Source organism: Haliotis cracherodii, unplaced genomic scaffold (genome assembly GCF_022045235.1).
Source record: "Haliotis cracherodii isolate W230 unplaced genomic scaffold, xgHalCrac1.p SCAF_25, whole genome shotgun sequence".
In the NCBI taxonomy this organism is placed as follows: domain Eukaryota; kingdom Metazoa; phylum Mollusca; class Gastropoda; order Lepetellida; family Haliotidae; genus Haliotis; species Haliotis cracherodii.
The window spans coordinates 8598706-8742884 of NW_027266281.1; the positions used below are offsets into that span (position 1 = coordinate 8598706).

At 40.9% G+C, this 144179-nt stretch overlaps 4 protein-coding genes across 9 annotated transcripts in view; 2 read left to right on the forward strand and 2 right to left on the reverse strand.

Annotated features, from left to right (window-relative positions):
- Nucleotides 1-28962: 28962 nt before the first annotated feature.
- On the reverse strand, nucleotides 28963-47948 carry LOC139472611 (signal recognition particle receptor subunit alpha-like). The gene is made up of 14 exons (XM_071255072.1): nucleotides 47793-47948; nucleotides 45853-45936; nucleotides 42465-42658; nucleotides 41759-41874; nucleotides 40089-40242; nucleotides 38186-38342; nucleotides 37601-37731; nucleotides 37045-37163; nucleotides 35381-35467; nucleotides 34325-34497; nucleotides 32536-32749; nucleotides 31203-31288; nucleotides 30446-30622; nucleotides 28963-29425 (listed from the first exon to the last, which is right to left on the reverse strand). Exons 1-14 carry the CDS (start codon nucleotides 47907-47909, stop codon nucleotides 29300-29302), a joined length of 1935 nt encoding a protein of 644 aa, XP_071111173.1. The 5' UTR covers nucleotides 47910-47948; the 3' UTR covers nucleotides 28963-29299.
- A 3400-nt stretch (nucleotides 47949-51348) lies between these two features.
- LOC139472616 (upstream stimulatory factor 2-like) lies at nucleotides 51349-88020 on the forward strand. Of its 6 annotated transcripts, none has more exons than XM_071255077.1 (9): nucleotides 51349-51498; nucleotides 55672-55710; nucleotides 61902-61954; nucleotides 77966-78076; nucleotides 80175-80290; nucleotides 81589-81751; nucleotides 82782-82922; nucleotides 83253-83359; nucleotides 86702-88020. In XM_071255077.1, exons 1-9 carry the CDS (start codon nucleotides 51467-51469, stop codon nucleotides 86921-86923), a joined length of 984 nt encoding a protein of 327 aa, XP_071111178.1. In that variant the 5' UTR covers nucleotides 51349-51466; the 3' UTR covers nucleotides 86924-88020. The 6 variants fall into 6 exon arrangements, with proteins under 6 accessions (XP_071111178.1, XP_071111179.1, XP_071111180.1 ...); XM_071255078.1 differs by having other exon boundaries at nucleotides 82785-82922; XM_071255079.1 differs by having other exon boundaries at nucleotides 80190-80290.
- A 25097-nt stretch (nucleotides 88021-113117) lies between these two features.
- LOC139472619 (15-hydroxyprostaglandin dehydrogenase [NAD(+)]-like) lies at nucleotides 113118-124701 on the reverse strand. The gene is made up of 7 exons (XM_071255087.1): nucleotides 124504-124701; nucleotides 120972-121095; nucleotides 120374-120483; nucleotides 118139-118235; nucleotides 115252-115328; nucleotides 114649-114794; nucleotides 113118-113389 (listed from the first exon to the last, which is right to left on the reverse strand). Exons 1-7 carry the CDS (start codon nucleotides 124594-124596, stop codon nucleotides 113260-113262), a joined length of 777 nt encoding a protein of 258 aa, XP_071111188.1. The 5' UTR covers nucleotides 124597-124701; the 3' UTR covers nucleotides 113118-113259.
- Nucleotides 124702-141609: 16908 nt separating this feature from the next.
- Nucleotides 141610-144179, forward strand: part of LOC139472751 (uncharacterized) — a 52158-nt gene continuing 49588 nt past the window's right edge. The window contains exon 1 of the mRNA XM_071255219.1: nucleotides 141610-141691. Within this exon, the coding sequence (XP_071111320.1) occupies nucleotides 141610-141691 (82 nt within the window). The remainder of the gene's footprint in view (nucleotides 141692-144179) is intronic.

A 144179-nucleotide genomic window follows, 5' to 3' on the forward strand; every position in this document is an offset into this window, starting at 1 on the left:
ACCTGATTCACATGGAAAATACTCGGATAATGTATTATTCGATTTTACCAATGATTTTATGTTCATAGACATAGACAGTTCTCCAGACAAGTGTCAAATGCTTTTGTGAAGTCTATAAAGGCACAGTAGAGTTTTTTAGTTTTTGGTTTTTAATATCTGTGTTAACATATGAATAACAAATACATTATCTGCCGTTGAAAAATTCTTTCTGAAGCCAGCTTGCGCTGATGTTATAAGATCGTTTTCTTCTAAAAAGAGTTTTAGTCGGTCATTTAGAATACTTGTAAACAACTTACCAAAGCAACTCAGCAGTGTTATCGGTCTATACGAATTTGGGTCAGATGGATCACCTTTCTGTTTGTAAATTGGTTTTATTATTCCTGTTAACCATGATTCAGGAATAATACCAAAGGCGAGTACTAAATTAAAGAATTCAGTATATAAAGGGGCTAATAAATCGACACTGTTAATGACATAGTCGTTTTCTACGTTATCTAGACTTGCTACTTTGTTCCGTTTAAGTTTCTTTGCTGCCTTTAAAATTTCATCGGTATTGATATCAAAACCTACATATAACAAACCTACATATTACCAAATACAAAACTTTATAACCCTTTCTAGACTTCGTTCCTATTAACCAGGATCATTCAACTCGCTCGCGAAGGTCGTATACGACTTTAAAGTGAATACGTTTACAGTGTACAAGTAACTTTTAACTGTATCATATATACTCATGATAAGCAATTATTTTCGTTCCTACTTCGAATGAGCACATTCTGGGGCTAAATCTGCAAAAGGACAGACAAAATATTTCTTTGTACAATGCAAACGATACAAACGTAGCGGCTGATAATAGAGACAATGATTTAATAATCTGCAATATATCATTTGTTCTGGTTCAATCTATTGTACATATTGAAGTGATTGTAAAGTTTCAAGGAGAACTAAAATGTTGTGGTATTATGAATGTATTTAGAATATGAATAGCGAAAAACAGTCACCATATCGGATGTACATGTATAACTTGTCTTCCAACACCACGCTTATGCCGAGGCCCATGGTCATAAAACTAATCGGTCCCATAAAAGGAGCAAATAGTTTCGCAGTTTCACTCCCAATTGACACACGACCTAATCATCAGTCAGACCAGTCAAGTGTGACCAGTGTACCTGCCTGGTTTAACCTCCGAATTACCGAGTTGCCCAATACTGTCATACTGTCGACAGAGTAAGCGGCTCCAACTCGTTGAGTGATACAGATTAACCAGATTATGATTGTGTTTGTAAGTTGCGTTTAATCTGTGTCGGGTTGCAGTTGTTTTATTAGGCAAGACCAGGGGTAGTTTTTACAATTAAACCTTTTAGCCTTTGAGTTTGTTTTGCATTCATTTCATTAGATACATTGTCAGGTAGAATGATAACACATTATATGGATTAAACATCTCCCTAATCTGAGTATAATCTCACATGTACCCTAAGTACCGTACTAAATTACTTTGCGGAGACACTGAGTATAAATTTTTGAGTTGGCATTGTATGCTGTCCAGTTGCAGTTTGTACCCCAAGCGAACAACACCTCCCAAGCCAGCACAGAGCATTGCCTGATAGCCAGCCAAGGAGAACTCCAACATCGGTAATTATCACGTCATCCTTTCAGCCTTATTCACATACTCTTACAATCACTCTCACCGTTTGTTTGTTTGTTGTTTAACGCCGAACCTAGCAGTGTTCCAGCTACAGGACAGCGGTTTGAAAATAAACGAGTCTTGGCCAGACAATCAGTTGCAGTTTGTACTCCCAGCGAGCAACACTTCCCAAGCCAGCACAGAGCATTGCCTGATAGCCAGCCAAGGAAACTCCATCATCGGTAATTATCACGTTATCCTTATTCACATACTCTTAAAATCACTCTCACCGAATTAATCATAAAACCCCTAAATCCTTAAAAAACAACAACACTAAATAACCAACACCTTATCCTACCCAATCTCCCTAACACAGCTCGCACTCATTTCTACTCACACCCACGCCCACCACTCAAACACACCCTTTGACCCAACTCCTAAAAGCAAAAAACACCTAATCCCCCCTTCTCCTAAACACAACGCTCGCTCTTTCCTACTCACCACCCACGCCCACCACTCACATACCTCCACTCCTTCGACTAAATATCTCTTAATCCCCGCTTTCCACTTGTCTCACCTTATCCCAGCCTTCCAGAATCAAACTTAATCTTCAATAAATAATCCATTTCCCAAACCCTCCTACTAAAACCAACAACAAATAACCACCACAACCTCCTCCGCCTCCTAAACACAAATCACCAAGTAAAAACAACAAACCAACTCACCTCCCCAAAACCACCACCACTCACCACAACACACGCTCTCCAACACAACACCCAAACAATATGACTGACACCCGCAACGCCACACTCGCAGACATTCCAGTTCCTTACTCACCCACGCCTGCTGAAGCGCACAACACTTCTGGGAGGTCACTCGAAAACATCGTCCCGACCGAGTATGGCGAAAACACGACATACACCACCCCAACCAAACCAGCTAACTCGCCACCACAAAACACCAAAAAACGCAAACTCGACACATCCACTCCACCTCCATCGCCAACACCCTCCCCGGCCGCCTTCCTCACCACCTTCGCCCTCTACTTCTTCTCAGCAGGCTCAGGCACCACTCTCTCACTAGAACTTTCGGCAGACAAAATAGGACTTTGGTTCAAAAGACAAAAAATAAATTACAACAATATTAAAAAAGCCAACAAAGGATACCAGATAATCTTTCCTAACCGAGAATCTTACAACGCAGCAAATAAAATAACTCAAATATTCCACGTCACGGTAATCAAACAAACACCTAATTGGCAACAATATACCCGAGGCGTAATAAGGGTTAACCCAAGGGAAACAACTGAGGACTTACAATTATACTCTCTAGAAGCTAACATAAACCAAGACCAAAACCCTCAACCCCTAATCACCAGCACGCGCAGAATAACCTCAACTAGAAACGGAAAAACGGTCCCAACCTCCATTGTCATAATCAACTTTAAAAAAACCGCTAAATTCCCTGAAGCCCCCAAACACATATCCTTCGGAGCCCACACAAACTTAGAAGTCAAACCCTATATAAAGCAGGTTAAGCAATGTTCAAAGTGCCTCAAATACAACCACACTGCTTCCCAATGCACCTACCCTAAAACTAAATGTAAAAAATGCGCACAAACAGACTGCCCAGGCACATGCACACCCTGGTGCATCCACTGCAAATCCACCCAACACACTTCACTTTCAAACCAATGCCCACACAGACACACACTCACCCAGCAGGCCAACAAACACATAAACATAGAAACGGCTAAAATCCAAACACGAAAATTTGCTACACCTGCATCTAAACCACTCCTCCCTACACCACACCCAAACACCATCCCACAAACAAACACCACACCCATAACCGACAGCTCTGTCTGGGACCCCTACCGAGAAACCGCACCCACCTCACACACACAAGCAGCCACTCAACCAACCACGAACCCTCCCAAAACATCAACCCCCGCATGCAAAACAAACCTCAAAATGACCACCACAACACGACCCTCATCCAAGCACCCTACAGCCCATATGGCAACAACGCTCTCCCACAAGCAAGCACAACAACAAAACACAAACACTAAGAAAACATCAGCTACACCCATCCCGCCAACACCTTCACAACCCTCCACATCACATGCCTCCCCCATGGAAACTCAACCAGCTAAACCTAATCCAACCCATGACGAAGATTTCTCCACTACTGAGGAAACAATAGACACTACTCCAACTAAAACAAACCAAACTTCCCAACCAGCCAACACCCCAAACCTAAATAACCTCACCTTACTCCTAGCATATATGCATAGTCAAAACTCACCAAAAGCTAGTATGGAATCCTTCCACAAAGTAGCTTTCAATCTAAAATTAACCGATCTTCCCTTCTTCCTCTTTAACCTCCATCTAAAAGAACTCACCGAATAAAATAAAAACTAAAAACTAAATCACCAATCACCCGAACCCAATATTCGAAGGACTAAATATTTTTCAGTGGAACGCCAACGGACTCACCTCCCACGGCCATGAACTAAAAACTAAATTTAAACTAAATAAAGGCCCTCACATTGCTTGTATACAGGAAACCAAATTCTCAAAAAAATCGAAATTCACACTACCTAACTACAACTCAGTTAGAACTGACAGAGCTAAACCGAAAACAAGAAGAGCCGCAGGAGGACTAATCATATTTATCAGGGAAGATATAAATTACGAAGAAATAAAAATAGACACGCCAAACCTAGAAGCCAACGGCATTAAAATCACATTAAATAACCGAAACATAAACATCATAAATATTTACCACTGGGCGGAACAAAAAGTCCAACCTGAGGATCTAAACAAACTACTCAAAATAAGCGATAAATCTACTATATTCCTAGGAGACTTTAACGCTCACCATCCTACATGGAGCATAGATGATAAAATAGATACTCATGGCAAATTAATCTCCGAATGGATAGAAACAAACGACCTAGTACTCCTTAATAGCAACCAACCCACGAGGTACGATAAGATAAACCAAAAAATGTCGGCTATCGACCTAACCATATGCACCGCAGATCTAGCCCAAAGCACTCAATGGGAAGTGCACGACGTCCCGCTAGGTAGCGACCACTTCCCCATAAACATAACCATAGGAAATACAAACGTACCAATCCAAACAGAAAACCAAGAACCAAAATTCCATTACAACAAAGCTAACTGGGACCAATTCCAAGATATCTGCAACGAAGCTAACTTAAACGAAATAGAAAATAATGATCCAGAAACCTATTGTAAAAACCTAACAGACTATATAATAAACGCAGCCAAAACCTCCATCCCCTTCAAAGTATCTAAGACAGGCAAACCGACGGTACCATGGTGGAATGAGGAAATAGAACAGACTAGACGAAAACGTAAATCAGCCTTCAATAAAGCAAAACGCGACTACAAATATTTAAACATAGCCCACGAACTAAACCACCAGGTTCAAAAACTAGTCCAAATAGCCAAAAGTAGAGACTGGAAAAAATTCTGCGAAGGTATAAATAACCGTACAGATGCCAGAACGGTCTGGCGCAAAATCCACGCCATTAGAGGCTTAAAACGACATAACAAAACCCCTAACATTAACAACTCAACCAACCCCGCCCAAAAAGCAAATAATCTCGCCAACCACTTTTCGGCCGTTAGCAGTAACAGCAACTTCAGCCAAAAATTCCAAGATAAACTTAAAACAGAAAACAAACCCACAAAAGAACCAAACAATAACAATCTAGAAATAAATCAACCCTACACAATGGAGGAGCTCCTCTACGTAATCCAAAACAGGAAAAAGGGCACAGCCCCAGGATTAGACCTAACCTCTTACCAAATAATTAAAAAACTCCCCCTAAAACTGCTCCAGGCACTACTCAAACTATACAATCTCATCTACCTAAACGGACAGGTTCCTACACCCTGGAAACAGGCCCTAGTCATACCAATCCCTAAACCTAATAAACCAGCTAATCAAGCTAACTCATATAGACCAATATCCCTAACTTCAAACTTATGTAAAGTAATGGAATCAATGGCTAAAAATAGATTACAACATTACTTAACCCAAAATAACACCATAAACCCAGATCAAAGCGGTTTCACTCCTGGCCGCTCAACCCTAGATAACCTCGCCCGACTAGAACAAGATATTAAGACAGGACAACTAAATAAACAATATACCACAGGCATCTTCTTAGACTTCTCTAAAGCTTTCGACATGGTATGGCACGATGGGCTAATACAAAAACTTAAAAAAATAGGACTCAAAGGTCAGATAATAAACTACATCCAGGACTTCCTAAACAATCGTAAAATAACCGTGTGTATAGACCAAACTCTATCGGACCAATGTCCCCTAGAAAATGGCACTCCACAGGGCAGTATCCTCAGCCCCACCCTCTTCAATATAATGATAAACGATCTATTCGAGGGTCTATCCCCTAAAGTAAACACATCAAAATTCGCGGATGATGGAGCCATCTGGATCCGCACTAAAAGCATGAAAATGGCCACAAATCTACTCCAAAAATCTCTTAATAAAATACAACAATGGGCTGACAAATGGGGCTTCTCCCTTAACTCAGAAAAAACAACAGGAATAGTATTCAAACATAAAAACATGAAACCCGCCTCCCCAATCCTCCAGCTAAACAACCAAACAATCAAATTTCAAAAACAAACCAAATTCTTAGGACTTATTTTCGATGAACATCTCACCTGGGATGCTCACATCCAAAACCTAACAACTAAATGCAGTAAAGACCTAAACACCCTAAGATGCCTAACTGGCTCTAACTGGGGAGCCTCCAAAGATACTCTCCTCTCTCTCTACATATCCCTAATTAGATCAAAACTAGACTACGGCTGCGCCATATACAACACCCTAAACAACTCTCTATCCAAAAAACTTGACTCAATACAATATCAGGCTCTCAAACTCATTACACGCACCCAACATGGCACCTCCTACACCTCACTTCAGGCCTTAACAGGAGAAATGCCACTAAGTCTACGCAGGGAACAGCTAAGCTTAAATTTCTGGGCCGCGTCCCAATCAAACCCTCTCATCCAAAACTTAATAAACCAAAACATCAGCCCTAAAAACCAAGCTCTAGCTCGTAAACACCCCTTACTTACCCCAATATCCCAAAGAATAACAAACTACCTAAATGAACACCAAATTAAAAATCTTAAACAAAACTGCAAACAATCAAATATCTTCACCCCTAAACTTAAAATACCCAAAATAGACACAACACTAGCTAGCCAAATAAATAAACAAACCGACCCAAACATAGCTAAAACTACCACACTAGCATACATACACAAAAATTGGCCAAATTGGTGTCACATTTACACGGACGGATCCTCAGATCCGACCTCCAAACACACGGGTTTCGGAGTCCATACCACACAACCAACTAAAACCACACAATCCTTCCGACTCCCAAATAACCAATCAATATTCACGGCCGAACTAATGGGCATGGCCTCAGCCCTCCACAATCAAGAATCCAAAAACAACCAAAAAATCCTAATACTTACTGACTCCCTAAGTGGACTACAAGCCCTCCAAAACAAAAATACCAAAAACCGACCTAAATTAATAAATCAAATACTTAAAAGCTCCAACGACCTAACAAAAGCAGGCAAACAAATAACCTTCTTGTGGATACCCGCCCACGTAGGAATATACGGTAATGAAAACGCCGATAAAGCAGCTAAACTATCCCTTAAAATCCCAGAAATAAGCTTAAACTTACCCATCTCAAAATCAGAAATTAAAAGTGTAAACAAACAAAAAATCACAAAAAAATGGCATAACCTATATCTAAACTCAAATAGCAAAATCAAAAGAGTGCTCAGCAAACCACTAACCAAACCAAAAATTCTCCATCCATCAAAAAAAATCGACAGAGTAATCACTAAACTCCAAACAGGACACACCAACCTAAATAACCACCTAAAAAAATTTAAAAAACACACTACAGGTAACTGCCCACACTGCAAACAACCAGAAACCCCAGAACACGCACTCATCCACTGCACACACTACCTAACACATCGAACCGCATTACAAACCACCCTCAATCTAAACAAGGCTCTCACTCTAGAAGCAATACTAAACCCACAAAATAAACTAGAAAACTTCAAGGCCTTAGGCGTATTCTTAATAAAAACGGAACTAATAAAACGCATCTAAAACCATAATAACCTACCAAATCAAAATCACATAAACAAACAATCATCCACCATACCCAGCTCCCTTAGTTCTCCTCCCCAACCCCATCAGCATCTATTCCAAATCTCAAAATTCCCAAATTCTATATAAGCAACCCCTAAAGCCCCCTCTTGGGTTGCACAGACCACCCTCGCCCCTTTCGGAAACACATTAAATGGCCTGGCCGGGCCCGTGTGCGAAATACGCATCAGTCGGAAAGCGCACGTTAAATCTCCAAAGTAAGTAAGTAAGTAAGTGTATGCTGTCTGAATGACTTTACACAAATCCCTGCGTCAATGGACCCATGAAGATCTTCAACAACCCATTCTTGGCGTAACAGGGCGACAGCGCTTGTAAGAGGCGACTAACGGGATCGGGTGGTCAGGCTCGCTGACTTGGTTGATGCATGTCATCGTATCCCAATTGTGTGGATCGATGCACATGATGTCAATAACTGGATTGTCTGGTCCAGACTCGATTATTTACAGACCGCCGTCATACAGCTAAAATATTGCTAAGTGCGGCGTTATACAACTAACAAACAAACAAAACAATCACAACAATCACTATGACGAGGTATGCATATCTTGCAATCAACCTGAATCCAGTTACTGGAAAGTCAAACGCGGGCTTGGTTAAAACAAGAATTGCAGTTAGATCCCCTATATGCCGTAGATCTCCTGTAGTCAAGAGATGCAATAGCGAGGCAGAACAATGTCAATTTATGAGGGGCAGACAGCTACTCGAACATATATAAACACAGCAGCCAAAGATAAAAATGAAATCATATCATGTACGAAAATAGAAATCATATCAACACAAAAAGAGAAAGTGTATGAGTACTAAAACTGGCAATAGATATGCGTACCCTACGTACACACATGAGTCCCATTCGACTGTCTACAACACACGAATAACTGTCAAACAAGTTTGGGTACCCCTTCTGTTCAGGCAACTTATTTAGTTTAATAATTTTGTATTAAAATCCTTTTCAATTTGTTTTCATCCTTTTTCCCTATTCCATGCATGTTTATGCTGCTACATCTTATTGCTCATGTTTCCAAGTATTATAAAACACTTTAATGTTTCTCCTTCTTAATCTAACGTTATAACATTTCAGGTCATTACCATCATCTAATACACAAGAGATGATACCAAGACATATTTTATTCGGTTTTATGGCCTATGCGGTCTTACAATTGATTTTATTAGTCTTTAAATCTTATGTCGAGTAAATATTTTCACAAACAGGGCTGTTAGATGATATAAGGAAGGTAACATCTAGTTGAGGACTGAATACGACGTACGTTAGTCTGTTAACGACGTTTCTACAATTAATATTTTGAATAAGCCGTTAATACGCCAGTTGTGACAGGGATGATGGTATGGTAGCTGTAGCAGACAGATTGACAGCCGTTGTTACGTGAGTCACTAGGTTATTAGTACGGCATTGGCCTTGTTGATTGGTACTCTACTTTGAGGATTTCTGTGGCCAATGGCGGACGTAATTCAAACTCCATCCACACTGACATCGCACCAAATATATTTGTGTACCGATTACATAACTCTTACTGACAGGGTAGGGTTGTAGTTCACCGAAACGGAAGACACTGTGTAAATTGAGTGGCTCCTTTAATATCGCCTCACAACATACTCTTAATTAATAGCCCATTAAACGATGATACACATCAGGATCGCTGAGAAAATACAAGATTCGTTCTCGTTGAATATATATATCAAGGCACCAATTCATCTTTCATAAACTTTTTGTGCCTTTGTGCTTAATATATCCACATATCAACGAAAATATGTAATACATGTATCCACAAAAAATATACATGTACAGGGCATTGCCGAAACGCCGGGCCGGGCCGGGCCAAGACGGGCCAAAGTGTTATTGGCTAATTACTTCATTATCGGCGATCATACCTACATATAATTGATGCAATATAAACACATGACATGAATGAACAATCACCAAACAAAACGTGCACCATAATTAAGTAATTCGGAGTAAATCGCTTGAAAACCAGAAAGTGGAACTGTGTGTAAGCGTCGCTGATCTAGCTAACCTGTAAAAGAGCAATCGTTAACCGAAATAAGATTTAAAACGTATCAAATACTTCTAGCTATCGTGATACAAATTTCCATCTGTCGGCATAGCGTTTATATTTATAGGAACGTACTATATCTCAATAAATACCACTTTATAATGTCACTGTTCGTCGTATTTAAAGCAGACATGTTGGTTAAAATAGACCTCTTCTCCCTATACTCTCAACAGTCACACAAGTGTTCGGTCCGACTTGGCCCGGGCTGTCAAAATCAATTTAAACCTCACAGATGTATCATCAAATGGATTCACATCTATAGATTAGTATTATATCTACCTAAATACCACATTATAGTGTCTCAGATCGCGGTATTTAAAGAAAACAAGGGGCTCAAAGTGAAGCCCTTTTCCCTCTACATTCTCAACATAGTCTCTATCAGAAGTGTTTGGCTTGTGTTGGGTCCGACTTGGCCAAGGCGGTCAAAATCAACTTTAAACACACAGATGTATCTTCAAATGTGTTTACATCTATAGATTAGTGTTATATCTACCTATATACCACTATATAATGTCACAGTGTATGGCATTTAAAGAAAACTGGGCCGTTAAAGTCAAGCTCTTTTACTGTATTTTCTTAAGAAATATTATCAAATAAGAATATGTGATTGATCACTTACATACTTTAATGGTTTCACAAAAGGAACGACATTTCTTTTCTGACATGCTTGATTGTATTGTAGTCATTACATTTCCCCAAGACTCTGCAACAGTTTGATATAACGATTGTTACAGAAGAAGAAGAAGAAGAAGAAGAAGAAGAAAATTATTTTATTAAAGTGTCACATGCTGCAGTACTAAATATATGGACATATAAACATTTCATTAAAAAAAACAGCACCCGACCAGTTGGCCTACGAGACACTAATTACATAATGGTACATTTAAAATATATATAAAAAAAAGGAAAAATTAGTTGCAACTTTGTATATTACTACACCCACATTCACATCCGCATTAAAATCCCGCTCAAAGCATTCAAACAGGAAAGCATACAAACAGGTAAGCATACAGGACGCTCACAGCAATCTCATACAGTACACTCACAACAATCTCATTCAGAACACTCACAACAATTTCATACAGAACACTCACAACAATCTCATTCAGAACAATCGCAGCAACCTCATACAAAACACTCACGGCAATCTCATACATGTCATACATCTATACACATATGCTTCCATATACACACAACTTAATTCATCAATCGTGTATACTAACCTACATGTATAACCAGCATACATACTAACATACCAACCTACATACATAGAGGTTATCACGCGAGTGTGTTTGGGGATGGTAAATATCCTGCATTAGGAATAAACATTGTATTTAGCGAGCCTTGGCGAGCTAAATACATAGTGTTTATTCCAAATACAGGATATTTACCATCCCCAAACACACAAGCGTGATAACCTCTTTATCATATAATGTCATTCTTTAATTCTGTGCTTAAAAATCGCTTTCCCTCTCTCACAAACATAACCGAAACATTGCGAATTTTCCTGCAATGCGCGCATTAATATTTATGACGTCAGAGGGTAAGTGACGTGTCAGTCGGACAGTGACAGAAGCCAATATAGTTCCAACTGAAATCTATTTCTTATACAGTGGCGAAGCAACATAAACGCAACACAACAATTGTTTTTAATGGCCTTTTGCGGCAATCAATCGGTCTGTTAACTAGAGTAACTGCCCTTTGTCAAAGGGAAGCTACTCTAACCCTAGTCTCTGGGACGTCACGGCCAGTCAGACCTTGTTGACAGTCGGTCTGTCCTGTCATAACGTTAAGAAGTGTAGTCAGATGTACACACAGCGACAAAACGCAACAAGGTAACAATTCACATATATTTCGGCCAAATCCAAATATTTTAATTTGTGGAGAAGGTTTCAAGCCGCAGAGGTCTACAAGCACAGATATGGCTACTGATCCCGCTTGGCTAGGCCTCGTGCCCTCGCAAAATTGTTTCGAAATTTATATCTCCAAAGTTGCCAAAACTTCTAAAATGCCTTATCTACTTCACAGTTAGACACTGCTTTTCAGTGTATTAGACTGTTCTTTTGATAATGATAGCAATTATCCCTGTAGTTTATCCAGATTCCCGATGGTTAATTCTGACTCGATCGCCAAATGACGAGGGCGACGCCATGTTTGTTTATAAACAGTGAAAGTAGTCCCTACTTGACCTTTGATATTTGCATCTCTATCCGCATATGACCCCAACGGATATCGTTTTTATCCGTTGGCTTTATCCTGCCGAGAAACCTACCCATTATATGATAAATACCTATATCCATCAAACATAAATCGATCCGTATTATACATACACCGGTCCATCCATACCTAAGTCCGTTCAAACACATCTCAATCCAAATATACTAACACACATCCATACCTAAGTCCGTTCAAACACATCTCAATCCAAATATACTAACACACATCCATACCTAAGTCCGTTCAAACACATCTCAATCCAAATATACTAACACACATCCATACCTATATCCATTCAAACACACCTCAATCCAAATATACTAACACACATACAACCATACATCCATACCTATATCCATCCATACACATATCGATCCATATATACATACACACATACAACCATACAAGTGTCGTACTGAATACAGTATGAACATACATTAAATACAACTGATGATATAAATGAGAGGCACTGTGTACTAACGTACATAAACACATCCGCCTACAAACCTACGTGCATATATAAGACGATGCATAACATTATGGAAGGGATAAAAAGTAATTAAAATAAAAGCTAACAGTTTATATAAAGTTTACGGCGCCTGTACATTCTGTAGACAAGGGAGGCTGTTACAACAGTGGAATTGCTATAAACGCATTGACGCGCGAAAGGGACGCGGAAACTAAAGAATTAAAACATTAACAAAGTTTTTTTGATTTTTTTTAGATTTTGGGATATTGAGAACCCGCCTTGTGTTATATGGCATAACGTGTTTAGTCAAAACACACACAGCCTCTGTTCCTTTTGGGACTTAAATCTAAATCCTGAGAACCTGTTGTGTTTATCTTGACACACTTTTTCTCTGGAATGAGTAAGATACACATTTGAAATGGAACTCGAGTCTGCGGCGTGCTTAGCAATCACTATTACTGTAAGGCCAAAATAGCACCCGAATAGGCCTCTGAAAAGCAACGCCACTGATTACGTTACTGATTGTTGTTTGAGACAACCAAACCGGAAATGACAACGTGACAGCAGAGATCACATCAGCAATAGATATGGGTTTCATATGATTTATTTTGTAAAAATGCACTGAAGTGTAGCGTAATGCACTGTGGTTTGAATTCCAATATCTTCCAGATGAATAAATGATATCGCCAACTTGAACAAGGAGATATTATGTTGCGACAACGATAGTCTGCCGTCTGTTTATGTTTGTCACTGTGAATAGCCATGAACACAACGACGGAAATTATCATGAATAATTTGTTGCACGTTATTCTACTGCTTTACTGTCCAGATCATATTACACTGCATCATGAATAACACACCCCAAGTCAAATTAATGACACTTTGCATAATTGACACGATCGTTGAGTTTTGCCATAGTTGACGGTTGGTGTTAAATTTGATTCCATCATCTCAAGGACACGATGCCCATTGTCTTGTGAACTAAATTATTACGATCTACAATTAATGTTCCCTTTGAATTCGTTATAACCGTAGTTTGCTGTATAAACTTACTTTGATATTCCCAATGGTGCGTGAATGTTACCGAGTCTCTTGTGTGTCGGGGGCACGGGTGGCCCAGTCGTCTAAGGCGCCGCGATTCGCTGTGCAGAGTTGAAGATACAAGCCAAACACTTCTAATAGAGACTATGTTGAGAATATAGAGGGGAAAGGGCTTCACTTTGCGCCCCTTGTTTTCTTTAAGTACAGCGATCTGAGACACTATAAAGGGGTATTTACGTAGATATAATACTAATCTATAGATGTGAACCCATTTGATGACACATCTGTGAGGTTTAATTTGATTTTGACAGCGCTGCCCATGTCGGACCGAACACTTCTGACTTGGATTTTATTAAGAAAATACGGTAAAAGTGCTTCACTTTGAGCCCCTTGTTTTCTTTCAATACGATGTACCGTGACATTATAAAGTGATATATAGGTAGATATAATACTAATCTATAGATGTAACACATTTGAAGATACATCTGTGCGGTTTAAAGTCGATTGTGTCACAATATTCACTCACGTTTTCCTCAATCGCATTGAAACAAAATTCCCACTGGTCAGTTCGCCACCGCATATAATTAAATAATTATTTCGAGATTTCGTTAGAATGTAAGATATTCAGCCAAACGTTAATAAAAGACGAATAGTTTTTTTCATTAAAATACGCGCACGCGTACCTGTATATTTCATACCTACCCCATTAAACGATGATACAGATCTTGATGAAAATCTCAAGGCACTAATTCATCTTTCATAAACATTTGTTTGTCTTTGTGCTTAATATATCCACATATCAACGAACATTTGTAAAACATGTATCCACAAAAAAAAAAAAAAAACATTTTCAGGCTAGGTGTTTGCCCACAGCAACACCTGCATAACTGTTTATTCACGCGTGGTGTGGTAGATCGTAATTGACCGACAGCAGGTATAACTTTAAATAGTAATGTAATGATATAATATAAAGTATATTTAACACGCTACAATATACATTGCACACGGTTAGTTGATGCTTTAAAGGGACTGACGGAAACATGGGCGAAATATTTTAATAACGCCGTAAAATAGTTGAATCATGTGTCATGCTTGTAGATACACCTTTATGTATTTGCGAAACTAAAACTTTTGAGCAAAGGTAAATATTCTCGCCCACGGGCCAATCTTTCTCGTCCAGAGCGAAATATTTCAATAACGCCGTAAAATAGTTGAATTAAGTTAAAATTTGTTAAATTATGTGACATGAAACTTCTAAGAACACCTTTATGTATATGCGACACTAAAACATGAGTTTTGAGCAAAGGGAAATATTGAGTTACATTATGTGCCATGAAAATGGTAAGAACACCCGCATGTATTTGCGAAACAAAAACATGAGTTTTGAGTAAAGGAAAATATTCTCGCCCATGGGCCAAACCTTTTTCTCGCCCATGGGCGAAATATTTCAATATCGCTATAAAATCGTTGAATAAGGTTAAAATGAGTTAAATTTTGTGTCATGATACTTGAATAAATACATTTAATGTATTTGCGAAACAAAAACATGAGTTTTGGGTAAAGGAACATATTCTCGCCCATGGGCGACATAGTGTAAATATTGGGTTTTTGAACAATTTATTTTTCATTTTTTCTTCCTTGGTATGTTCCCATGAAAACAGCATGTTTAATTTTGTAAAAACCTTTAACCGAGACTGGGCAAAGACCGTAGAGTTTCTGGACTTTTGGGTTTCCAGAATTAAAATGGGACGTGTTAGTTATATCACGGCGTGTCACCTTAATGTGGGAGGAAAGCCTGAAGTGATGCAGGTCTCAGACGTTTACCACTTCGGTGAAACCCACGAGCATGGGTATGGTGCTGACAAACCTAGAAACATTATCGGGGCCAACGGGGATTCCAACCCTGGGTCATAGTTTTCTGGCGTGCACATCGAATTGCGGCGCCTTAGACGAATGGGGCTCTAGTTCTCACGTGTTGACATTTAGAATATTGTGACAAAAAAAACTCTGCGACACTTGCCTTTTAGAAACAAATATGATGAAATGGTCTCCAATTTCGGCGACTACGACAATAGCTGCGGTGGAAATTGTAATCATGCTGACCTGTTCGCTGAGAAAGACGTACGCATGCCAATGGAACCTTATAACGAACTACGGTTATAAAGAACTAAAAATAGTGGTCCCTTTGAGTTCGTTATAACCGTAGTTTATTGCATATAGTTATGATCGACTCAAAATAGCCCTGAAAAACCATATCATATTACATTCCATGTTTGTTTCTTGTTTATGGAATCACTCAGCAATATTCCAGCTTACGACAAACATAGTCGGCTTTTACGGCAAGCATGGGTGCTCAAGACCAATTTTAACCCGGATCTTCACGGGTTTTAGGTGAGGTGAGGTGAAATGGGGTTTAACGTCGCGTCCAAGATTATTGCACTTATATAGCGACGCGCATGCACGTGTATATGTGTGTGTGTGGCTGCTTGTACTAGTCCGGACTGATGCCGATTTATAGTGCTAGCACACTGAGATACCATGCCGCAGTTTAACATGAATACCCCACTCAGACACAGTATACTGACTCCGAGCCGACCAGTCCTTGTTTTAGCCCCTTAATGCCGAGCGCAAGACAGGGTTACAACAAGTACCATCTTTTAACGTCTTTTGGTATGACGCGGCCGGGGATCGAACCCCGGACCTTCCGCTCTCCGGGCGGACGCTCTATTACCAAGTATTACCAAGTGCTGTGGGCAGCTATGTATGCAATTTAATATTGTGTTAGTGTTCAAATAAGTTGTGTTAACAACTTATGTTAAGTTAATTAAGCAGGGTCTTACCTTTCAAAAGAACAAGCACAAGGATAAACGTGGATATGTTGCGAGCGGTTAACATGTTGTTGTCATTCAATTACGTTGTGCTTGCGTCAACCTCCTGCCTCGCTTTAAAAGTGTCTTGTAAGTTCGCCCACCAAACACTTTATCCAAGCTGGCAACTGGGTCCCTGTGTTGTTTGCGATTGTTAACTGATGCTGCCATCACGATTCTATTATTGCTTCCAGTCGACGCGTTCTTGTTGCACGCTCAGTGTGTTATCAATCAATCAATCAATGTTTTATTCCAACAAACCACCATAGGTGGTCAAGGAACAATACAAATAAAGTTATAACATAAACAACAAATTGTAGTGATCACTTGGTAAGTTGTAGATTATAGTGTTGTACTCATCTTCTGACAGCATTATTAATAATTCTAATAAATCTGGAGATATTTTTCACGATTAAGCAATTATTTGAGGTAAACAAAACTTTGAGCTTTGCGAGATTCGGCCATTTACAAAGATAAATTGGAATATAATATGATCTCATGGTATAAAAAAAGGAGCATTTAAATCAATAATGAAACTCGTCGGCTATCGCCGGTGAGCTACATAGGTTACAATTTCTATTGATTCTGGGTATATTTTTCCAGCGGCCTCTACAGGTAAATAATGATTCGATGTCCGAAATGACATAATGGGTCGAGAGAAATAATCAGGTAGCAGGACGTATTTTTCAAACGACGGTAGATCTTTGAACAATTTATAGTAATTACCTTTTGAACTTTTATCTATATCATCCCTCCATTGTTGTATAAAATGATCTTTAAGTACTGTTTCTACCATAGAGACAAGCCACGTAACCAGGATTATCAAATACATATGTCAAGCCACAACTGTTTAAAATACTTTTTATGTGAGAAATCCACACGTTACTATTACTTATATTGAGGGTGTGATCTAATTTGAACAGTTTAAGGATGCGTGATGACAACTTGAAAGGAGAAGATATGGTTTCTAAATTATACCAAAATGAAATCATTCTTTTAGCAATTCTAATGTTCACAGGAAAACGTCTAAGTTCACCGTGAACCATAAAGTTAGGAGTTGATGATCGCAACCCAGTAGCAAACTTTAGAAATTTAAGGTGAAATTTTTCAATGTTTATAACATTTTCACAACCCCATATTTCACATCCATACAAGGCTATAGGTAGTATTAAGATATCAAACAATTGGATTACAGTATCAAGTGCTAGATTGAGGTTTCTGGATTTTTTCAGGAGTGCAAACATGGCCTTTTAAGAGCTAGACAGTAAATCGTTTATTGCGGTATTAAATCTCCTATTGCGATGAAAGTTGATACCTAGATATGTATAATTATCTATAATTTCAATTGGTTTAGAATCAAATCGAAAAGATAATTTAGATTTTTTACCCACGCCTCCTCCAAATATAACAATCTTAGTTTTGGCAATGTTAACATTGAGTTTCCACACATCGCAGTATTTTTTTAACACATCAAGAGAATTTTGGAGATCTTTCTGGGATTCACCTAAAAGTATCGCATACTGCTTGCTGGGGCTCTGTATGGGGGAGGCACGGGCACGGGCTGGAGACGGTTATCAACGTAGAGCCTATCTACAACGATGTGAGCTCTCTTTTTCTCAGCTCTTGAAACTTTCATCAGGGGCATAAGAACATTTCTCCTATAATCTGAGACTTCCCCCGGGAACTGTTCTGAGATTACATATGGTGTACCGGCCAGCATTTTACCGCAACTCTTCACTGCGTCTCGTTCCTTTGTAACCATTTGGCGATAATCGACCAATGTTTGACTTCACCCGTGTATTGAGGGGTACGTCTCCTACCTATTCTATGAATTCGCTGAAACTGTAAGTTCTCACTGTCAAATTTAAGCTGGTTTTCAATAAAGTCTCTCAGAACCTTCTCTGTGTTCTCAGTTTCAAAGCGTTGATCATTTTGCCCTCGTACCGGGGATGGACTTTCAGGGATATTGGAAAACATCAGGTTATCGCGCATCGATCGGCACTGTTGATCGATAAGGGATTCTTTCAAAGAAAGGTTATGTAATTTCAAATCATCTAGAGCACTGGTCTTTTCTTTACATACAGAAATGTCACTCTTCATGTTTTCAATGTCAACCTTCCACTCGTCGAATGTATCGCTTATGTACTTTGTACTAGCTTCTAGATCCTCACGTCATCTTGCAACTTATCCAAAGCTTGAACTTTAAGTTCGAGCCTTGCAACATCTGTCTTGATGCCATCAATATTCTTTTCAATAATATCAAGTCGTGACACATGCTTTCTATATTTGACAGTTTTTCAAGTATGATGTCATGTGAAGGGGGGACGTGCGGTGCATGTGACGGTGACTGCATGTACATGTAGCCCACTTGTGGGTAGCCTCCGCCCACACGCGTGGAGTTATCCACGTGTGTGTGGAGGACACCTTGCGTTTGCGTGGAGGTCACATTTTTTTGCACAATATTTTGTTGCATGGCGGTGGATATAACATCAAGTGTTTGATCAGATGGTGTAGAAAAAAACAGACCTGACAGTGTCCAGTGACTCTCTTATCAAACTACCTGTGCCTGACGACATCGGAGGTGAAGTGGATGACGCCATGTTTGTTTTTGACACGAGGGCTGAGCTGTCCAAGGGCGAAGTGTTTGAAGATACCTGCCGTTTCTTCTTGCTTGGTCGCTGTCTTGGCATGGTTTAAGACAAGAGGATCATGTAAATCCACCTCTCGCCTTATTTTGAGTAAAATGAGTTCAAATTAAGCCATAACTCAGGAAAAAGACGAGAGCTGATGTAAACATGTCCTGTCTCCCAAGTGATCACGTGACATCAATACACGATCTTGTCTCCAAGGACGTCTTAACAGAATTCATTTATTAAGAATTCATGTCCCGTACGTGTTCTGCACCGATTCATATTTCTTATATTTATAAGCTGACAAAAACTTTTGCGACAACGTTATATGATTTCTCTGTCAACCTGATGCTCTGATAATCACAGGTGACTCCTCTATGGTTGATAATAACAGTGAGTGAGTGAGTTGGGTTTAACGCCGCTTTTAACATTATTCCAGTTATATCGCGGCGTGTCAGCTTAATGTGGGAGGAAAGCCCGACGTGATGCAGGTCTCAGACGTTTACCACATCGGTGAAACCCACGAGCACGGGTATGGTGCTGACAAACCTAGAAACATAATCGGGGCGAAGCGGGATTCGAACCCACAATCATAGGTTTCTGGCGTTTCCAAGGGACGCAACTCTGCACAGCGAATCGTGGTGCCTTAGACGACTGAGCCACCCGTGCCCCCTGATAAAAGCCACCTTCCATTCGTCTAAGGCGCCGCGATTCGCTGTTTCCAGGTTTGTCAGCACCATACCCGTGCTGGTCAGTTTCATTCTAGCTATAGAACGGCGGTCTTTAAATAATCACCTCTAGTCTTCTAATCCTGTCATAAAAACAAATGTATATACTGCTCTTGTCACAATATGGCGGATTACAGCCTACGTGACTTGATACTTCAACACGACGCCCATTTGCACTCAGCAAAGTTCCAGCTTATATGACAACGCCCTGTAAATAAAAGAGTCTGGACCAAACAATCCAGTGATTGACATCATGAGCATCGATCTACGCAATTGTGACACGATGACATGCATCATCCAAATCAGCGAGCTGTGACCACCGATCCCGTTATTTACAGAGCGCCTTGATTCATAGAGTGGGAATATTGCTGAGGGTGGTGTTAAACAACAAACAAACAAACAAAATCATTACGGTGTCGATTCCTACATGCTCGTTCAATATTAAAATTATTTTATTTGGAAACCAGATGATCACGTTTTATGCTTTCCACTCCAAAGAACATAGCTGTTGCTGTGATTGGTCTGCTGGAGGAGGATGACAGTAACGGCACCATCCTACTCACGCATGCCACTGAACTCAACCGCAGAGTTCAGATAGAGGTGACTGACGCAACAACGTAAGGACGCTGGTCTCAATGCCCAGGCTCCAGTGACTTTCACCCCTTTTCGGTCTTTGGGGAAACTTACACGTCTTTACGATCCAACGACCCCTTTTCGGTCTTAGGGAAACTTACACGTCTTTACGATCCAACACCCCTCTTCAGTCTTGGGGAAACTTACACGTCTTTACGATCCAACACCCCTTTTCGGTCTTGGGGAAACCTACACGTCTTTACGATCCAACACCCCTTTTCGGTCTTAGGGAAACTTACACGTCTTTACGATCCAACACCCCTCTTCAGTCTTGGGGAAACTTACACGCCTTTACGATCCAACACCCCTTTTTGGTCTTAGGGAAACTTACACGTCTTTACGATCCAACACCCCTCTTCAGTCTTAGGGAAACTTACACGTCTTTACGATCCAACACCCCTCTTCAGTCTTAGGGAAACTTACACGTCTTTACGATCCAACACCCCTCTTCAGTCTTGGGGAAACTTACACGTCTTTACGATCCAACACCCCTTTTTGGTCTTAGGGTTAGTTTGGTTAGGGCAAGGGTTAGCCATAATTCTTACCTTTTCAAGCGTTAATACGATTAATCCGGTTGGTCGGTTGTTGACATAAACAATGGCGGGTGGGGTTTCAAGAAAAGATGAATGGGAGAGCGGACCGTGACGTCACACGCATGCGTAAATGAATTGCGCATGCATGTCAGTGGGGTGCTAATGACCCGTTAAACGAGCACAAAGTACATGTGATAGCGCTCGTGGTCCAGTGGTAGAGCGCCGGCTAATAAACGCCCCCTGCTCACATGGGTCTTCAATTCAACACATTATTAAGCCAAGCTGGTGAGCCGGCGAAGCACGTTCGAGCCCCCACAGCGCAAATTGGATCTGAAAAACTGCGCCCGGTAGAGTGCGGATGTTCTGTGCCTTTGGGTTTGGGTAGCCAAGTTTTGAATATACCTGCTATTCAAAAACTTGGATCTGCCATTATTAGTGTTTGTGAATGAGCTTTTTTAACAACAAAGGTGCCTACGGGTCAGGTTAAATTGTACTTTGAGACAATAGGCCCATGTTCTGTTAAAACATTAATCCACTTGAGGTGCCGGTCTAGGTTTTGATTTATTTTAGGACCTTAGTTCAACTTGACATTGTCCGTCATCAGACATCGGATTCCGTGGTCTAGTGGTAGAGCGTCCGCCCGAAGAGCGGAAGTTCCGGGGTTCGATCCCCTACCGCGTCATACCAAAAGACGTTAAAAGATGGTACTTGTTGTTACCCTGTCTGGCGCTCGGCATTAAGGGGCTAAAACAAGGACTGGTCGGCTCGGAGTCAGTATACTGTGTCTGAGTGGGGTATTCATGTTAAACTGCGGCATGGTATCTCAGTGAGCTAGCACTATAAATCGGCATCAGTCCGGACAGTACAAGCAGCCACACAAACACACACACGTACATGCACGTTTCTAAGTGCAATAATCTTGGACGCGACGTTAAACCCCATTTCACCTCACCTCACCTCACCTCACCTCAGACATCGGACCAGAAATCAGTTGTTTGTTAGTTTGTGTCAGGCCAAACAACAAACAAACAAACACTTGAGTTTCAGGTAAAATATATCCAAAGGGTATGGTATAAACAGTCCCTGCCCTGATTAGAGATATGTTTTGCAGAATATGTAAGAAAAAAACTTTCGTTGCAGATTGCTGACTTGTCCAATTGATCAAAACATGATCATTTCATCAGGCAGCCATGACATGTATTTGTCTACAGTCACTTGCTATGTCGCTTCTCGTTAATTACTGCCGTATTTATGACTTATAGATCTAGTATGATTCTATATTATCACGCTATCGGGCAATCTCGTAATCCACACCCCGGCAATTGTTTACTTATACAAATCTAAGCACGACCTTCATCGCTTGATCGAACACAGGACTCAAATATTTCTGTTTTTTAGTGTGGATTTACCCCTAGCTCCATTCGAAAATGGTTAGAAAAAAACTCATATGTTTAGAAGAAGTCCCTTGACCCAACATAGGTCGTCTGCATTCTGGGCCCGAGAAGATCCGGGGTAGAATAGGTCTTCAGCAACCCATGCTTGCCGTAAAAGGCGACTATGCTTGTGTCAACGAGTATGTTGACGGGGAATTAGCTCTTCGGGGAATAAAGGACAAAATCGAAATCACTGTCCCGGAACGCTTTATGCACAACATGTAACCAATAAACAACAATTGCACAATGAGCGGAATACCTGCTCTGACAACACAAACACAGCAATGAGCGGACCTTCCAGCTCAGGCGTACAAGAGGTGAGCGGAGCTCCAGCTCACCTCAGGGCGTTTCCTACGAGCGGCACATCCTGCTCGAGGTCGTCCCTAATAACAGTAATTAACTGGAAGTGATAAATTAGCCCAGTTTGGCTGTCAGTCAATATACAATGAAATGTTGGTGAGGATTAACAACGGGGATTAGCGTCTAAAACGTACTGACAATTAAGTTATGGAGACATGGCTACAGGGTAATTTGCCTTTGGAGTCAAATGTACTTCAGACAATGGTAGTCGTAAATCAGTCGCTATGACACTTGTGTTAAGAGGCAACTAACGGGATAGGTGGTCAGGCTCAGTGACTTGGTTGACGCATTTCATTGTATCCCAATTGTGTGGATCGATGCTCATGATGTCAATCACTGGATTGTCTGATCCTGAATCGATTATTTTCAGACTGCCGTCATATAGCTGGAATATTGCCGAGTTCGGCGTTAAACAACAAACAAACAAACAAAACTGTCTGAAAGTAAGCAGTCAAACCAAGGGTCCTTTTCGTGACCCTAATGTTAAATGTTAAAGACTTTAGGGATCCCTAGATTCAAATACTATAGAAGCTAGGGTAGGGACGAGTAAATTGGGTACTCGGATCGGGTGGGTACTGAGAAGAACCCAGGTACCCTCAGGACTATTCTGACCCGTGGTTAGTCACGTGATACATTGTTTCATGACAAAAATGATCTAGAACTATTTGGTTATACTACAAGTCAAATGTTCGCATTTCTTTCTGACTATGCACCCATTCTTTCTGACTTTTATATGTTTGAATCAACTTCAGTGTATGCACTGGTCAGATCATTTATACATGGATCTAAATACATTTTGTCCAGGGCTACAGTCAAACTATTTCCAATCGGACATTTTGTTCCCATCTCTTGAAACCTACAGCAGGTACCCGGGTAGGGTCAGGTAATAGTGGGTGGGTACCCGGGTAGTAAATTTTAGCTCGTCCCAGCCCTAAAAGAAGCAAGCCTCAAGGGCTACAGGACCACACTTTATTTGGAACACTGCTTTCATAATAATCTGTAAAGGATCTCATTTCTTAAATGATGCCGAAAACAGTCCTTACCACTCATTGTCCTTTTCAAAATGTCTGCCATTTTGAGAACTACTTTTTGGGTCCATGTATATGAGTGAGCGAGTGAGTATGGTTTTACGGCGCTTTAAGCAATGTTCCAGCAATGTCACGACAGGGGACACCAGAAATGGGCTTCACACATTGTACCCATGTGGAGAATAGAACCTGGATCTTCAGCGTGACGACCGAACGCATCAACCACTAGGCTACCCGACCGCCCCCTACGTATGATAACCCTACGGCCACTTTTCCCCATTGTGTTGTATGGATCTTCCTATGTCATTGTAACATTGTGAGAGGTACTACTTTCAAGTGAGACATGCTGAGAGGTTTTACAATATTAATTGTAAAATCTAAAAATTTACAGTTGAATTTTATAAGCTGCCTTTTGATAAGCATCTAATGTTGATTTTCATTGGTTAAAAGTCACAAATCTTTTCACATGAAAAACCCAATGACATGAATGGAACACGTATCGTACCCAGTAACCTGCGGTTTTCCCACCAGGACAAGACCCGTGAAGATTCCGGGGTAGAATAGATCTTCAGCAGCCCTTGCTTGCCGTAAAAGGCGACTATGCTTGTCGTAAAAGGCGACTAACGGGATCGGGTGGTCAGGCTTGCTGACTTGGTTGATGCATGTCATTGATCCCAATTGCGTGGATCGATGCTCATGATATCAATCAATGGATTGTGTCGTCCAGACTCGATTATTAACAGACCGCCGTCATATAGCTGGAATATTGCTGAGTGCGGCAGGTTACTGGGTACGATACCAGTCATGAGGTTCCGGAATCTTCTATCTCAGTAATTCCAGGAGGCGACCATATGCCTGATTGATTGTGTGTACCATGCACATCATACCCTGATAGTGTGGATCGTTGATCACAACATCAATCACCGGACTGTCTGGTCCACACACTATTATCAACATTACCATTGTGATCTAGAGCTTCTGCTAATAACATTTGTTTGTTTGTTTGTTGTTTCATGCCGCTCAGCAGTATTCCAGCTATATGACGGCGGTCTGTAAATAGTTAAGTCTGGACCAGACAATCCAGCAATTAGGATACGATGACATGCATCAACCAAGTCAGCGAGCCTGACCACCCGATCCCGTGAGTCGCCTTTTATGACAAGCATAGTCGCCTCTTACAGCAAGCAAGGGTTGCTGAAGATCTTTTCTAGCCCGGATCTTCACAGGTCTTTGCTAATAACAAGTTACAAATACACAAACTTGATAATAAAACAGTTTATTCAATAAATATATAGCCCACATCCAAAACATAAAAAAACACGTTTTGATAAATAAAATCTCAGGCTGATCTGCTGTGGGACAGATAGCCCGTCACTGACGCCCCAAGCTCAACGTTCCATACCATAGTTACCTCCCTTGAAGTATCAACGCCCGTGCACATTCGTCAGCTAAAATCACATGGTATCAAATTCTAATTACAACCCTCATACATTAAAAGTGACATGGTAAACAAATGGTGACACTAGCAGGAAAGTGTTTTATATACAGAAAATACTACAAGATGCAAGAAACAGTTCAAGACATATCCGCTTCTGTTGCACATTTAAGCTTGCAAAATAAGCATCATGAGTTAATTAATAAAATCCAAAAAATATTTAAAGCACCTTAATATTTAAAAAAAACCAAAAAAACCAGTATGAATCGTTATTCTGAAACAGGTGACCCACAAACAAATAAGCTAAAGCAAGAAAGGACAATCAATAAAGGACAAAAAGATATAACAATTATATTTTGCCCTCACTAACACACACACACACACACACAAACACACACACACACACACACACACACAGAGGTTGGCTTCAAGTCTGTGATGTTTTAATTTGAAAAAAATCAACTGTAATTTTTTCATAGCCCTGTGCCACAATTACTCTGATAAATTTTTCGGACCCCCTCTTTTGCTGTGTCATCTTTTTTCATGACCCCACCCCCCCCACCTCATAATAAATGACCTGGGCCCCGTTACACAAAGCGATCTTAGTGCTACGATTGTCGTAAGTCAGTGTTAAAGAATGGGAGTTACGATCGACTTAGCGCTAAGATCACTAAAGACAACTTAAACATTGAAAGACCATCACAGAATTTAGAAATGCCCCAAAACAGAGTGAGTATGGTAAAACACAGCTTTTAGCAATATTCCAGCAATATCACGGCGGGTGACACCAGAAATGGGCTTCACATATTGTACCCATGTCGGGAATCGAACCCGGGTCTACAGCGTGACGAGCGAACACTTTAAGCACTAGGCTACCTGACCGTCCCCCTAACAACTGAGGGAGGAGTAATGAGTAGGTTAAAAACAGAAGGCCAGTTCCCTGTCTGCACCCACAAAGATGGATCTATAAAACACAACAACCAATCAGAGTAATGGATAGTTTATCACTACGTGAATTGACAGCATGGCTCTCATTGGTCAAGATAGTCTTACTGTAGAATGCTTCATGTCACCGAGCAATCACAATTTGCTCTCCGTGATATTTTATACATGTAAATAATTTGTGAAAAGAACTGACACAATCAATTAGCGGGTGGAAATGAAATGTTTGGGCATCTGTAATTGAACTACCGTGCTTATGTACTCTCGGAACATGTTTCACGAACAAATATTGAAAGCTCTCGACATCCCTTGGCTTATTCAACGACATTGCATGTGGAGTTGATAGATCACTGAGAGGAGCTTATGCACACTCGATGACCCCAGCAACCTTGTTGCTAGGCTGACGTCACATGGCATTGTTTCGCCGATGGATCTAGCAACAAAATTCCACAAATTATGTCATCGGGTATTGTGACGTGATTGTAAACTTTGAGGTGCAAGGCCCGCTCCACAAGGCGAGCGTACTGTAGCGCAACGACAGTCGTTAGTCTCTTAAAGTATGTGAGTTGCGATAGTCTTAGCCCTACGATAATTTTGTGAATTCTAAAGGTGGATTGTTGTATGATATTAAATACATACGTTTCAACTTTTGACGTGTTTGAAGTATTATTCTGTTAAACTCAATTGGACTATGCCATGGATCGTGAAGGTGTCAGCCTATTCATACTCAACAGTATAATTCTAAAAACGTTATAAATGGCAAGTAATAAATAAAATACTAAACCTGCTCCCGTGTAAAACCAATTTTATGAAACCCGTGAATAGTTCTGGTATCTGAGTGGCTTTCGCTCGTCAGATACCACAACTATTCACTCGTTTCATAAATTGGTATTACACGGGAGCTCGTTTAGTATTCTATATGATTAACACAAGTGTTCTGCATTATTCTTGTACATTAACGGCGCCGCTAACAATGGACATACATGTGTATTAAGGGTGGGACAGATACCTCGGGTACTCGGGTCAGGTGGGTACTGAGAAGGACCCGGGTACCCACAGGACGACCCGGACCCGTGGCTGGTCATGTGATATATTGTTTAACGACAAAAATGATCTTGAACTATATTGTTACACCACAAGTCACTAATGTTGGCATTTCTTTCTGACTATGCACCCAGACGTTTACATGTTTGAAAAAAGATAAAACTTCAGTGTATGCATGACCAGATCGATTTATACTTGTATCTAAATACATTTTGTCCAGGGCTACGGTCAAACTATACCAATCAGACATATTGTACTTATCTCTTGAGATCTACAGCGGGTACCCGGGTAGGGTCGGGTAATAGGTGGGTGGGTACCCGGGTAGTAAATTTGGACTGGTACCAGCCCGAATGTGTATACTACAACAAAATATGTGTCTGCTTAACATGTTTGTATTATCAGGGATAATATTTAGAATAAAAAAACAGATAATACCCAAAGCGGGCAAATTTGCAAATATTTATCTTATATAAGGCATTTTAACATTGCATTCATCACAATAATGGGCAACCAGTTATTAGAGCTTCTTTCTCTTGATTGGTCCTTTATCAAACAATCGCGTCTACTGAGACAAAGGATGAGTTATAACTATGACAGAAATTTGAACATTAATAATTCAAATTTAGGAATTTTAACTGACAATCTGCTGCCTCATGATAAATCCTTGATTATATTAGTTGCTCCTCGACTCAGATGATGATCGAGTCAAGTACTAGCGACTTGCAGTCAGTCTGTTTCTGATTAAGCTGTGACTTCAAGAAATGATTTAGGGTTTGAATTTAGAATCACTGTCTATGTGCCATGTTCAGAATGCTGATGGAATGTACAGGGATGCTCTCTTTCCTATTTGTAATACCGTGTGCTATGGTGATAGGGAATTCTATGACGCTTACAGCAACATGTTACATGCAAGTTAAAAAGGAAAAAAATATCAAACCTCTTCAATTAATTCATACTGACCCCAAGTCAAGATGTAATTAAAAGACAAACATTTAATAATACAAAATAATATCTGCCACATATTAAAACAACCAATGTGTTCTTGAAATAAGAGAAATTGGAAGCCTTTAACTTGGTTATATTCATAGGGCTGATGAGTCTGTATTTCAGTTACATTACATCATATCAGCTTAATGTTCGAGTAGCGCCCAAAGTGATGCAGGTCTTAGATGTCTACCCCTTTGGTGACACCCTCAAACGCAAATGTGGTTCTGAAAACCCCAGAAACAGGGAGTATCTGATATTTGAACCCAAGATCATAGGTTTCTGGCACACCTATTGGACACAACTCTGCAGTTGACACACCACAGCAAATTGCGGACTTCAACAGGACCACCGATGCTCCCATCTATCCACTCAAGCCCTAGAAGCGATATTTGCTAATATATTGGCTAGTAAACAATCCCAATTAGCACCTCTTCCGATTAATCAATGTACACAAGACTTATTTATTCATGTATAATATGCACTCGTGTGTAATATGCACCCTAAATTATGGGCAATTAATTCTTGAAATATATATCTGTCGTATATAAACAATTCAGGCTGTCAGCATAAACCACGAACTTTATCTTTCAACTCTATTTCTAATTTTTAGAGCGCCCTGGATGCTTATTACATCGAATACGGTAAATTTATATTTCAACTGTTTTTTTCACCTAAATAATTTTCTAATAAGAGCCCGCTATTTCTAATTTTGAGAGCGCCCTGGGCGCTTATTACGTCAAATACGGTATTACTAATTTTTTACAACAAATATCATCTTGTCTATCTTTACACCAATTATAAAAGTACGAACACCTGCCTCAATTGTACTCACATGATAAACCTGCATCAACTATTATCTAACGTGTTTATACTTCAACAAGAACATAAAACAATCAATACACATGCAACTTTCAATGTAGCCTGCTTCAGAAGCAACAAAAATGAAAACCTTTAACATTAGAGTAAGACTGTGCAGCATGACGTTGTTACTTGAGGAGAGCGTGAACTACGGCCTTGGCGTTGAGGTTGCGAAGGTCAGTGTAAGTTTGACCCGTGCCCACGAATACAATAGGCTGACCTGTCGTATAGGTCATGGATATTGCAGCACCAACCTGAAAGTTGAAAAGATAAAAGTTGTGAGAAAAAATGGCCCATCAAACAATTTGGAAATTGTAAATGAGTAATGACTACCAAATTGTCTAATCAGTAAAAGCAATTCCATACCCTTAGACCCCCACGAGCTCGGAATATAAACCCTGCAGAGCTCCAGATAAGCTTTTGGTGTTGTGGGTATTTTACCCATACATTTTAAAATCATTGGGTATCAGTAATTCTACCTGCGTATTCAAATTTCTGTTACCCACTAGTTTTTACACATGTGGGTATTTAAGTTAAATATTGAAAAACACTATTCATCTAGTCCCTGCAAACTGGTGTCGTGTGGGTTCGAGAACTTTATAGGACTCAAAAATACCACGATACTTCCACAAGAAAGTGTGATGGCAAATGATCATGATGTAACTGTCATCGTGGAGTTTGGCAAGGTTGACGGAATGCCCCTTTATAATTTCAAAATAAGTTGCTGATTTGCTAATCGAATACGCAGGGTTACTTCACAATATTTTGATGATACGCACAAGTTTTATTTTTGTAGCGTATCTGTAATGTTCGTTGCGTATTTGATACGCTTGGATTATATCTTACTGTGTATTTCTGCATTTCTGATGCGTATTTCACGCAGATACGCAGCTTATCTGGAGCTCTGCCCTGTATTTGGTATTAATGCCCACAGCGTTAACACGCTCATCCACAACAGGGGCATCCTGCATAGCAAAATAATGACCTTTGTTTGTTGTTTAATGCCGCACTCAGCACTATTCCAGCTATATGACGTCAGTCTGTAAATAATCAAGCCTGGATCATACAATCCAGTGATTCACGTCATGAGCATTGATCTATTCAATCAGGATACGATGACATGCATCAACCAAGTCAGTGACTTGACCACCCGATCCTGTTAGCACCTCTTATGACAAGCATGGGTTGCTGAAAAACAATTCTAACCATATCTTCACAGGTACTTAGACGACTGCAGTCTATGAATGGAACTGACAAAGGAAAGTAGATCTTACCTTATCATCAATGGTATCAAACTTAGTGAGGATGATACCATCGATGAGCCTTGGGTTGGTCATGTTAGAGTGATCGGCCAGAGCCTGGTTGAACTTAGTCAGCTGATCTACAGCCTCGTTCCCAACCAGGGCCTCGCCCACGAACAGAACCAGGTCCGGCTGGTTCACTTTGATTAGCTGAAACAGGACAGACAGTACAATACAGTCGTCTTTCTTTCTGTTGCATTTGGTGACGTATACTTTCTCAGATTGTTCCTAATGTGAGTGACTTTAGTTTAATACTGATTTGTTTGTTGTTTAAAGCCACACTCAGCAATATTACAGCTATATGATGGCGGTCTGTAAATAATTGAATCTGGTCCAGACAATCCTGTGATTGACATCATGAGCATCGATCGACGAATTTGTAATAGGATGACACGCATCAACCAAGTCAGCTAGCCTGACCACGCAATCCCGTAGGTCGCCTCATACGACAAGCTTAGTCACCTCATACGAAAAGCATAGTCGCCTATTCTCTACCCTGATCTTCACAGGTCTAATGTCACTTTGAACAGTATGTAAGTCAGCTTTGAGGAAAGCTTGAAGTCAGGTAGGTCCTAGGCGTGTAACACTTTGTTTCTGACCATGAAACTAACAAAAATGTATAATGCTAACAACCCTGGAAACAATGAGGGCAAATCTGGATTAAGAACCTGTCATCAGCAGGGATCCTGGCATAGTAAAGGGAGACAACTGATATTCACCCAGGTCTCACCTTTGCTAGAGCCCTCATGAGAGGCTCATTGTCCTGCATTCTGCCTGCAGTGTCCACCAGCACCACGTCGATGCGGCTGTCACGCGCTGCAACCCACACAAACAGTGACCACTCAACAGATGGCTTCAACAGCTGAACAATTCAGGGTATGCTTGAAAATCATATACCGTATTCGACATAATAAGCGACCCGCTCTAATAAGTGCCCACGGCGATATTTGCTAATATATTGGCTAGTGAACAATCCCAATTAGCAATCCTTCCGATTGATCAATGTACACAAGACTTATTTATTCGTGTATAATACGCACTCGTGTGTTATATGCACCCCTAATCATGGGCAATTATATTCTGGAAAAATATATCTGTCGTATATAAACAGTTAAGGCCGTCAGCATAAACCACGAAATTTATCTTTCAACTCTGTTTTTTCCACCAAAATAATATTCCAATAAGAGCTCCCTATTTCTAATTTTTAGAACTCCCTGGGCGCTTATTACATCGAATACGGTAATCACTATACTGTGGCCTTGTACACATATATAAAGTCAATCTATTGCACATGTATTTAGAGTAATCTTCAAACATACAAAAATAAGCAAACAATAACATTATAGATTTAGGTTTTTATCAAAGACACACAATCATACACAATATTTGTGTGCTGTGTTTTGTAGCGTTAGCCCACTGGGACACCATGCCAAAATGTAGCATGCATACCCACCCAAACATCGTATACCGACTCCCAGCTGACCAGTCCTTGTTATATCCCCTTAATACCAAACGCCAGTCAGGGTAATAAAAAGTACCATCTTTTAACATGTTTAGTTATGACATCACCAACCTTCCACTCTCCAGGAAGACGCAATATCAACGACACCACGGAGGCGGTTGTCGTGGCTAAAATGTGGTGGTAATAAAAAATGATAGTCTTGGTTCCCTGGCACCGCCTGCATCATCATAAAGTCTGCTGCTCGTTTCGTTTTTATTTCCATATTAAAAAAATATGAATTAAATATATCAATACTTAATACAATGCGATCCAATATAGCACGCAGTTACTTCCCTTTACATGCACACTGCTTTACTGCACACCAGTGTCATATGCTTGTTTATGTAGGGAGGCCCTTTCCCAGGTTGAAGGTACACAACTGTTTATTTGTTTACATAGTAGTTTGAGCAAGCATAAAAACAAACAAAAAACACTGCCCGCTCGCCCGCCCACCCGCACTATATTTTCAAAAGTCATCGCCTGAGAACCAATTCTTATATTTTTTTTAAGCCTCCTAAGACCACATTTATCCTGTACTGTGTACCGTGAAGTATTCCCTTACCGTGGTTGATGGCCTCCATGGCAATACCAGCCGCGTCTTTGCCGTATCCCTTCTCATACAGCTGTACCATCTGCTGGCCGCTGTGCCTCTCCGCGGGATGGAGAGCGTTCAGTTTCCGTGTGTGAGTGCGGAGTTGCTCCACGGCTCCTGCTCGGAACGTGTCACAGGCGGCAATCAACACTCGGAATCCATTCTCTACCAGCCAGAAACACACCTACCAACAAAATTGATTTTGAGAATGAAACAGGCACACAATCAACTCTAAACATGCACTCAATCAACTCTAAACATGCACGCAATCAACTCTAAACATGCACGCAATCAACTCTAAACATGCACGCAATCAACTCTAAACATGCACATAATCAACTGTAAACATGCACACAATCAACTCTAAACATGCACACAATCAACTCTAAACATGCACATAATCAACTCTACACATGCACATAATCAACTCTACACATGCACACAATCAACTCTAAACATGCACATAATCAACTCTAAACATGCACTCAATCAACTCTGAACATGCACACAATCAACTCTAAACATGCACACAATCAACTCTAAACATGCACACAATCAACTCTAAACAACACTGAAATCAAGGTGTGAGTTAATCAGAGACTTGTGGAACTCAACAAGTGTATGATAATACTCTTGTTGTATTACATGAATACCTGGTCTGAAATGTTTGTTTTGTTTCTTTGCTTGTTTGTTGATTAACGCCGCACTCAGCAATATTCCAGCTATATGACGGCGGTCTGTAAAATAATCGAGTCTGGACCAGACAATCCAGTGATTGACATCATGAGCATCGATCCACGCAATTGGGATTGATGACATGTATCAACCAATTCAGCGAACCTGACCACCCGATCCTGTTAGTCGCATTTTCGACAAGCATAGTCGCCTTTTAAGGCAAGTATGGGTTGCTGAAGACCTATTCTACCCCAGATCTTCACGGGTCTATAGTCTGAAATGATATGTGGACATGTTGGATATGAAAAATAGTTTCTACCCCTCCTAATATAGCCTGTCCCACAAGATCCACTATAGTTGACGCTAATGACATGCATAAGATGGACTGCCCCCCATTACCTGTAAAATGCAACGCGCATTTCAAACGATACACAATGCGATATTCCAGAGTATTATTTGTCACATTTAACCTACAATTGACACAGAAATTCACTCAAAAATCATGTTTCTATTTCAAAACCGTGGAAATGTGGGAGTGATTTTCACTCATGTTATTATCTCCCCTGTATCCATGACTACGAGATGACGACGACTGATCATGCTGAGTAATATTTACTTTAGCATGCAGGAAATAGAATCTGCATGTACAATTAGTGAGTGAGTGAGTGAGTTGGGTTTAACGCCGCTTTTAACAATATTCCAGTTATATCGTGGTGTGTCAGCGTAATGTGGGAGGAAAGCCGAAGTGATGCAGGTCTCTGACCTTTACCACTTCAGTGAAACCCACGAGCACGGGTATTGTGCTATACCGAATAAACATTATCAGGGCGAAGGGTGATTTGAACCCACAATTATAGGTTTCTGTCGTGCCAAAGGGACGCAACTCTGCACAGCGAATCGCGGCGCCTTAGACGACTGGGCCACCCGTGCCCCCGGATGTACAATTAGTGTCAATCATTGTTAAATACTTGGGGGGACCTTGAATATCCTGGTCACAAGATTTCTCCATTAAATAATTTTTCAACAATGTCTTCTCTTCAGTGTCAGTGACTAACTGTCCTGCTGCCGGCTGACCAAGACCTACCTTGGCCAGATTGGTGGACTTCCCGACTCCATTCACACCACAGAAGGTGATGCAGTAAGGCCGCTTCTTCTGTTTGCACTCCATGGCATCACGGAGCATGTCTACTCGTCGCCGTGGTGACAGGATCTGCACACACGATTCCTGGAGGGCATTCTTCACAGTGGAGTTCACACCTGGAATTGATGAAGGGCGATTGATATCATGAACATCGATCCATGCAGTTGAGTGAGTGAATGAGTCTGGTTTTATGCAGCTTTTAGCAACATCCAGAAATATCACGGCAGGGGACACCTGACATGGGCTTCACACATTCTACCCATGTCGTGACACATATGAGTGAGTGAGTGAGTGAGTGAGTGAGTGAGTGAGTGAGTGAGTTGGGTTTAGCGCCGCTTTTAGGAATATTCAAGTTATATCACGGCGTTCCAGCTTAATGTAGGAGGAAAGGCCAAAGCGATGCAGGTCAAAAACGTTTACCACTTCAGTGAAACCCACGAGCACGGGTATGGTGCTGACAAACCTAGAAACATAATCATAGGTTTCTGGCGTGCCTAAGGGACGCAACTCTGCACAGCGATTCGCGACGATATACTAGCAACGTGTGTGTGGCTGCTTGTACTAGTCCAGAATTATGCTGGTGTCATAGTGCTAGCCCACTGAGATACCATGCCGCAGTTTAACATGAATACCCCACTCACACACAGTATACGGACTCCGAGCCGACCAGTCCTTGTTCCATCTCCGTATAGTGCAGGTCCACTGATATACCATGACGCATTTTAACATGGATACCAAACACAGACACAGTACACCGACTCCACGTCAACCAGTTCTTGTTCTATCCCTGTATAGTACAGGCCCACTGAGATACCATGCCACAGTTTAACATGAATACCCCACTCAGACACAGTTTGACGACTCCAAGCCAACCAGTCCTTGTTTTATGCTCTGAATGCTGAGCACCAGGCAGGGTAACAACAAGTACCATGACAAAGTAATAGAACACGTGTCCTCATGATCATGTTGACAGAATCCTAACAATCCTCTCATTCTCACCTTCGAAAGTTCCCAGCACTTTCCCCTCCAGCTTGGCTGCCACATCCTCACACAGCTTGACAGCAATATCCGCAGCCACATTCTTCCCTGAAATACCAATCGACTTCTTATGATTTGTTTGTTATTTAACGCCCCACTCAACAATATTCCAGCTATATGACAGTGGTCTGAAAATAATCGAGTCTGGATCCGACAATCCAGTGATTGACATCATGAGCATCGATCCACGCCATTGGGATCGATGACATGAATCAAACAAGTCAGCGAGTCTGACCACCTGATCCCGGGTCGCCTCTTACGACATGGTTGCAGAAGACCAATTCTACCCCCGATCTTCACGGGTCCAACTTCTTATGAAACAACATACACATTGCAGAGCTCCAGATAAGCTTTTGGTATTGTGGTACCCATTTTAAAATCATTGGGTATCAGAAATTCTACCTGCGTATTCAAATTTCTGTTACCCACTAGTTTTTACACATGTGGGTATTTAAGTTAAATATTTAAAAACACTATTCATCTAGTCCCTGCAAACTGGTGTCGTGTGGGTTCGAGAGCTTTATAGGACTCAAAAATACCACGATACTTCCACAAGAAAGTGTGATGGCAAATGATCATGATGTAACTGTCATCGTGGAGTTTGGCAAGGTTGACGGAATGCCCCTTTATAATTTCAAAATAAGTTGCTGATTTGCTAATCGAATACGCAGGGTTACTTCACAATATTTTGATGATACGCACAAGTTTCATTTTTGTAGCGTATCTGTAATGTTCGTTGCGTATTTGATATGCTTGGATTATATTTTACTGTGTATTTCTGCATTTCTGATGCGTATTTCACGCAGATACGCAGCTTATCTGGAGCTCTGCATTGGTTCCAGAACAACATATTAGCAACATAGAGATACAAAAGCAAAAACATAAAGAAGCCAATTCTTATAAACAAATATGTCAACAATAATAACTTCAGATTGCTTATTTAATCCTTTACACAAAAAATACAAGAGGACAAAGTCCCCCAATACATAAACTTGTCACCGTGGACTCTCGAATCAATCACTAGATCTATCAATGAATCCAGTTTGGTGAAGAAAAATTGAACGGTTTTCAGAATCTCCTCCTGTAACAAGCGGTACTGCCATTTTCAGTCTAAGTCAAAGTTGTTGCCTAGAAACTAGAAAAACATTTGTTTGAAAAATCCCAAACTATCCAAAGGCACCAGGTCACTAGAACTATCTATGTGCCAAGTTTGGTGAAGAAGTATTGTATGGTTTTTAAGATTTGCACCGGAAACGAGAACTACCCTGATTTACACCATATGTTAAGCTATGGAAACTTGAAAAGCTCATTTTTTAATAACTCCAAACAATCAGAAGGCACGAGTTCACCACAAAACCTATCTACATACTAAGTTTGGTGATGACATTTTGCACGTTTTCCAAGATCTGCTCCAGAAACGACATCTTGCACCAACGGATGGACGGACAGACAGTGTCCATTTCCAGACACACCACCCCCACCCCCCCACGTCCCCTCCCGCCCACGAAAATGCATTTCAGGGGATCATACGAAATCAGTGAGATTGTTGATGTTTTCATTGCCCACCTGATCACCCTCCCTGCACCCATGACAGTCGTTACCATGGCAACAGATGGCCGACTCACCTATTAAATGATCCTTCATCTTCTCCAGGGCAGACTTTGCATCTTCTTTTGTCAGTGTTTTGGATCCCACAAGGTTCTTGAACATGCCAAACATGCTGTAGCCGCTTGACTTGGTCTGACTGGAGGAGAAGTGAACACATGTCTTACTTAGCTTGTCACCCAGCTCAACCGGAATCTTGTCATATCAAAGTCTTGTTACTTTGTTTGTTGTTTAACGCTGCACTCAGCCATATTACAGCTATATGACGACGGTCTGTAAATAATCGAGTCTGGACCAGACAATCCAGTGATTGACATCATGACCATCAATCCACGCAATTGGGATATGATGAATGACACCACTAGGCCAGGGTTAGAAATTAATTGATATTATCACCAGTCCACAAACACAAACAGCTACCATGGCCACAGAGTTGCCATCTACCAAAGACGCAGTCCTTGAGGACAAATGTCACCACTTCTGCCTGAATTTTACTAGTCTCTGTCTGGGGGATTTGTGTTAATTTCGAACTCTGTTAAAAGCCACCCATGGTCATGACCGATGAAAGAGCCTCACCTCTTGGATGCAGTCTGAGTTACTTCCTCTTCCTCCTCCTCTTCATCATCATCGTCTTCTTCCTCCTCTTCCTCACTACTCTCTGGCTCGATATCTCTCAACTGTCCAGCCAGCTGACCCACTTGGCTTCTCTGTCCAACAGGAATGCAAGGATGATTTTCGAAACAGTACTTCATGACCCGACACAATCTTAAATGGTCTTTTTAATGGTCAAATAATGGTCATTATTGGGTTTGTTACAGAAAAATATCCTTATTTTTTGTTTGTTGTTTAATGGGAGACTTAACAATATTCCAGCTACATGACAGCAGTCTGTATATAATCGAGTTTGGGCCAGACAATCCAGTGATTAACATCATCAGCATCGATCCACGCAATCGGGACCGATGACATGTATCAACTAAGTCAGCGAGCCTGACCACCCATTCCCGTTAGTCGCCTTTTACGACAAGCATAGTCACCTTTTACGGCAAGCATGGGTTGCTGGAGACCTATTCTACCCCGGAATCTTCACGGGCCTTGAAGGTATTCTCGAAAGAATTTGTATTTCACTTCATATTAAGGAGCAGATGCCTCCTGACTCACCTCCGCTTCTGTAGTGTAAGTCTCCCCATTCATCTCCTCCTCCTTGCCTCCTGTAGTGCTGAAGTTGAGGGAGTCGATGTCGCGGGACGTCCCGGCGTTATCCCACACACGCTTTGCCTTGCCCTTCTTCTTCTGCGATTCGGGACTCTTGCTGACGCTGCACATCACATAAACCTCTGATCAAAATATCACCTAAAATATCGCTGCTAAATAATGTCTCGTGGACAACTTTTCCATACTGGAATATAATAATTTTATTTTGTAATTATAATAACAAAGTCTCCAGTTTTGGGTCATATTGACTTCCTCTGTGGTCTAATGGATAGAGCATCTGGCCAGAGAGTGAAATGATGGTGGTTCGATCCCCGGCATGCCAAACGACATTAACAGATGGCACTTGCTGACTGGCCTCGGCACTGAGGGAATAAAACAGCAGAGTATATTTCGTCTGAGGAAGGAATCCTATTTTAACTGGCATGTTATCTCAGTTGGCTAGCACTACAAAACCAGCAATAGTCTGGACTAGTACAAGCACCCAATACCTACCCACCAACCCAGGTCCGCACACGGCACTACATAAAGGTAATAACCATGAGTCAGTTTGATTTTACGCCGCTTTTAGCAATATTCCAGCAATATCATGGCGGGGAACACCAAAAATGGGCTTCACACATTGTACCCATGTCGGGAATTGAACCCAGATCTTCGGCGTGATGAGTCAACGCTTAAAACACCAGGCTACCCCACTGTCCGTAATAACCTTGAACGTGATGTTAAACCCCATTTCACTTTATTTGTTTGTTTTTGTTTGTTTGTTTGTTTGTTGTTTAACGCCGGACTCAGCAATATTCCAGCTATATGACGGCGGTCTGTAAAATGATCGAGTCTGGACCTGACAATCCAGTGATTGACATCATGAGCATCGATCCACGATCTTACTGGTGAGTGAGTGAGTTGGGTTTAACGAAGCTTTGAACAGTATTACAGTTATATCACGGCGTGTCAGGTTAATGTGGGAGGAAAGCCCGAAGTGATGCAGGTGTCAGATGTTTACCACTTCGGTGAAACTCACAAGCACGGGTATGGTGTTCACAAACCTAGAAACATAATCGGGGCAAATTGGGACTCGAATCCACAATTATAGGTTTCTGGCATGCACAAGGGACGCAACTCTGCAACGTGACTTGCGGCATCTTAGATGACTGAGCCCCGCGTGCCCCCGATCTTACTGGTATCACTGGTGCCAAAGTTATTTTTGGGTTTACACTGTAGATGTTTGGACATCATGCCACTCACAGGTTTCAGCAGCTAGTCAAAAGCCTGCACCTCGTAAAAGTTTGGTCTATTATCATCAGCTAAGAAATTCCATAATTCAGCTCACTTAATATGACAAAATTCCCATGATGGCCCATAAATAATCAAGTATGGACCAGACCAACCAGTGAGTGATATTAACTGTTTGATGTTCGACATCGTGCAGGTCCGGTGACTTGCAATCAACCAAGTCCCTGAGGGGTGGGGGAACGGGTGGCCCAGTAGGCGCCACGATTCGCTGTGCAGAGTTGCGTCCCTTGGGCACGCCAGAAGCCTATGACTGTGGGTTTGAATCCCGGTTCGCCCCGATGATGTTTCTAGGTTTGTCAGCACCATACCTGTGCTCGTGGGTTTCACCGAAGTGGTAAACGTCAGAGACCTTCATCACCTCGGGCTTTCTCCCACATTAAGCTGACACGCCACAATATAACTGGAATACTGATAAAAGTGGCGTTAAACCCAACTCACTCACCAAGTCCCTGAGCCTGACCATCCTATCCATCCACCTCTTACAACAATCACTGGTTTCAAGGACCCAACTCGAACCCTGAATCTCCACACCGAAGGACATGACACTGTCCTCACTCACCTCTCAACAGTCGTCTTCTTCTTGCCTCGGTTGAACAGTTTCTCCCTGTTCCTCCTCAAAGTCTCCTCATCAACTTCTCCATTGGTGAGTTTCTGAGCCTCGGGCGGTGCTACCTCCACAACAGGCTCTGGGGCGGGCTGAGCCTTAGCCTTGACTGTAACCATAGTAACAGATTATTACTTCGGTATTGAGTTGAGTTTATAATGGCAATAGCAATGGTTATGTCATATTATGTTATTCATTACATGCACCATACCATACGATAATTTTCTATGAAAACTTTGTTCATTATGAATATTATTTTAACAGGCTGACCTGTGCAATGTATATGTAGACTCTTAGTTATCAGGTATATACTCCAACATGTCTAATTGGTGTTTATTTGTAGTTAATTCGGCTTAGAAAACTTGAGTAATTCACAATCGTATTCCGCTTCTCTCAAATGCCAAACTTAATTATGCCATAGCGCATGTGCAGTCAGCCGTCGGCAATTCCTTTGTCTAGATCATAACGCATGGTTTCATTCAAGCACGCTTCGTAATGGTTGGATCTTAACCGAACCCACCACCTACCTCATCACCACCTAGGTGTATTTCTGTAGATATAAGCTGCAACCACTACATAGATTCATACACTAATTGTTATAGCATTGACTCATCACTACCTCCTCATTTATATTCTGTCATATCTCAAGAGCTCCTGGAGCTTGGAAGCAATTCGGTAATCCAGGACAGAGGGGTGATTCTCATCAATTCAATTTCACAATTATCATTAATAATAATATGGGCAATCTATCCGCTCTATCAGATGGTAATTCAGGCTGAAACTATTCCCCCTGCAAGTAATTTAACCTTCGTCATTCTTCATCATTCGTCTACTCTGCCAGAACAACCTCAGTGCACAACTTGAGTGTACAACTTGAGTGAACAACCTCAGAGTACAACCTCAGTGCACAACTTCTGTGCACAACCTCAGTGAACAACTTCAGTGCACAACCTCAGTGTACAACCTCAGCAAGCAACTTCATGATCAGTGTACAACCTCAGTGTACAACCTCAGCAAGCAACTTCAATGCACAACCTCAGTGTACAACCTCAGCAAGCAACTTCAGTGCACAACCTCAGTGTACAACCTCAGCAAGCAACTTCAGTGCACAACCTCAGTGTACAACCTCAGCAAGAAGCTTCAGTGCACAACCTCAGTGTACAACCTCAGCAAGCAACTTCAGTGCACAACCTCAGTGTACAACCTCAGCAAGAAGCTTCAGTGCACAACCTCAGTGTACAACCTCAGCAAGAAACTTCAGTGCACAACCTCAGTGTACAACCTCAGCAAGCAACTTCATGATCAGTGTACAACCTCAGTGTACAACCTCAGCAAGCAACTTCATAATCAGTGTACAACCTCAGGTTTCAACTTCAATGCACAACCTCAGGTTTCAACTTCAGTGAATAACTTCACGATCAGTGAACAACCTCACGATCAGCGTTCTGCTCATTGCCCAAGTAATCAGGGTGCGTTACCTTTGACTGGCTTGTTCTGCTCATTGCCCAAGTAATCAGGGTGGGTTACCTTTGACTGGCTTGTTCTGCTCATTGCCCAAGTAATCAGGGTGGGTTACCTTTGACTGGCTTGTTCTGCTCATTGCCCAAGTAATCAGGGTGGGTTACCTTTGACTGGCTTGTTCTCCTTCCCCTTGGCAGGCTTCTTTTCATCCTTCTTGTTCTCAATCATTGATGCCACAGTCTTCTTAGATTTGTCAGACTTTTCAAAGGTCCTCATTTCCCTGTGGACAGAGGAGACAGCTCAATGTGGATCAAGCATCGTCATTTCACAACGTGTAGCAAGCAATCTTGTATGAGAAGCTACTCAAACAAATCCCACCCAATGAGTTGGCTTTAAGAGTCTATACATGTATTTAGCATTGCAGTGTGTAGGACGGATGTCCCAGCATTAGAAATTGGCACTAGTCCTGTAGTCCTTACCAAACTGCCCAATGGTAAAGGTATCCTAAGGACTAGTAGAAATTTGCCCTTTTGAAGGGTTTTGCTATATGTTATCATTATAAGGAAAAGTGGACGAAAAGTGTTACTTTCTAACATTGATCTCCGCGTTCGTAACATTTGACAGAACCAACATAATTGTTGTTTGTTGTCTAACAACTCACTCAGACATATGACGGCATGTAAACAACCAAGTCTGGACCAGACAATCCAGTGATTGGTAATATGATCCCTGGGGAAGCTTTCTCGCCCCAGTAGTAGGAGCACCCATTCTTTACTTAAGAACCAATTATTTACAAGCCAAATCAGTCAGCACAATGGATACTGAGTCTTTTTTGACATACTAATTTCCATAAAGCCTTCAAGAACAAACCGTGGTTTGAGAGCTTTCGCCTTGCTCTCCTGCTCCTTGAGTCTGAGGATGAGGTTGAACTCGTCGGAGAAGTTGTAGCTGTGGGACACGTTGCCCTGCAGCAGCTCGTCCTTGTACTTGTTGCGGAACTCCAACTGAATGTCATCCAGGAACTTGTCGATGTAGGACAGCTGCAGGATCTTCTGGTACGCCACCTGGGGAGCAGGGAGGGATCAGAGTGAGTGAGTGAGTGAGTGAGTGACTGAGTGAGTGAGTGAGTGAGTGAGTGAGTGAGTGAGTGACTGAGTAGGGAGGAAGAATCAATGTGAGTGAGTGAGTGAGTGAATGTCATCCAGGAACTTGTCAATGTAGGACAGCTGCAGGATCTTCTGGTATGCCACCTGGGGAGCAGGGAGGGAATCACAGTGAGTGAGTGAGTGAGTAAGTAAGTGAGTAGGGAGGAAGACTCAATGTGAGTGAGTGAGTGAGGGAGCAGGGCGGGAAAAATCAATGTGAGTGAGTGAGTGAGAGAGCAGGGCGGGAAGAATCAATGTGAGTGAGTGAGTGAGAGAGCAGGGCGGGAAGAATCAATGTGAGTGAGCGAGTGAGAGAGCAGGGCGGGAAGAATCAATGTGAGTGAGTGAGTGAGAGAGCAGGGCGGGAAGAATCAATTTGAGTGAGTGAGGGAGTGAGTGAGCAGGGCGGGAAGAAACAATGTGAGTGAGTGAGCGAGTGAGAGAGCAGGGCGGGAAGAATCAATGTGAGTGAGTGAGTGAGGGAGCAGGGCGGGAAGAATCAATGTGATTGAGTGAGTGAGGGAGCAGGGCAGGAAGAATCAATATGATTGAGTGAGTGAGGGAGCAGGGCAAGAAGAATCAATATGATTGAGTGAGTGAGGGAGCAGGGTGGGAAGAATCAATGTGATTGATTGAGTGAAGGAGCAGGGCAGGAAGAATCAATGTGAGTGAGTGAGTGAGTGAGTGAGGGAGCAGGGCGTGAAGAATCAATGTGATTGAGTGAGTGAGGGAGCAGGGCAGGAAGAATCAATATGATTGAGTGAGTGAGGGAGCAGGGCAGGAAGAATCAATATGATTGAGTGAGTGAGGGAGCAGGGCGGGAAGAATCAATGTGATTGATTGAGTGAGGGAGCAGGGCAGGAAGAATCAATGTGAGTGAGTGAGTGAGTGAGGGAGCAGGGCGTGAAGAATCAATGTGATTGAGTGAGTGAGGGAGCAGGGCAGGAAGAATCAATATGATTGAGTGAGTGAGGGAGCAGGGCAGGAAGAATCAATATGATTGAGTGAGTGAGGGAGCAGGGCGGGAAGAATCAATGTGATTGAGTGAGTGAGGGAGCAGGGCAGGAAGAATCAATATGATTGAGTGAGTGAGGGAGCAGGGCGGGAAGAATCAATATGATTGAGTGAGTGAGGGAGCAGGGCGGGAAGAATCAATGTGATTGAGTGAGGGAGGGAGTGAGGGAGCAGGGCAGGAAGAATCAATATGATTGAGTGAGTGAGGGAGCAGGGCGGGAAGAATCAATATGAGTGAGTGAGTGAGTGAGGGAGCAGGGCGGGAAGAATCAATATGAGTGAGTGAGTGAGTGAGGGAGCAGGGCGGGAAGAATCAATATGATTGAGTGAGTGAGGGAGCAGGGCGGGAAGAATCAATATGACTGAGTGAGTGAGAGAGCAGGGCGGGAAGAATCAATGTGAGTGAGTGAGTGAGTGAGTGAGGGAGCAGGGCGGGAAGAATCAATGTGAGTGAGTGAGTGAGGGAGCAGGGCGGGAAGAATCAATATGACTGAGTGAGTGAGAGAGCAGGGCGGGAAGAATCAATGTGAGTGAGTGAGTGAGTGAGTGAGGGAGCAGGGCGGGAAGAATCAATGTGATTGAGTGAGTGAGGGAGCAGGGCGGGAAGAATCAATATGACTGAGTGAGTGAGAGAGCAGGGCGGGAAGAATCAATGTGAGTGAGTGAGTGAGGGAGTGAGGGAGCAGGGCGGGAAGAATCAATGTGAGTGAGTGAGCGGTTGAGTGAGTAGGGAGGGAATCAGAGTGAGTGAGTAAGTGAGTGAGTGAGCGAGCGGTTGAGAGAGCAGGGCGGGAAGAATCAATGTGAGTGAGTGAGTAAGTGAGCGGTTTTGAATCAGGGCGGAAAGAATCAATTTGAGTGAGTGAGCAGTTGAGCCGTTTAACGCCAAGCTCCAGACAGGGTAACAACAAGCACCACCTTTTAACGTCTTTTGGTATCCCGCGACTGGGGATCAAACCCCAGACCTTCCGCTCTTCGGGCGGACCCTCTACCACTAGACCACGGAGGCGGTCCTGGTCAATAGGGTGAGTTAGTATGGTTTTACACCCCTTTTAGCAATATTCCAGCAATATCACGGCGGGGGACACCAGAAATGGGCTTCACGTGTTGTACCCATGTCGGCAATCAAACCCGGGTCTTCGGCGTGGCGAGCGAACGCTTTAACCACTAGGCTTCCAGACCGCCCCCTGGTCAATAGGGCTGTGTATAGGGAAAAGTATTGTATTGCAGTGTATTACGATATATTCGCAGCTAGAGTGTTTGACAGTGATTGTGCATGCAGATACTATCATCTACCTACTGTAGTAAATACTACAAAGCCAAAGTCAGCATGGTCAGTTGTTTCCATTTTGTTGTCATGGATACAGGGGAGATAACAAAGTGAGAGAAAAATCACTTTCAAGTGCTGCCGTTTTGTCAACCAATTTCGAAGGAAAATGTCATTTGTGAAACACTTTCTGTGTAGATTTTATGATACACGCAACAAATAACAAAACTTGTTTATATCTTTTACACAATATATCAGTACACAGTAAACACATTGCAATATGTATAGTTTCAAACATGCATTGCAGTATACCGGTGTACAGGGTTACAACTAAACTCAAAGCTTTACTTGCCCTTGTTAAGGTAAATTGCCCGGGTAAGGTTAATGTAAACTGTTAATGTAAACTGAGACATTTGTACTAGCCCCAGGAGGAATTTGTCCTAGCCCTGGCTAGTGGGCTAGTTTTACATCCTAACCTGTAATTACATGCAGTCTGAGTGAGTGAGTGAGTTGGGTTTAACGCCGCTTTTAACAGTATTCCAGTTATATCACGGTGTGTCAGCTTAATGTGGGAGGAAAGCCCGAAGTGATGCAGGTCTCTGACGTTTTCCACTTCGATGAAAACCCACGAGTACGGGTATGGTGCTGACAAACCTAGAAACATAATCGGTGTGAACCGGGATTCGGACCCACAATCATAGGTTTCTGGCGTGCCAAAGGGATGCAACTCTGCACAGCGAATTGCAGCGCCTTAGATGACTGGGCCACCCGTGCCCCGACACGCAGTCCGACTGGTCAAAATATATACGTATCAACACTAAAGACAGCTCACCACAAACACCAGTTCAAACTCATTGTCCAGTTTATACTTGAGGGTCAGCTGATCATGGTTGAATTGATTGCTTCCACTTCGTTGCTGAAACACACAACACAAGTTAGGTATTAAACAATAGAAATTTTTCAGTCATTCCAGTAATAAAGTTGTTTTTTGTTTGTTGTTGAACACAGCACTCAGCTATTTTCAAACTATATGACAGCAGCCTGTAAATAATGAAGTCTGGACCAGACAATACAGTGATTGAATTCACGAATATTGACCGCCACAGTTGGGATACCATGACACGATATAACCATGATAACATCACTGTAATCGTCAGGGTATGTTTCAGTACCTTAACTCAGATTTTTTTACACCTGGTTGTTGGTTGGTTTGTTGTTTTACGCCGCACTAAGCAATATTCCAGCGTTATGACGGCGGTCTGTAAATAATCGAGTCTGGACCAGACAATCCAGTGATTAATATCATGAGCGTTGATCCACGCAATTGGGATCGATGACATGCATCAACCAAGTCAGCGAGCCTGACCACCCAATCCTGTTAGTCGCCTCTAACCGGGATTCAAACCTACAATCATAGGTTTCTGGCGTGTCAAAGGGACGCAACTCTGCACAGTGAATCGCAGCGCTTTAGACGACTGGGCCACCCGTGCCCCGAGAAATAAAGACAAGTTAATCACAAGTTTACACACTTAGATTTAGTTTGCAATAACTTGCAAATATCTAATTATTGTGATGTGTCTAATGCTTGGTGCAGCAAATTCTGAATATTACCATGAACAAATTTTGCCCATTCATTGTATTAGCAAATGATTAGTTTTAAAATCTTTGGTATGTGTGTGAAAAACATTATTAGACCGACTGGGTTACCACAGAAGATGCTCAACTAGTCTGAAAGGCTTGTCAGATGAGAAATAATCAACAAGTGGAAGATGTTTATCATACAATAAAACACAGAAGGGAGAATAAACCATGCTCCAAAGATACTTTTTAGACAACCATGTTTATCGTGATTTCTCTGGCTATAATGAGTTGTCCCAATGGAACAGTCCTTCCATCTCAGGGACAGAGGACAAAACAGACGCTGATGAGATATATCATAAAATAAATTTATTACCATGCAACCATTGCATTCATTATAATTAGTTAACCATTCATTCTCTAAAACATTTACAACATACACAAACATAAAACTATCATCACTATCATCATCATCATCATCAACAAACATCTCTAATCTCAACTCAATAAGTAATTGTCACAGTGTTTTCTTAAACATCAGCTTCAGTCAACAGATAAACACCATATTGTTCTTGTTCAAATAAAATATCGCCCCTAAACATTTACATTTTGTTGTTTAGTTCTAAATCTAAATGAATATGTTATATCGCGTAAATCATTGTTAACATGGTTACTCGCATAGGGTGACAAAATTACTGTCATTCTCAATTTGGGGTACAAAATATCTCATTTCTAGGTGTACAAATTTACACGCTTCCTTCAGTGCTTTATTATTTTACTTGGTTGCGTTCATAAGTATGCTAAATATCACATATGGGGGTGTGGGGTAATCATATTCTGTCTGAATAACGCGGTGAATCTTCTGGAACCGGCCAGAAAACTACATTTTATATCCAATGACTGATGTCATAATACGGGAAATCCCTGTAGTTTTTTGTGGACGTTTTTATCAATGTGGTGGACCATCTTCATCAAACGTCACTGGCATAAAAGCTAATTGACAAATCCTGAGGATAATTAACAGATGAAATAGTTGTCACAAAAATACTATATCTTTTCTTTAATTTAATAACCTCCCTAATAAATTCTGAAACGAATAAGAGTGTCGCCATACGGCTTCTGAAAGACGATGCGCATGGTGATATGTTCCACGCAATATAACAGCTGATTTCATGAAAGTGAATAAATACTCACCTGTAAAATCACACTTTTTATCAAGGCGTTGACGGATGGTGTAAAAAACTGAGACGTCCCCTGGAAACACCACAAAACAATCCCACCCTTGCTGAAAATCGTGAAAAAGTCTAACATCTTGAAACTTTCGTCAACACTTCTCCGTTCACGCGTTTCCTTTGCAAACCGGAAGTCGAATGTACCGGAACAAACCGAGTACACGCCGATTTATACCGATTGGCTGTCGTTTACCGTAAAGTATCTAATAAGTCCTCTCGACCACGCTGAATGTGAGTAAATTTCTCAGAAATATTCACCTGATAAAGAATAATTATGCGGATATTCCTTTGAATGTGCCCTGAATCTTGGCATTACTTAACATTTTCAAACAAAGTATACCATAGGAAATTATTTGATTTCGCATTTAGGGTATAATATATTTACAACTAAATATATACATGTATGTTATACGGACCCACCACAGAATCTGAAATTCCGATACAACTGACGAATTATATTTCACTGCCAACCCCTCCCACCCACAAACTCAAAAACTAACATTGTTTTGTGTTTTATTTCCTGCTGTCAAAAAATATAAATTTTCGTTATTTTCATCAGAACTTGATATTCTCGAAGTACAAACACACGGGATTGTATACAAATGGATTATCTTTGAAAATGAAAAAATAATTGGCAATAAATATAATCCCGGAAAAGACCAAGCAATACAAATAATATGTTGTTTTTTCTATTAAATTAATTAGGTAAAAATATCGATTTTAATTAAATCGGAATTGACATCGACTTCAAGCTTGATTGGATCTCTCAAGTAGGCTAATTATGCAGTCTCGTGTCATAAATATGAGGATTGAAGTGTCAGGTGAGTCACCAGTCCGCGTTAAGGGTGCCTGCAAGACCCAGCCCCTGGGGGGTAATATAAGGCTTAGGGGGAGATAAAGATCCCTTGTATGAAAGGGCCTCTAATGACAGATTTATAGACCACGTATTGTTTTTAAATACCCTTTTGTCGATCATCAATGAAATATGTTCACAAGACAGGACGGGTTATAACTGAAACGACACCTCAGCAAAATTGGTTGGTTGGTTTGTTATTTAACGCCGCACTCATCAATATTCCAGCTATATGACAGCGGTCTGTAAATAATCGAGTCTGGACCAGACAGTCCAGTGATCGATATCATGAGCATCGATCCACGCAATTGGGATCGATGACATGCATCAACTAAGTCACCGAGCCTGACCACCCGATCCCGTTAGTCGCCTTTTACGACAAGCATAGTCGCCTTTTACGGCAAGCATGTGTTGCTGAAGACCTATTCTACCACGGAATCTTCACGGTTCCACGTCACCTGGCGAAAACGGCACCGATTGGCGAAAACATCACCTCGATCGCCCCAAGCAAAGACGGCTACTATTGCCTGGCTAAAACGGCACCTTATATGATTTTTTACCTTGGTCAAATAAATGAAATAAACTTACAACTTGGTAACTTGGAAACACCAATAATTATGAAATGTTAAAACAAGTTTACATTAGAAATTAGCCTCTACCCCAACTATAGATAGACTATAGAAGATATATTACCACATAAATCGTTCTAATCGATATACAAAATAGAGGGGCCGTTTTCGCCTAACACAGAGTAGCCGTTTTCGCCCAATGCGGTGCCGTTTTCGCCAGAGAAATCGGTGCCGTTTTGCTGAGGTGCCGTTCTAGCCTGCACCCGATAGGACAGTGAGGAAAACACCCCATTCTATTGTTTTCAGAAGAAAAGGTTTGTTTGGTTTATCGTGAATTCGGTGGACACGAATATTAAGAGGAATTCCTTTGAATTATAATGGCATTTAGCAGAGGCAATGTTGGTACTATTCGCGTGACTGGCATGACGTCACAGTTACGTCACCTTCCTCTGTTCATAATCGCGCTAAGCTAGCGTCGCGTACCAACCGTGGAACCAGTTTATTTCAGTACGGTACGTTACATTCGTCACCACTCGCCCTTTCCGTCACCTGCAGGAAGGCTTGTCCCAGAATAACACGAGTTGGTCACGAATGGGTACGCTAGGGACGCCCTTTTCTCAGCAGTGTGTTTGGAATGGGGCATATTTTAAATCTATTGTGGTATATTTATTTGTACATGACGTACGTTTAAACAAATGATTAATGTACGTTTTTTTCTTTACATCGTTGCTTCAAACAAAGTGGCGTCGCACAATGAAAACGATTTGATAGATAATCAACATCTGTTTTGTAATACGGGGCGGTCGGATAGCCTAGTGATTAAAGCGTTCGCTCGTCACGCCGAAGACCGGGTTCGATTCCCGACATGGGTACAATGTGTGAAGCCCATTTCTGGTGTCCCCCGCCGTGATATTGCAGGAATATTGCTAAAAGCGGCGTAAAACTCACTCACTCACTCACTCACTGTATTGGAATACAACGGGACTTACTTCGCGAAGTGCATCAACTCACGTGAGCACCTTGATTAAGAACATGAAAAGATTTGGAAAATATCTGTTGACGCCGAGTTGGTGGTACACGTTTTGCAAATCCTACAATCGACAGAAATCTGTCGATTTCGTTATTCGATTTTAATTGGATTATGCATGCTTAGACTCGTTAGTCCCGCACCATGACCGTGGAATATGTTTATTTTATGAAAAAATAATAATCTAGAAATGCATACAAAAGCAAGTCTAGCCAGCTCAAGCTAGCTCTATTCCACAATCATATTCTGAAATCAGCATAGGGAATTTTTTTATTTTTAGAGTCAAGAAGGATATTGTGTAATATAAGATTTCAGAGACTAAATGTTAGTCTATAAATCACCCAACTTCCCCCTTACATTCTTACTATACCAATTACATGTTAGTTGCAATGAAATCGTAATTCAAACTGACAAACAAACAAAATTATTTAGTTATGGCAGTCATCGCTTGTTTGTAAACATAACGGTTCGTCGGTCGCGAGTTCAACTCCAAGCATGGTTATAACCACGCACCTATCACGGTGGGGAGCTTTGATTGGTGACAGCGATAGTATAGAGAGCTCCGCAAACGGGCTATCGGTGTGGGGAGCTTGGGGGAGATTTTGTCCACCACTTTGATAGAGTGAGATTATATTGCCCAAAGCGGCGTGAAATACTCGAGCTAATTTCATGCGAATCGATGCTCTGTTTATTAGGCTACTTCGAAATGCAAACATATTGTGAATAGTTGTATACGTATGCAATATACTGTTTTCCTTATTCTCGATCGCCCTCTATTATATTCTTTCCACAACTAAATTTATTAGAGGTTTTACTGCATAGACGCGCGTCACTGGTTTGGCTCGGCAGATGTACCGATGACGTCATATTCTCAGCAGACGCAAAGTAGTCCGTATTTGATTTGATATTTAATTAGTGTGACATAGAACTAAACGATCTGATATTATGTGATTTAGTTGCGGTAGTCACAAAGGTATAGCTACATGGTATTTTAGGATATAAAAAAGAGCTTATAGTAGGACCGCATCACACGAGTAGGAAATTATGTTAATATGCGCACCGCTCTGGACTGAAATACGCCATCTTTGTCACATGTTCATTTTTCCATCTCACATGACCTGTTGTTTGGCCCCGTGATCAAGCTTGCTTTATTTCCTGGCAAATTCAAACATCCACCAAAAAGCCACATGGATATGTTAGATCAGGCACTCGAATCAAGGTGGGTGAACGTAAAATGAAGTAAAATAAGAAAATAAAGGCCTAATTTCGCGAGAATGTTTCAAATCAAAAGCTGTCATGTTCGGAAAAGGATATTTAGATTGGGAAGGATCACCCCATGACGGGTGCCATGCCATGTGCGCGTGTTGATGGTGTTTATGTTCGATGATTACATAATCATAATCATTATTAATTATCCCCAGAAAATTAGCAGTGGTTTGACCCTTTCATTTTTCACAATGTCATTACTTAAAATAAGTAGGTCGTCGGTATTCCACATTCATATCCGCGTTGACCTGCTGTGTGGTCGGAGTTTCATGTTTTATGTTTTCATTGGAAAAAAAGATGTGAATCTCAATCATTGAGTCTTTTTTATTTGTCTGTGCAAACACAACAACAGATGCCATGAGCACAGTAAAATCGTATTTTGGAAATTGTGTTTTTGGAAGATGTTAGGTTTTGACATCCTTTTACCAGGAAACAAAAGGGGTGTGACCAGAGAAGGCGTGGTCGGTTGATGAACAAATCAATCATGACTGAAAACGAGACGTCTATTGATGAGTTGCGATGATATTTGGCACATAATCTCTCCTTATTCCAACATAGTGTTTTGTTTGTTTTGAAGCTCTAAATTTCATTTCAAACGTTTATAAAAAATATCCCAGTTAATTTTGTTAAGATGATCAGTTAACTGTAAATTCTAAGAGTAAAAATATGTTTGCGTTATTCTTAATTTCTTGAATACATTGATAAATACTGATGATAAAATCAACAACATTGTTACTACACTGAATATTTTGAAGAACTCAAGGTCAAATAGGTTCCCAGTACTATGGATCACTGATGTTTTGTAAGAGCAACAAAAAACTGGATCCTATGGTCTTTCTTGGTGATTTAATTAATAATGTGAATCATTGCTCTGCTTTCAGTCACTAGTTTGCCTGGTTCTGTTCAGCGTTAGAAATTGGCACCAGTCCTGTAGTCCTTGTCAATCTGTCCAATAATTAAGGTATCATAAGGATAGAAATTGGCCAATGTTAATGGTTTTTCTATATGTTATTATTATAAGGACTAGTTGACTATAACTGTTAGTTTCTACCCTGGGTTCAGATTGGATGTTGTTTGCTTGAATATTGCTGACTGGGCATTTTGTTTGATAGTGTGTGACCCGTGATCAATAGACCTTGAAACCTTTAACAGAATTGTGATGCTTTATTGTATATATTATGAAGTTTGTTATCCTCTCAGATGGGTTAGAATAGGTTGTCAGCAATACATACTTGCCGTAAAAGGCACCTATGCTTGTCATAAGAGGCGAATGACAGGATCGGGTGGTCAGGCTCGCTGACTTTGATGGTGCATGTCATCGATCCCAATTGCGAAGATTGATGCTTATGATGTCAATCACTGGATTGTCTTGTCCAGACTCGATTATTTACAGACAGCCATCGTATAGGTGGAATATTGCTGAGAGCGGCATTAAACAACAAACAAACAAAAACAAAAAAAGCATATCCCCACCAATTCATATATTCAGGTGTTAAAAGGAACTGATGCATTTTGATTGGGAAATAATCAGTCACAAATTTCATCACTTAAGGCTACACAAGCCCAATCATGGCTCTGAGCATCATTTTTACATTTATAGTTAAGTGTTATTAAATGGACCATTATTAGCTGAGCTTACTAGACCACATAGATTTCTACTGGACTCAGGCTTTGGACTAGTGGCAGACTGTTTCATGATGAATTTTATGGTTGGAAACAATCAATGAAATAGACAAATTGGAACATTATCATGATTATGATTAGGAGATATTGCTGTACGGGGATGGAGGCTATGTGCAGTTATCTGGTGGTTAGGCTCTGTAACTTGCAGGGGTTGAAAGCCAGTTGATGATATCATTTGAGCAAACTGTTGAAAGTGATTAAACAATGTTATCTGACAAATAACATCTGCTGTTTGTAAACCAGCAGAAGTAGTGTAGTTCCTAGTATCCTAGGGGTTTTCTGCAATAGCATTTGAATCTAGACACTCCTTAAATGTTCAGCTTTAAAAATGGGTTTATCATGTATATTACAAGGAACCCTTGATTTCATTCATACCCAAGGGGGCAGGGGTGGCCCATTCGTCTAAGGCACAGCAATTCGCCATGTCCCTTGGGCACGCCAGAAACCTTTGATTGTGGGTTAGAATCCCGGTTCACCCCAATTATGTTTCGAGGTTTGTCAGCGCCTTACCCGTGCTCGTGGGTTTCACTGAAGTTGTAAACGTCTGAGACCTGCATCACTTTGGGCTTTACTCCCACATCAAGCTGTCATGACGTCATGTAACTGGAATTCTGTTAAAAGCAGCATTAATCCCAGCTCACTCTCTCATTCCGACCCGAGCACTGAAGGAGACAATTACTTTTCAGAAATGAGTGAGTGAGTATGGTTTTACGCCGCTTTTAGCAATATTCCAGCAATATCACGGCGGCGGACACCAGAAATGGGCTTCACACATGAGTAACAGTACCTTTAGTTTAAACCCAAAAGTTAGAACATACTTGGTACAGATGGAGACGTATATGACCTAATTTGGCAGACGCAGGCACATGTCTCCCTTACCTTCACATAAAAGATTAACTGGTCAAAACAAGAATTAAGTCAAAGTACCAGAAGATGCCATGTGATCACACACAGCATGGTTAATGGAAATCAGAACTTGTTAATACTTGACATGATCCTATAGTAGAAAATATTGTTTTGATTACTTTGCTTCTAGTATATTATGCTTCTTTGTTGCACCAGGATGTGCTGATCACAGTGTATTTTTCCCGATTTGCCTGCCAAGGGCACTTCGTTTGTAATAAATCTCTGAGTTTGGTTTATAAATAGTTTTGTTGAAAAGCAAATATGCCATAAAGTGTTTAATATCTTAACAGGGATTTCAAGCCCTGCTCAGAGGCCGATATTCTGCCCTAAGTCTGAACAAAATGCCCCAGTTCCTCAAAATTTACCATGTTTTACAAAAATCAGAACATTACAAAAAATCTAATTTGAACTTTATAACAATTTTCCCCTAATTCTCCTGCTAAGAGCACTTGGGTTGGAATCCTAGATAATTCCCTGGCATATACACAATCACCCGTGAGACTTATTAATGTCTACCATGTTAACATGGTGTGCCCATCCTGCCAGCCTCTCTAGATCTCTCTACTTTAAGCATCCTCGGCTATATAAATTATTGGTTTGAGAAGGCCTCAGAGTTGTGCTATATCTTGAAGCCAACGGAGATATCTAAGCCATGCAACAACCATCTGGTTTGTGTTAAACTTACTGTAACATTCGGGTTAGATGATATTTACATGATGTGGGAAGAGAGCCAACATGTACCATGTTTGAGCCCATTACCAACAATGGGTTTGAATTCTGTCAGAAGCATGTACAGCGATGCATGCATGACCGAGAACCCTGTTGTGACTATAAATGTAGGAATTATGCCGATGATTCTGAAATCTTTCTGATTCTACATGAATATTATATATCATAAGTGTAAGGTTTGTGTCATTGTGTGTGAGCGTGGGGATTCCGGGTAAGAATTCTCCCCCCCCCCCCCCCGGAAAAACTATGCTTGTCGTAAAGGGGATTACAAATGGGGTGTGTGTGTTCTTGGTCAGACTTGGGTTGGTTGGTTGTTTAACGTCGCACTCAGCAATATTCCAGCTATATGACGGCGGTCTGTATATAATCGAGTCTGGACCAGACAATCCAGTGATTAATAACATGAGCATCGATCCACTCAATTTGGATCGATGACATGCATCAACCAAGTCAGCGAGCATGACCACCCGATCCCTTAATGTCATGCATGGGTTGCTGAAGATTGGTTGATTGCATGTCATCGTATCCTGGAATGATGTTCATAATATCAATCACTGGTTTGTCTGAGCCAGACTCTATTACTGACAGACTGCTGTCATATGGCTGGAATATTGCAGAGTGGTTCATGCAACAACAAACAGGAAAACCCATGCATTTAGTTCACTGTCATATTAATATTTCTTTTTAGCATTTTTAGTTCATTTGAAGTGAATGTGTGTCGCTTTTATTAGAAATCCACTTACCCTGGAAACACTGACTTGGTTTCAATCTCCGTATTTTAGTGTAACAACCTCTACTTGTATTCTAGATTGGTGCATTCTGATAACTTGCAGAGCTTCAGACCGATGTGAGTACTTATGGGAAGGTATCAGAAGGGGGTCAAGTGCTCCAGTTCCTGTGAAATGATGAGCATCAGAAATATAGGGCCAGGGTACCCGTTACCTGTTGTGGGAGAATATCAGAAATGTAGAGCTCGGGGACCATATATTGCTCGGAAAGAGAAAGGCATTTGATTTTGATTTTGTCGTGGACGCAGACAAACTGAAACACTGCTTGATACCACAACTGACAATATGTAAAATTATATATTATTGTTTAATGTCACACTCAGAAGTATTCCAGCTACCGTATTCGACGTAATAAGCGCCCTGTGCGCTCTCAAAATTAGAAATTGGGGGCTCTTTTGAGAATATTATTTTGGTTGAAAAAAACACCGTTGAAAGATAAATTTTGTGGTGTATGCTGACGGTCTGAACTGTTTATATACGACAGATGTATTTTTCCAGAATTTAATTGCCCATAATTAAGGGTGCATATAACACACGAGTGCGTATTATACACGAATAAATAAGTCTTGTGTACATTGATCAATCGGAAGGGGTGCTAATTGGGATTGTTCACTAGCCAATATATTAGCAAATATGCCGTGGGCACTTATTAGAGCGGGGCGCTTATTACGTCGAATACAGTATCTGACAGTGGTGAGGAATTCCCGCGGGAGTCAACTTATACAAGGGGCGGGGCTTGCGTGGCCCACTCGTTTAAGGCCTTGCAAGTTACTACCTGCAGAGTTGAGTTCCTTAGCCCCGCCATGCCAGTATTGGATCGTTGGTTTGAATTACAATTATGACCGCTGCTTCTCAGCATTATTGTCTGTGTTGGTGGGTTTCACCAATGTGGTAAATGTCTAAGACCTGCTGTTTGGCTTTCCTCCCACAACAGGTATGCCTTGGTATAACGGACTAACTACTCTCTAACTACAATCTAACTACAACTGTATCGAACCCAATTCACTCACTAACACTCTGCTGGCTGTAGTTTTAAGTTCTTGAGTGACTTGCATCATTGCACAATGTATAGGAATGAACTGATAGTTTGGTAAATTTAATCGTTAGCAGTGATCGACATGAACACAAGTCCGCTGCTCTTGCTTCAGTACATTTAGGACCTTCAGTCTTAAGGACCAGTAAAATTAAATAAATGGTGGTCCGGTGGTCTAGTGTTATTTTGGGGACTATCAAAGTAATTTAAGTTAGTACGACTTGTGAAATCAGCAATAGACCGAGGCTAACCGCTAAGCACCATCAGGGTTTTACACGACTTGCAACTGTGCGTCCAGTAAGTACAGACGTAGAGAATGGACGCAGAAAATGACACATCACGTCTGTGGTCGAACAATGACATCCATTGTACCTACAGCGCATCAAGAGGAGTTATGGGTGGCTGTCATTTCATCCATCTATCATGGCCACTGTTCGCATGATCTTTGATTCATTCCAGGCTCTAAAAAAATCATCAAATTATACAGCGCGTCGTACTTTACAGGACCCGCATATTCCCTGCAAGGACCCTTAAAATTAATTATAATGTTGGGGTCCCTAGACCCCCTCTTTTGTTAGTCAAGGTAGGGTTAGAAACTAACAGTTTTTGTCTACTAGTCCATACAATGATATCATATAGCAAAACCCTTAAAATGGGCCAATTTCTACTAGTCCTTAGGATACCTTTACTATTTGGGAGTTTGGTAAGGACTACAGGACTAGTGCCAATTTCTAACACTGCTTTGAAGGTAAAACTGTATGCCAGTGTTAGAAATGGGCACTAGTCCTTGCCAAAATGCCCAATAGTTAAGGTATCATCATGATCATAAGTACTAGTTAAAATTTGCCATTTTTACAGCTTTTGATATATGGACTAGAAATGTGAGTTTCTATCGCTGGGTACCATTTTTTCTAGGAGAGATCCTTTGGACCACTGACAAATTTTGGTTGGTTTCAAGCACTGCTTAGTTTAAAGGCAAAGCAGAAAGTGATGATTTAAACGTCACTTTTCGTGGGACTTTTACTGAGTGGGGTATTCCTGTTTGATAGCACACGTCACAATGACAATAACGCTTATCAACAGTGAAGAGGCTGTATATATATATAGATGTGATATAGCAGTCTTTATCATCATTGCTATTTTTAGCCGCTAGTCTTCTGTCACGTTTCCAGTTCAGCATTTTGGCATGTGATGATAAAGTCTCATCACTCTGATATCTGAAAAAGAACTGATCAGTGATGTTCTGAGAATGGGCATGATAATATGAAGTGTTTGTTAAGTTGTATACGAGTTATAGATGGACTTTCTCGGTTGAAGCAGAACTTTTGAATGAGTAAAGAAAATGGGACATTGATAGTAAAATTGGAGTTTTTGAATTTAGTGGCAGAAAGGTGGCGCTGGATCAGTGTGTGAAATAGTGTAAGAATATGGCTGGCCAGGTGGACTAGCTAGCCTTAAACATTACTTCAAGTTTCACTAGCTTAAATTTGCGACCGTTTATGTTTCCAGAAATTGGATTCTGCTAAGCTACCATTAACATGATTAAAGTGGCAAATTATGAGTAAGCTATCATAAAGGGGGATAACTCTGATTTTGCAACCCAACAACCTTGATTTTCTTCAGGTATTAATTTCAGGCCTTGATCTATCTATTCAACATGCATAAGTGCAACCTATTATTTAAAAATGAAACCTAATATTTACGTCTACATGCACCAAGTACATCTAAAAGAAATTCAACTTTGTATCTGACCAAACCCTTACTTGTCCACACAAAATTGATCTTTTAACAAACTCAATACCTCTAAGTTTAGTTACCGTACTACCTCACTAACCCCAGTGTTACATGTAACATGTCATTCTTAGGTGTGACGTCATCAAGCTGGGGTTGCTTCAAGATTATGTGCACATGTTCCTGTTACGTTTTACAGCAATGAGTTCAGAGCTCCAGATAAGCTTTTGGTGTTGTGGGTATTTTACCCATGCATTTTAAAATCATTGGGTATCAGAAATTCTATCTGGTTATTCAAATTTCTGTAACCCACTAGCTTTTACACATGTGGGTATTTAAGTTAAATATATTTGTGGGACTCAAAAATACCACGATACTTCCACAAGAAAATGTGATGGCAAATGATCATGATGTAACTGTCATCATGGAGTTTGCCAAGGTTGACAGAATGCCCGTTTTTTATTTCCAAATAAGTTGCTGATTTCCTAATCGAATGCGCAGGTTTACTTCACAATATTTTGATGATACGCACAAGTTTTATTTTTGTAGCGTATCTGTAATGTTCATTGCATATTTGATATGCTTGGATTATATTTTATTTTACTGCGTATTTCTGCATTTCTGATGCGTATTTTACGCAGATACGCAGCTTATCTGGAGCTCTGAATGAGTTATTAATTTATGTGACACTGGTGGCACACTGGCCTATGTTTCAACTTTGATAAACGGATGGAATCACAATGTAACCTGGTTTTGTCTACTGCAACTTGGTTTTCATGTCAACATGCAGTAAAATCAAGTTACTTAATCAAGCCCTGACTCATTGATCTACAGAAACAGGAGATCTTTCGTTTATTTCAATAAGTATGAGGTATGCATATAAAAAAAATCACCATTAAAATTTCAGCCTGTTGCCCAGAGACATATCAGAATCTTTAGCCCAACTGAAATTTTGGTAGCCGTGGCTATTTCGCACATGTCTTTGGGGCCCCCCATCTTTAACTTTTAACATTAACATGACTACCCTTAACTTTTTACGAGTACCATATTCGACGTAATAAGCGCCCACGGCAATATTTGCTAATATTTTGGCTAGTGAACAAGCCCAATTAGCACATTAATATACACAAGACATTTATTCGTGTATGATATGCACTTGTGTGTTATATTCACCCTTAATTATGGGCAATTAAGTTCTGGAAAATATATCTGTCGTGTATAAACATTACAGGCTGTAAGGGGGCTGTATTCTACAACACAGTAAATTGGCTTTGATGAAATCTTTGCATCTCATGGGATTTGTTTGACTCTGGTGCATATTATTTGCGTCCATTCTCAATGTTTATGCATTGAGCCTCTGGGAAGCAATATTTTGCATTCAGTGAAACCCTGAACATTTCTACAACCTGTGCCAAAAACATTTCCGAACGTATTGTATGCTGACTAAACTTAAATAATATCCAGACCAGGGGTTCATTTAACTGCTGGCCTGTTGGCCTGTGGCTGGTGTAAATTACAAAGGGCTTGCTGAAACGTAAAGAAGAGGTCCCACCCCTTCTTAATGTGTATATATTTTTTTATAATTGGCCGCCATGTTGCAATGTTGTGTACGACAGTTTCTTTATTTGCCCATAAATTGCCATGAAATGAGGCAAATGGAAGCCAAGATTAGGATGCCGGAAAAAATGTTTTTTGGGGGAGGAGTTCAAAACATTTCAGAGCCCTGCTTGGTGGCCACACGACCTCAGGTTTGGCCACTTCGCGACCTCCACCATTTAGTTGTAGGACAATTTGGAGAAGGGCCGGTAACTTTTGAAAAGAGTGAGTGAGTATGGTGTTACGCCACTTTTAGCAATATTCCAGCAATATCACCAGAAATGGGCTTTACACATTATTCCCATGTCGGCGTGGAGAGCGATCGCGTTATGTTACCCGACTGCCCCCTTTCAAAAGGGTTAAGCCCTGATGGCTACATACAGATTTGTTGCTAAATCTGCCCCTGCAGACTGCTAGTACATTTACTAGACTTTGGCATTGGACCAGTGGTTATAGTCACAGATCTATTGTTCATGTTGTGTGTTTGAATGCAAATAGTTTACGAAGCTGTCACCCCAGTCAAGTAAACATTGTTAACATCGGCCCACATATTGTGTACTATTTTGAAGGATTGTATGATACATTTAACAGGTGTTTGTTTAGAAGTCAGTAAGGACAAGAATGTGACCTAATTTCATGATATCATTTGTGGTGTTATGATCCGGCGATACAGTATTGCTTATGCAGGTTCTCCTGTACTTCATGGGTGGACATAAATAGCAGGCCATTCACAGTGACTTTACCAACATGTTTCTGCCCCACGACATCCCATCTTTGATCTCAGAAATGATAGAATATCAACTTGTGAAATATTAATACTGTATCGGGATACAAATTGTACTGCACCCATAGTATCGGGATATGTATCGTATCGTGACCTCACCGTATCGTTACACCTCTAATTATCATACTATGTTGGTAAAATGTTCTTTTCCAAATAATTTCTATCCATCTTAGATTCTGTATGTCGGATGAATACAAAATTCACCCAACTACTTAAATACCATTTCCACCCATGAACATGATGAAGATCCGGGTTAGAATAGGTCTTCCTCAACCCATGCTTGTCATTAAAGGTGACTCTACTTATTGTAAGAGGCAACTGACGGGATCGGGTGGTCAGGCTCGCTGATTTGGTTGATGCATGTCATCCTATCCTGATGCTCAGGATGTCAATCACTGGATTGTCTGTTCCCGATTCGATTATTTACAGACCGTCGTCATATGGCTGGAATATTGCTGAGTGCGGTGTTAAACAACAAACAAATAAACAAACAAATACCATTTTGTTTTGACTGTGTAGACAAACATTTAAATTGAATGTATTCTCCTGTAAAAGTGGCACTTATGTACTCTTTTAAGATATTTGGTTGAGTACTTGTAGGAAGACGGAAAGCATAGGTTGGATCACTCTTTCACAGATCAATATGTCTTCCATAGTGATCAGCTGGGGCAGGTGGTGTATGTAGAAATGTAGACCTGTCATGAATTGAAGCAACACAGATGTGCACACAGTTAGCGCCCCGTGAAGATCCGGGGTAGATTAGGTCTTCAGCAACCCATGCTTGCTGTAAAAGGTGACTATGCTTGTCGTAAGAGGCGACTAACGGGATCAGGTGGTCAGGCTCGCTGGCTTGTTTGAAGCATGTCATCGATCCCAATTGCGTGGATCGATGCTCATGTTGTCGGTCACTGAATTGTCTGGTCCAGACTCGATTATTTACAGACCGCCGTCATATAGCTGGAATATTGCTGAGTGCGGCGTTAAACAACAATCCGACCAACCAACATTTCTTAGAGCTTCAGCCTTCATTCTAACTTAGTTTTTGTAGGAAATGATTGACACTAATTCAACCTGATTCCACTGATGACTTTGTTGGTTTTTTCCAGTCATGATAAAGGAGCTGACTCCCCCAACTCGGATGACCAAGTACAGTTGTCAGGTGAGTAGTACACCTCCTCCGTCCTTAATGGCCAGGGTCAGGCCTTCCTGGGAAAACTGACAGACTGCAACATAAAAACTGTCATTGTCTACAATACACAAGGACTCTGCAACATAAAAACTGTCATTGTCTACTATACACAAGGACTCTGCAACATAAAACTGTCGTTGTCTACAATACACAAGGACTCTGCAACATAAAACTGTCATTGCCTACAATACACAAGGACTCTGCAACATAAAACTGTCGTTGTCTACAATACACAAGGACTCGGCAACATCAAAACTGTCATTGCCTACAATACACAAGGACTCTGCAACATAAACATTGTCTACTATACACAAAGACTCTGCAACATAAAACTGTCGTTGTCTACAATACACAAGGACTCTGCAACATAAAACTGTCATTGCCTACAATACACAAGGACTCTGCAACATAAAACTGTCGTTGTCTACAATACACAAGGACTCGGCAACATCAAAACTGTCATTGCCTACAATACACAAGGACTCTGCAACATAAACATTGTCTACTATACACAAAGACTTTGCAACATAAAAACTGTCATTGCCTACAATACACAAGGACTCTACAACATAAAACTGTCATTGCCTACAATACACAAGGACTCTGCAACATAAAAACTATCAGTGTCTACAACACACAAGGACTCTGCAACATCAAAACTGTCATTGTCTACAATACACAAGGACTCTGCAACATAAAACTGTCATTGCCTACAATACACAAGGACTCTGCAACATAAAAACTCATTGTCTGCAATACACAAGGACTCTGCAACATAAAACTGTCATTGTCTACAATACACAAGGACTCTGCAACACAAAAACTGTCATTGCCTACAATACACAAGGACTCTTCAACTAAAAACTGTCATTGTCTACAATACACAAGGACTCTGCAACATAAAAACTGTCAGTGTCTACAATACACAAGGACTCTGCAACATAAAACTGTCATTGCCTACAATACACAAGGACTCTGCAACATCAAAACTGTCATTGTCTACAATACACAAGGACTCTGCAACATAAAACTGTCATTGTCTACAATACACAAGGACTCTGCAACATCAAAACTGTCATTGTCTACAATACATAAGGACTCTGCAACATAAAAACTGTCATTGTCTACAATACACAAGGACTCGGCAACATAAAAACTCATTGTCTACAATACACAAGGACTCGGCAACGTAAAAACTGTCATTGCCTACAATACACAAGGACTCTGCAACATAAACATTGTCTACAACACACAAGGACTCTGCAACATCAAAACTGTCATTGTCTACAATACATAAGGACTCTGCAACATAAAAACTGTCATTGTCTACAATACACAAGGACTCTGCAACGTAAAAACTGTCATTGTCTACAATACACAAGGACTCTGCAACGTAAAAACTGTCATTGCCTACAATACACAAGGACTCTGCAACATAAAAACTGTCATTGCCTACAATACACAAGGACTCTGCAACGTAAAACTGTCATTGTCTACAATACACAAGGACTCTGCAACGTAAAAACTGTCATTGCCTACAATACACAAGGACTCTGCAACGTAAAAACTGTCATTGTCTACAATACACAAGGACTCTGCAACGTAAAAACTGTCATTGTCTACAATACACAAGGACTCTGCAACGTAAAAACTGTCATTGCCTACAATACACAAGGACTCTGCAACATAAAAACTGTCATTGTCTACAATACACAAGGACTCTGCAACATAAAACTGTCATTGCCTACAATACACAAGGACTCTGCAACGTAAAAACTGTCATTGCCTACAATACACAAAGACTCTGCAACATAAACATTGTCTACAATACACAAGGACTCTGCAACATAAACATTGTCTACAACACACAAGGACTCTGCAACATCAAAACTGTCATTGTCTACAATACATAAGGACTCTGCAACGTAAAAACTGTCATTGTCTACAATACACAAGGACTCTGCAACGTAAAAACTGTCATTGCCTACAATACACAAGGACTCTGCAACATAAAAACTGTCATTGTCTACAATACACAAGGACTCTGCAACATAAAACTGTCATTGTCTACAATACATAAGGACTCTGCAACGTAAAAACTCATTGTCTGCAATACACAAGGACTCTGCAACATAAAACTGTCATTGTCTACAATACACAAGGACTCTGCAACATAAAACTGTCATTGTCTACAATACATAAGGACTCTGCAACGTAAAAACTCATTGTCTGCAATACACAAGGACTCTGCAACATAAAACTGTCATTGTCTACAATACACAAGGACTCTGCAACATAAAACTGTCATTGCCTACAATACACAAGGACTCTGCAACATAAAACTGTCGTTGTCTACAATACACAAGGACTCGGCAACATCAAAACTGTCATTGCCTACAATACACAAGGACTCTGCAACATAAACATTGTCTACTATACACAAAGACTTTGCAACATAAAAACTGTCATTGCCTACAATACACAAGGACTCTACAACATAAAACTGTCATTGCCTACAATACACAAGGACTCTGCAACATAAAAACTATCAGTGTCTACAACACACAAGGACTCTGCAACATCAAAACTGTCATTGTCTACAATACACAAGGACTCTGCAACATAAAACTGTCATTGCCTACAATACACAAGGACTCTGCAACATAAAAACTCATTGTCTGCAATACACAAGGACTCTGCAACATAAAACTGTCATTGTCTACAATACACAAGGACTCTGCAACACAAAAACTGTCATTGCCTACAATACACAAGGACTCTTCAACTAAAAACTGTCATTGTCTACAATACACAAGGACTCTGCAACATAAAAACTGTCAGTGTCTACAATACACAAGGACTCTGCAACATAAAACTGTCATTGCCTACAATACACAAGGACTCTGCAACATCAAAACTGTCATTGTCTACAATACACAAGGACTCTGCAACATAAAACTGTCATTGTCTACAATACACAAGGACTCTGCAACATCAAAACTGTCATTGTCTACAATACATAAGGACTCTGCAACATAAAAACTGTCATTGTCTACAATACACAAGGACTCGGCAACATAAAAACTCATTGTCTACAATACACAAGGACTCGGCAACGTAAAAACTGTCATTGCCTACAATACACAAGGACTCTGCAACATAAACATTGTCTACAACACACAAGGACTCTGCAACATCAAAACTGTCATTGTCTACAATACATAAGGACTCTGCAACATAAAAACTGTCATTGTCTACAATACACAAGGACTCTGCAACGTAAAAACTGTCATTGTCTACAATACACAAGGACTCTGCAACGTAAAAACTGTCATTGCCTACAATACACAAGGACTCTGCAACATAAAAACTGTCATTGCCTACAATACACAAGGACTCTGCAACGTAAAACTGTCATTGTCTACAATACACAAGGACTCTGCAACGTAAAAACTGTCATTGCCTACAATACACAAGGACTCTGCAACGTAAAAACTGTCATTGTCTACAATACACAAGGACTCTGCAACGTAAAAACTGTCATTGTCTACAATACACAAGGACTCTGCAACGTAAAAACTGTCATTGCCTACAATACACAAGGACTCTGCAACATAAAAACTGTCATTGTCTACAATACACAAGGACTCTGCAACATAAAACTGTCATTGCCTACAATACACAAGGACTCTGCAACGTAAAAACTGTCATTGCCTACAATACACAAAGACTCTGCAACATAAACATTGTCTACAATACACAAGGACTCTGCAACATAAACATTGTCTACAACACACAAGGACTCTGCAACATCAAAACTGTCATTGTCTACAATACATAAGGACTCTGCAACGTAAAAACTGTCATTGTCTACAATACACAAGGACTCTGCAACGTAAAAACTGTCATTGCCTACAATACACAAGGACTCTGCAACATAAAAACTGTCATTGTCTACAATACACAAGGACTCTGCAACATAAAACTGTCATTGTCTACAATACATAAGGACTCTGCAACGTAAAAACTCATTGTCTGCAATACACAAGGACTCTGCAACTTAAAAACTGTCATTGCCTACAATACACAAGGACTCTGCAACATAAAAACTGTCATTGTCTACAATACACAAGGACTCTGCAACATAAAACTGTCGTTGTCTACAATACACAAGGACTCTGCAACATAAAAACTGTCATTGCCTACAATACACAAAGACTCTGCAACGTAAAAACTGTCATTGCCTACAATACACAAAGACTCTGCAACATAAACATTGTCTACAATACACAAGGACTCTGCAACATAAACATTGTCTACAACACACAAGGACTCTGCAACATCAAAACTGTCATTGTCTACAATACATAAGGACTCTGCAACGTAAAAACTGTCATTGTCTACAATACACAAGGACTCTGCAACATAAAAACTGTCATTGCCTACAATACACAAGGACTCTGCAACATAAAAACTGTCATTGTCTACAATACACAAGGACTCTGCAACATAAAACTGTCATTGTCTACAATACACAAGGACTCTGCAACGTAAAAACTCATTGTCTGCAATACACAAGGACTCTGCAACGTAAAAACTGTCATTGCCTACAATACACAAGGACTCTGCAACATAAAAACTGTCATTGTCTACAATACACAAGGACTCTGCAACATAAAACTGTCATTGTCTACAATACACAAGGACTCTGCAACGTAAAAACTGTCATTGCCTACAATACACAAGGACTCTGCAACGTAAAAACTGTCATTGTCTACAATACACAAGGACTCTGCAACGTAAAAACTGTCATTGTCTACAATACACAAGGACTCTGCAACGTAAAAACTGTCATTGCCTACAATACACAAGGACTCTGCAACATAAAACTGTCATTGCCTACAATACACAAGGACTCTGCAACGTAAAAACTGTCATTGCCTACAATACACAAAGACTCTGCAACATAAACATTGTCTACAATACACAAGGACTCTGCAACATAAACATTGTCTACAACACACAAGGACTCTGCAACATCAAAACTGTCATTGTCTACAATACATAAGGACTCTGCAACGTAAAAACTGTCATTGTCTACAATACACAAGGACTCTGCAACGTAAAAACTGTCATTGCCTACAATACACAAGGACTCTGCAACATAAAAACTGTCATTGTCTACAATACACAAGGACTCTGCAACATAAAACTGTCATTGTCTACAATACATAAGGACTCTGCAACGTAAAAACTCATTGTCTGCAATACACAAGGACTCTGCAACTTAAAAACTGTCATTGCCTACAATACACAAGGACTCTGCAACATTAAAACTGTCATTGCCTACAATACACAAGGACTCTGCAACATAAAAACTGTCATTGTCTACAATACACAAGGACTCTGCAACATAAAACTGTCGTTGTCTACAATACACAAGGACTCTGCAACATAAAAACTGTCATTGCCTACAATACACAAAGACTCTGCAACGTAAAAACTGTCATTGCCTACAATACACAAAGACTCTGCAACATAAACATTGTCTACAATACACAAGGACTCTGCAACATAAACATTGTCTACAACACACAAGGACTCTGCAACATCAAAACTGTCATTGTCTACAATACATAAGGACTCTGCAACGTAAAAACTGTCATTGTCTACAATACATAAGGACTCTGCAACGTAAAAACTGTCATTGTCTACAATACACAAGGACTCTGCAACATAAAAACTGTCATTGCCTACAATACACAAGGACTCTGCAACATAAAAACTGTCATTGTCTACAATACACAAGGACTCTGCAACATAAAACTGTCATTGTCTACAATACACAAGGACTCTGCAACGTAAAAACTCATTGTCTGCAATACACAAGGACTCTGCAACTTAAAAACTGTCAGTGTCTACAATACACAAGGACTCTGCAACATAAAACTGTCATTGTCTACAATACACAAGGACTCTGCAACATAAAAACTGTCATTGTCTACAATACACAAGGACTCTGCAACATAAAAACTGTCATTGTCTACAATACACAAGGACTCTGCAACTTAAAAACTGTCAGTGTCTACAATACACAAGGACTCTGCAACATAAAAACTGTCATTGCCTACAATACACAAGGACTCTTCAACATAAAAACTGTCATTGTCTACCATACACAAGGACTCTGCAACATAAAAACTCATTGTCTACAATACACAAGGACTCTGCAACGTAAAAACTATCAGTGTCTACAATACACAAGGACTCTGCAACATCAAAACTGTCATTGTCTACAATACACAAGGACTCTGCAACATAAAAACTGTCGTTGTCTACAATACACAAGCACTTTGCAACATCAAAACTGTCATTGTCTACAATACACAAGGACTCTGCAACATTAAAACTGTCATTGCCTACAATACACAAGGACTCTGCAACATAAAAACTGTCATTGTCTACAATACACAAGGACTCTGCAACATAAAACTGTCGTTGTCTACAATACACAAGGACTCTGCAACATAAAAACTGTCATTGCCTACAATACACAAGGACTCTGCAACATAAAAACTGTCGTCTACAATACACAAGGACTCTGCAACATAAAAACTGTCATTGTCTACAATACACAAGGACTCTGCAACATAAAAACTGTCATTGCCTACAATACACAAGAACTCTGCAACATAAAAACTGTCGTCTACAATACACAAGGACTCTACAACATGAAACAATGAGAATGTAACCAAGATATAAATCTCAGAGCATGCTGCCCAAAACATGGAAACGACGGCACCACAACACACAAGGCAACAGCCTTCCGAACTAGCCATGCACAGAACAAGAAGGAAGTTGACAGTCATGTCATGTGGATCAACAAACAGCGAGTTCCTTTACATCTTACAGCAGTAATACAACAAAACACATCGAGAACATTCTGTATGGGTGCTGTAAGGTGTGCATTTACTTCCTGTTTGTGGATCCTCATCGCACGACTGCCAACTTCCTTCTTGTTCTGTGCATGCCTGGTTTGGAAGGCTGTGGTCTGCGTGTTTTGGTGCAGCCATTTCCATGTTTTCGGCAGAGTGCTGTCAAATTTATTAGGATTGGACGATACACCTACTGTGCGATCCGATACGTTTCATGATACCTTACGATCCAATATGTATCATGATACGCACTTGCATGTGCACTGATCTGTGGTGCGTAAGCCATCTTTTTCATAGACAGGATGGCCAAATACCTGATACACTGATGATTTACAGTTGGCAGTGTCAAGTATGACACAACAAATGAAAATATGTATGTTTCACTATTAACTTGCTCTGCTGATTAGTGTTTAGTGGAACAGTTATTAAATAAAAAAAATAAGGTCTGAATTGATATTTTTTGCTTCGTGTGTGATGATAGATACGTGTATTGAGAAGTAAAAAATCGTGATCTACCGATGCATCAGTGTGTCGTCCTACCTCTAAAATGTATGATGATGCGTCTTAGTTTTTGGTTATGTTCTTACACTAATGGTCCTTGCAGGCAATACAAGGGTGTTGGTTACGTTCGTACACTAATGGTCCTTGCAGGCAATACGAGGGTGTTGGTTACGTTCTTACACTTATGGTCCTTGCAGGCAGTACGAGGGTGTTGGTTACGTTCTTACACTAATGGTCCTTGCAGGCAGTACTAGGCTGTTGGTTACGTTCTTACACTAATGGTCCTTGCAGGCAGTACGAGGCTGTTGGTTACGTTCTTACACTAATGGTCCTTGGAGGGTGTTGGTTACGTTCTTACACTAATGGTCCTTGCAGGCAGTATGAGGGTGTTGTTTACGTTCTTACACTAATGGTCCTTGCAGGCAATACGAGGGTGTTGGTTACGTTCTTACACTAATGGTCCTTGCAGGCAGTATGAGGGTGTTGGTTACGTTCTTACACTAATGGTCCTTGCAGGCAATATGAGGGTGTTGGTTACGTTCTTACACTAATGGTCCTTGCAGGCAATATGAGGGTGTTGTTTACGTTCTTACACTAATGGTCCTTGCAGGCAGTACCAGGGTGTTGGTTACGTTCTTACACTAATGGTCCTTGCAGGCAGTATGAGGGTGTTGGTTACGTTCTTACACTAATGGTCCTTGCAGGCAGTATGAGGGTGTTGGTTACGTTCTTACACTAATGGTCCTTGCAGGCAGTAAGAGGGTGTTGGTTACGTTCTTACACTAATGGTCCTTGCAGGCAATACAAGGGTGTTGGTGACGTTCTTACACTAATGGTCCTTGCAGGCAGTATGAGGGTGTTGGTTACTTTCTTACACTAATGGTCCTTGCAGGCAATACAAGGGTGTTGGTGACGTTCTTACACTAATGGTCCTTGCAGGCAATATGAAGGTGTTGTTTACGTTCTTACACTAATGGTCCTTGCAGGCAGTATGAGGGTGTTGGTTATGTTCTTACACTAATGGTCCTTGCAGGCAATACGAGGGTGTTGGTTACGTTCTTACACTAATGGTCCTTGCAGGCAGTATGAAGGTGTTGTTTACGTTCTTACACTAATGGTCCTTGCAGGCAGTACTAGGCTGTTGGTTACGTTCTTACACTAATGGTCCTTGCAGGCAGTACGAGGCTGTTGGTTACGTTCTTACACTAATGGTCCTTGCAGGCAGTATGATGGTGTTGGTTACGTTCTTACACTAATGGTCCTTGCAGGCAATACAAGGGTGTTGGTTACGTTCTTACACTAATGGTCCTTGCAGGCAATACGAGGGTGTTGGTTACGTTCTTACACTAATGGTCCTTGCAGGCAATATGAAGGTGTTGCTTACGTTCTTACACTAATGGTCCTTGCAGGCAATATGAGGGTGTTGTTTACGTTCTTACACTAATGGTCCTTGCAGGCAGTATGAGGGTGTTGCTTACGTTCTTACACTAATGGTCCTTGCAAGCAATATGAGGGTGTTGTTACGTTCTTACACTAATGGTCCTTGCAGGCAGTATGAGGGTGTTGCTTACGTTCTTACACTAATGGTCCTTGCAGGCAATACGAGGGTGTTGGTTACGTTCTTACACTAATGGTCCTTGCAGGCAATATGAAGGTGTTGTTACGTTCTTACGCTAATGGTCCTTGCAGGCAATATGAGGGTGTTGGTTACGTTCTTACACTAATGGTCCTTGCAGGCAATATGAGGGTGTTGGTTACGTTCTTACACTAATGGTCCTTGCAGGCAATATGAGGGTGTTGGTTACGTTCTTACACTAATGGTCCTTGCAGGCAATATGAAGGTGTTGTTACGTTCTTACACTAATGGTCCTTGCAGGCAATATGAGGGTGTTGGTTACGTTCTTACACTAATGGTCCTTGCAGGCAATATGAGGGTGTTGGTTACGTTCTTACACTTATGGTCCTTGCAAGCATTATGAGGGTGTTGTTACGTTCTTACACTAATGGTCCTTGCAGGCAGTATGAGGGTGTTGCTTACGTTCTTACACTAATGGTCCTTGCAGGCAATATGAGGGTGTTGTTACGTTCTTACACTAATGGTCCTTGCAGGCAATATGAAGGTGTTGGTTACGTTCTTACACTAATGGTCCTTGCAGGCAATATGAAGGTGTTGGTTACGTTCTTACACTAATGGTCCTTGCAGGCAATATGAGGGTCCTGTAAGGTAATGAAATGGTGTAATGTACTGTACATTTTGAAAATTACTTTAGAGCCAGGGATGATTCAATGATAATGTGGACAGTGGTCAAGACCAGGTTATTTTTTCCATTTTCATGCCAACAAGTTTGACGTTTGACTCAATTCACATGGAAGTGTTTTTCCTAACTGCTCTTGATGTCCTATAGGTACAATGAATACTCTTGTGCATCCCCTAGGATGCAGTATCTTCTGTTTTCAATCTCAATATTTGTGTGTACTGGATGCATGAAACCCTGATCCTTCATCTCCATTCCATGAGGCAAAGAAAACCAACTTGTGTTTCAGGTAACCTGACCCAATCATATGTTTAACTTGCAACTAGGGCTGCAACATAAACACGATGAGGCCAATACGATTTGTATCATGAATCAGAGCTCCAGATAAGCTGTATATTTCTGTATATCTGATGCGTATTTTACGCAGAAACGCATCAGAAATACAGAAATATGCAGTAAAATAAAATCCAAGCGTATCAAATACGCAACGAACATTACAGATACGCTACAAAAATAAAACTTGTGTGTATCATCAAAATATTGTGAAGTCACCCTGCGTATTCGATTAGCAAATCAGCAACTTATTTTGAAATTATAAAGGGGCATTCCGTCAACCTTGCCAAACTCCACAATGACAGTTACATCATGATCATTTGCCATTATATTTCTTGTGGAAGTATCGTGGTATTTGTGAGTTCTATAAAGCTCTCTAACCCACATGACACCAGTTTGCAGGGACAAGATGAATAGTGTTTTTAAATATTTAACTTAAATACCCACATGTGTAAAAACTAGTGCGTTACAGAAATTTGAATACCCAGATAGAATTTCTGATACCCAATGGTTTTTAAAATGCATGGGTAAAATACCCACAACACCAAAAACTTATCTGGAGCTCTGATGAATATAGGATAATGAATACGAATATTAATTCACGAATACAATAACAAGTCAGCAGCTGATGTATTATATCTATGCATATGATATGTTCTTATGGGTATTTTTATGTAAATGCACATGCTTGCATATTCATAAATATTTGATTCTAGTGGCCACGAATAACAAATTCAATTCATGAATGGATACGGTTCGATTCACCGAATACACGAGTGAATCGTAACAGCCCTACCTGCAACCCAAATGTTTTTGTCATAAAGGCTGGAAACAGCTGTCCAGAAATCCATTTTTAACATCTGGAAAAGAAGCAGATATTTCCACATGTCATCTTTGCTGGTTCTTTTTTGACCTATGAAGAGAAGCAACATGGCAACATAACATCTGTTCTGAACATTGATCTTTGTTGAAAATTATCAATTTTTTAATTATAAGAACAACGAAACTACCAAGTGACAAAAGTAATTTTTCTTTGGCCTGAACATGTTGAAGATAAAGACTGTGGACCTATTTTAGGTGAGGTGAGGTGAAATGGGGTTTAACGTCGCGTCCAAGATTATTGCACTTATATAGCGACGTGCATGCATGTGTGTGTGTGGCTGCTTGTACAAGTCTGGACTGATGCCAATTTATAGTGCTAGCCCTCTGAGATACCATGCCGCAGTTTAACATGAATACCCCACTCAGACACAGTATACTGACTCCGAGCCGACCAGTCCTTGTTTTAGCCCCTTAATGCCGAGCGCCAGACAGGGTTACAACAAGTACCATCTTTTAACATCTTTTGGTATGACGCGGCCGGGGATCGAAACCCGGACCTTCCGCAAGACCAGGGAGGCGGTCTGAACCCATTTTAGCCGTACAGGGTTTTACATGACCTTGACATATTTTGTAGGGGACCATTTTCTAAATTTGAGAGTCATTCCAAGTTTCTATTTTGTTTAAGTTATGTGAGTTTCTTTTACTTCTGAACATTTAAACTGCTGGCGGGGTAGTAGTAAGTATTTAAGAAATAATGTTGTTAATACTCGGTCTGAATTTAGATTTCCTATCAAAAACTTTTGCGAGTATTTCAGAAAAATATTGTGTCAAATACCAGGAATTTCATGTTGTATAAAAGCGTGAACCATCACTATATTTCTGATGTTACAGCAGTAGATACTACCAGTTTTAGTCCACTAGCCCTTATGATGATAACATGTAGCAAAAATGTTTAAGAGGGCAAATCTCTACTAGTCCTTAACTATTGGGCAGTATGACCAGTGCCAGTTACTAATGCAGGGTGACCATCGCCGACTGAAGTGTCTTATCAATAACTTAGCACTGAGGTTACCTCACTAGTGAGCATGAAATCTACAACTTACGTATCTCCTACATTCAAAATCATGACCTCTTCCCAGTGAATACTCAATGCATTTAATCAAATCAGTAGCGAGAAAAGATGTTTTCTTGAGGACTAAGACAGGAGAGTCAACATTTTACAAGTTGTAAAACTGGACAATCAAGGATGACCCATGCCAAGCTTCCTTGTCAGATTGTGGGCCGGGCGGTCCAGGCGGTCCAGTCATCTGAGGTGCGGCAACTCTGTGCTCGTGGGTTTCACCAAAGTGATAAACATCTGAGACCTGTTAGCCATAAACCCATGATTGTGATTTCGAATCCCAGTTCGCCCTGTGTATGTTTCTAGGTTTGTCAGGTTTACTCATGATACTCAAGCTCGTGGGTTTCACCAAAGTAGTAAAGGTCTGAGACCTGCATCACAAGCTGAGAAGCTGTGACATAACTGGAGTACCATTCGAAGTGGCGTTAAACCCAACTCACTCACTCACTCACTCACTCACTCACATTTTCTAACTTTCATAACAATTCCTTACACTCATAAACTTTTATTGAAACCCATGAGCACGGGTATGGTGCTGACAAACCTAGAAACATAATCAGGGCGACCTTGGATTTGAACCAATGATCATAGGTTTCTGGCGTGCAACTCTGGTGGGAATAGCGGTGCCTTCTAAAGATGATTGGGCCACCCCAGCCTCTTCTTTATTTGGGACATGGAGTACAAACTGCAGAGCAATGAAGATACCCACGAATACGGTATGTGCTGACAAACCTAGGAACATTATGGGGGACATGATTTGGACTTCTAAGACAGCACTGCATATTGTTCAAGGAAGATAAATTAATTCAGAAATTTCTACACAGATTGAAAATTGAGGCCGATCATTTCATAGATTAGGCTAGAGAACGTGAAAACTAAAACAAAACTTATCTTTTGAAAGCAATGCCAGCCAGCTGCCAACACTGAAAGATCGTTCATTGATAAGACCAGATAGAAGGCCATGTCGTGTGAGATTTCTGGGGTGATTGGGAGTAGACTTTGTCTCCGGACAAGTGAACTCTTTTTGTTTAGTTTTGGATGGAGACAATTTCACAGTTGGGATGTTTCCACACCCATGATTGAGGGGTTGTTGATTACACAGTATTTGAATCGAGAACTTTTATATTCTTAACATCAGGGTTACATAATTTTGACTTCACTTTCATGAAATGTTCGAAATAAGCGCCTTCCCCTATGTCCGTGGCTTGTAGTTTTCCAGTCGGGCATGTAGTTTTAAATTTCTATAGATCCTTAAACTCGTTTTGGCCTGCAGTAAATTTTGATGTCGATTTGTTTTTTCACAATAAGCTGCACTTTGTTTGGAAGAATGCTTCGGGAGTTTAGTCAGGGCCTGTGGGTTCTGAAGTCTGTTGGTCCTGATGGCAGGCTGGCAATTGTTTTTATTTCGAACACAATCTCATTAAAATCAGATCTTAGTTCTCACTATCGCTAAACAAAGTTCTGAGGACACCCCATTAAGGGTCACGTCAGAACGACCTTTCATCCAACCAATCAGAGCGTCGCTTACCAGATCTTGAAAGTGACTGTCGGAATGTGTTTTCTAATCATGCAACCACGAAATATTTAACACGGAGTATTCCGAACGACAGTTACAGGTTTTATGATTATATCCATACAATCTACGCCATCTATAAGCCATTGCAGAATGTTCTTCTAATCAGTTTTAATTTTTTTAATTGAGAATACGTCAAAATATGTTTTGAAGCGTAGTCGCCAGTTTGAAACTAGTGTCGTAAAGCTCGAGAAAGCTGCCTTCTGATTGGCTAATGTCGATTTGTTGTCAGTCATTTCATTGGTCTGTCAAAATTTGCGAATGGTCGGTCTGACGTGACCTGTAATGGGATGTCCTCAGATCTTTGTTTAGTGGTAGCGAAAACAAATATCTGATTTTAATGAGATTGTTTCGAACGCTGCTTTTATGCTTAATTTCAAACACTGTTCGGTATAGATCCGAGCTCATTTTAAAACTGTGGGAGATAGCCATCAACACATTTAGTTAATTCAAAAGACAGAAACTTACCTGTTTTCCTGAATATTAAGACAGAGAGAGGTAAGTCCTTCAACAACCATGCATTCCAAATCGTGTTTGAGAAGGTACGCAAGCCAAGGTGTGTTCTGGTGCTTGTCATGAAAGAACATAATTTAATTAGGCGGCTATTTCTAGCACGGCATCATTCGACCTGGACGAAACTATGGTGGCAAATTGGTCAAGGGTAATTATTATTATCATTAAGCATGCAAGAAATAATTGTTAAATCGTTTAAAATTTGGATTTTTTAAAAGTTCATTTTTTTCTTAAATTTAGAGGTAATTTGAGATTTGCATTTAATGAAATACTACAGAACCAAGCATTAATACCTATTCCTTTCTATTGGTACTGTTACAAATGAATACATAGAGAATACTACACTCACAGTGTTCCCGTTTACTGGTAATTACCAGTTTTTTACCGGTAAATTTAGGCTTGGACTGGTAATTCAGGTGACTGCCAGTCCCTCTGGACCGGCAAATAAAGATCCTTATAAATCTTTGTTGAACAAAACATTGATCAGTGATATTCATTGAAATATATTTTTTTAAAGAAGTCAGCTTGTACCATCAGGTCATCCCCTTGTCTTTTTTTAGTGCAAGGAAATAACATTTCACTTTGCTTCGAGGTTAAATATATATTTGTAGTGACATTGTCTCGAAATATTAAAAAAAAGAAGAGAAAATTGTGACTGAAGTTTGTGTGAATGACATGTAGATCTAACTAAGTTATTTCAGAGATGACTCATTGCACTGAACATGATGTTGAAAGAATTAAAACAGCTTACTTTCATACATTTTTTATTTGTCAGAGCTCCAGATAAGCTTTTGGTGTTGTGGGTATTTTACCTATGCATTTTAAAATCATTGGGTATCAGTAATTCTACCTGCGTATTCAAATTTAAGTAACCCACTAGTTTTTACACCTGTTGGTATTTAAGTTAAATATTTAAAAAAACTATTCATCTAGTCCCTGCAAACTGGTGTCGTGTGGGTTCGAGAGCTTTATAGGACTCAAAAATACCACGATACTTCCACAAGAAATGATGATCATGATGTAACTGTCATCGTGGAGTTTGGCAAGGTTGACGGAATGCCCCTTTATAATTTCAAAATAAGTTGCTGGTTTGCTAATCGAATGCGCAGGGTTACTTCACAATATTTTGATGATACGCACAAGTTTTATTTTGTAGCGTATCTGTAATGTTCGTCGCGTATTTGATACGCTTGGATTATATTTTACTGTGTATTTCTGCATTTCTGATGCGTATTTCACGCAGATACGCAGCTTATCTGGAGCTCTGTTTGTTGAAAGTTGGGATTGACAAAAATTACGGGGGACTTGTAATTTTAAGAGGTGCCAGTCCACAAGGACAGGCTGTTTCAAATACCAGTGCGAACACTGGAATAAAGACATGATAAACTGGATACTCAAGGGTGCTGGATTGTGATTCAGTTCGATTTTATTCATTAAATTGAGCCAAAGTTTTCATACCTATTTGTTTGAACTGAAGTCGACTCAAGGAGTTGATGCCATGAGTTAAATACTGATAGTCCACAAGTCATTTTAAGAAAGCACTGTTCGAAATCCAGTGCACACTTAATGGATCCCTTGTCCTAGGCCTAGTGTTATATAAATTTGTAGATTTAGGCTTTATTAGGTGAACTGCAGATACACGCCTCAAGGCAGAGTTTGACATTGTCTGTTGCTCGGAGGCTTTTAAATTAAAAAAGGACTAGTGACACATCTGAGATGGCAACCGCTTTTAGTGAAAGATCGCCTTATTTCGAACACTGAAAAGTGTGTTAGAGAACTTGGTAGTTGGAGAAAACAACTAGCCCCTACACCCCTAGCTGACTAGGGCTTGTGTGGGACCCTGACCGTTCTTGCAAAGATTGGGTGTCGGTTGTAATTGCCAAATCCTTAACAAGGTTTCACATCTAAATTTGTTTGTGTGTGTTGCAGGGGAAACAACAGAAGAACAGGCGGCAGCTATTGCCAGTGTGGCAGCCAATCAGGGCACTCTGACCCTTGACCCCAATGTACAGTATCAGTTCCGCGCCGACAACACCCAAGGTTCATACCATTGTTTACTAAATAGGTGAAGTGAGGTGAAATGGGGTTTAACGTCGCGTCCAAGATTATTGCACTTATATAGCGACGTGCATGCACGTGTATGTGTGTGTGTGGCTGCTTGTACTAGTCCGGACTGATGCCTATTTATAGTGCTAGCTCACTGAGATACCATGCCGCAGTTTAACATGAATACCCCACTCAGACACAGTATACTGACTCCGAGCCGACCAGTCCTTGTTTTAGCCCCTTAATGCCGAGCGCCAGTCAGGGTAACAACAAGTACAATCTTTTAACGTCTTTTTGTATGACGCGGCCGGGGATCAAAACCCAGACCTTCTGCTCTCTGGGCAGACGCTCTACCACTAGACGACGGAGGTGGTCTGTTTACTAAATATCTAGATGGAACAATGTTGTAGCCCCATGGATTCCAGTTTAGAATAGACTAGGTCCCCTGGAACCAAAGCTTGTCGTAAGAGGCGATTATATGGATTGGTGACTTTGTGATGACATGTCATTGTACACCTCCGCGTTTGACGTTGTTCTTAACATCACTCACTGGATTGTCTGGTCCAGACTCAATTATTTACGGACTGCTGTCATATGGCTTGAATATTTAGTGTTATGCAACACAATAAAGAAAAAAGACTTGTGAGCCTTATTTCTATCTTTTCTACATGTAAAATATGCAGTCATAGACAATATCTTTGGTCATGTTGGCTGGCAGACAAACGCTGATGTATCTTTAACAGACAGTGGTAGATTCCGTGAGTGAGATATTTTACAGACTTGCCCTCGGGGGGTTTGACAGGTCACTAGTCAAGACTAGTTGTAAGGACTAGTTGTTTTCTCCTAACAAGTAGTTTCAGGGATTGTGGACTTATTTTGTTCAGTTGATGGTGTCTGCTGATCTTACAAGTCATTGAGGACTTGTGGCTGTGTTTAAACTTGACAGAGTTGCTGAGATTTTCTGAAAATCCACAATGCATATTCTTGTTTCGACTTCTGAATATTTAGTACATTTTGTTACTTAACGCTAAAACAGACTGCATCAACAATGGGATTATGACTGTGAACAGGGTAGAAATTAATCTGAAACCGAGCCATCTGATTGGGCTTCTGCCTTTAGTGTTGTGTTAGTGGACCCCGCCTCAAGCAGTGTCATAATGGAGATACAAATATATAGAAGTCATAGAATTATTTTTTTTTCCTACGCATAATATTCGGAATTGTTTTCCCCAGAAAACAGAATCCAGTAGGGGGGGTTGCGCATTATACATGGGTGCACGCTATACTCAAGAAAATACGATAGCACAGAAGACTAGTGTGAACCATATTTCACAGTCCTCAGAGTTTGTAGCTTGGTAGAACAAGACAACAATATTTACATTTCAAATTCTGTCAGTATCCAATCTCATCAAAATCAGACCTTAGTTCTCGCTACCGCTAAACAAAGATCTGAGGACATCCCATTACGGGTCACGTCAGACCGACCTTGCGCGAACTTTGACCGACCAATAAAATGACCAATCAGAAGGCAGCTTTCTCATGCTTTACGGCACTAATTTCAAATTTGCGACTACGCTTCGAAACATATTTGGACAAATTCTCGATTACAAATTTGAAACCTAAACAAAAGAACATTCTGGACTGGCTAATAGATGGTCTAGATTGTTTGATTAGAAATCACTTTCCGACTGTCACTTACATGATCTGGTAAGCGACTCTCTCATTGGTCGGATGAAAGGTCGTTCTGACCCCTAATGGTATGTCTTCAGATCTTTGTTTAGCGGTAAGGAGAACTAAGGTCTGATTTAAATGAGATTGGTCAGTATCATATAGTTCCAATTTGTAGCAAAATTGAAGCATTGAGAACTGGTTCAGAATTATAGCCCTTAAATGCTACGAGTCAATGAGGACTACCATTCCTGGATTTTGACCCGTCCTCAGCACATTTTAGTAGTGTATGGTGAAAATTGGACGAATAGAAGCCAGTTAGTGGGTTAGTCTTAATTTTTCACGAGTTAGGCACAAAAACATTTCTGTTTTGTTTTGATCGTTTGCCATACACTTCCCAAGGATATGCTAATGAGTGGAACAGATCTGAATCTTGCAGGTCAGGTGACGTACCGGGTGGTGCAGGTATCGCAGGATGGACAGGAGGCCACAGCGCAGGTCGTCACAACTTCAGCATTTCCATCGTCACAGGTGGCACAGGTGAGACACATTACCATGGTAACGGGATACAGGTGTAGGCCATACCATAACAGGTCATAGCGCTACAATGATGGCAACACCTATGCTTTAAAATAGAAGGGTAGTTGTAGACCAATGAGAAGTTTTTTAACAGGGCCCTGTTTCACAAAAAAATCTTAGCGCTATGACTCTTGTAAGTCTATGTTAAGATATGGGTGTTACTATAGGCATAGCATTGCTGTCGCTATATGAATAGGGCCTGGGGCACTAAGAGACCTCAGCACTATGACTTTTGTTAAACTGTGTTAAAGTGTGGGAGCTGCTATAGCTGTAGCACTAGGATCACCCTGTGAAACTGGGCCCTGCGTCACAAAGAGGCCTCAGCACTATGACTTTTGTTAAACTGTGTTAAAGTGTGGGAGCTGCTATAGTTGTAGCACCCTGATCGCCTTGTGAAACTGGGCCCTGGGCCGCAGAGAGACCTCAGCACTATGACTTTTGTTAAACTGTGTTAAAGTGTGGGAGCTGCTATAGTTGTAGCACTAGGATCACCCTGTGAAACTGGGCCCTGGGCTGCAGAGAGACCTCAGCACTAAGACTTTTGTTAAACTGTGTTAAAGTGTCGGAGTTGCTATAGTTGTAGCACTAGGATCACCCTGTGAAACTGGGCCCTGGGCCGCAAAGAGGCCTCAGCACTGTGACTATTTAACGTCTGTGTTGAAGTGTGGGAGCTGCTATAGTTGTAGCACTAGGATCACCCTGTGAAACTGGGCCCTGGGCTGCAGAGAGACCTCAGCACTATGACTATTTAACGTCCGTGTTAAAGTGTGGGAGTTGCTATAGCCGTAGACCCTGATCGCCTTGTGAAACTGGGCCCTAGGCCGCAGAGAGATCTCAGCACTAAGACTTTTGTTAAACTGTGTTAAAGTGTGGGAGTTGCTATAGTTGTAGCACTAGGATCACCTTGTGAAACTGGGCCCTGGGCTGCAGAGAGACCTCAGCACTAAGACTTTTGTTAAACTGTGTTAAAGTGTGGGAGTTGCTATAGTTGTAGCACTAGGATCACCTTGTGAAACTGGGCCCTAATTCTATTGGGTGGCCATTCATTGTTGCCTCATAATGTAGGGAGCTTGTCATATATCAATCACTTGTATAATTACGGGCCATTTTATTGCTAACCATGCTAATTATGGCAAAAAGCAAGAAACATAATAGAAAGTTTCCTTGACGTAAAAAGCTGCAAATGAGAACTGTTCTTTTTTCACCCAAATGCACATTGACAAAAGCCATTCCTTTACATGTATTAATGATGGTTGTAGACTGTGATACAGAGCCCCTTCAATGGAGGGAGCCCAACACCAGACAATCAGGAGGCAAGGTTTGCGTACTTCGCAGGATCAGGCGAACCCGTGAATGCAGTCGCCACTCAAGGGGATGCTGTTGCCGGGGCAACCGCTATTGGACCAGTCTCGGCAGCTGGAGGTATGGGCAGTGTTATTCAAATCCTGACTGAATTTGGCCAGTATCGGAAATATTTTTTACTCCCAAAAAGCCACGGGGCTTGTGACACATAAATGTAAAAGCCTGTCTTGAAAGTTGCAGGTCCACTTTAGTGAATGCTGTGTCACCATTTTGGTGGAGGGGGTTCAATGATGGCAGCTTCTGCTGCTGCTTGAGATGAACCAGTTGGATATATGCTTTAAAAGTTTGCAAACACAGAAGCTGATAACAAAGCAATGTTTTTTATCACCTCTTGGAATGTAATGAATTAATGTCGCAATTGGGTGTGAAGCGAATTTTTATTTAACTCAGTAAATCTACAGTGGCTGTCAAAATATTTACAATAACAAATGCTTTAACATGTTACTAGACCATGTAGACAGTCTTGCAGGCTGGGATATATTTGTAACAGTATGAAATATCTCAGTATCCCTATCGAAAGTTGAGTAGTATTGTATGACATTTTTCTTTCAACCGAATCAGTCCCACTGAGCGATGTTACTAGAGACGGATGTCAGCAGAACATGTAAAAGGCAACTAAGCTTGTCGTAAGAGACGACTAATGGGATCGGGTGGTCAGGCTCGCTGACTTGGTTGATGCATGTCATCGTATACCAATTGTGTGGATTTACAGACCGCCGTCATATAGCTGGAATATTGCTGAGTGTGACGTTAAACAAAAAAAACAACCTTGGACAACAATCAGTCATTGTCCAAGAATATGAACCAATCTTTTTTAATGCCGCACACAGCAATATTCCAGCTATGTGACGGTGGTCTGTAAATACCAGACAATCAAGTGATTGGTATGAGCATCTATCCACACAATTGTCATACGATGACGTGTATCAACCTAACCTACCGATCCCATTAGCTGCCTCTGTTGAAGTATGGGAATTAGGATCGTCGCAGCACTAAGATCGCTTTGTGCAAGTGGTTTATAGTTGGAGGTAAGTTCCATGTCGTGAATGTACATCGAAGACCTATGGTGATGAGGTTGTATTTGTATCAGCAGCAGGCCAGTTCTACGTGATGATGTCCCCTCAGGATGTGCTTCAGGGACAGAGGAACATCGCCCCCAGGACGACCTTCAGCCCAAAAATGGAGGGCCGGTCAACGCGGGATGACCGGCGGAGAGCCACTCACAATGAGGGTAAGACCAATCTCATTAAAATCAGATCTAAGTTCTCACTAGCGCTAAACAAAGATCTGAGAACATCCCATTTGCCGTTCTATATTGATAGTAATTTTGCTACAGACAAACTAGCTAGTATAAAGCGTTGGGACATTTTGATGATATACATATCTATGTCATTACCAACTACAGGAAAAGACCTTTCTGTTATTTTGGATGACAGTCAGTCAGTGTCCTATCAAATGAACCGATCGGCAGCCCTGCTTAAATTACATGAGCAGAATACCACCGACAAGGCCTACCATCTGAAGAAACGTCGGTGTAGCACCGGTTTGATTTTTGTTTCAGTTGAGCGGCGCCGGCGGGACAAGATAAACAACTGGATCGTTCAGCTGTCGAAGCAAGTCCCTGACTGTGCCCAGGAGCACACCAAGTCTGGTCAAGTGTCAGCAAGTGTATGTACTTACCGTATTCAACTTAAAAAGTGCCCAGGGCACTCTCAATATTAGAAATAGGGGGCTCTTATTAGAATAAAATTATGGTGAAAAAAAAAAACAGAGTTGAAAGATCTAAAATTTCTTGGTTTGTGAAGACAGCCTGGAATGATACCAAAGAAAAGTGTGCGTATTATACACGACAGATGTATTTTTCCAGAATTTAATTGCCCATAATTAAGGGTGCATATAACACATGAGTATGTATTATACATGAATAATAAGTCTTGTGTACATTGATCAATCTGAAGGTGTGCCAATTGGGATTGTTCACTAGTCAATATATTAGCTTATTATAGCAGGGCGCTTATTACGTCGAATACTTAACCTTCTTTCACAGAACAGCGTTAGAGATTGGCACTAGTCCTGTAGTCTTTGCCCAACTGCCAAATGGCCTTAAGGTATCATAAGGACTGGTAGAAATGTGCCCTTTTTAAGGGTTTCGCTATATGTTATCATCATATATATAAGGACTAGTGGACTAAAACTGTTGGTTTCTATCGCTGCATTTTGGCACAGTCATCGATGCAACTGCAATTCACTGTGCCGAGTTGCATCCCAAGGTGACCCTAATGGGTTGGATCCTCAGAGGGGTAGGCTAGTGGTTAAAGCGTTTGTTTGTCATGCCGGAGACCCGGGTTCCATTCCCCACATGGGTACAACGTGGAAGCACATTTCCGGTGTGCCCCCACCCCTGCTGTAATATTGCAGGGTTAGAACTAAACTCAAAAGCTTCACTTGCCCCGGTAAAGATAAAATGACTTTGTAATGTTAAAACAATGGGTAAATTTGTACTAGCCCAAATGAATTTGTACTAGCCTCGGGCTAGCAGGCTAGTGTTAATTTCTAACTCTGTATTGCTAAAAGTGGTGTAAAAACAATACTCACTGAACCTCAGATTGGCCCTAATAATAATTGACAGACTGATGACCCTGGGCCCACTTGCACAAAGCGATTTTAGCGCTAAGATGATCGTAACTCCCATACTTTAACATAGGCTTACAATACTCTTAGCGCTAAGATCGCTTTGTGCAAGTGGGCCCTGGTCAGTTGATGTCGACCAGGCTTTCATCCCAACAGTGGCAAAACACCCTTTTCTTGTGTCAGTCTTTAGAATGTCAGACCAGTGCATATGAATACGAGACATTTCATCTTCTCTTATTGTCTCTCAATGGTGACGCCATGCACAAAGAGCAAGCAAACTTTGTTTTGCTCACATTACACATGTGATACAAGGATTCATGCCAAGATATCTTGCCGTGTCGTACTGCCTCAAAGAGTCATTCGTTCATTATGATGTGTGTGAGTTTAACTTTACCTGCTCACACTCTGGTCAATAAAAGCCACAGAACTTTTCTATATTCAATAGAAATCTCTGTTAAGAGCAGAGTTGACTGTATGATTCCGACTATGTCATGATAGTGATGATACCAGGTATTCGCGGACCTGTGAAGATCCGGGTTAGAATAGGTCTTCAGCATCCCATGCTTGCCGTGAAAGGTGACTATGCTTGTCGTAAAAAGGGACTAACAGGATCGGGTGGTCAGGCTCGCTGACTTGGTTGATGCATGTCATCGATCCCAATTGTGTGGATCGATGCTCATGATGTCAATCACTGGATTCTCTGGTCCAGACTCGATTATTTTACAGACCGCCGTCATATAGCTGGAATATTGCTGAGTGCGGTGTCAAACAACAAACAAATCACAAACCAGGTGTTCGCGGAAAGGTGAGCGTATCCTGCCTCACGGGTGGCACCCGTCACAAACACATGCAAAGGCAGGTTAATTGTTCACCTGAAAAAAATGCCTACTGAAACAACTGCGGGATTCTTAGTGAACTACTGGTATGGCAAGTTAGGGGTAAACAAGTCTGTATTTCCTGCCACACTAGGTTGACATTACAGGGATATGACTAAGAGTGCTTGAAGTTTCTTGCATTGTTTGAAATTATTGAAAGTCTGCACTCTGCATGTCCAAGACTAGTAAAATCAGGACGAAGTAGTAACATTTTCTAGTGGACTACCGCTTTCACCATTAGATTGATTGCAACTCTGTAACAAATAAAAAAAAAAGGAGGACCAATGAAAATATACAATTATGTTCTTACCCTGTCCAGGATTTTAATTTTTTCATTCATTCAGGCACAAATATTTTCTTACATTGTTGTCCCAGAGCTCCAGATAAGCTTTTGGTGTTGTGGGTATTTTACCCATACATTTTAAAATCATTGGGTATCAGTAATTCTACCTGCGTATTCAAATTTCTGTTACCCACTAGTTTTTACACATGTGGGTATTTAAGTTAAATATTTAAAAACACTATTCATCTAGTCCCTGCCAACTGGTGTCGTGTGGGTTCGAGAGCTTTATAGGACTCAAAAATACCACGATACTTCCACAAGAAAGTGTGATGGCAAATGATCATGATGTAACTGTCATCGTGGAGTTTGGCAAGGTTGACGGAATGCCCCTTTATAATTTCAAAATAAGTTGCTGATTTGCTAATCGAATACGCAGGGTTACTTCACAATATTTTGATGATACGCACAAGTTTTATTTTGTAGCGTATCTGTAATGTTCGTTGCATATTTGATACGCTTGGATTATATTTTACTGTGTATTTCTGCATTTCTGATGCGTATTTCACACAGATACGCAGCTTATCTGGAGCTCTGTTTGTTGAAAGTTGGGATTGACAAAAATTACGGGGGACTGGTAATTTTAAGAGGTGCCAGTCCACAAGGACAGGCTGTTTCAAAAACCAGTGCGAACACTGGAATAAAGACATGATAAACTGGATACTCAAGGGTGCTGGATTGTGATTCAGTTCGATTTTATTCATTAAATTGAGCCAAAGTTTTCATACCTATTTGTTTGAACTGAAGTCGACTCAAGGAGTTGATGCCATGAGTTAAATACTGATAGTCCACAAGTCATTTTAAGAAAGCACTGTTCGAAATCCAGCGCACACTTAATGGATCCCTTGTCCTAGGCCTAGTGTTATATAAATTTGTAGATTTAGGCTTTATTAGGTGAACTGCAGATACACGCCTCAAGGCAGAGTTTGACATTGTCTGTTGCTTGGAGGCTTTTAAATTAAAAAAGGACTAGTGACACATCTGAGATGGCAACCGCTTTTAGTGAAAGATCGCCTTATTTCGAACACTGAAAAGTGTGTTAGAGAACTTGGTAGTTGGAGAAAACAACTAGCCCCTACACCCCTAGCTGACTAGGGCTTGTGTGGGACCCTGACCGTTCTTGCAAAGATTGGGTGTCTAACATTGTTATCCTATTTGTTTCAGAGCAAGGGTGGGATCCTAGCCAAAGCCTGTGATTATATTCAGGAGCTCCGCACAGCCAACCAAAGAATGGCCGAGAGTTTAAAAGAAACGGAAAGAATATCCATAGATAATGAACTGCTTCGCCAACAGTGTGAGGAGCTTAAACAGGAAAATCATTTATTACGTACACAGCTTCAGCAGCATGGGATTGTGCCCCAAGATCTGGCCGGGAACCCGACATAGTGCAGCAGTCACTGTGCTTGTTATTCTTCTTGTTCATGGTGGTCCAAAACTGTACAAACTTCGGTGGTGATGTGATTCATCAGCTGTGTGTGTATATAACTGATCGACAATTGGACAGAAAATTGACTGCGTGGAACAGACAAACAGAAATCAGATGTGTTTTTCTGAATCTTAATTTGGGGAAATCCATCTCGTATATTTATTTTTGTGGTTTTAGAAATGGAATATCAAGTGTAGTGTCAATGATGTTCAATCAAGGGATGACCTATGTGCTATGACAAGGGTTGGAAAAGTGAATATGCAATACTGGATTTGCTCGTTCATTGGATCACGTGATAAAGGACACGCTTAAGGACAAAATGGCGCTGGCAAAGTCATCGTCGAGTGGCCCACATGTTAAATGTAGCCACAGTTCCTTCTATCAAGGCGACGTCTCGATATGTATATAAAGTCTACATCAACCGATAACCAGCTTGTTACTCACTGAAAGTGGGTTCAATGGTGTGCAGAAAAGCCGTCTGCTGCAGAAGAGACGCCATTTTGTTGAGCGTGTCCTGTGTTTCGTGATCAACAAGTCACAATCGGAGATCTCGCGGACCAGAAAGTGGACTAGGCCCAATGGGTCTGACGGACAACTTAACTTCATCTCTGGATGGACTAGACATTACTTCATCCGATGTTTAATTTGTTATTTGCACAGTAATATTCAGTACCATCCCTGGGATTAGTGTTGATTTCATTGAGATGAATATTTATTGGTTGTATTTACATCATTGTACCTGGAGTTAATTTTATGCCTCTCTGTGTATGACAGCAACACTGCTGGAAGCGTTCTTAAAATCTCTTTGACACACCACAAGGAACCAATTAAAGAAAGACAAGTTCTATGGATGAACAACTTTATTACAATTAGTGCCACCTTTCAGTGTAGATCCTAACACCTTTATCAAGAAAGTGTTCATCCATAGCACTTGTCATCTTCTCACAGTTGATCTTCTTGTCAACTTCTAAATGCCGCTGAAAGAAGGAACCAATTGTTTAATATTCTTTAGGGGCAGAGGACTTGGGTATGGGCGGAGGCAGGGTGACGGGGAGACATGGAGCCTGACAAGCTTTTTCATTTCAGAAGTCGTTTGGTTTTGTTTTTTTTTAAATCCAGCATGTCAGGTAGACAAGTATTCTTAGGTGTAAACTTTGAGGCAGTGATCTGGTGGAAAGCCTTCAAGTGAAGAGGTTGCTAAAATTAAACAAGACTGTCAAATCTGGTCTCAGTTTTCTGTTCTTGTCCTGCAACTTCTGAACCCTGCAGGGCAAGAATGCAGTACGGGGCTCGACTAGCCGTATAAAACATTCACCACTGTCACCAGTGCAACCTATATATTGAAATGCAACCTAATATTTATGTCTACATACAAGTTAAATAAAGTATGTTCAAAACTTTGAAATTTGTGTCTAACCTTAAATGTCCACACATCGATCTTTGAATGCACTCAGTATCTCTAAACTTTCTTTATCATACAACAATAATACCCATGTTATGTGTAATTTGTCAAGCTTTTTAGGGCTTGACATCATCAATCTGGGTACTTCAAAATTATGAGCATGTTTCAACGTTCATAAATTTATGGTACCAGGTGCAACCTGGTTTTGTCTGGTGCAACTAGGTTTTGTCTGGTGCAACCTGGTTTTGTCTGGTGCAACCTGGTTTTGTCTGGTGCAACTAGGTTTTGTCTGGTGCAACTAGGTTTTCATGTCAACATGCACCTGGTCTGGCCAGAAAAATCAAGGTCCTTAAATCGAGCCCTGCATTTCAAATTCATCATATGCATTTGACTTTTTTTATTAATTAGTGGTGGAAATTAGTCTAAAATGTGATCTCGTCTGAATAGTTATGACACAAAAGCCTGATTTTTTTTTTTGAGCCTTCAGGAGCAGCAGAGGAAATTGTCCTGAAATGATGAACTGCTAAAATAATGATTACATTGCCAATAAGCTTGAAATTTAACAAGCCCTAGAGATACCTTTTACATTGTACAACTGATTTTGGATAGGGGGCAAGTGGCAATTGGCATCCGAAGTACATTGTCTGGACTGATGGAGAAAGTTTGTAATGAATGGAGTCTCTCGCTGAGGACATCTGTTTCAGTGTCGTCCCAATCACTCACAATAGTCAGTACCTCGTCTGTTTCAGTACCAGTTTGTATACACTGTTTCTCCATCACCCGGGGCACGGCTGGCCCAGTCGTCTAAGGCGCAGCGATTCGCTGTGCAGAGTTGCGTCCCTTGGAGACACCAGAAACCTATGATTGTGGGTTTGAATCCCAGTTCCCCCGATTATGTTTCTAGGTTTGTCAGCACCATACCCGTGCTCGTGGGTTTCACCGAAGCGGTAAACGTCAGAGACCTGCATCACTTCGGGCTTTCCTCCCACATTAAGCTGACACGCCATTTCTCCATCACCTGTCAAATAGTGGTGAAAATAGTGGAGAAGTTGAGTTGGTTTGTTGTTCACCACCACACTCAGCTATATGACACTGGTATGTAAATAATTCAGTCTGCACCAGACAATCCAGTGCTCTTTGATCCACACAACTGGGATGATGATATGCATCAAACAAGTCAGCGAGCCAGACTTCCCGATCCCGTTGGTTGCCTCTTTCGATGAACTTGGGTTGCTGAAGACCCATTCTAACCCGGATCTCCCTGGGTCTTGAGTAGTAATGTGTGTCTATTTTGTCATGACTTGATCAGACCTGCTTGTGCATGATCTTAGCAAGAAGCCTACAATGCCAGACATGAAAGCGATGCGTAGAGCAGATAGCTGTAAGGCTGTGGCACGTTACCCCAGAAATACATGAACCAAAAGATTTAAGTTTCTCCCCTACCTTTTCATAAGCCACTAGTACGAAGCCCAAGTATCATAAATTATGTTCGTTATTGTAAGTTCAGCTGACAATAATCCATATAACACTAAAATGGACCAAAAATGAATGAGCCAGTTTTGTACTTGTGGTGTGAACACTGGTTTGCCTCTCGCTGGAACCAGGGATTGTCTTGCTTCGGTGGTTGAAATATCATCTATGTGGATTGTCTGTATGTAGGGAGGAGGAACATAGTTTGTAGAAAACCTGTAACGTATCGACAATCTCGCTCACTCAACTCACAAGACTTTCAGTTTACACCCCTTACGTCATGTTAAGACAAGACATAGGTTGAGTACTTATTCCATTTTAAGGGGGAGCATGGGTGGCCCAGTCGTCTGAGGTGCCACGATTCGCTGTGCAGAGTTGCGTCCCTTGGGCCCACCAGAAACCTATGATTGTGGGTTTGAATCCCGGTTTGCCCCGATTATGTTTCTAGGTTTGTCAGCACCATACCCGTGCTTGTGGGTTTCACTGAAGTGGTAAACGTCTGAGACCTGCATCACTTCAGGCTTTCCTCCCACATTAAGCTGACACGCCGCGATATAACTGAAATACTGTTATAAGCGGCGTTAAACCCAACTCACTCACTCACTCAGTCACTCACTTATTCCATTTTAAGATTGTTGTGAAATGTGTCCTAGGATTGTGTTATGATCATGATGATCTTAATGTGTATATTTTGTAAGCACTTTTCAGTATATGCAGTCTTTGAGACACTTCATGCTGATAAAAAAATATATTTTATGTCATCCTTGTTTTTTAAAGTTGATAGTTGTCCAAATGGAAATTAGATTTGCCACAACTTATTCTGTGTAACCTTCTGTACTTTGGGGAAACGTGGGATATTTTAAAGATTTATTTCCTCTTTCATACAGTGGATTTTGTTATTATTATGGTGATATGTTAGTGTTGACAATTGCATTGTTGTATGCTGAGCAAACCATGTTTTATTATAGGAAGTGTAGGGGGTCATGGGTGGCCCAGTCGTTGAAGGCGACACAATTCGCATTGCAGAGTTGCCTCCCTTTGGCATGCCAGAAACCTATAATTGTGGGTTCAAATCCTGGTTCACCCTTCGATTATGTTTCTAGGGTTGTCAGCACCATACGCATGCTCGTGGGTTTAACCGAAGTGGTAAACCTCTGAGACCTGCATCACTTCGGGCGTTCCTCCCACATTAAGCTGACACGCCGTGATATAACTGGAATACTGTTGAAAGCAGCGTTAAACCCATCTCTCTCAGTCACTACAGGAAGGATATGATTGATGACATGGTTGATAAGAAGGAAGAGGGTTTAATGCTTTGTTGTACATTTTTCCTTTTGGTGCAGGGTACAATATCTCAGAATTTGAAATAGTAAAAACTGCAACAATAAAATCTAAATTTTGAACAAGATAACAATTTTTCCCCCAATTTACCTGATAAGGGCATAGATTGGAATTCTAGACAGGTCTGTAGTTCCTCTCATTTGGAAGATGCAAGACTTGGTGTTCCGGTCGGTCAGGTGCTTACGCTATCAACTACATATTTGACATGTTATCAGGCGGGAAGCCAGCCAATCTGTTTTGCTCACAACACATTGTTTTCCAAATCAGACTCTTTGGCCAAGGAACCAACAATTTTGTATGTACAACATGATGACAAAATTTCCCCCTGCATTTTGGGGATCAGGTGCTTGTTGTTTTGAAACAAATTTACAACACACCCCCACCTCACACAACCCCAACCCCCACCCCACATATCACACCCAGAATATCAACTGGGGATCAGCCACTTAAATCTTGACAATAGAAACATTGTAAGTGATATGAAGTTTTAATAGTGCTATCCATGTCGGGAAACAGTTTGGATGTGTATACATATCAATATTATGATGTTCTGTCTGACAACAGTGACCATCTTAAACACTTGCCCTTGAAATTGGCAGAAATTGTTGTGAATGGGGAATTCTGAAGGCCAAATGCTTATCGGGTACAGCAAGATGTTGTGAAAGATTTGACTTTATACCCAAATGTCCATTATTTTGCAGTATATATGTATAATTTATTATTGGTTAGCATTAATTCAAGTTCGATTGCTACTTTAAAATCAGTTTTTGAAGAATTTGTTAGTAGTATCCCTTCATTGTTACTAAATTGATCGGGGCCAACGGGTGGCCCAGTCGTCTAAGGTGCCGCGATTCGCTGTGCAGAGTTGCGTCCCTTAGGCACGCCAGAAACCTATCATTGTGGGTTCGAATTCCGGTTCGCCCCAATTGTTTCTAGGTTTGTTAGCACCATACCCGCGCTCGTTGGTTTCACCGAAGTGGTAAACGTCTGAGACCTGCATCACTTCGGGCGGGCTTTCCTCCCACATTAAGCTGACATGCCGTGATATGACTGGAATACTGTTAAAAGCGGCGTTAAACCCAACTCACTCACTCACTTAATTGATCAGGTGAAAGTGGATAGATTGGAACAAAATACTAATAGACTGAATACACTTACCTTACAGCAAGCAATGCTTGTGAGAATGTTTGATATCAGTTTCCACATGCAGCCTTTAAAGTATTGCTTAATTACATATCACAACGGTATTGCACATATTCATGAATTCTATATATAACCTAGAAAGCCCATGTAATCATAGATTTACTGCCTTAACAACTCATGCAATTGTTCCTTTTTGCTTTTTCTTATCTTATTCATGCATTTGTTTTGCGGCTAAGTGAACCTAAGGCCTACTTAACATAGCCTCCCAGTCTGCCACTCTCATCATCTGCCTTTGTGTGAAAACATATTTTACTCCGTGGCTGCTAGACTGTTCTTTCAGCAATTCTAACACAAAAATGCCCATTTGGCTGATATATAATATGCTGTAGCACTTTTGATCTCAATTTGACATTTGCACCTTGATCATACACTCCAATTCTATCCTGCTGTTCAGACTGTCACTAAGTACAACTTCCAACTTCTGTGTATATACGTCAATATAGAGTTATCATCTGAGTTTATACATAGGTGGGGGGCGGTCGGGTAGCCTAGTGGTTAAAGCGTTCGCTCGTCACGCCGAAGACCCGGGTTCGATTCCCGACATGGGTGCAATGTGTGAAGCCCTTTTCTGGTGTCCCCCGCCGTGATATTGCTGGAATATTGCTAAAAGCGGCATAAAACCATACTCACTCACTCATTATACATAGGTGGCCGAAGACCCGGGTTTGATTCCCGACATGGGTATAATGTGTGAAGCCCATTTCTGGTGTCCCCCGCCGTGATTGCTGAAATATTGCTAAAAGCGGCATAAAACCATACTCACTCACTCATTATACATAGGTGGCCGAAGACCCGGGTTTAATTCCCGACATGGGTACAATGTGTGAAGCCCATTTCTGGTGTCCCCTCACCGTGATATTGCTGAAATATTGCTAAAAGCGGCGTAAAACCATACTCACTCACTCACTTATACATGAGTTACAGTACCCAGATCCAATTTTGTATTTCTGTCCTGCTTCATTCATATCAGATTTGTCCATGAACAAGTATTGAAATAAGTCTTGCTTAACTTCTTATTAATCCTTCACTTTTAACTTGTTTTGTCTAACTCCCCCGTGCTAAAACGATTGTCGCTTTAAAGTCACTTTGGTTATGTTTCCTTGTGAATGTGTAGGTAACAATGAAAGTTCTGATGCTTCTTTGCACACCATAGAAACAAACAAAACATATTGAAGTAATTCTTATAAATAAATTGTCAACAATAATAACTTTAAAGATAATCATTATCACGCACAAGATTTGCTGTCAATACAAAATCAGAGATATCGTTCTGTGCAGTAATGCAACAAAAGCCCCACCCATTCTGTTACCATCCATTCAGGGGATAGTAGTCTGGTAGTGGGAGTGGCCTAATAAAATATGATTTTGGTTCATGGAAACAAATGCAAACAAGAATTGCTTGGTAACCAGTGAAATGCTGATTTTTTCCGAATTTTGTATTACCACGACTTACTGAACTCTTTTCTTTCCATTAGAGTTGACAATGGGTGCGGGGTCCCTTTCAGCTGTTCTCATCAAATTGTTGTACGTACATAAAAGTTTTAGTTGCTTGCATCATATCGAAGAATGTTATTACATGGACTACAGTTTTTTAAATGTCACGTAAAGTGTCAGACTTATGACTTGTGGATTGAAAACAAGGCTAGCAACTGTTAACCTGTTCAGCACCAAAATGGAATATTTCAGTATAGACAAGAGTGTCAGGCTTCAGGACTGCATGGGTGGTATCTCATTCCTGCCTGTATTACATCATCAACACCACCACACCACACCACACCACACCACACCACACTCCACTCCACTCCACTCCACTCCACTCCCACCCAACATACTCCTCCATTTGTCTGCTGATCACTTGAGGAAGGACGAAAGTTTTCTTTATGTTTTCAAGTGATGAGGGAGGAACAATTATTTTTGTCCTGCCAAGAATACCAACAAACACAGCTGGGCACACTTTGAAATTGGCTCTTTAATACAATGTCAGTCGTCATGTATGGATAACAATGTCTGCTTCATATCATGCAGGAAATTTGAAAACCATTTTTTATTGGGTAATCCTTGCAGTGTTACAAGCCAGTATAGGAATCTGTCTTTAAAGCAAACTACAAGCTCTGCATTGAACGAAAAGATTTACTTGATGCAAACGTAAGGAAATGAATGCTTTCCTTTTTAGATGTAGTGATGATTTGATGATTATGTTCTGGTAAGAAGGTCTCACATTAATGATTTATTGTCTGTATAAATGTCATGTCTGGTGCGAATAGAGTGTAGACATCCTGCATACAGAAGTAGTTGTGTGGAAGGTATCCTGACTGGTGAAGTTGTTACATATATTGTACATATTACCTACAAGGTAAATCAAAATATTTTAACATGTTTGATTAACTTTATCACAGTTTTGACTTCAAGTCGGTACATTTAAATAAACAATTTAAATGTTGAAATGTTCCTTGTGTGTTGTGTTATGAAATCAGCTGAAATGACCACAAGAATTTGATCAGCTTCTTGGGGAATGTGTCTGTGTCTGTAATTTGGATGATTGTGTTGTCCTACCCGATGGCTTGGGACGATGTTACATGTTGATTCCCAAATTGAATCTGGACCTGTGAAGATCCGGGGTAGAATAGGTCTTCAGCAACCCATGCTTTCCATAATAAGCGACTGTGCTTGTGGTAGGAGGCGGCTAAGGGGATAGGGTGGTCAGGCTCAGGTCAATTGATGTTTGTTGGTTTCACACCAAATCTTTTTTAGGTACAGTTTCAAGGGAAAACTTATTGTTTCAATTTGGTTGTTTCTTGTTTAACGCCGCACTATTCCAGCTATATGACGACTGTCTGTAAATAATCGAGTCTGGATCAGACAATCCAGTGAGTGACATTATGAGCATCGATCCACGCAATTGGGATAAGATGACATGCATCAACCAAGTCAAAGAGCCTGACCACCCGGTCCCATCAGGAATGTAGGTGTCATGCAGATCCTCATAAACACAGAGTTGTAAGCAGGGTTGGATTCAATTGAATATAACTGACTTGTGTATTGTAAAGATAGTTTAATGCGGCATTGTTTAAGAGATGGCTCATCGGCTTCAACGTACAGACTGTCCGTAGAAGTTCTGAAAGATCCAAGACAAAGTTTTAGACTTCATGATATGTTGGATCAAGTATTTGAGGTTACTTATGCAAGCACCAACGTCATTGATGGAGCCATAATCGAGTTTAGAACGGATAAATGATCTATACAAGTGAAGGAGGGTCCACTGATCTCCCAACTTAGAATAAGAAACAATCTTTAATAAATCCAGTGCCTTCAGACATTAAGCTTTTTATTTAATATGTGGTAAGAAACTTAAGATGATGATAAAAAAAATTATTCCCAAAGTTAAGCTTCCTTTAAATGCAAGTCTGGGTCCCTATCTGGTTTATATTTTTGACAAAAATGAATGCAATTTGTTTTAGATTTATGAAAACTTTAAGCCGTTCCTCTCTGCCCAATCATTGAATTTATTCAGACAACTGTCTCTCAGTGCAGATTTACCTCGACATGATACAATAAAGTCATCGACAAATAATGACCCACCAACAGTCATTTTATACGAAATAAGGTTTCCGATGATATGCATCTTCCCGTGGCAAGAGAGTTAACTGACTTTTATAGTCCAGTTTCCACCCTTGCCGAACTAGGCTGGAATTACTGTGCTCGATCGTAGCGCCACCAGTTATTATTACCAGTTATGTCCCTTCTAAGCCTCTCCTATGGACCAATCAGATTCCACTTCTCATATCACTTGTGTTTGCTTCACACAAAATGGTGGTGCCGAGTCAAGACGATCTGATCGATAATCAAGATCTATATTGTGATATAACGGGTCTTACATCACGAAATGCATCAAATCACGTGAGCACCATGATTAAAAACATGAAAAGATTTGGAAAATATCTGCTGACAACGGGTTGGCTGTGCACATGCTTTGCAAATCCTGCAATCGATCGAAATCTGTGCGACAGTTTACGAACCGGATTTCGATTTCGGTGCGCGATTTTGATTGGATTATGCATGGACTCCTTAGCCCAGCCAAATGTAACTCCATAATACCAGCCAAGTTCGGCAAGGGTGGAAACTGGACTTTTATAGTCAGTTAACTCCCTTGCCTCAGGAAGATGATGTAATGCTACCTTGTGGAACACCCTGAAACAAGGTGGAATCCACGCGTACCTGGAATTTTCTATCTGTTAAAAACTGTGATGTAAAATTAGGCATCTCTTGAAGATCTTTCAAAATTCCATGATCCAGCTTGTATCATACGCTTTTTCTGAATAATAAATATAAATACAGTGTGTTGTTTATTTATGACAGCATTGTTAACAAATATTTCTAATCTAACCAAATGTTCAATGGTACTTCTATTTTTCTAAAGCGACATTATATATAAGTAATAAGATTATTTGTTTCTAAGTACCATATTAATCTATTACTGACCATTATTCCCATGATCCTACAGACACAGCTAGTAAGTGATATTGGCCTATAATTGGAAGAATAAGTATGATCACGGCAACGTTAAGGTATCGCAATGATAACAGCACTGATTGAAAATATGTAACAAAGTTTCTAAGCATGAATCAGGTAATCTGATAATGGATATTATCAGCACCAGTAGCATTATTATTATTTTTTTTCTACTTGTTCGTTAAATCTCTGAAAATTCTGTAAATAATTTGACGAGGAAGAATGTTCAGCTAAAGTTTCTCCTAGTTTATTTGCTGTAGCAGATGTTTTCAGGATCAGCATCATTGGATTTACTGCTGAAAGGATAATTGTGAAATGGTCACTTCCACAAAGGTCATTGTGGACTGTCCATTCAAATTCGCTGAGTAGGTTAAAGTCTGTAACAGAACAATCTAGTGAAGAGTAAGTACCAGTTGCAGGATGAAGATAAGTGCTTGAGGCATCATTAAATAGACATAGGTCGTTATTGGAGAGAAAATCCTGAAGTATGTTTTACCTTTAGTATTAGTGCTTGTACCACCCGAGAGTGGGTTGTGGCCATTATATTATACATGGTTTGGGGAGTTCATCACAGAGAGCTTGGAAGTCAGCCTGCTGATGAGCTGAAGAAGGTGAAATATAAAGAGAACATAATGTAAATACAACTTTCAAAGTAAGTCACTCTGCAACAGCTTGTAGATTAGTTTTAAGTATAACGGGGCTATAGATAGCACCCTGCCTCACAATGATTAAGGATCCACCAGTTGCCCTATCTCCTGGAGGAGAACACTAACGATATGTATTAAACTCACGTAAGTTAAAATCATCTGTCTGCTTTCTTGTAGACAGAATACTGAAGGTTTAAAACCCTGAACTCAGAGATGTAACTCTTTAAAACTAGTCCTCAGTCTTCTACAATTCCATTGTACAATATGTGAAGAAGCTATCTCTTCGGAGGATTGACGGGAGATCTGCCCCTCACCTTCCTTAAGGGCGACAAGCTTTGTGTCCTATGATGGATGTCATCAGACACATCCATAACCTCAAGGGATCCATCCTTATTGAACAGTTTGATCTTGCTATCTGCCCCTTCAGAGGCTCTACCACTCTGATACTTTTTGGACAATTCTGTTCTTGGTTTAAGTTTGAGTATTTTTCAATTTGCTTCATATTTCTAATTTTGGTTGAGTTGAGTGAGATAGTAATTTTTCTTGAGACAAGTTGGTTGGTTGTATAACGCCGCACTCAGGAATAATCCAGCTATATGACGGCCGTCTGTAAATAATCGAGTCCGGACCAGACAATCCAGTGATTAATATCATGGGCATCGATCCACGCAATTGGGATCGATGATATGCATCAACCAAGTCAGCGAGCCTGACCACCCGATCCCGTTAGTCGCCTCGTACGACAAGCATAGTCGCCTTTTACGACAAGCATGGGTTGCTGAAGACCTATTCAACCCCGGATCTTCACGGGTCTCTTGGGATAAGGATGAACCCATGACAAGATCCCTGTGGCTGAATGATTGTTTGTGAAATGGATGTCTCTTGAGGAGGCCTCACTTGGTCTGCAACAAGGTAGGTGGGAGTAGAAGCTTTAGCCCCTGTGTATTCGATCTGACAACAGCAGGAGGTGGAGTAGAAACAGAAATAGCAGCAGCATAAGATGGGCCTGCTTTTTCCTGAGCTAGAACAATCTTCTTTTGTTCCCAGAAAAGAGACCGCCTCCGTGGTCTAGTGGTAGAGCGTCCGCCCGGAGAGCGGGAGGTCCGGGGTTCGATCCCCGACCCTGTCATGTTAAAAGATGGTACTTCTTGTTACCCTGTCTGGCGCTCGGCATTAAGATTATTGCACTTATATAGCGACGTGCATGCACGTGTGTGTGTGTGTGTGTGGCTGCTTGCACTAGTCCGGACTGATGCCGATTTAATGCTAGCTCACTGAGATACCATGCCGCAGTTTAACATGAATACCCTACTCAGACACAGTATACTGACCCCGAGCCGACCAGTCCTCGTTTTAGCCCCTTAATGCCGAGCGTCAGACAGGGTAACAACAAGTACCATCTTTTAACGTCTTTTTGTATGACGCGGCCGGGGATCGAACCCCGGACCTTCCGCTCTCCGGGCGGACGCTCTACCACTAGACCACGGAGGCGGTCACTGAATCTGAACAGAAACAATGCAATACAGTTATAATCATAGTTCAACAATACATTACACTGTCAAATAACAATTCACATGGTGAAGACTCGAATATTTAATGTATCATTATATACTTGTAATATGGCTGGCTGCAGCACAAAACAAAACGCTCATGGCTCCAGACAAAGTTCCCAAAACAACTATCAGTTAAGACCACCAGTGAAGGTGATCTTGAACCAAATAGGTCGTTCCCCTTGTGGGGAAGCAGAATATCTACATGTATTTAATGGTGACGCATGCTCTCATGTTGACTCATCAACCACCTGTATCGTCACTCTACGGCTCCCATCAACTGGATGAGAGTGAAGAAGGACGCCGTTACTGTCATCGTCCTCCAGAATTTCAATTAAACCCGCAGCTATGTCCTTTGGACTGTAATGTAAAATGAGCTTAAATGAATCATAATAAATTCATAATGCCTTCAAGGGCAAGGTGGACCAGGAGTCCAGGTTCTACAATTCACTAGGGTGGACCAGGGGTCTAGGTGCTACAATTCACTAGGGTGGACCAGGGGTCTAGGTGCTACAATTCACTAGGGTGGACCAGGGGTCTAGGTGCTACAAGTCACTAGGGTGGACCATTAGTCTAGGGGCCACAATTCACCAGGGCGGACAAGAGGTCTAGGTGCTACAATTCATCAGGGTGGACCAGGGATCGTGCTACAAGTCACTAGGGTGGACCAGGGATCCAGGTGCTACAATTCACTAGGGCGGACCAGGGATCTAGGTGCTACAAGTCACTAGGGTGGACCAGGGGTCTAGGTGCTACAATTCACTAGGCTGGACCAGGGGTCTAGGTGCTACAATTCACTAGGGTGGACCAGGGATCCAGGTGCTACAATTCACTAGGGTGGACCAGGGGTCTAGGTGCTACAATTCACTGGGGTGGACCAGGGCTCTAAGTGCTACAATTCACTAGGGTGGACCAGGGGTCTAGGTGGTATAATTCACTAGGGTGGACCAGGGATCCAGGTGCTACAATTCACTAGGGCGGACCAGGGATCTAGGTGCTACAAGTCACTAGGATGGACCAGGAGTCCGGGTCCTTCAATTCACTAGGGTGGACCAGGGGTCTAGGTGCTACAATTCACTAGGGTGGACCAGGGGTCCAGGTGCTACAGTTCACTAGGGTGGACAAGGGGTCTAGGTGCTACAATTCATCAGGGTGGACCAGGGATCCAGTGCTACAAGTCACTAGGGTGCACCAGGGATCTATGTGCTACAATTCACTAGGGTGGACCAGGGATCCAGGTGCTACAATTCACTAGGGTGGACCAGGGGTCCAGGTGCTACAATTCACTAGGGTGGACAAGGGGTCTAGGTGCTACAATTCATCAGGGTGGACCAGGGATCCAGTGCTACAAGTCACTAGGGTGCACCAGGGATCTATGTGCTACAATTCACTAGGGTGGACCAGGGATCCAGGTGCTACAATTCACTAGGGTGGACGAGGGGTCTAGGTGCTACAATTCACTAGGGTGGACAAGGGGTCTAGGTGCTACAACTCACTAGGATGGACCAGGGATCCAGATGCTACAATTCACTAGGATGGACCAGGGGTCTAGGTGCTACAATTCACTAGGGTGGACCAGGCATCCAGGTGCTACAATTCACTATGGCGGACCAGGGGTCTAGGTGCTATAATTCACTGGGGTGGACCAGGGGTCTAATTGCTACAATTCACTAGGGTGGACCAGGAATCCAGGTGCTACAAGTCACTAGGGTGGACCATTAGTGCAGGTGCCAAAATTCACTAGGGTGGACCAGGGATCTAGGTGCTAGAAGTCACTAGGGTGGACCAGGGATCCAGATGCTACAAGTCACTAGGGTGGACCAGGGGTCCAGTGCTACAATTAACCAGGGTGGACCGAGCGTCTTCCACTTCCAACTCTTCCCTCTGCCTGGCCCTGCCATTTGATGATCACTTGTTCGAGTCCAACATTCTGTTGGTCTGTCTACACCAAACCTCTGTTCGTGGGTCTGAACGAAGTAACACTATATCATCTGAATGCACGGGATTCACCTAAAACAAATTTGTCGAGAACGGGGATCGGGTGGGGCTGGGGGTCGTGAGGGTTGTGTGTGTTCCTGGGGCTCTAGGAGTGTGTGTGTTTCTGGGGCTCCAGGGGTTCGCGTGCGTTTCTAGGGGACCGTGGGGTTTGTGTGTGTTCCTTGGGCTCTAGGGGTGTGTGTGTGTTTCTGGGGCTGAAGAGGTTTGTGTGCGTTTCTAGGGGGCCGTGGGGTTTGTGTGTGTTTCTGGGGCTCTAGGGGTTCGTGTGCGTTTCTAGGGGGCCGAGGGGTTTGTGTGTGTTTCTGGGGCTCTAGGGGTTCGCGTGCGTTTCAGGGGGCCGTGGGGTTTGTGTGTGTTCCTTGGGCTCTAGGGGTGTGTGTGTGTTTCTGGGGCTCTAGGGGTTTGTGTGCGTTTCTAGGGGGCCGTGGGGTTTGTGTGTGTTTCTGTGGGCCTAGGGTTTTTTGTATGTGTTTCTGGTGCTCTAGGGGTTTGTGTGTGTCTGGGAGCTCTAGGGGTTGTGTGTGTGTCTGGGGCTCTAGGGGTTTTGTGTGTTTCTGGGGCTCTAGGGAGTAGTATAGTCTAAGTGAGCAGGAACCTTTTTTGGTTGAGGGAGGTTGAGGGAAAATAGGGAAGGTGATTGGCTGATCCAAGTCACGTGATCGAATAGGGTGACTCATGCATCAACAGCGTGTCGGGAAATGGGGGAGGGGGGGGGGGGGGGGGGGGGTAAAAGGTGTGTGTTTATAAGGCAGAAAAGAATTCATAAGAAAACAAAAGTAAAGGGTTATGAATAGAGCTATGTGTATAGCGTGCTGCCCTTACCCGTCAGCCCAGTTTTCTATCTATTTTCAAAATAGCACGTTCTGAAGTAAAACTGTGCACATCATGTTACACGGTTAAAACTCAAACCGTAGGGTTTATTTGTCATCACGTTAAAAGGAAACGCTAGCATTGAAACATCAACTATGCAAGTCGGGACAGGGCTGAATAATTCTTTACAAATGGTTCACAATAGTACGCAGCGCGGGTGATTCAAAATCCGGCTGCCTTCAGCGTTATAGTCAATGCAGGGTGACGTGACTACCTCGTTCTTGCGCGCTAAATGTAATTAAACGACACTGCTAGCTTACTGATTGTATAGTGTTATCTATTTCTTCTATGTTTTTTTCCATACAGGTTGTCTAACGTTCACGGTGTACGTGTAGACCGTACAAGATGAATTTGATCCAGCTAGACGTACATTTTTTATTCCTACATTACCCGGCATATATCATGTTGACACAACCCGTCTCTATTGTGGTATGATGTACTTTCAACACACACCCTGTATTCATCAAATCAGGTCGCACGCTCTAGCGAGCGCGGGTTATTTGAAAAGACGAGGCCACGTGAGTTGTCAAGCGCGCTCAATTCAAACTGGGCTGACGGGTACGGTCTGTCTATTTAAGGCAGCACGCTATACACATAGCTCTATTCATAACCCTTTACTTTTGTTTTCTTATCAATTCTTTTCTGCCTTATAAACACACACCTTTCACCCCCCCCCCCTTTTTCCCGACACGCTGTTGATGCATGAGTCACCCTATCCGATCACGTGACTTGGATCAGCTAATCACCTTCCCTATTTTCCCTCAACCAAAAAAGGTTCCTGCTTACTTAGACTATACTACTTCTGGGGTTCTAAGGTTTTTGTGTGTGTTTCTAGGGCTCTAGGGGTGTGTGTGTGTTTCTGGGGGTCGTGGGGTTTGTGTGTGTTTCTGGGGGCGGTGGGGTTAGTGTGTGTTTCTGGTGCCCTGGGCGCTTGTTTGTGTTTCCGGGGACGGTGGGGTTTGTGTGTGTTTTTTCATGGGCTCTAGGGATTTGTGTGTGTTTTCTGGGGCCCTAGGGGATTGTGTGTGTTTCTGGGGACCTAGAGGTTTGTGCGTGTTTCTGGGGGCCTAGGGGTTTGTGTGTTTTTCTAGGGCTCTAGAGGTTTGTGTGTGTTTCTAGGGGCGGTTGTGTTAGTGTGTTTCTAGGGGCGGTGGGGTTAGTGTGTGTTTCTGGGGCTTTAGGGATTTGTGTGTGTTTCTGGGGCTCTAGGGGTTTGTATGTGTTTCTTGGGGCCGTGGGGTTTGTGTGTGTTTCTGGGGGCGGTTGGGTTAGTGTCTGTTTCTGGGTCTCTAGGGGTGTGTGTGTTTTTCTGGGGGCGGTGGGGTTAGTGTGTGTTTCTGGTGCCCTAGGGGTTTGTTTGTGTTTCCGGGGACGGTGGGGTTTGTGTGTGTTTCTGGGGGCTGTGAGGTTTGTATGTGTTTTTCATGGGCTCTAGGCGTTTGTGTGTGTTTCTGGGGCTCTAGGGGTTTGTGTGTGTTTCTGGGGTGGTGTTTTTGTGAATCGGTGTACTGTTAAATCAAAACACTCACTCTTCGATCCCATTGGCTTGGTTTTCATCCATATGTTCTTTGCCATACAACATCTGTTTCTCCACGTCGGACACAATGAACGAGTTGAAAATGCTGGGACATAGCTGGCCGAATCTCAGTCCCAGGGTCTCCACATGCGGATTTGACTTGAAAATTCAAAGGTTGTTGACAATTGTGGTCGTGTATCTGAAGTGTGTATCACTGTGAAACAGCTAACTATATACGTATGTGACATGAAAAGATTTGGAAAATATCTGCTGACAACGAGTTGACGGTACACATGCTTTGCAAATCCTGAAATCTGCACGACAATGCACGAACCGGATTTCAATTTCGGTGCGTGATTTTGATTGGACTATGCACAGACTCGTTAGTCCAGCCAAAATGTAACTCCATAATTCCAGCCTAGTTCGGCAAGGGTGGAAACTGGACTTTTGAATCAGTTAACTCTCATGCCTCGGAAAGATGAAGGCCAACAAATGAAGCGAATTTCAGTCGTACATTCCTGTCTCTGTGTGTGTGTTATGATACTTACTGCCCAGGAACGTGTGAACCCCGTTATACCATGCTTTGTTGAGACATACGATGGAAGGGCATGGAAAGGAGTGAAACCTGAAAACAGATTGGACCATGTCACCATTGCCATATTTGATTTCATCAAATGAAAGATTCTTTTTGGTTGTATAAAGGGCAACTAAAGTGAACATAGCAACTTTCCAGATTTACCTAATCACAAATGTTTGACCTATATTTGAGTAGAAAACGGAAATATCGTAAACCAGACGATAAAGGACATGTGAAATCGTCCCCCAAACGAAATGTTCCTCCACGGGGGATTCCCCTTTCTGGAGGTTTAAACGGGTTCCAGATATTTGACGCGCTGCGCGGTTTCAACTGGCGCCCAGTCTGCCTGGAGGTTCATTTGGGGACTTAAAATAATAACGACGCTGTGGACTAAATGGCTTACCCCATGTTTACACAACGAATGAGTTAATGAGGGGAGCTTGATATTAATCATTGATTTAATATCTTGTCTCACCTCCAGTGTATAACTGCTGTACATCATTAATGCACAATGGAAAGAAATGGATTTCGAAATCTTGACCATATGTAAGTAAGCCCTTAAGTTAAAAGGAAGCCATTGGAGTCTGTCCTTGGCCAATATAAACACCACTTAATTTTAAATGTTCAGAGATTGAGTTTTTTTAACGGTATCCTAGTTACATAATGGTGTATCAGCTTTGACGTGGAGGACATATTCTAAATGAGTGAGTGAGTGAGTTAATATTCTAAATGATGCAGGTCTTAGGCGTTTATCACTTTGGTGAAACCGACGAGCACGGGTATGGTGCTTGCAAACCTAGATACATAATCAGGGTAAAATCGGGATTCAAACTCCGATAACAGATTTCAAGGCACGCCTAATGGACGCACCACTGCACCCCTTTAAAAAAAATGGACTGGTCTTGCGTCTTATGCTCCTAAAACATAATTAAGAGTGAGTGAGTGAGTGGGTATGGTTTTACGCCGCTTTTAGCATAATTCCAGCAATATCACGGCGGGGGACACCAGGAATGGGCTTCACACATTGTACCCATGTCGGGAATCGAACCCGGGTCTTCGGCGTGACGAGTGAACGTCATAATGTGAACATACACAATGTGTACAGAACACAACACAGACTACATACACAATGTGTACAGAACACAACACAGACTACATACACAATGTGTACAGAACACAACAATAACTACATACACAATGTGTACAGAACACAACACAGGCTACACACACAATGTGTACAGAACACAACACAGACTACACACACAATGGGTACAGGACACAACACAGACTACATACACAATGTGTACAGAACACAACACAGACTACATACACAATGTGTACAGAACACAACACAGACTACATACACAATGTGTACAGGACACAACACAGACTACATACACAATGTGTACAGAACACAACACAGACCACATACACAATGTGTACAGAACACAACACAGACTACATACACAATGTGTACAGAACACAACACAGACTACATACACAATGTGTACAGAACACAACACAGGCTACATACACAGTGTGTACAGGACACAACAGAGACTGCATACACAATGTGTACAGAACACAACACAGACTACATACACAATGTGTACAGAACACAACAATAACTACATACACAATGTGTACAGAACACAACACAGACTACACACACAATGTGTACAGGACAAAACACAGACTACATACACAATGTGTACAGAACACAACACAGACTACATACACAATGTGTACAGAACACAACACAGGCTACATACACAGTGTGTACAGGACACAACACAGACTGCATATACAATGAGTACAGAACACAACACAGACTACATACACAATGTGTACAGAACACAACACAGGCTACATACACAGTGTGTACAGGACACAACACAGACTGCATACACAATGTGTACAGAACACAACAATAACTACATACACAATGTGTACAGAACACAACACAGACTACACACACAATGTGTACAGGACAAAACACAGACTACATACACAATGTGTACAGAACACAACAATAACTACATACACAATGTGTACAGAACACAACACAGACTACATACACAATGTGTACAGAACACAACAATAACTACATACACAATGTGTACAGAACACAACACAGACTACATACACAATGTGTACAGAACACAACACAGGCTACATACACAATGTGTACAGAACACAACACAGACTGCATATACAATGAGTACAGAACACAACACAGACTACATACACAATGTGTACAGAACACAACACAGGCTACATACACAGTGTGTACAGGACACAACACAGACTGCATACACAATGTGTACAGAACACAACAATAACTACATACACAATGTGTACAGAACACAACACAGACTACACACACAATGTGTACAGGACAAAACACAGACTACATACACAATGTGTACAGAACACAACAATAACTACATACACAATGTGTACAGAACACAACACAGACTACATACACAATGTGTACAGAACACAACAATAACTACATACACAATGTGTACAGAACACAACACAGACTACATACACAATGTGTACAGAACACAACACAGACTACACACACAATGTGTACAGAACACAACACAGACTACATACACAATGTGTACAGAACACAACACAGACTACATACACAATGTGTACAGAACACAACACAGACCACATACACAATGTGTACAGAACACAACACAGACTACATACACAATGTGTACAGAACACAACACAGACTACACACACAATGAGTACAGAACACAACACAGACTACATACACAATGTGTACAGAACACAACACAGGCTACATACACAATGTGTACAGAACATAACACAGGCTACATACACAATGTGTACAGAACACAACACAGACTACATACACAATGTGTACAGAACACAACACAGACTACATACACAATGTGTACAGAACACAACACAGACTACATATACAATGAGTACAGAACACAACACAGACTACATACACAATGTGTACAGAACACAACACAGACTACACACACAATGTGTACAGAACACAACACAGACTACATACACAATGAGTACAGAACACAACACAGACTACATACACAATGTGTACAGAACACAACACAGACTACATACACAATGAGTACAGAACACAACACAGACTACATACACAATGTGTACAGAACACAACACAGACTACATACACAATGTGTACAGAACACAACACAGACCACATACACAATGTGTACAGAACACAACACAGACTACATACACAATGAGTACAGAACACAACACAGACTACATACACAATGTGTACAGAACACAACACAGACTACACACACAATGTGTACAGAACACAACACAGACTACACACACAATGTGTACAGAACACAACACAGACTACATACACAATGTGTACAGAACACAACACTGACTACATACACAATGAGTACAGAACACAACACAGACTACATACACAATGTGTACAGAACACAACACAGACTACATACACAATGTGTACAGAACACAACACAGACTACATACACAATGTGTACAGAACACAACACAGACTACATACACAATGTGTACAGAACACAACACAGACTACATACACAATGTGTACAGAACACAACACAGACTACACACACAATGTGTACAGAACACAACACAGACTACATACACAATGAGTACAGAACACAACACAGACTACATACACAATGTGTACAGAACACAACACAGACTACATACACAATGTGTACAGAACACAACACTGACTACATACACAATGAGTACAGAACACAACACAGACTACATACACAATGTGTACAGAACACAACACAGACTACATACACAATGTGTACAGAACACAACACAGACCACATACACAATGTGTACAGAACACAACACAGACTACATTATATGACTATTATAGACTACAAACGATTATATGAAATTAACAACAGTTGGTGATTTGAGGCGATTTGGATAGTAACAAAACAGTTTTGGATAGTAGCAAATATTACAAAAGACATTATTGACATGCCCTTGGCTACTAAAAACAAGTCAACCCGTGAAGATCCGGGGTAGAATAGGTCTTCAGCAACCCATGCTTGCCATAAAAGGCGACTATGCTTGTCGTAAGAGGCAACTAACGGGATCGGGTGGTCAGGCTCGCTGACTTGGTTGAGGCATGTCATCATATCCCAAATTGCGTGGAAGGTGCTCATGATGTCAGTCACTGGATTGTCTGATCCAGACTCGATTGTTTACAGACCGCCGCAATATTGCTGAGTGCGGCGTTAAAAAACAAACAAACAAGTCAAGGAAACTTCTACTTTGATTCCAAAATTGAGGTGGAACCATGAATGTAAAAAGTCAAACAAAAAAAAGGAAGCAAGCCCACAGTAGAGTTTGTCGCACACCTCTACCACGTGATTTGGCAGATTTTCCAACCAAGAAACAGCCAACGTCAAGGTATTGACTCCACGAAATGCCCAGTTGTCTCAGGCGTCGCAATTCTTTGTGCACGTCAGAAACCTATGATCGTGTCATCGAATCCCTGTTCGCCCCAAACGTGTTTCAAGTTTTGTCAGCACCAAAATATAGTCCAGCCTAGGTATGCAAGGGTGGACACTGGACGTTTATAAAAGATGTTCAGGGGAATGGTTGAAATTTGTTTAGTCGGAGGCGACGTAACTATCCAAAGAATATTCGGAAGGACGTCCACAATCTAAGAATAGAACACTCTGGTTTACAAGTTCTTTACAGGAGAGGGGGTATGGTTACCCCAGTCATCGCAGTAGAGAGTTGCGTCCCTTAGGTGTGCCAGAAACCTGTGATCATTGGTTCGAAACCAAGATTTGCCTTTTCTTTGTTTCTTCCATACCCGTGCTCGTGGGTTTCATCAAAGTGGTAAACGTCTAAGATTTGCATCAACTCTACATGTCCGAATGAAATATGGACAAACCTCTCGAGAGCTTAAAAGAAAAATGGTCGAGAAAAGGGTACGGAAGCCTTTTAAGATACTAAGATACCAAATTGAAATTTCAAGATACCAGTTTGAAATTTGAAGATGTTATGTTGAAATTTCAAGATACTTACTTTAAATTTCAAGTTAATATCTTGAAATTTCAACTTGGCATATGTCTTGAAATTTCAACTTAATATCTTAATATTTCAAGAAAGAAATAAGAAACCAAATAGCCCTAAACGGCTTTCGTAGGCGGGAATACAACCCAGTTTAATTTTTACATTGAGACAATTCAAAGGCCATTCAAGCTTATGGACACCAATTGTTTGGTTGAACGCCTTGAAAGAAGAATAAGTTGATAAAGTAAGCGGATTCAATTTAGGCTTGCAACAGGTAAAAGACTCCTGTAGGTGTTCAAATGGTTTATTTGCCATACTGACTACAGAAAATGCGTGATTCCATAAAAAAAAACATGAACATGCCAAAATGTCAATTTACAAATCAATGTGTGTGTCCAAGCAACACATCTTCGTCTGAAGGAATGGACCAGGCGTCGCACAAAGTCCTGTGGGATATCTGTCCATATCTGCTGGAGCATGTTTCGAAGTTCCTGGAGTGTCTGTGGAACGCGTGGTTGACGTCGAAGGCGCCGATCCATCTCATCCCACATTTGCTCGATTGGTGAGAGATCAGGGGACGAGCCGGCCAGGGGATGACATTCACGTTGTTTTGTTGAAGAGAATCCTGAACAAGTCGAGCAATATGGGGCCAGGCGTTGTCATGATGAAAGGTAATGCCTGGGCCATGACGACGCAAAAACGGTATAACAACAGGGCCGATGATCTCGTCACGGTAGCGCTGTCCATTGAGATTTCCCTCTACCACTAGCAAACGGGTCCTCTGTCTTGCTGTAATCCCACCCCATACCATAACGCTGCCGCCCCCAAACCGATCTTCTTCCATGACACAATGATTGACGTAACGCTCAACTCGACGTCGGTACACTCGAATCCGTCCGTCGCTGTGGCTGAGGTGAAAACGAGACTCGTCAGTGAATAGAACTTGTCCCCACTGCATGGCCATCCAGCGTAGACGCTGTCTGCACCACTGTAGACGTGCTTAATGGTGGTTTCCTGTCAAAACGGGACGTCTGGCGGGTCTTCTGGCGACAACCCCTGCATCTGAGGCGACGACTTACGGTTTGTCAAGATATTCGTCGAAGGCCAGGGATGCTTCTTGCAGTCACAGTTGCTGGCTGGAATCGATTTCGTGGGTGTGATGTTCGAATCCAGTTGTCCTGTCGATTATTGGTTACGCGTGGCCTGCCACTCCGAGGATGGTCTCTGACTGCATTCGTCTGTTGCCAACGATATCATAAACACCAAATGGTGTTTCTGTGGACGTTAAATTGTCTTGCAACATCACGGTGACTCCATCCTGCTTCAAGCATACCAATGGCTCGCAGACGCTCATTTTCGGACAGGCGTGGCAATCTCGTAATGTTGAATAATTGCGTAATTTTGTTGTTTTTCTGAGTGGTTGTTGTCATCACGATGCTAAACAATGCATATGGAATCCCGTTAACGCACATGTTTTTATACCCATTCTTTGGAAGTGAAATGCATGGGGCTTGCATAAAAATCAACTTTTTCATGGAATGCGTGCTTTTCTGTAGCAGTTGCGTTTTTGTGTCTTGATTCCATACATGTACTACAATATTGAAAACCAAACTTTACTTGTTTGAAAAATACACTAAAATATTGGTGTCACAGGAACTTTTGTTGTTGAGTATAGTAATGATGCCAGGTGTTCGCGGAAGGGTGAGCGTATCCTGCCCAACCGATGGCACCCGTCACAAACACATGCATCGACAAGTCAACTGTTTACCTAAAAAAACATGGACACATGTGGTACAGGTCAAAACAGGGAATTGCATCGGACATAATTTTGTTGTCAATGATGCGTCCTCCACATGTCTACCATAACACTTTTTGAAGGCTTTACTGAGGCCTTGAATGTTGTAACCTTGATCAAACAACTTCTGAGCAAGAGTCGTATGACGCTCTTTGAAATCTTGGTAGAAAGAGCATGCTCGGTTGTATTTCAAACGTTGTGAAAAAGAACACAGAAGTTGTACCAGTTGTTAAGGGTATCAGATATTCAGTGTCGGCAGTCGTTTGACAGCTCTGGATGCAAACACGACTTTAATACGGCTCTCACTGATTCTTATAAATTGGTGTAAGGTGAGCTAAGGCCCTCTTAAACAGAACTTTCAATTTTGGAAGGATATTGAAGCCATGGAATTGTTATTGATTTCACTGAGAAACTATATACAATCTCTTTTATATCTCGACCAGCTGATACATATTGTCATATCGTCATTAGCTAACCGTACTTTCTGAAGAAAACGTTAAGCTATCAGCGTAGTAATCCTCCAAAAGCTGTTAGTCCTCAGCAGTTTCATTCAGTATTCAGGTAAGAAGGGATTAATTATATCAAGGCTTTTAATCAATTGTCCCAGATGATGTCTAAAAACGAATTCTACCATGACTTGAGTAAATACTCGATTTTGATTGGGTAATTAAAGTCAATCAGAGGTATATAATCACATTATATATATTTTTCGGTAATGCACTATTTTCGTTTGCCCACAAACATGGCGGTCACCAAGGAAACTACCGATACGACGATGGATTACGGAGATTTTGCTGTCGGAAATTCACATCTGTTTTTAAGATGGATTTAGTGATGATGAGCTCAACTCATTACTTGCACAAAGCACAGAATCAGGTGATTATGTAAACAAATTACTAAACAAGTTGCGAAAATAATATTCTGTCAAACTAGGCTAAATTTAAAGATTTCCTAAAGATTCAGCTAGAGGATAATTGTTACATGTATTCAATATAATGGCAAAGTAGATAAATAAATGACATTAAATTTATAATTTGAGTGAGTGAGTGAGTGAGTGAGTGAGTGAGTATGGTTTTACGCCAATTTTAGCAATATTCCAGCAATATCACGGCGGGGGACACCAAAAATGGGCTTCACACATTGTACCCATGTCGGGTATCGAACACAGGCCTTCGGCGTTTGTTAATTTGATAATTAGTTAAATATATTATCTCCAACAGAAACTAAGGAGAGGTTTGAAACGTCAAAGTCGCCAACAGTAAGCCGCTTTGCAACAACTGACGAGGGAAGCCTAGATCCTACTTTCCGGAAAGGAGGACAAACAATCACACTCAAGATTTCACATTGGGGCCAAGGCCATGAGGTCGGGTCCATTATTCGGATTAGCAAAGGGTCTCGGTTATTCTTGCGGTAATGAATTCACTGAATATACAAAACATTATTTCTGAACCTGGTGTTAGATAGTTATTGACACTTTAACCACCCGTCGCCCCTTTACGGGCGATACCACTTGAGATGGGAATGCGGGACCTCATCACGCACTGATAGCTGAGCTATGAAAGAGTTCCAACAAATAAGATTGATAGAGCGTTCGGGTTTAAACTTTTCATCTACAACTGCATAACTTTAATCTTTTTTAAGTAAAGCTATGACCCTAAATATTCTTCTTCAAACGCACATGTATGAAGCATAATTAGGAGACAAAACCAGCTGTGTTTTTTTGAAAATAGGGTCAGTATGACGAATTTTAAAAGCTATAAATTTAGTTCAAACCAAGCGCGGTAGCTTGAGATTTTAAACGTTATATTGACCAGTATTCTTGTTCTTGTCGCACATATACCAGAGCCCACTGTCCTAGTCGCCCGTATTGATGCCTTGACTGTGTTTGTTTGTTTGTTGTTTAACGCCTCACTCGGCAATATTTCAGCTATATGACGGCTGTTTGTAAATCATCGAGTCTGGACTAGACACTCCAGTGATTGATATCATGAGCATCGATCCACGCAATTGGGATACGATGACATGTATCAACCAAGTCAGCGAGCCTGACCACAAGATTCAGTTAGTCGCCTCTTACGACAAGCATAGTCGCCTTTTACGGCAATCATGGGTTGCTGAAGACCTTTTCTACCCCGTATCCTCACGGGTCTGATGCCTTGAAGAATCAAGAATTAAGTCATGCTGATTCAGCATCAGTTTTAATCATCTAGTTGGAAATACACAACGGGAAACATTAACACTTTTTTGTTCAGAATGTCACGCGAATCGATCTTAGAACGTCTCAGATGGGCAAACGCACTGGTGGTTGGTCAGTGACATTGAGGCCAGCGTCCTTAAGTTGTTGCGTCAGTCACCTCTATCTTAACTCTGCGGTTGTGTTCAGTGGCATGCGTGAGTAGGATGGTGCCGTTACTGTCATCCTCCTCCAGCAGACCAATCACAGCAACAGCTATGTTCTTTGGACTGGAAAAACATAAAGCGTGATTCAGTCTCAATAATCTGTCAAAACTGTAAAATATAAGGTATAGGCATTACCAAACAGGTATCTGTGTGAAATTGATCTGTGACTAATTGACCATCTCGTGGAAGGTCAGGCATATACGACCACTGCATCGAGTTTATGTGCAGTGTGTTGTGAAGATCAGCAATCCCGCAGAGTCCTTCGCTTGGATGAAGTCGGCTGGCCTGAAAAGTGAAACAGAAGGCTTTCTGTTTGCTGCTCAGGACCAGTCACTTCCCACTTAAAACCATCAATGTGTGATTTTGCATCAAAATGTAATGAATTTGATTAGACTGTCCAACACATTGTCAGTGGATGCCCAACTTTTGCACAAACACAGTATCTAAAGCGACATGATGGTATAGCTCTTTGCCATGCTTGTGGTTTTGACACAGAGGTCTACCCATGGTACGACCCGGAATATGTGGAGGGCGTCATGGAAATGATAAATACAAATTTCTTTGGAATAGGCCCATTTACAGCCAACAAACCTGATCTTGTCCTTTTTAATATATCCAGTGAAATCATTTATATCATTGAATTTTCTGTCCCTTTTGACACTAATGTGATTTAGGAAAAACATGGCAAATATGTGGACCTCGCTTTCAAAATGTCACGCTTTTACAAAGTTGTCCAACTCTCCATTGTTCTCGGTGCCTTAGGTTTGGTACCTCTCAATCTGTTGACAGACATTGGGAGAGTACCCGGGTTTGCTACAAGGAATACAGCCTTCTGGGTAATGCAGAAGGCGGCAGTGTTGTGGAGTCTTCACATACTCCAAAAAGTTCTGGGTGGGTTTGACTAGGCAGCGCTTCCTGGGAGAAGTCCCATTCGCTGTCTGGGCTGCGTGTAGAGGGGGCAAGGGCCCTGAGCTGATGATGAGCCTAACCAGCCTGACAGTGCCAGGGTCACCCAAAACCTTTTTGCTACATCTTTTATTTTAATCTATAAATAATAATAATAATAATAATAATAATAATAATAATAATAATAATAATAATCTGAACGATTACACAGGGCGACCAATCTTTCTTGACTGAAGCCCTTATAATCGTGCACGTATGTACCGCTAGGTGTCATGACATCAACTTTTGGTATTGTGAAGCTTGTCTCATAAGGTGAATCCAATTTTAAGTTTCCCGGTAGCTTACGTTGGGATATGATTCAACGCTAGAACAACTTATCACAACACATCTTTATGTCTGGCCTTAATGCTACTTACTCTTCGAAGCCAAGCTGTTCATATTCTTTCATGAAACCTTCAGCAAACAATCCCTGCGACTCCGGGTCAGGAAGTATATCCGATATAAAGGCAGTGGGACATACCACGTGGAATCTCAGGCCCAGCTCCTTCACATAGGGATTTGTCTGCAAGAGTTTAACAACCCAGCCATTACATCGTGTACTGTACCTATCGTTGTGTCGACGTCACTTCGTTGTAGGTGTGTGTTGGACCGCTTGCGTGTCTGTGTGTTGGTTGCTCTGATATGATGACATGAAGGTATATTTTCAAAAAAACAAAGCCTTAGTCTGTCCATGACATTGTATTTTCTAATCAATGATAATTTCTTTTATGTTTCAAAATCCTAAAATTAGCTAGGCCGCCCCCAACAGCGGACTACTGTTTTTTTTAAAAATAGTAAATAAATGGCATCGCCCTAATTGGATTCCGTATATTTCTGACGTCGTTTGATGTCGTTTTCATCACTTCCCAAAGTGGTTAATAATTACGTGTTAGAAGAAACACTGGTGTGAACACTTCGTGCCAGTCCGCTATCAAATATTTTGAAGTCAAGTCTTTATAAAACTCCACACCTATACTTACTGCCCAGGATCTTGTGAATCCAATTACCCCTTGCTTTGTTGCTGCATACGAAGGAACACGGTAAAAAGGCTTTAAACCTAGAAAATAGTCAGAATATCCTTTCAAAACAACCCATGAAGTTCCTGGGTAGAATAGGTCTTCAGCAAACCATACTCGATTTGAAGGCAGTTTTCTGTGTCTGAGTGGGGTATTCATGTTAAACTACGGCATGTTATCTCAGTGGGCTAGCACTTCGAAACCAACGTTCGTCCGGACTAGCACAAGCAGACACACATACATGCCTATACTTTATAGCTGTAATACATGTATTTACATTTTCTTTCTAAGATCCGGGGTAGAATAGGTCTTCAGCAACCCATAATTACTGTAAAAGGCGACTATGTTTGTCGTAAGAGGCGACTAACAGGATCGGGTGGTCCGGCTCGCTGACATGGTTGATGCATGTCATCGTATCCCAAATGGCGTGGATTGATGCTCATTGGGTGAATCACTAGATTGTCTGGTCTAGACTCGATTATTTACAGACCGCCGCCATATAGCTCGAATATTGCTGAGTGCGGCGTTAAACAACAAACAAATGGGTTGCTGAAGACCTATTCTACCCCGGAATCTTCACGGGTCTTATATATATGGAATAAAGTTAAGGTCCACACCTAGTTTACCGAGTTTGTTTTCATGTTTCTATTTGAAAGAACTCATTCCTGTAACAGTTTGTAAAAAGTTTTGGGTGGGTGTAAATATAAATTGATTCAATGAAGACTGGGTTAAGAAATGAATCTGCAACCACATGACACAACCATGTTTCAAATGTATAATTGTTCAAAAAAGGAAAATGTATTGATTTTCAAAGATAAGATGATCACGCTATGTTCTTTATTGTTCTTTGCGATTCATCTCGTAGTTATCTTATATACTCTGCACAAAATGAAACGCAAAAGTGATTTTAGATGTACATGATTTTATAGATCATATAGAATTAACAGATGGGAATCGATTGTTCAAAATTAGCACACATTGTCCTTGGCCGAGTTTCTATGACACACACGGAACAGTAGATTTTCAAGGTGAAGGTGATCTGTCCAAGAGTGATTGGCATCGTCGTCCGAATTATGGTTTTGGTACCGCAAGTGCGGTGAACCTTGAATGTGTACCGTTTGATGATAAAAACGAGGCATACCGAAATACATTAGTAGAAATACACTTAATGGTTGATTTAAACGAGTTATTCAGAGTTATTGACAGATGTTTACAGTTGGAATGAGTTTACTCACGATTCGGATGTGTTTACATATAAAGTGCTTGTTCTAGAAGATGAAACATACCGAAAAGCTTTCATAAGCCGAATTGTAATAATTCACCGCCAGATTGACGCCCGCCTCAGATCATTGAAGGACGACCTCGTCAACCACAATCTTTCTGACATAGACTATACAGACCATGTGTCGAAACTTCTTTACTTGGACTAAACAGCCATTGTCGATTTGCAATGTCTTAAACGGCATCGATTTCACACTTGTTCAAAAATGTCATGAAGGAAAACAGTCGAGCAAAATGTACGTGCAAGTTATGGCATTCGTAACTCGCGGCAAGCATCAGCCAATAATTTGTCATTCAATTGTCAACATTGTTAACAAGTTCGAAAATGCCGAGACTCAGTGCTGCCGATCGGAATATTACCATAGGACGAAGCCTAAGAGGGGAATCGCAGTCTTCTGTTGCACGCCACTTCAACGTCCACCACAGCACCATTTGCCGCCTTTGTAACCGATACACACATTTCAATTCCACTGCAGACCGTCCGAGAACCTGCCGACCAGGAGTTAACGCCCCTGCACAGGATCGCTACATTCGACTGTTCCACCTACGTCATTGCAATGCCACAACTACGGAGACTGCAGGGCTCATCCCTGGTTTGAGGAGGATATTGGACCAGACTGTCAGGAACCATCTTCGCGAGGCTGGAATCTGACCCAGAAGACCAGTTATCGTCTCTGTTTTGCATCAGATCCATCGACAGCGACGCTTGCGTTGGTGCCATACCTTTCAGCCTTGGAATTTGAGAAACTGATGCGAGTGTGGTTTAGAGAAGAACCACGATTTCTTCTTCATCGGCGAGATGGAAGACAACGTTCTTATCGTAGTCTAAATGAACATTTTGCCACACATTGTGTGCGTAAATTCGACAATTTCAGTGGTGGTAGTGTCATGGTGTGGGGGGCCATATTCCACACCACAGACCTGACTTGGTTGTGGCTCAGGGAAAATTGACAGCAAATCGCTACATGAATCAAATTCTTCAACCTCACCTTCTTCCAATCACTGACCGCTAGGACGACAGGACAGGACAACGTACCACCGCGCACAGCTCGTGTCATGGTAGACTACCTTCATAATGCCAACATCAACGCTTTGCCCTGGCCGTCGGGATCTCCAGATCGAACACCTCTGGGATGAACTCGATCGACGTGTACGCCAAAGTCAGAACACGCCGCAGATACTCCCACAACTGGCCAACACGTTACAAGAAGAATGGCGCAGTATTCCGCAGGACAGAATTCGTACACTTATTCAGTCAGTGCCGAGGACATGCAGAGCCGTGAATGCTGCCCGGGTCGGCCACACGAGATACTGAGTTGAGCGCAACGTTGTGTCCTTATGTGACATGACAATGAACAGTTTTCAATGCCTTTGTACAACGACAACATGTGCTTATCGATCTCCGAAATGTCATATCTGTATCTATGATATTAAATTAAACATATCGACTTTAGGTACAATAAATTAACTAAAAATCGACATGTGCGTTTCATTTTTTGGAGAGTGTATATAGTTAGCGGTGGTTAAATATTTTTCCAGGTATCACCATCACCAGGGCTAAACCACCTACCTGCTATGGATGACACGTTAATGACAACGCCACCTTCTCCACCTTGGTCCTTCCTCATGTGCTTGATGGCGAGGTTCGAACCTCTAATGGTGCCACCCTGTCAGGACAAATATAGTTCTACATGTTTCCAACAAAACATAAGTAAGTGATTTACAGTTGTTGAAACATATATATTTCCTTTGCAATAAACATACGATATCGTATAACAGAATACCGTTTTTTCCGATGGTTATTTCTTTCCTTTAAACATTATTTAAACAAGTATTACATGAGTGGACTGTTAAATGCATGTGTGGTCTTCAGACAGCATTTACTAATAATAACATTGTCGAATAGTAATTACATGTACAATAATTTGCAAATGTGTTGTTCACTTAATGCGCCCCTAATGGTTTATTCTCCCTGCTGTGTTTTATTGTACGATAAACAAGGACCACGAGTTACAAAGAGGTTGACAAGGTTTACTACGCATGTGTAAACTTGATACACATCTCTTGGCTGTCCTGATGGAAATGTTGAACATTTGTATCTGATTTGGCAGAGAAACCATCCCATAAACTGTTATCTATATTTTTCGTAAAATTCCAAGGTACTGAGTTAAAATTGGAATTTTAAGATGTTTATTTGAAATATCAACGTATGTACGTAGCTTAAAAATAATTTAAATAAAACAAACGAAAAAACAAGTGAACCTAAAAGCCTTCTGTAATTATCTGTTCAGAAACTATTTTAGATCTGTTCACGTATATTTGTCAGCACCATGCCCGTGCTCGTGGGTTTCACCGAAGTGGTAAACGTCTGAGACCTGCATCACTTCGGGCTTTCCTCCCACATTAAGCTGACACGCCGTGATATAACTGGAATACTGTTAAAAGCGGCGTTAAACCCAACTCACTCACTCACTCACTGTTCACGTATAATGATGCCTAGAATGAATTTGGTGTGTGAAGGTTTCTCTCGGAACTATTGTTTATGAAATAAGTTATTACAGCACCCTATACAAAGGACATCGTGATATTTTAATTGATTATTACATGCTTGTGGCTTCTTTTTCACAATATAGTTGCAGGGGAGTTAACTGCAGTTGCAGAAGAGGAGATAACAGTAGTTGCACATGAGGAGTTAACTTTAGTTGCACATGAGGAGATACTGTAGCTGCTGACGAATTAACTGTAGCTGCAGAAGAGGAGTTAAATGTATTGGTACATGAGAAGTTAACTGTAGTTGCACATGAGGAGTTTACAGTAGGTGCAGGGGAGTTAACTGTAGTTGCACATGAGGATTTAACTGTAGTTGCACATGAGGAGTTTACAGTAGGTGCAGGGGAGTTAACGGTAGTTGCACATGAGGAGTTTACAGTAGGTGCAGGGGAGTTAACTGTAGTTGCACATGAGGAGTTAACTGTAGGTGCAGGGAAGTTATATGTAGGTGCAGGGGAGTTAACTGCAATTGAAGAAGAGGAGATAACTGTAGTTGCACTTGAGGAGGTAACTGTAGTTGCACATGAGGATATAACTGTAGTTGCACATGAGAAGTTTACTGGAATTGCACATGAGGAGTTAACTGTAGTTGCACATGAGGAGTTAACTGTAGTTGCACATGGGAAGTTAACTGTAGGTGCAGGTGAGTTAACTGCATTTGCAGAAGAGGAGATAACTGTAGTTGCACATGAGGAGATAACTGTAGTTGCACATGAGAAGTTTACTGGAGTTAACTATAGTTTCAGTGGAGTTCAATGTACTTGCAGAAGAGGAGTTAAATGTTGTTGCACATGAGGAGTTTACTGCAGTTGCAGATGAGGGTTTAACTGGAGTTGCAGATGAGGAGTTTACTGGAGTTGCAGATGAGGAGTTAACTGTAGCTGCAATAACCAGACCTAAATAGATCTGGATGGAGATCAAGTACAACTACTTCCATAAATCACATTACTCGTGAAAATGAATTAGTCTTCAGCATCCAAGATTGTCGTCAGAGGCGACTATCGGGATCGGTGATCAGGCTTTCTAATTTTGCTGATGCATATTATCGTATATCGATGCTCATGACATCAATCACTGGAATGTCTGGTCCAGACTCAATTACTTCCAGAACGCCGCCATAGGGCTGGAATATTGCTGGGTGCGGCGTTAAAGAATAAACAAACATAAATCACGTCTTTGACAATACTCTTCAGATCGTATTAGTCTTTTTATATCAGACATTCAAGCTAAAGGTGAATAAGCTATATTGTCTCACCAGGTTGACCATAAGCACTTTGTCAATGTCTATCCTCTCGTTGACGATTCCTGCGTTATTGACCATGATGTCCACCCGTCCATAACGCGACACAACTCCGTCGAAGGCCTCTGAGAAACAAATATGAACGTGCATTGAGAGGATTCATTATGGGATTTTGTAAAATTTCCCCAACTGTGCTGAAGACGGGGCTGTTGCAGAATATGGATTTGTTTGCAGTCCTCATGTTGACCCTTTGAATATAATCAAATCTACCTCAATTCAACGTGAAAGTAAATTCTGTTTTAGAAACAAAGATTCATTTTCTAACATATACGAAAAACGTGCAGTAAAGTTTGACATTTTCTTCACGCAGTATTTCTCCATGTTGCTAAATTCCGATAACATATCCTGAATTCAAATCTAACTTTACAGTAAAAACATACTGCATAGACCCTTTTGCAGACCTGTCATGTTAAACTAGAAACGTCAACAGCATTGAATATACCTTCTGCATGTGATAAGACTGTTAATGCACATTCCTTAGCAGAATCATATATTGTATATGTTTCCCATGTCACAAATACGTGATTAAGATGAGGACATATTTGCTAAATACCTTTAAAACCCTTTTCGTCAGTTACATCACACAGCGAGAAGGACGCCTGACCTCCTCCAAACTGACTCTGTAGTGATGCCTCTATCTCAGCACCTCTCACAGCGTTGATGTCAAAGACACACACCTACGTTATGTAGATACATGTATTAGTTACGTGATCGATGTTAACATGAAGTTAAAGAAATAAACAACTTGGTCTGATTAGTCCGGAGAGATAATTGGTTTGTTTGTTTGTTTAACGCCGCACTCAGCAATATTCCAGCTATTTTGATATCATGAGCATCGATCCACGCAATTGGGATCGATGACATGCATCAACCAAGTCAGCGAGCCTGAGCACCCGATCCCGTTAGTCGCCTCTTACGACAAGCATAGTCGCCTTTTACAGCAAGCATGGGTTGCTGAAAACTTATTCTACCCCGGATCTTCACGGGACAGCGATACATCATGGGCTGTCTTATCTTTCTTAAAAGAGTTGTCATATAGCAGCCTCGTGAATTTCAGAATCGACCGGTGCGGTGATGTAGCCAAGTGGTTGAAGCGTTGACTCGTCACGCCGAAGACCCTGGTTAGATTCCACACATGGGTACAATGTCCGGTGGGTGTCCCCCGTCGTGATATTGCTGGAATATTCTAAAAGCGACATAACTCCATACTCACTCGACCGCCTCCGTGGTCTAGTGGTAGAGCGTCCGCCCGGAGAGCGGAAGGTCCAGGGTTCGATCCCGGGCCGCGTCATACAAAAAGACGTTAAAAGATTGTACTTGTTGTTACCCTGTCTGGCGCTCGGCATTAAGGGGCTAAAACAAGGACTGGTCGGCTCGGAGTCAGTATACTGTGTCTGAGTGGGGTATTCATGTTAAACTGCGGCATGGTATCTCAGTGAGCTAGCACTATAAATCGGCATCAGTCCGGACTAGTACAAGCAGCCACACACATACACGTGCATGCACGTCGCTATATAAGTGGAATAATCTTGGACGCGACGTTAAACCCAATTTCACTTCACCTCACTCACTCACTCACGGCTGACAAGCAAATAGCACTTCCAGAACAAAATAATAAACTAATTTTCAACGTCTACTGCACCGCGTTAACAAACAAGGGTATTAACTTGTTTCCGTAGTCACTGTAAACTGACACTTACCTCAACAGCTATGCTACACGATTGCGTAAATTGGCGTGAAAAGCAACACTCACAAACTGGGTTACAAACAGGCAATAAAATCCTAAACTGCCCTGTTTCTTGACAGAATTATCCAAGGGCATACGTTTCGCCCTCGGATGGTATCACAGAGGGGCGGTCGGGTAGCCTAGTGGTTAATGCGTTAGCTCGTCACGCCGAAGACCCGGGTTCGATTCCCGACATGGGTACAATGTGTGAAGCCCATTTCTGATGTCCCCCGCCGTGATATTGCTGGAATATTGTTAAAAGCGGCGTAAAACCATACTCAGTCAGTGGTATCACAGGGTGATGACGAACTAACAAAACTCAGAGGTGAAGTGTAAGACGACAGGAGCCATGTTTATTGTTGATGAGTTGGAATAAGTCGAGAAGGTACAGGTTGATATGAATGTGACAGAACGCACACTGGGACCGAGTGGGCGATGTTCCCGGTACAGAGACCCGCTTCTGTCTATCATCTGCCCGGCTCTCCCTGGCTGACCATATCAGTCAGGTTCTGTAGATAGATGTATTACATAACGTGGGGCATAAGATCCGGCAAAGTAGTGTAGGTAATGGGGGGTTCTATCTCAACTCCACTGGAGCCAGATGTACCCCCCCTATACTGCTACTACAGAGGTAATTTTTTATGCAAAAACGACGATACGATTCAACGATCGTCATGACTCGTATTAAAAGAAACATCAATATTAATTGATAATTGATAAAATTTACTATAGCCCGAGAGGATATTCGAAAGGTATAGGGGCAATACAAAAATTAGCCACTGCGGCTAAGGTATCTAATGATATAGCCTAGGACTGGTTAAAGAAACAAGTGATGTGGCAAATATATTTACCGGCCCTGCGTTATATACCGAGGAAGAAGTTTGATATTTTCACAATGAATGAAGTTCACCAGGCCGACCTTGTGTTTCTTCCTCATGATAAGGTAAGACGCAAAACATAGAAATACGCTTTAACCGTAGTGGATGTGGCTAGTCGGTACAAAGAGGCTGAGCCATTAACCTCGAAAGATTCAACAGAAGTAGCTAATGCACTGAGCCGCATATATAAACGCGGACAACTAAAAGGGCCCAAGTTATTTCAAGCAGATCCTGGTCGCGAGTTTATGGGATCAGTAACTAAACTGTTAACAAAGCATGATGTCACATTCAGGCGTGGTGAAAAAGAGGCCCACCGTTGTCAAGCTATTGCTGAATGATTTAACCAGACATTAGCAGAACGCTTGTTTGGATATCAGTATGGGATTTAAATAAAATCGGATCAATTAAGATCAACGGAATGGTTGACACGATTATCAGCTGTTGTATCAGCGCTAAAGTAATGAGATTAATCGGGAAGAAACCATCCGATGCCATTAAAATGAAATCTGTGACTTTCGAATCTTCAGCACCGAGGAGAGGCAAAGAACAAAAACTTCCGGATAGAGTAAGGTAAGATATTTATAGCATCCCGGTGAACTCGAAGGAGGCCTACGTCGTGCAACCCATCCGATTTGGTCTCTTAAGATATATAGCATTAGTCGATTGGTTTTGAACGAAGGGGAGCCTTTTCTATATTATCTTAAAGATGGACCGGGCAGGGGATTTGTACGAGAAGAGTTGTTCATAGTTCCCAGCGGTACACTATTACCGCCATAACCATAAGCATAGGTTGATACACCATCCTTATCAATCCATCTCTTTGTATCTGAGGGGGATAATGATGTCTTGTTCATTCTTAATCCATATATCCTGTGATTGACACTTCTTAAAGTGTTCAGCTCGTGTTTCTTTCTACTGTTCGTGGTGGATATGCTTTTTTACCACATACTTCTTAACGCCCTTAGATTTTCGTATCTCCCCAAAACAAAACAAACAAACAAGGTCAATCAATGCATGAAGGTGCTTTTCGTTTTATATGAGATAGCACCCTGACCTCTTTAACAAAGCGACACGTTCAGCAATAGAAAAACACATGCTAGACCTGTCCAGGTAGTGCCAATGTATAAGACCAACGGAACTGCAGAATATGCACTTATATATTTCTTTTCGGCTTATCATTAAAAAATCAACTTGAGCTTATGTGTTATTTACTATAACCTCGCCAGATTTAATGGTACATTAAGGGTATAAACACGGTTAATTACTATTGCGGTCTTTCTCTAACAAAAATAATTCAACAGGACGCATGAGGATATGAAAAGAATGCATATATCCTTTTTGCAATGAGAGGTTCAAGATACACAGCACCATATGAAATTCGCCCTATAACGAGGAAGGTTGCTGCAATTGCGGAGGAGATCAACATTCGCCTTACGTAAGCTGAAAAACAAGTTTTGTAAAAATCATCATTGTGTCGTTACCTTGGCTTCTTTTTCCAACAAAGCTCTGACCATTGCTTGTCCAAGAACACCTGCACCACCGGTAACGATGGCAACCTTTCCTTTGATCTGCATTGTCACTAAGATTTTGTAAACTGTGTCAGTTATGGATGCCGAGTCGCGATAAATATAGGACGCGTTATCTGAAGCATCTCTCACTCTTTCATTGGTTGGTTGCCGAGGTCTCCCGAGCCTAACTCGGTTAGGACTCGGGAAGAGACTACATATATACGAGAATCATATGAGTACGCTCGCGTACGAGTGTGATACGAGCCCCATAGGAGTCCAATAGGGGTCCAATAGGAGTCTAATAGGAGTCTTTTAAGAGTAGCATACGAGCACAACGATCGCGATACGAGCTGTTCGAGTTTGGTACGAGTTTGGTACGAGGTGGCTTCGAGCTGCTAAAAAAAATCGGCGGGAATTTGTCACATGATGTAACATCGAGGCTCGTATAGCTCGTGTTCGACTCGGTCAACTCGGCAATACATTTTACAGACGATCATCATACGAGTTCTGTACGAGCACCTACGAGTACTCCGAGTAGGACGAGTTTGTTACGAGTTTGTTACGAGTTGGCTGACGGCCCGAGTGTTTCGAGCAGTTCCAAAACTCTCGTAGATCAGTACGAGGTTTGCCGAGTTACCCCGAGTTTAGTCCGACCTCGCTACGAGTTCATACGAGTACATGGCTAGTATTATATCTACCGATATAACACTTAATAATGTCGCACGATAACTCCAAAGAAAACTGGTCTGTTAAAGTCGAGCACTTTCACTATATCTTCTCAAGAAAATTTCACCAAATGTGTTGGAGTGAAGTATTCTCTTTAAAGTGAAGCCCTTTTTTCACAGTATGTGTCTGGTCTTACTTACTTACTTACTTTGGATATTTAACGTGCGCTTTCCGACTGATGCGTATTTCGCACACGGGCCCGGCCAGGCCATTTAATGTGTTTCCGAAAGGGGCGAAGGTAGCCTGTGCAACCCTAAGAGGGGGCTTTAGGGGTTGCTTATATATAATTTGGGAATTTTGAGATTTGGAATAGATGCCGATGGGGTTGGGGAGGAGAACTAAGGGAGCTGGGTATGGTGGATGTTTGTTTATTTATGTGATTTTGATTTGGTAGGTTATTATGTTTTTAGATGCGTTTTATTAGTTCCGTTTTGATTAAGAATACGCCTAAGGCCTTGAAGTTTTCTAGTTTATTTTGTGGGTTTAGTATTGCTTCTAGAGTGAGAGCCTTGTTTAGGTTGAGGGTGGTTTGTAATGCGGTTCGATGTGTGAGGTAGTGTGTGCAGTGGATGAGTGCGTGTTCTGGGGTTTCTAGTTGTTTGCAATGTGGGCAGTTACCTGTAGTGTGTTTTTTTAATTTTTTTTAGGTGGTTATTTAGGTTGGTGTGTCCTGTTTGGAGTTTAGTGATTACTCTGTCGATTTTTTTTGATGGATGGAGAATTTTTGGTTTGGTTAGTGGTTTGCTGAGCACTTTTTTGATTTGGCTATTTGAGCTTAGATATAGGTTATGCCATTTTTTGGTGATTTTTTGCTTGTTTACAGTTTTAATTTCTGATTTTGAGATGGGTAAGTTTAAGCTTATTTCTGGGATTTTGAGGGATAGTTTAGCTGCTTTATCGGCGTTTTCATTACCGTATATTCCTACGTGGGCGGGGATCCACAAGAAGGTTATTTGTTTGCCTGCCTTAGTTAGGTCGTTGGAGTTTTTAAGTATTTGATTTATTAATTTAGGTCGGTTTTTGGTATTTTTGTTTTGGAGGGCTTGCAGTCCACTTAGGGAGTCGGTAAGTATTAGGATTTTTTTTGTGGTTTTTGGATTCTTGATTATGGAGGGCTGAGGCCATGCCCATTAGTTCTGCCGTGAATATTGATTGGTTATTTGGGAGTCGGAAGGATTGTGTGGTTTTAGTTGGTTGTGTGGTATGGACTCCGAAACCCGTGTGTTTGGAGGTCGGATCTGAGGATCCGTCCATGTAAATGTGACACCAATTTGGCCAATTTTCGTGTATGTATGCTAGTGTGGTAGTTTTAGCTATGTTTGGGTCGGTTTGTTTATTTATTTGGCTAGCTAATGTTGTGTCTATTTTGGGTATTTTAAGTTTAGGGGTGAAGATATTTGATTGTTTGCAGTTTTGTTTAAGATTTTTAATTTGGTGTTCATTTAGGTAGTTTGTTATTCTTTGGGATATTGGGGTAAGTAAGGGGTGTTTACGAGCTAGAGTGTGTCTGGTCGGAAAATCCCTTGCTTTTACCTATTCAGTCGTGTTCTTTTTTCAAGGATCATACTCACAGGGTAACACTTGGAAGAGGTAAGGTGAGACACTTTCAGCATAAACCTCTCCCTCAACCCTGCTTAATGCTTCTATTATCTATGTGTGTGTTTAGGAAAACAGGATTATCTGAGACAGTTGTAATCTGCCATACCGCGAGAATACGTGCTGCATATCCGAGCAGCTTGTTCTGTGAAAACACACTTCTCCTGAACCTGACTTGGACCACTCAGTATTATTGTCGTGATGGTTAAAAGACGCCATAAATTAAAGTTCTCTATATATCTAGCAACTTTTTTTTATATAAGCAACCCCTAAAGCCCTCTCTTGGGTTGCACACACCACTTTCGCACCTTTCGGAAACACATTAAATGGCCTGGCCGGGCCCGTGTGCGAAATACGCATCAGTAAGTAAGTAAGTAAGTAAGTAAGTAAGTAAGTAAGTAAGTAAGTAAGTAAGTAAGTAAGTAAGTAAGTAAGTAAGTAAGTAAGTAAGTAAGTAAGTAAGCAACTTCGTTTTACAGTCGTGATGTTTAAGATTATTAACCACCCGGGACAAGTCTATCCGACAGGTTGAATGATACGCAGGATGCAAAAGGAGGTAAGCGCAAGTACGGTACAGAAACTGAAGTAAGTTGGGCTCTCTTAGTTTTCTGTATGCTTACACATCATCACGTCATACTGGATTTAATTTAGTTTCTTATTCTAATACTGCTAATCTTAGTCAGTGGCCAGTGAAAGTATCACATGGGAAAATTCCAATATATACAAAATATACAATTTGTATATATAGTATATCCAAAAATATACAATTTTGTATATATGGTATAACCAAAAATATACAATTTTGTATATATGGTATATCCAAAAATATACAATTTTGTATATATTCATAGATTTTACCACTGCTTTACTCAGTTCCTTTTTACTGGATTCTCACAATATGTGGTTGATATTGAAAATATTACCAATAATACCGGACAGTATTATTGCATGTGACAAATATACTTTAAAACTATGTTCATTATGACAACTATATTTGGAGTGTTTTACATAATAAAGAAATAGAAGATTTCAGCAGACTTTTGTAACTGTTAGATATATATATATAATACGTCCGCCTAATGTTTACAAATAAGATGATCTATACATACAAGTAGTTCAGAGGAGCTTTAAACAGTGACGGTAAAATAAATTTATCGTGAATAGCGGCAAATATGAATATATACAATTTAATATATATGTTTCTGTTATGTCATGGTATGTTGATTCTGAATCTAAAATATTGCTTGATATTGTTTGCCAAACAGTTGTATGCACAGTCCATCGTGATACTTCTACTTAAGTATATAAAAAAGGATGTTTGTTTAGACATGCGTTCATTGTAAACAACGCCGTGTTTTCGTTTGCTGGTTAGCTTTTACAGGTCAAAAGCAAAGTTAATCGCATTACTTTCGTGACACATTTTAGGCCTGTCATACAGTTCCTGAAACAAATATATCCAATACAGCCAATGCAAGTCAATCATATTTGGCAAGACTAGATTACTGCAGTTATATATTTTATCAATATAATCAAACAATTGTTTTTATTTTTGTAAAATATGTTCAATTCAGAAACTAGATGTTAGTCTAGCCAGCGTTAATTAACTCGCATTAATTTGGTTACACGTTTCATGATTTACAGTATTCGTGAAGAATATGTAAAAATTAGCCACAATTAGAGCCTTTGGTAGGAGTAGAGGGAGTGATAAGCATAGACGTGCTAAGTATATTCATTATAGCTCAAAAGGATCTTTGATTTATGTTTGCAGTACACCCCAAAAAGAGGGATAACACAAGTGATATATTAAGATGACATACAACTTATACATACTTACGTGTATAAACTACTATCTAACTACTACTGTGAGGATAACAGGTGTTTGCATAGAGGTGAGCGTATCCTGCACCACCGGTGGAACAAACACACGCAAAGGCAAGTTAGTTGTTAAACCCGAAAAACACGGAAACGATTAGCACAAGTCAAAACAGAGAATTTCATCGGACATAACTCCATTTGCTACTTCTGTGGTAGTCACCAATCAACCCATTTATACTTCCAAAAATAGCTTTTAACCCTTTTAAAGCTTTTGAGAAATTCAACAGTATGGGTTTGGTCTGACAAAGCAAGAAGCACAAATGGGGCATGTTTCGGCCAATGATTAGAGTATTCTTGCTAGTCTAAGGGTCCAGCAGGAGTTATTTCTGCGACATGCTATTTCAAAACCCAAAATTCAGAGGGATATATATGAAAAGAAAAAATTAAATAATACAAATATAAATTCCTTCCAGGTGAAGGCTATCACTTGAAATCAAATTAACAAAGCAGATTTTAGTCAATGACACATCTCTTGGGGTAGAAGTTCATCTCTGTCACCATGCTATGGTATTTCTGGAAAGGAAAGTTAACTTACAAAGTTGTAACATACGTGAAAGGCTTAATGTTGCTGATTAAGCGCAAAGATATAAACTCTAACTGACTGCTCAGTAACATTCATGTAATATTAGTAATATTCAAATAAGTGTACTTGTTCTAGGTGTGTGACGTGGATACATATATATATATATATATATATATATATATAAGCGTATAGAAGAAACGTCAACAAACTTGTAACTATGTATAAAATAATAAATTAGCCATGTCCTTCATATATAACTGATCTTATACCACCAGCTGTGTCACGAAGGTCAGTTATAATCTCAGAAACCGCCATGATTTTGTAGTTCCATTTGCACGGACATCTACGTTCAAAAGGTCTTATATTATTGATACATTAGGCCAATGGAATAATCTATCATCAGGAATCAGGGATAGTCCGTCAATATGTTATTTTAAAGCTGTCGCATCTGAGCAGCCTACATCACCACCTATGCACTATAATTGCGGTGAGAGATCTACAAACATATTGCAGACTAGATTGAGACACAATTGTAGCACACTAAATTCCAACCTGTTTCGTGTTAATTATCCGATACTATTTCCTGTAAATGCGGAGCTCCTTGTGAAAATTCATTCCATTTCTTCTTCCAATATACCTTATATGAGGATATTAGGGAGACATTACTGACAGCTATCGATAATCTTGGAGGACCAAAAAACTCTAAATAGTATTCTTTTTTGTGATCCAAACTTAGATGTTTTCCTGAATACAAAAATATTCTTGTCTGTACACAAATTTATTGAAACGACTAACAGATTCAGTAGCTAGCTTATTATTGTTTCCAAACTGTTAATCATTAATATTGTTAAATCTATATACAACACTAACATGTATAATATTAGCATATGTATGAGATGCACACTGTCTTCACTTTCCAGCACATTGTACATATCCTTCATATATAATTTATATTGCGCACTATGTTTCCATAATGTTATGCTTCAACTGTAAATTGTTAATTTTCATTATGCAATATTATGTATAACTGTATATAGGGAGAAGGTGGTAATAAGTGCTGCACTTGTGCCCAATCCCTTTGTCTTTTTGGACAATACAATATGTTTAATAATAATAATAAGCAACCAATGTATTAGGATCAGGGTCCATTGGTATCCCTTCAGCAAGTGCGAATCAGGTCCTAACACATCTGTTTTGTCATGTATCACGCGCTATACAGTCGAACCTCGCTTATCCGGACAATTGCTTTTTCTAAAATGTTGTCCGGATAAACGAGTTTCTGGATATCTGAATACCTTGTTATCTGCCCAGAAGTCCTTCCCCTACCTCAATTCTATCGAGGCATAAGTGAAATGAATGGCAAAAATATGATTTATGAAGGATCGACCAATTACTAATAAAATACATTGTGCTGTACAGACCTACGCAGCATGCTGTGACAGCGCACTGCATTATTGAAACGGCTGAAGAAATGCATATGTAGCCTAGTTTAGACTATGCACTCGTTTTGTGTATAGATACGACGGCGAGGCTGGGGCAATATGACACACATGTGCATTAATAGCCATGTTTACCTGTACTAGTTGAGAGCCAAGGTTGAAGTCATTCATGTGTGAAAAATGTTGTCGAGGCATCTGTAAACGGCTAATGAAATGCAAATGTAGCCTAGTTTAGACTATGCACTTGCTTTGTGTACAGATGTGACGGCGAGGTAAGGGCAGGCAACCTGACACATTTGAGCATTAATAGCCATGTTTATCTGTATTTGTAGTTGACTGCCAAAAATGCTGTCGAGGCATCTGTACATCTCCTTTGTCGAATTGCATTATTAAAGTACATCAAGATGAGACATCATATACATTCATATATATTTGTTGAGCACGAAACCTTGAAGTGTAGCCAGGACATTTCCTCGAAACTATGGGCGGCCATGTAGCTTCAATATCTTATAAATTATATCACTGAACATAGGTCAATGTGTATTGAGTAAACAAAGATCTGAAGTTCATCAGTTTGTGACGGATTACGGATACGAACGAACTAGCACTTGTTTGGCAGGTAGGTTTTGTTAAGATTTGTTATCTTGTTCTCTCTCTACCCTCTACTTCCTTAATCACAATATAAATCCTAAAAAGACTTTCGGGCCTAACACTGGCAATTTTAGACCCTCTGTTTCTGTATTTACTTGAGCTCATTTCCCACATCTCATAAGACTACGTCATCAATGATGTCAAAGCTGTCTGACATGTTTCTTATGAATAGTTTATGAAGCTAAACAATGTCAAATTGACTTAAGCACAAAAATACGCGAACACTTCTGACATAGAATTTCTTAAGAAAATACAGTAAAAATGCTTGACTTTGAGCACCTTGTTTTCTTTAAATACGATGTACCGTGACATTATAAAGTGGTATATAGGTAGATATAACACTAATCTATAGATGTAAACACATTTGAAGATACATCTGTGTGTTTAAAGTTGATTTTGACAGCCCGGGCCAAGTCGGACCCAACACAAGCCAAACATTTCTGATAGAGACTATGTTGAGAATGTAGAGGGAAAAGGGCTTCACTTTGAGCACCTTGTTTTCTTTAAATACGATGTACCGTGACATAATAAAGTGGTATTTAGGTAGATATAACACTAGTCTTTAGGTGTAAACACATTTAAAGATAGATCTGTGAGGTTTAAGTTGATTTTGACAGCCCGGGCCAAGTTGGACCGAACACTTCTGACATAGATTTTCTTAAGAAAATACAGTAAAAATGTTTGACTTTGAGCACCTTGTTTTCTTTAAATACGATGTACCGTGACATTTTAAAGTGGTATATAGGTAGATATAACACTAATCTATAGATGTAAACACATTTGAAGATACATCTGTATGTTTAAAGTTGATTTTGACAGCCCGGGCCAAGTCGGACCGAATACAAGCCAAACACTTCTGACAGAGACTATGTTGAGAATGTAGAGGGAAAAGGGCTTCACTTTGAGCATCATGTTTTCTTTAAATACGATGTACCGTGACATAATAAAGTGGTATTTAGGTAGATATAACACTAGTCTTTAGGTGTAAACACATTTAAAGATAGATCTGTGAGGTTTAAGTTGATTTTGACAGCCCGGGCCAAGTTGGACCGAACACTTCTGACATAGATTTTCTTAAGAAAATACAGTAAAAATGTTTGACTTTGAGCACCTTGTTTTCTTTAAATACGATGTACCGTGACATTTTAAAGTGGTATATAGGTAGATATAACACTAATCTATAGATGTAAACACATTTGAAGATACATCTGTATGTTTAAAGTTGATTTTGACAGCCCGGGCCAAGTCGGACCGAATACAAGCCAAACACTTCTGACAGAGACTATGTTGAGAATGTAGAGGGAAAAGGGCTTCACTTTGAGCATCATGTTTTCTTTAAGTACAGCGATCTGAGACACTATAAAGTGGTATATAGGCAGATATAATACTATTCTTAAGATGTGAATCCATTTGATGATACATCTGTGAGGTTTAAGTTGATTTTGACGCCCGGGCCAAGTCGGACCGAACACTTCTGACATAGATTTTCTTAAGAAAATACAGTAAAAATGCTTCACTTTGAGCCCCTTGTTTTCTTTAAGTACATCGATCTGAGACACTATAAAGTGGTATTTAGGTAGATATTATACTAGTTTATAGATGTGAATCCATTTGATGACACATATGTGAGTTTAAAGTTGATGTTGACAGCCCGGGCCAAGTCGGACCGAACACCTGTGTGACTGTTGAGAGTATAGGGAGAAGAGGTCTACTTTAACCAACGTGTCTGCTTTAAACACGTCGATCAGTGACATTATAAAGTGGTATTTACTTATATATAGAACGTTCCTATAAATATAAACACTATGCTCACAGATGGAACGTTGTATCACGGTAGCTAGAAGTATTTGATACGTTTCAAATCTTATTTCGTTTAACGATTGCTCTTTTACATGTTACCAAGATCAGCGACGCTTACACACTGCTCCACTTTCTGGTTTTCAAGCGATTTACTCCGAATTACTTATTTATGGTGCACTTTTTTGTTTGGTGATTGTTCATTAATGTCATATGTGTATGTTGCATCAATTATATGTAGGTATGATCGCCGATAATAAAGTAATTAGCCAGTATCACTTTGGCCCGTCTTGGTCCGGCCCGGCCCGACTTTTAGGCAATGCCCGACTAATGGGATCTGGTGATCAGGCTCGCTGACTTATTGATGCATGTCATCGTATCCCAATTGAGTAGATCGATGCTCATGATGTCAGTCACTGGATTGTCTAGCAAAGACTCGAATATTTACAGACCGCCGTCATATTGCTGGAATATAGCTATGTGCACCGGCGTTATTAAACAACAACAACAACATTACATCTTCTTAATGTTGACGAGGCGCCTGTCAATACCGCGACATTTTATGGGAGCATACACCAGTTCGCAAACACTTACATTGTCATCACCTATCTTCAATGAGGCTCACGACAAGAATGTGATTAATTAATATCACAAATGTTTTCTTTTTAGCCCGCGGATCGAACATGCAACCTTCGTGTCTGTTGCCCAGCGAGTGTAAGTGTACCACAAGGCAACAGATGCTCTGATAATTTACCTTATCATACCTCCATGTCACAATGATGAGATCGGACTGGTGCACGCCTTGGGGGATATGAATTTCTCAGCGGGTGAATTATCTCTTATACCCCGCCACGCGACAAGTCAGGCTGGATTTTTGAGAGGCAGAATGAATCCCTTTTCCCCGCTTCAAAGCAAGAAGAGGCAATAACTTCATTTGTTTAAATTCTTTTACAATGTCACATTACAATACGTCGGTAAGATAAATTCGTTGCAGCAGGATCACGAGGGGTACATGCGTTTCATGCGTCCCGCGTTAGATTTTATACCACGATCCTGCTACAACCTATTATGAATCATGTCTTTTTCAAGTCTTTTTGAATGTTATTTTCAAAAGGAAGTACCCGTACGCCATCAACATATATTTTACGCCCGCTTCATAAGGTTCATGGCGAGTATGTTGGAAACATATCAATGTTTATAAATGTTGTATTAAGTGTTTTTCGTTAAAAAAAGGGGGCGTAAATAAGTATTGCAACTTCAATATAAGACCAAGTCGCCGAATATCTTTTGCACTTTTATTTTTCAATATATTCACCATTCACCTCAAAACACTTATTCCATTTGTCCTTTAAGCTTTTAATACCACTTTTATAGAAATCCGCAGATTGACCCTCTAACCACGCCTCTGTGGCAGCCTTTATGTCCTCGTCATCCTGGAAGCGTCTTCCACGTAGGGCAGATTTCATTTGCCGGAACAGGAAATAGTCACTGGGGGCTAAGTCCTGGCTGTAGGGTGGGTGATTTAACTGCAAAACTTATTGAACGAAAGTTAGATAAAACACTTACCCTCGGGTTTTCTGTGAGATTTAAAACCCTCATCCTCGGGATAAAACCTCTCGGTTTCATACATTGGATTTGTTTTTTTTTCAACCTTTTCTCACATTCACCTCCCTCATGTATATAGGCATTTCAATTTTCTTATAAATATTCCAGTTTTAATAATCTTATGGAGGCGTTTACGTTTTGAATGGCATCTTTTCATTTTACACGAGGATATGTAGGACTTTGTGTTCATTAATATTATATTTATTATATTATGTATACTAACGGTACCCACGAGAGGCATAAAAAGTTCTGTAATATTGCTAATTGTATAAGGCGTTTTATTAAAGATGTTTTTGTTGTTTGTTTTGTTTTGTTTGTTCGTTGTTTTACGCCGCACTCAGGAATATTCCAGCTCTATGATGGCGGTCTGTAAAATAATCAAGTGTGGAGCAGACAATCCAGTGATTGACATCGTGAGAATCAATCCACGCAATTGAGATCGATGACATGCATCAACCAAGTCAGTGAACCTGACCACCCGATCCCGTAAGTCGCCTCTTACGACCAGCATAGTCGCCTTTTACGGCAAGCATGGGTTGCTGAAGATCTATTCTACCCCGGATCTTCATGGGCCGTGTTCATTAATATTATTAATATTATATTATGCATACCAACGGTCACCACGAGAGACATAAAGTATTCTGTAATATTGCTTATTGTGTAAGACGTTTTATTACAGAGGAAAACATTACCTACTGTATGATAATGATACAAAAGATATTGTATTGTTACAACAGAAAAGGGACAAATATCACAGGAATCATGTTTTTCGTTTTATCATTTTCAGTAATTTGTTTGTTGCTATAGTTTTCTGTTGTAAAAACCATCGTAATATGGCATTGTTTGTACATTCAAACGGTAGCAAATGAATCATTCCATTCTTTAATTGCACCATGTATGCCTAATACATGATAAGATGTTTCTTCACAGTTTGGCTTGCTATCTGTATTTTAAATATATTCATCATAAAAGTTTAAAGTTTTACAGCAATTTTCCTATTCATTCAACAAGACCAAACGTAATGGACCCGTTATCTTTTGCGAGTACTGTTATTACTTATTTATTTTACACATCTTAACATACCATTATATTGTGAAAAGTTCATCTTCGTTCTATATTTTTCTTTATTTCCATAAACGATAAATAGCCTCGTAGTTCGTAGGATACAAATGTTTAGCAAACAGCTTTACGTCCATTTTTGTTTGATCATTGTACCATAAACTTTTAGATACTATATCAAGTTGAACATTATACGTTATATAATATTTAAATATTTCCTATGAACATCAGTCCCAAACATATTTTATTGTTATTAGAAATAATATTCTATATTCTCAAATTGGTAACTTTAACTTTAGGTCCACTAACATATAAGGTATATATTTTGACATTTTAGATGTAGCTATTCGACAACATGTTAACTTAATAGCAGGCAGAAAGTCTTCTGCAACTGACATTGTAGATCCCCTAAAGATATCTCTGTACAAATTAAACTCTTTCTTTTCTTTCAACTGCTGTGTTCCCGATAAAATCAAATAATATCTTTATCATTTTTCTTTGAATAGATTTGTAGGATTTGGAGCAAAGGTTTACAATATCAAGGGTATTGAAACCCATCGCTAGCGCATAGGTAAAGGCTACACAAGGACGCCATGACCTGGAAACTGTAATATATCAGAATCGAACGCGAAGTCTGATGTAGCCTGTACCGAGAGGAACTGACGAGTAGCTGAGCCATCCATCAAACCCTTCTCATGTATTCAGTGCGATAGCTACACTATCCCTGTAGGTACAAATAGCGGCAGCATATACAAGATGCACCGAAGGCTACTGGGCGTTAAAACACTAAACCTTCAGGTAGATTTGACAGCCGCGCTTACATCTCGCCTTATATAAGATGAAACGAACTTGACCGTCGAGATCAGCGTCATGGGTTTAAGTGTTATATGCTGCGAGACGTCGTTTAAGAGATAAACTGTACTTTTAACGAACATAACCAGATACAGGCCCTTCCTGATCCATGAGATCTACATAAATCGAAATCCAATTTTGAGAAAAATGTTCGAAAAACTTTTAAACACATTTGTTTTATCGACATTAAATCTTGAGAAAAAATGTTAGAAAATCTTTCAAAAACATTTGTTTTATTTTCAAGGCTTCCAAGCTTTGAACTTTTGGTCAGTATAAATTTGATTTGAAAGGTGGAAAGTTGCGCGAACTTTCGAAAGTTCAGCTGTGAACCACTCTACTCTGAAGACGTCACGTTGTGAGGTGAAATAGAGTTTAACGTCGCGTTCAAGATTATTGCACAAACATAGCGACGTGGGTGTGATTTGTTTCTTTGTTGTTTAACGCCGCACTCAGCAATATTCCAGCTATATGATGGCGGTCTGTAAATAATCGATTCTGGACCAGACAATCCAGTGAGTGATGTCATAAGCACCGATCCAGGCAATTGGGGTATGTGGACATTCATCAATCAACAAACAAACAAACTTGAGTTCTTGAATGTTAGATGATATTTCTTTGTGTTGTTGCACTGAGATATAAGCGAGTGAGTTCGGTTTTACGCCGCTTTTAGCAACATTCCAGCAATATCACGGCGGGGGACACCAGAAATGGGCTTCACACATTGTACCCATGTCGGGAATCGAACCCGGGTCTTCGGCGTGACGAGCGAACGCTTTAACCACAAGGCTACCCGACCGCCCCGCATTGAGATGTGACAAGAAATAACGTTCAGAATAAACATGCTCATTAGTGTTTACTGATACTGTTTAGTGATTAGAATTCATTGTCAGTTATGTTTAAGTATTGTCGACGTCTAATTTGAAGAAGAGAAAGGATCAACCTCAGTCTCAAATATATACATACAGTCTTTCTTTCAATAATGTCAGCGTTAAAATATAACTACACCTCATCGATTCAACAGATTTGGAAATTAAAGAAACAACTGTGAAACTGTCTTATCTGGGTATGAGCTATGACATTCACAATGATGGCAGCCTTTGTTGAGGCCAGGCGTTGTCATGTTGAAAGGTAATGCCTTGGCCATGACGACGCAAAAACTGTAATCCCACCCCATGCAATAACGCTGCAGCCGCCAAACCGATATTCTTCAATGATTGACGTAACATTCACTTCGACGTCGGTACACTCGAATCCGCCCATCGCTGTGGCTGAGGTGAAAACGATACTGGTCAGTGAATAGAACTACACAGTAACTAGAACTACACAGAACTACATAGAACTTAGTAAACCTACACATGTAAACACTTACGTTTGACATATCCACTGAGCAAGATAATCAATCAACGTTTTTTTCTGTAGATCTTTTGATGGCTAGGGCTGATCCGTTGATATACAAAAAAGTAAATCAACTGATCATTCATCTCTTGCTGGGCTGCCACGTGCATATTACATAACACACATTTCACCTCACTTCAAACCTCGATTCAGATTGAATAATTACCCATGTCACAAGAAATGCCGAATGGGAACCTTTATCGGGTAATCTGACTGGTGCTACCACTAATTATACCTGTAACAAATTCATAAACTGAGTATCGAGTGAATGACGACAAATGCACAAGTGTAGGGTTGGTTATACCAGAAAACATGGATGACAACAACGGAGTCCACTGAATCCGAAATCCGAAAATGCTTTCACTGCAGGGATACTTTTTATTATAAAACAATAACCATCAGGGGTATTTCCAAATAACAACATCCGATGAGCTTCCGTCGTTCTTTTTGTCGGTTTGTTTAGGTTGAAGAAATTAAATAACATGCGCCCTTTGTCGAAATCTTCATAGATCACGGGTGGCCTATTAGTGTAAAAAATGCATAAAACAAATATTGCCTCCAAGGGTATTTAGCTGTCCTTGCAGACGGTATCCCAGTCTCTTGTCACGCTCAGTTGCGTTAGCGGGGAAATCCACTCCCGGCAGCTCATGAGCCCTAGGACCGCCTCCGTGGTCTAATGGTAGAGCGTCCGCCCGGAGAGCGGAAGGTCCGGGGTTCGATCCCCAGCCGCGTCATACCAAAAGACGTTAAAAGATGGTACTTGTTGTTACCCTGTCTGGCGCTCGGCATTAAGGGGCTAAAACAAGGACTGGTCGGCTCGGAGTCAGTATACTGTGTCTGAGTGGGGTATTCATGTTAAACTGCGGCATGGTATCCCAGTGTGCTACCACAATAAATCGGCATCAGTCCGGACTAGTACAAGCAGCCACACACACACATACACGTGCATGCACGTCGCTATATAAGTGCAATAATCTTGGAAGCGACGTTAAACCCCATTTCACCTCACCTCGTGAACCCCAGCGGCCAGTGTCAGACTGCCGAGAAGAAGCCAGATATTAGCGCCCATTTAATGTCAAATCACAAAAAAACATTTTCCGTTCTTCAGTAATTTCTTGGTAAATACACATCCTCATATGAGTGTTTTTTTTAATGAAACTACAACGTCCCAGGCGATATCATAAAAAATAGGAATGGCTTGCTTAAATGTTTGAAATATTCAAATGATAATGACAACATATTTATAGACATATATAAACAGATATGTGTCTGTGCCTGAAGCTAAAAACATCACAGCCGTGTCCTTTTGACTATTTAAATTCACTTAAACAGAATAAATGATGCCAATATGCAGTAAAATATTCAGAATACAAGTAATACTCCCCTTCCACGCACAGGGAACATAATACTGGACAAAGAACTATATTAACGAATGACCAGGTTGCACAATGCGAATAAACATTCAACTCCAGTAATGAGCTTGACTGTACCGTTTTGTTTGAATGTTGTTTAACGCCGCACTCAGCAATATTCCAGCTATATGACGGCTGTCTGTAAATTAGACAATCCGGTGATTGACATCATGAACATCGATCCATGCAATCGGGATACGATGACATGCATCAACCAAGTCAGCGAGTCCGACCACCCGATCGCAGTAGTCGCCTCTTACGACAAGCATGGGTTGCCGAAGACCAATTCCATCCTGGTATGTGATCTGGTGGTAGTGTTATGGAGTAGTGGCATAAACTTAGATCTACATTGTATAGGTGGAAGAACCAGAAGAGTCAAAAGATAATATCTCTGGCTGTTTCACTATGATTTTAGGAACTATCATTATTCACCATTTTCCCATTATTCTGGAACTGCCGTGTCCCTACTGATGTCTCTTTCATGGTTTTTGTGGTCGACTCTAGCACCGAATTCTGCCCGACACAACCCAAAATCATTTAAGTGCAGCATGTAATATCTGTAATTAAAAAAAATATATTTGTAAACTACTGTGTAATATTATAATAAGCCAACAGACGTCCCTTTGTGTAATGTCATTAGTTGTTGGTAAGCAGAATCACGTCCTCTTATGTAACATGCGACCATCTTGAATAAACGGCCGGTCAAGTGGCAGGTTCGTCGATCCGCTCCCACGCATGTCGTTCCTCCCTGAGAACCCCACACATCATATCAAACAGGTTCTTCTCCACGTTGTCGTTCCTCATAATCCAAGTTAGATTTATTTCAATGTCAGTGCACTTCCGTTCTGCATGTTTGTATTTGTTTTGGAAAGTTAGGAAGACAGATGATAAAGCCAGTTCTAATTTTGTCTTGCATGATTTCTTATTTTGTAAATAACGTTTTACCTCTTACATTGTGATATTCAGTGATATGAGATTTGCATCATCATTTCCCTGGTTTGGTCCTCAGTCTGTTGTTGTCTGAGTGGTGTTTGTTTGTTTGTTTAACGCCGCACTCAGCAATATTCCAGCTATATGACGGCGGTCTGTAAATAGTCGAATCTGGACCTGACAATCCAGTGATTGACATCATCAGCATCGATCCACGCAATTGGGATGGATGACATTCATCAACCACTTCAGCGAGCCTGACGACCAGATCCCGTTAGTCGCCTCTTACGACAAGCATAGTCGCCTCTTACGACAAGCATTGGTTGCTGAAGATCTTTTCTACCCCGGATCTTCACGGGTCGTAAATATATGTATATATGCAATTGTACCCTGTTTCAATATATCTGTATACATATACTTACGTAAATGTGCATATGTAGGTATAAATATAATATGCATGTAAACGGGGTCCAACTGACAAAGTACATAAGAATTAACTTCAGGTTCACGTATCAACGACGAACGCCCGCCTCCACCTTCAACTTGTCTCAAAGACAACGTACATATTAACATTCAATGTTTAAGTTTACAGACTTTCGTCTGTATTAAAGTTACATTCGCTAATGGACAATGTAAGTCCTTAATGGACAGTCGTGTTTATCTTCAGATTTGAAGTCGACTAATGGACAAATGGACTACCTACGAACATAACAACGTGTGTACGTATTTAACTTCAAGTTGTCTTAATCGTACACTGAACACAAACCAATTTATGTACTTATTAATACGCATTTGTACTTATATTGTTGTTCTAGGCGATGAAAGGGGCATTCTCGTTTATTAGCCTGGCGTTCTATAGTGTCTGCTCACGAAGACATAAAACTAAATCTCCAATGACATGTACACTTATACTGACATGATCACAGCCTGTGTTCCTCACAATAGGGGAGGCTTATTGCCTTCGTAGCTTCTCCCCCCGCCAATGTCTTAATGTGTACAGTGAGTGAGTGAGTAAATGTTGCTTGAAGCAGCATCAGCAATATTCCAGCTATTCGCCTCTCTTAATGGGTACAGCATACAAAAACGTAAACACGACACAAACAACACGATATGTAGATATATACAAGATATATAGTGTACACTTTTACCCATAATAATAACAACAATAATAACAAGAAAAAGAACAGCAGCGACAATAATTAAAGTAAGTATAATAACGATGGTGGTGATGCTGGTTATCATCATCATCATCATCATCATCATCATCAATGAATTTGACGAGACGGTCCAACACATTGTCAGTTGATGCCCAGATTTGGCACAAACACAGTATCTTAAGCGACATGATGGTGTAGCTCGATCATTTTATTACCGTCTTCGCCATGCTTGTGGTTTTGACACAGAGGTCCATCCATGGTACGACCCGGAATATGTTGAGGGCGTCATGGAGTGTGACAAATTCAAAATTACTTGGAATAGGCCCCTATACAGCCTCAGACGTATCCAGGCCAAGAAATCTGATCTTGTCCTTTTTGATAAATCCAATGAAATCATTTATGTTATTGATGTTTCTGTCCCTTTTGACACCCATGTGATTGACAAGATTCAGGAAAAACATGGCAAATATGCGGACCTTGCTTTCGAAATGTCACGCTTGCATCCCAAGTACCGGTACCAAGTTGTCCGACTCCCCATTGTTCTCCGTGCCTTAGGTTTGGTGCCCCCCAATCTGTTGACTGACATTGGGAGAGTACCCGGGTTTGCTTCCAGGAATACAGCCCTTCTGACAATCTGGGTAATGCAGAAGGCTGCAGTGTTGGGGAGTCGTCACATTCTTCGAAGAGTTCTGGGTGGGTTAGACTAGGCAGCGCTGCCTGGGCTGCGTGTAGAGGGGGCAAGGGCCCTGAGCAGATGATGAGCCCAACCAGCCTTACTGTGCCAGGATCACCCAAACCCTCTTTGCTGCATTTTTTAAAATCTGTAAATAATCATACTAACAATAATATTAATATTTTAACCAGTCTGACTGTGCCAGGATTACCCAAACCCTCTTTGCTGCATTTTTTAAAATCTGTAAATTAACATAAGAACAATAATATCAATATCTTAACCAGTCTGACTGTGCCAGGATCACCCAAAACCCTCTTTGCTGCATTTTTAAAAATCTGTAAATAATAATGATAATGGCACTTGTATAGTGCATTTGTATGATGTATCTTCCATCCATAGAGTGCTGGCCTAGCTCACACAAACGTATACAGAGGCTGACCTACCCCCTTCTTTAAGTGCTCGAAACAGTAGTAAACTTCAAATACATACACTTATGCCCATGTCATCACAGAGCTCACCTTGGTTCACCTGTCCGAATGACAAACCGAGCCGTGACGCTAAGTTAAGAGGGTGAGAGACGGAGACTGACATGAGTGAGCGACGTCTGTCAGGGCCTGATGGGCAGCCCCCCTCTCATCCACCAACACAACTATTTACGAATCCCCATGGCCAGTTTTAATGCCCCATCATGCCTCTGTGATTCATTGTGTTTCTCGGAGCAGTCACGACCACAACTCGGGATATTCACATTGCAGGCTCTGCGATGGGGACCACCGCTCCGGGGCGATACACTTGCACCTTTCTCATAGGTAGGTAGTTCTTATGTTCAGTTTGTGCTTTGTCAAGCGTGGATACAGCAGTTGGGAAAAAGAAACAATGAGAGATTTTGTCATCAGTTTTCATCAGTGCTTGATGAATGTCATGTACCTTCTTGGCTGTGGTGGTGTGAGTTTTGAAAACCAGTGATTAAATGGTTTTGTAAGACGTTTGCATTTAATGTCACTCATCACTTATTAAGCTTTACGATGTATCACCGCCTAATATTCTGCCATGCAACATCTGGGTTCAAGGAAGTTTGCAGGAATCTTTTTTGTAATCTTTAGTTAGGATTTTGTACTTGTGTTTATATCATCCTGTGGATGATGAATTTCTGTTTTGAATGCTCATATTGAATCAAGTCAAGATGTGTTCATTTGACCCCACTTAAAATGTCTATCTTAACGGAGAGAGAGAGAGAGAGAGAGAGAGAGAGAGAGATAATGAGAGTGAGAGAAAAAGCTAGAAAGAGTGAATGCGAGTGAGTGAGTATGGTTTAACGCCGCTTTTAGCAATATTCCAGCGATGTCAAAGCTGGGGACACCTAAAATAGGCATCGAACCCGGGTCTTCGGCTAGAACTAGAGAAAGAATTGCAGAGTGAGTGAGTGAGAGTGCAAGGGGGAGAACTAGAGTGAGTGAGTGAGTGAGTGAGAGAGAATGTAAGACAATTACATATGTTTATTATTTGCGATTAAAGAGAAACGACAGAAACTCTTTTGTATCTAAGATTTTTAAATTATTTCATAGTAGTTCATCATTAACGATTAATATAAAAATACAAAATTCATATTAAAGCTAACACCACCTATGTACAAATTTAATATAATAAAACTCGATCTCAGACAAATGATTAGAATATGTGCAGAGCATAATTTCATATATCCAATAAAATAGCATCTAAAAATGATCTGACCCGTAGAGATCCGGGGTAGAATAGGTTTTCAGCAACCCATGCTTACCGTAAAAGGCGACTATGCGTGTCGTAAGAGGCGACTAACGGGATCGGGTGGTCAGGCTCGCTGACTTGGTTGATGCATGTCATCGATTACAATTGCGTGGATCGATGCGCGTGATGTCAGTCACTGGATTGTCTGGTCCAGACTCGATTATTTACAGACCGCCGTCATATAGCTGGAATATT

What these genes read in the sequence shown, in the direction of transcription:
- LOC139472616 (XM_071255077.1), top strand. Translation starts at nt 51,467, where the DNA reads ATGGATATGTTAGATCAGGCACTCGAATCAAG. An exon ending in CATCGTCACAGGTGGCACAG is followed by an intron (nt 80,291 to 81,588) that starts GTGAGACACATT and finishes TGATGGTTGTAG; the next exon opens with ACTGTGATACAGAGCCCCTT. An exon ending in CTGGTCAAGTGTCAGCAAGT is followed by an intron (nt 83,360 to 86,701) that starts GTATGTACTTAC and finishes TATTTGTTTCAG; the next exon opens with AGCAAGGGTGGGATCCTAGC.
- LOC139472611 (XM_071255072.1), bottom strand. Translation starts at nt 47,909, where the DNA reads ATGTTAGACTTTTTCACGATTTTCAGCAAGGGTGGGATTGTTTTGTGG. An exon ending in GATGAAGGATCATTTAATAG is followed by an intron (nt 35,468 to 37,044) that starts GTGAGTCGGCCA and finishes TTGGTATTTCAG; the next exon opens with GGAAGAATGTGGCTGCGGAT. An exon ending in AGTCCACCAATCTGGCCAAG is followed by an intron (nt 32,750 to 34,324) that starts GTAGGTCTTGGT and finishes TTTTGTTGGTAG; the next exon opens with GTGTGTTTCTGGCTGGTAGA.
- LOC139472619 (XM_071255087.1), bottom strand. Translation starts at nt 124,596, where the DNA reads ATGCAGATCAAAGGAAAGGTTGCCATCGTTACCGGTGGTGCAGGTGTT. An exon ending in TGTTGGAAAAAGAAGCCAAG is followed by an intron (nt 121,096 to 124,503) that starts GTAACGACACAA and finishes TACATAACGTAG; the next exon opens with GTGTGTGTCTTTGACATCAA. An exon ending in GATTCACAAGATCCTGGGCA is followed by an intron (nt 114,795 to 115,251) that starts GTAAGTATAGGT and finishes AAACTCTTGCAG; the next exon opens with ACAAATCCCTATGTGAAGGA.